Here is a 134,149-nt window from a genome sequence, read left to right as displayed (position 1 = left end):
CTGCTGTGTATTTCAATGACACAGATGCACGCACGGACCAGGAGATCCGTGCTACTTGCATCTGTGTCATTGACACAGAGCACTAACGGGTCCGTGAGACCCGTCTGTGCTGCTGTGGTAAATAAAAAAAAAAAAACCTGTGTAAAAAGAGAAAAAAATGGCGTCCTCCCCCCCAAAAAAAGAGCAACCAGCCCCGGGCATTAGTGACCCAGTGCTGGGTGTGCTTAAATACAGGGGACAAACGACATAGGGGTCCCCTGTACTTAAACACAACCAGCACCGGGCTAGTCAGAACCAGAGCTGGTTGCCAAAATACGGGGGACAAACGACGTAGGGGTCCCCCGTATTCTGCGCAACCAGCTCTGGGCTCTGATCCGGTCCTGGTTCTGGAAATACAGGGGAAAAAAATGAGTAGGGTTCCCCTGTATGTTCCAGAACCAGCACTGGACTTTTTCTAGCGGGGGGCTGATGCCACAGCCAGGGGAGCCCTTTCACCGGGCCCCCCAGCCGCAGCATCAGCCCTGACCGCTAGTCAGCCCAGGCCGGGGATCCCTGGAGAGCTGGGGACCCCCCCAATAAAGGGGTCACCCTCTCCAGGGCACCCCAGGCCCAGGCTGATAGCCCGGGGCTATCCCCGCCACCCCTGGTGGCGGTGGGTGGCGGGTTGATTGTGTGGTGTGGTGTAAATAAAGAATATCAAACATTGTCTTTACAAGTAGAACTGCAAGTCCCAGCAAGCCTGCCCCGCATGCTGGTACTTGGAGAACCACAAGTACCAGCATGCAGGGCATTAAGGGCCCACTAGTACCTGTAGTTCACCTGTAAAAAAATGTTTAAAAAAAACACAGGACACACACACCGTGACAGTATAAGTTTATTAAACATACATACACACACACACATGTACACATACTCACCTATGTAACCTGTAGCATCGGTCCACTTGTCCGGTAAAGTATCCCTAGGGGACCTGTGAAAAAAAACATACTCACCATCTCCTATGCGAGGTTCTGTCCTCTTCGTTCCAAAGTAGGCATCCCCGGACTTGGCAAAAAAAAAAAACGAAAACGCGATCCACGAACTTAGTACCGTTCTATAGAACGGTACTTCCCGAATGAGAGCTTAGCGGCGGGGTATCACCATGGAAACCCCGCTGCTAAGCGTTCATTGGCTGAGAGAGGCCATCTCCCGTCTCTCTCAGCCAATGAACGGCTCCCTCCATTGTAGTCAATGCTGGGAGCCGCAAGGTTATTAAAGTTTACCCTGCGGTTCCCACCATTGACTACAATGGAGGGAGCCGTTCATTGGCTGAGAGACGGGAGATGACCTCTCTCAGCCAATGAACGCTTAGCAGCGGGGTTTCCATGGTGATACCCCGCCGCTAAGCTCTCATTCGGGAAGTACCGTTCTATAGAACGGTACTAAGTTCGTGGATCGCGTTTTCGTTTTTTTTTTTTGCCAAGTCCGGGGATGCCTACTTTGGAACGAAGAGGACAGAACCTCGCATAGGAGATGGTGAGTATGTTTTTTTTCACAGGTCCCCTAGGGATACTTTACCGGACAAGTGGACCGATGCTACAGGTTACATAGGTGAGTATGTGTACATGTGTGTGTGTGTATGTATGTTTAATAAACTTATACTGTCACGGTGTGTGTGTCCTGTGTTTTTTTAAACATTTTTTTTACAGGTGAACTACAGGTACTAGTGGGCCCTTAATGCCCTGCATGCTGGTACTTGTGGTTCTCCAAGTACCAGCATGCGGGGCAGGCTAGCTGGGACTTGCAGTTCTACTTGTAAAGACAATGTTTGATATTCTTTATTTACACCACACCACACAATCAACCCGCCACCCACCGCCACCAGGGGTGGCGGGGATAGCCCCGGGCTATCAGCCTGGGCCTGGGGTGCCCTGGAGAGGGTGACCCCTTTATTGGGGGGGTCCCCAGCTCTCCAGGGATCCCCGGCCTGGGCTGACTAGCGGTCAGGGTTGATGCTGCGGCTGGGGGGCCCGGTGAAAGGGCTCCCCTGGCTGTGGCATCAGCCCCCCGCTAGAAAAAGTCCAGTGCTGGTTCTGGAACATACAGGGGAACCCTACTCATTTTTTGTCCCCTATATTTCCAGAACCAGGACCGGATCAGAGCCCAGAGCTGGTTGCGCAGAATACAGGGGACCCCTACGTCGTTTGTCCCCCGTATTTTGGCAACCAGCGCTGGTTCTGACTAGCCCGGTGCTGGTTGTGCTTAAGTACAGGGGACCCCTACGTCGTTTGTCCCCTGTATTTAAGCACACCCAGCACTGGGTTACTAATGCCCGGGGCTGGTTGCTCTTTTTTGGGGGGGTGCACGCCATTTTTTTCTTTTTTTACACAGGTTTTTTTTTTTTTTTTTTACCACAGCAGCACAGACGGGTCTCACGGACCTGTCATTGCTCTGTGCCAATCACACAGATGCATGTAGCACGGATCTCCCGGGTTCGTGCTACATGCAAATGGGCACCATAACGCTGATTGGCTTCCTGTCTGCCACTGCAGTGCCACTCCTAGATGGGCCACGTGTTTGTGCCGCCCCCTTGTGTCGCTTAGCATAGTCATCCAGCTTCCTCGGTACAACCTTTTGGCCTAAAAACAATATTGTGAGGTGTGAGGTGTTCAGAATAGAGTGGAAATGAGTGGAAATTAATGTTATTGGGGTTATTAATAGCGTAGGAACAAAAAAAGGCCCATTTATGTGATTTTAGCGGGTTTTTTTTATTTTTTAAGAAAAAATCCAGATCCAAAACACAAAACCCAGAACCCAAAACACGGAAGGGTGGTTTTGGCAAAACCAATCCAGATGCAAAACACGAAGAAAGATCCAGATCCAAAACCAAAACACAAAACACGAAAAGTGTCCGGTGCACACCCCTAGCTGGCACCGTATCACTTTTCACTCTGTCTCCTACCACTGCTTAGTAAATAGACCCCAGAATCGCTCTTCCCTTTTTGCTTATATCAGTAGTGTAATGCGTGAGTCTACAAAGAAGAACACTCCTTGTTAAAATGGCACATAGTGATGACATACTGTAAATCTGAAAATGTCTCTATTAAAGAGCACACGGGTCACTTAGTGATGTAATGAATGTGGGCCTGATTCAGAGCCGAACGCTATTTGCGGACGGACGTTCTGAAAAAGGGGCCGGATATTTAAATTAAGTGCTCGCTCTTTGCGGTCTGTTGACGCCTCTATGTCTGAGCGAGCGAACAAAACATGCGGTTGCTATTTTGAAAAAAACGCCCCCTGGCCGCTCGCATCATACGTCATCTCCGCTATTTATTAAATTAATTGAGTACATCGAAAGGCGTATGAACTGCTCGCTATTCTTGTGGCAGCATTTTCCTACCGCAATCATGCGAGCAGTTCAGGCTAAAAGACAACCAAGTGACGTGGTCGATGACGCTGCTTTGTTAATTATGCTCACCCTTAAAATGCCTGTTTTGACCGTTTGGCACGCCTGCGTTCGGATCTCCACTCCCCGTTTCAATCACCTTCCCCTGTTACCACCCACAAACGCCTCATCCTGTCACTCAAATTAGCAGCCATTCGCTATTTTGCGAGCACACGATTTCTGACCGCACTGACTGGTTCGCACATGCGTACTAAAACCCATACGCATGCGCAGATGTGCGAACATCGCTCCGAAGGAACGAGCGTCTGCTTACGAGCGGCTCTAAATCAGACCCTGTGACATCTTTCTCTATAAAAATACCTTATCCCATTAATAGATATACTGAGAACAGTTGTTAGATCTAGACACCATAGTGAGATCCAAAACAAAGTCACATAGGGTCTGATACCGCATGCAGTTGGCCAATGTTTTTAATTCTGTGCATGAGTCCCAGTCGCACAGTGCATGCGTTCCCATTGTTAGCGCTTAGAGATGCAGAACAGTATCGGATGCATCCATTGGTGCACAGATGGTCTAAAGACGCACAGAGATCGCACTGCAACGCCGCAAGACGCTGCAAGTGGGCGTCTCACTATTAATGAAATGGGTCGCAGCATTAGCATAAGGATGCTGCTGCGTCAAAAGACTCTAAAATACACAGATATATATCAAAACCAACATGATGCGCCCCAATGGTGTAGTATTTTCTGATTCCACCTCTGTGTGCTCAAACTTAATAATATGATGTACAATAAGGCGTCATACCAGAGATAAAATAAATGGGCTTAAGCCTTACATCATATTATTAATTTTGAGCACACAGGTGGAATCAGAAAATACTTGTTGTTTTTTTTAACACTCTGGACAAATAAAGCCTCAGTCCTGTGTGACGCTATCTTTGTATTTTGAGTTATTTATTTCACTGGCATTGTTATATTTAAGTGCCTGCGCCTTCGTTCTTTGAAGCTCATTCAGAACCGATCGATAAGCTGCGCTCGCTCGTTCTTGCCGATAATCGCACATCTGCGCATGCGTATGGTTTGCAATGCGCGTGTGCAAGCCAGTCTTAGCGATCGGGAAATGAGCGCTCATTCTACACAGCCTGGCCGCTACTTTGAGTGACAGATTGCGCCGTTTGTGGGTGGTAACAGGGGAAGGCGATTGTGAACGGGGGTGTGGATGTGCAAATGCAGGCGTGTCTGGGTGCCAAAACGGAGTTTAATGGGTGTGCATAATTAGCAAAGTAGCATCATTGTACACGTCACTTGGTTGTTTTTTATCCTGAATTGCTCGCAGTGCTTGCGGGAGGGTATGGTCTACCTCAAGCGCTGCGAGCAGCTCCGATGGCCCTCGATGTTCCCAATTAAACACACACTTCCTGGAGATGACATGTGCAGCGAGTGACAGGTGGGAGGTTTTATAGTCCTGCGTACGTTCACTGCCATCGCTCACTAAGATATAGAGGCATCCTTACACCGCAAAGAGCAATCACTTGATTTGCATACCAGGCCCCTTTTGCGAGCGTCCGCAGCTTAGCGATTGGGTCTGAATCAGGTCTTTTGTTTGATATATATATATATATATATATAAAACATTAAAATCTTGTCAGTGCCTGCATACCAGTGCAGTGATCATCGTTAGTAGCAGCCAGCAGATAACAACACTGTGGGCCTGTTCAATCAGCAGAAGCCAAGCAGCCAGCAAGGGAGTATCAGTCACCCAGCCGGGCCACCTTGACAGATCAGTGGCTGTGCTCACTGGTCGGGCACAGCTGCTTCAGAGAGTGGTGGTACCTATGTGACGTCACATACAGAGGCATATCAACAGTTAATGGCGCACAAGGCAAAGAAAAATTATGGTGCGCCTCCAATTAGGAACAATATTCTATTATCTTTAATATCTAAAATCAGTGAAATAAAATACATATTGGTGCACAAACAAAACGAGAATAAAAAATATTTTTACTTTCCTGCACTGTACATAATTGTGATGGAAAAGCTTGTGTGTTTGGGGTTACCTGTCTCAATGATTTCAATTGTTTTTTTATGGCATTGCAGGTTTTATTTCTCACAGCTCTCTTTGCAGGACATTTTACTGTATGGGGGAGTTTAAGGAGGGAGCTGTCAGCAGGGGTCATGCTTGTGTTGTGGCAACACTCACACACACATATACAGATGCCAGCATTACACCCACCTCTGGTTAGTGCCCGGCTGCAGTACTGATGGAGGGGTGAGTGGGTGGAACTTTAGAAGATCCGTGTGCTCAGTTTCAGTCATCCCAGAAATAGAGCTTTGGGGGCGGAGCCTAGCGCGAATTAGGGGCGGGGCTTAGCGCTAATCAGGGCTGTCTGAAGGCAGAGTCTTGGACAGTCTGGGGGAGGAGTTTTGAGCAGAGTTGACTCAGTAGGCGGGGCTTCGGGCGGCAGGAGACAGGGTATAATGAGCAATGATTCCGGTGGCCGTTAGGTTAGATAGGAAGGACAGGGCTTCGGAATGCTGGGGTGGTGACAGGAAATAGTTTTTTTTTCCTGTCACCACTACCTGCACTGCAGTTGGTCCTGTGGGCCTATTTTCATGGGGTGGCCTGGAGCTGTAGCTCCACCCACTCCATTGTTAATCCGGCCCTGCCTGCAGACATGTGCATGTGTAACACTCTGACGTATCTCTAGCATTCCAAATACGTTTAGGGACTTAAGGCACACATCCACTTAACGTCATGAAAACGACTGCATGATTACGACATTGTAATCGTGCAATCGTTTGTCAGTCTGTGATGTGCCTACACTAAATGAGCAGTCGTTCAGTGTAGGAACATCAATCATCTGCAAACATGCTGAACCTGACGTTATCGTCAGGTTGTACAACATATTTGGTCGATGATAGATGTCTAAACGACCACCTGGAGCGCGTATCGCTAGTCATTTTAGACATTTTTTTAAACTATGTGCAAACGATTTGCAAACGATTATTGAACTATAACAATATCATTATCATTCAATCGCTCAATTTAATCATCTAGTGGATGTGTGCCTTACTCTTGTAATGTAGAAGGATAGTGCAGTTTGTTGTGACCTCTTCCTCCGACGGAGTATCCTCGTACTTTCTGGCTGTAGGGCAGAGCTGCAAGGACCTTCTTAACCCACCTTCAATAACTCAAAATCTTTTATAGTTAAATGTTTTTTGTATCACAGGATACTTCCTGGAATAAATGAAAAGCGTCACACCTCTGTCACTAGAAGCAATTTAACATTGTTCACAAGTAATTTTTGTATGCTCAGACATTCCGCCCTAAATAACAGAACCTTATCAACAAGTCTTCTTTTTGCTAAATTAAATAAAGAACAATTCTACCTTCACTATATTTTTCTTGACCTATATGCTGTGGTAACATTTCATTTACAAGTCATATACTGTACATATATTTATACAACAATTTAACTTTGTGTTCACTAAAATGATATAGGGCCCATATATCGTGCAGAAGTTTCCCCAGTTAGTCTAATTGACAGGGGTTACACATGGAAGGCTTGTGTGTACGGATTGATCCATCTGTTGATGGACCACACTTTCCGTGAAATGGCCATTTCTGGGCCTTAACTGGGTCCCATCTTCTGGGAGTGTCATGGGCGTCTCTTGGGCGTATAATGCGGCTTTAGTACACAATCATAGCGTGCAAATGGAAATTGGACGCCTGTTACCGACAGATATACTGCATCCAGCATGGAGTGAGTGCAAGTCCAGATACTAATGATGCATATATAAAAACATTGGGGGGGATAGGCTTCCACATGCATCTAAGGCAAGTATCCTGGACTGCCTTGTTTCTCTGCAGTTGCTAAATGGAGTTACTGGGAGACAACTAGGTGGCAACTGGGCTTACACATGTAAGAGAACCATTCCATGGGCGTGTAGCCGCCATTCTGAGACATGTATACAAAGCGGACACCAGTCTCACATGGATCTCCTGCACCTAGCATGGGACAGGTGTAAGTGCCAATGATAGTGATGCCGGTTGCTCTCACAGATGGGAGAGTGGGGTGGGATCACATAGGTGCTTATGACTTTTTGTGTATGTTCGCGTTAGTAGTTCGTTCACTACAGGCATCCAGACTTGTGCTCACATTAGGTGGAACTCAGAATCTGGCCCCAAATGTTACAAATGTTTGAATGTTTACAGCTTCATGTTATACACTTTATGTTTTCTTTTATGTTTCAGAAAATACAAAACCAGCAGAATCAACGTAACATATTTGGAGGTAAAAACTACAGACTGAATAAATTATTGCTGTACGTGGACTTCTTATTACAATACAAATCAATAAAATGAATTACAACTGACATCAGACTATGGAGTTTTTTCTAAGCCTTTTTCTAAACAATGAAGTGAAATGACCCTGGCCGTGATTCCATATCTCCAATCCATATGTATTGCGGTAAACCTCAAAAAAGTGCAATTTTCTGAGGTTATACCACATTTTACAGTTTGATACATCTAAGTATCACTAAGGGGCCCATCTATCAATATAGCGCCCATGATCACATTGCAGGATGTGATTACACCGCCCACATGTAATAAATAGCGCACGCAAGGACAGGGGCTCAGAAAGGATCACGTCCCTGCGATGTGCTCAGAGTGAAGAGATTGCATCAGAGATCTATAAACTCCCCATCGCCTGATGAGTGTTCTCTCCTAACAGTGCAGGGTAAATCATCAACCATAGTCATAATGAAATAATGACACAGAGACTTATATAAGGGGAAAGGAAGGTCAGCTTTATTTAATTTCAAACTAATTAAACTATTTAATGTATAACTGAACTAACTAATAGAATAAGAAAGAAAGATGAAGTATGGTGGCGCAGAAAGAACGGCCCCACAATGCAAGATCACCAACTGCATACTCACATCGATCTTCTAAATGGGAGGCGAGCAGCCAGCCCATTACCACACCCGAGGTATCCACCTCCCACCCCAATGACACGACGTGAGGCCCACCTGGTTAGGTGGTTGCCGCTGACCCCAGTAGGATAAAATCAGCCTAAGCCATGTATTGGAAGGGAGAGCACCTCAAGCTCCAAAGATAGATGGCGACTGCTACCGTTCTTTCCCGCCACAAGAAAAGCCGACACCAAACAACTCAATGAATAAGGGAGGGAGGGCGGGAAACAGCCGACCAGAGAAATTTCTATAAAATGGCTGCCAAGCAGCATCTCTGAAATAGCACTGACACACCCTCTGCCAATCCTATAGGCTAACCAAACCTAACCCCACCCCACAACACTACCTCACTAAACAACTAGCTCCTTCTTGTCTAGAGGCCGACACCCACAGGCTCGGATGTTTACTTTAACTCCTTGCATATGAAATGCACTCCGTCCTAATTACTATTATTATTATCATTTATTATATGGCGCCACAAATGTTCTGCAGCGCCTTACAAAGTCTTTTCACTCCTTTGCTGGGACTCCTGCACATGTATGTTCTACTGACCACACATGTGCCAAGGCCATTGCCGGAGACACTTCCAGCAATGGCCTATCCTGGGAAATTTTAATAAGTGTAGCCCATAGAGTACAGCAGCACAATGCCATTTTCAATTGGTGTTTGCTGCAGGGGCCAAACTCTGGGATGTTTCCCATTGTGGAGCTTGGTAAATCTGACAGCATCACATCCCCATAGAAACCCATGGGGGACGCAGCTGCTGTCAGAAATGGAGGGACTGTGGCCCTGATTCAGAGCCGGACGCTCTGACAGAGTGCTTGCTCTGAATCAGGGCCGGCCTTCTGTTTTTTTAGAGCGGCTTCCTGGCCGCTCGGATAGCTGTGGGTGACCACCCACAGCTATAGCGAGCGGCCAGGAAGATGATCGCGATGGTCAAGACCATCGCGACCATCGGGCTTGCGACAAGACCCTTGTGGTAGGGTCTCATTGCCGCAAGCCCCAGAGAGATTTCGGCTCTAACAGAGCCAGAATCTCTCCACTGACATCACTCGTGATGTGAGTGGGGCCGCCCCCAAACGAAGGCGTTCACATGGGAACGACTCCGTTTGGGCAGCCACTCCCCCGGTCCGCCCACCAAAGGGGGCGTGCTGTCACTCAACATCGACAGCACGCCCCCTTTGGTAAGAGACCCGGAGTGACGGCTTGGCCGTCGCTATCCGGGTCTCGCGCATGCGCACGCGAGCGGGTCTGAATCAGGCCCAATAGCAGATATTGAAGATATGTGCTGCAGTTACTGCTTCATATATTGGGGTGATACTAAATATTTGTAGGTATCCATACGTAGGGGTCTATTTATCATTACATATTTAAACACCTTTTTCCGGAGAATATGGCGCAAATATTTAGTGATAAATGTTCCCCAAAGCATGGATCCAGCTTTTCTATATACAGTATTTAGTATAGATCTGGCTTTTCTATATACAGTATTTAGTATGGATCCAGCTTTTCTATATACAGTATTTAGTATAGCTCTGGCTATTCTATATACAGTATTTAGTATGGATCTGGCTTTTCTATATACAGTATTTAGTATGGAGCTGGCTTTTCTATATACAGTATTTAGTATGGATCTTGCTTTTTTATATACAGTATTTAGTATGGATCTAGCTTTTCTATATACACTATTTAGTATGGATCTGGCTTTTCTGTATACAGTATTTAGTATGGATCCAACTTTTCAATATACAGTATTTAGTATGGATCTGGCTTTTTTATATACAGTATTTAGTATGGATCTGGCTTTTCTATATACAGTACTTAGTATGGATCCGGCTTTTCTATATACAGTATTTAGTATAGATCCGGCTTTGCTATATACAGTATTTAGTATGGATCTGGCTTTTCTATATACAGTATTTAGTATGGATCTGGCTTTTCTATATACAGTATTTAGCATGGATCCGGCTTTTCTATATACAGTATTTAGTATAGATCCAGCTTTTCTATATACAGTATTTAGTATGGATCTGGCTTTTCTATATACAGTATTTAGTATAGATCCAGCTTTTCTATATACAGTATTTAGTATGGATCCGGCTTTTCTATATACAGTATTTAGTATGGATCTGGCTTTTCTATATACAGTATTTAGTATGGATCCGGCTTTTCTATATACAGTATTTAGTATAGATCCAGCTTTTCTATATACAGTATTTAGTATGGATCTGGCTTTTCTATATACAGTATTTAGTATGGATCTGGCTTTTCTATATACAGTATTTAGTATAGATCAAGCTTTTCTATATACAGTATTTAGTATAGATCCAGCTTTGCTATATACAGTATTTAGTATGGATCTAGCTTTTCTATATACAGTACTTAGTATGGAGCTGGCTTTTCTGTGTGTATGAATTTTGCGTGGATTCATTTTATTACAATATATTTAGCATAAATCAGGCTTTTCCAATATACATATTGTTCTGGCTTTTGCCCTCTTCTAAAGGGGTCCTTAGGGGCCACTGTACCATGCATGCTCAATCAAGGATATATACTAAAAATATTGCATGGTTTAGAGCAGCTTAAAATATATGAATGAAGGTTTCCTATACAGGTATGATATATGTTATGCTGCCTATTACACAGACTCTGGAGGGGGAGTCGCCCGTTTAGGAGAGGCAGCAGCAGCAACTCCCCCTCCCTGGGAGGAGACTGGCTGCATGGTGCACCCTCCGGATCTGGCTGGCGTTTTTCTATAGGAAAACGTGTGATCACCATACCTGCTCCTCCTGCCTGTCACCATGCCCTGGCTGCAACTCCATTACCTGTACCATAGCCTGCAGCTACCGGGCTCTGCCCAGCCATGGAAGCCAGAAACGGGCATTATCCTCATAATTATCCCTAGACTTAACTGCTCAGTGATAGTGATTTTTTTTTATTGAGGAGGGTTCCTGCTTCCCTTCAGCCACTGGCCAAACCACACTGACAGCTTGCAGATAATAATCAGCATGATTGGGTGGGGAATTATTACTCCCAGGGTTGTCTTAACAGCAATGTGGGCCCTGGGTAAAGCAATGAACTGGGGCCCCTACCCATCCATTCACGGGAAAAAAATTTAAATGGTCAATAAAATGAAACCCTCCTGCATGCCCATCAGACCTCCCACACATGCAGAGAGACTCTGTCTGACTGGTCTGAAGCCGGAGGATGAAGTGAAACTGGGACTGAGGTGAGTACTTGTCACCAGGGGGTGGGGGGTGGGGGAGGTTAGATCAGAATACAATGCACCGGCGGCGGCTTATAAAAATATCACAAATTTAGGTACTGGCTGTGGCTGCAGGGGGGCGGGTTGGCGTGCCCCTACAAGCTTCGGGCCCTTGGGCAACTGCCCAACAAGCCCAATGGAAGAGATGGCCCTGATTACTCCTGGGTCTGGATACAATCTGCAGCTGAATACATGTAACCACAAGCTTGTCCTAGCTGCTGAGTTTACACTGCCGCGGTGATGATCTTTGAACTGCCCTGTTGGAGGGTTAGTAACAACCCACCAACAGGGCAGTTTTAGTGAGGGCTTTGGGAAGTGTCCTTGAAGACTGCTTTATGGCGATCTAGAGTGTGATACCCCTGAGGAGTTTATTGTCCCACTTCTAAAATATGTTCACCGTTAATTCATGTATTTCCACGTATAGTGTTCTTGATAAAAGTCGTCCTGACTGAAATGTTGAACACCAACATATTGGAATTGTGAGTCTTTATTATCCAGTCCTGGGAGTGCTGCGTTTTTTTGCATACTATATATATATATATATATATATATATATATATATATATACAGTTCCAGTCAAAAGTTTGGACACACCTTCTCTTTCAATGGTTTTGTTTATTTAAATTATTTTCAACATAGTTGATTAATACTGATGACATCAAAACTATGAAAGAACACATATGGAATTATGTTGTAAACAAAAAAGTGTTAAACCAATCAAAATATGTTTTATATTTTAGATTCCTCAAAGTAGCCCCCTATTGCTTGGATCTAAATAAAAATAAACAAAAAACATTGAAGGTGTGTCCAAACTTTTGACTGGTACTGTATATATATATGTGTATATATATATATATATATATATACTGTAAATAGACAAGGCAGGGGGCGCCCAATAGTGCGTGAATTGTATTTGATAAATAGGTAAAAAACACACTCCAGGTATAAGCAAGTAATGCCTGTACCTATTAAAACATCTCTATGGACTGAGTACCACATGGTATATTTACTGTAATCCCCATGGCTAGCTCCGTCTGTCACCAGCTGTCTCCTCCGATCACGTCACCAAGTGTCCCCGGCGGCCGCCAGAGACCAGCGTGTCGGATACCGGACTTCCATGCCTGAGACACACGGGTAACCAGGGTACAGAAACAAGCGTCAGTGTAACCACGCCCTAACGCATTTCGTATAATACTTTGTCAGAGGGCTGGTCACACTGATGTTCTCATCAATATTTAACGAGACTGGAAGCCAATCCTGATGTGGCCCATCATCTCTCATTTACATAAGTAAACATACTATGAGAACGCTAGATGTATAAGGGGATTTAGTATTCAGTAGTGTCCGTAAGCAAAGCTTCCATCTCAATTATCATCTTCAAAATATCCCTTATATTCCAAGGCACGTTTCTCAGTTTCTTGTGGATATTATATATATATATATATATATATATATATAAGTTTTAACCCCCTCACACATATGAACATGGTGCAGCCTGCCTGCCTCTCTGGACTGTGAGGAATGAGGGGCACGTGGCAGGGATGTTTGTACTGCAGCTGCTGCATAGGGAAAAACTGTCCCCATTGAACAAGCCCAGTATGTTAGTGGGCTAAAGCGGTGCATGCGGTGAGCGGGAAGGAGCCCGCACGTGACCGCTAAGATAAGAGGAACTCCCGCAGGTGCTGCTGGGAGTGTTATTCCTGAGGCAGCTGAGTGGTAAGGGTCTCCCATGTAGGTGGTACTTACCTCAGAGACACAGCAGAGGCTGGGATGCAGCGGAGGCAGATTGGTGTAGACCGGAACCCAGAGGAACCTCGGGGAGGAGAGCAGATCCATCTCCTGTGGCTCAGCCGACCTTGGAGGCGGAATCTGGATGGCAGGCTGTGGGCGGTGAGATCCTGCAGCTGCTTCAGTAAAGAGAGGTGGAGACTGGGTGGTGAACTATCTGGAGAGGAGCTCCCATCTCCAGATCACAGGAGAGATCTGTAGAATGCAGAGCACAGCACTGCTCTTCGTTATGAGGGTCTAGCAGCTGAGGGAGCAGACAATATCACCTACTGTATACTGGTTAGTAAAAGGGATGCTACAGTGCATCTTCCTACACTTCAGTCTACATCGCACCCAGAGTAGCTGTACTCATAGAGAAAGCAAACCTCAATTATTACAGGAATATTTCCCCTAGGGACAAGGAAACAGCTACTATACCTGGCCTGCTAGGAACTCCCTGCACCAAACAGATATACCTGTCAGCTCCCTGCAGGATTGAACTACATATGAGACAGCAGGGATTGCTCTAATTACTGTTACAAAAAGCAATTGTGACAAAAAATTTCAAACTCAGTGGCGACAGGGAGTAAACAGTGCAGCATCAAGCAATGTATCCTTGACATGGGAGTATAGAGTACAGGAGTTACAACCGTGCACCACCTGTAAAGAATTTAGCTGGCCAGCAACTGTTATAACGGAATAACTTAAACAGTTAAAGTTAGCCATTTTAGGTATGCAGATTAGATATAGTGCAACATTGTAAAGTTTGTACAATATTCTGTTTTCTTGCCTTGTGTCTTAACCTCATTTAGTTTCGCAGACGTACAGACACGGCGACAAGAGAATTCCTGTTGAATAAAATTTATGGACCCCGGAGTAATTTTCTGTTTTAAATGTGCGTGTAATAAATTATATTTCTAATGGTTGAATTAAAGTACTGATACAGAAGTTGTTACTTTGCTGAACTGATATGGTTGAATAAATTCACCATTTGATTGCACATTATTGCCTGTATCTATACTTGGTAACATTCCGGAAGGACCCAAGGTGATTCAGAGTCAGTTCTACTTGGTAAAGAAACACCCCAACACACTTCTCTTAGAACAGTACACCCTTAGCAGGGTGTTACAAGAGTACCTCAATAGCAGGGCAGAGTAAAGGTGATCACTGCATTTATCTTCCACTAAATGTTGAGCACATACTGTGTTTATGAATAGCATTATCTATTAATGTAATCTAAGAATGACTAAAAGTATCACAAAGCAAAAATTGATTGTCTGGACTTCAGGCTGCAGAAAAAAAAATTGAAGCTTGGTGACCAAGTGATTATTTCAGACCCATCCAAGTTGGATCAGATCAGGCAGAGGTATGATTTGCTACATCAATTTCTCCTGAAACATAAGTAGCGTAAAACTGTTATTGCTGTTTTTGATTAAGAAGTGTGAAGACCTAAAATGGGTGGCTATTGAAAGCGATTTGATCGGAGACCAAAGGGTGGGTTTTCTCCCATGGCTCCCTCCACATCTGAGACCAGCTTCGGTGCATACGGTTCCATGTGTTAAGGCCACTTTGAGTATATGGGGAACTCAGCGCCTTTGTGCGCCTCTGTACTTACAACCCTGGTCGTAAAGGTACTATTTCCATTCTATATTCCCTATTAGCTGGGTCCCCCACTGAATTCAAGGAGCCATTTGAAATAGCATGGGAGACTGACCTGGGTAGGAATCAGGATGATGAGGAATGGTCAGATATTGATCAGTTGGTCTCTAAGACATCCATTAACACTAGGGGTGAGCGGGTTCGGATTTCTGAAATCCGAACCCCCCCGAGCCCCCCCGATCCGAGTCCGATCCGAATCAGGCTCGACTTTTCCCGCCTGACTCGGATCTGAAATCGAGGCAAAACGTCATCATCCCGCCTTCCGAGTCTCGCGGGTTTTGGATCCTATATAAGGTACCCACGTCGGCGCCATTTTCTCACTCGGCTGTGGACAGTGAAGAGGGAGGGTGGGAGTTAGGGCTGTGTAGTGTAGTGTAGTGTAGTGCTGCTGTTGTCCACTACTTCAAAGTCCATAGGGGCTGGCTGTGTTGTGCTGTGCTGCTGTTGTTAATAGGGGCTGTGTCCACTACTTCAAAGTCCATAGGGGCTGGCTGGACTGTGTTGTGCAGTCAGTTCTCCATAGGGGCTGTGTCCACTCCAAAGTCCTGTGCAGTGTCCCAGTCCTAAAGAGGTGCTGTAGTGTTGTCCAGGGGGTGCTCTGTCCATCAGGGGTGCTCCCCCCAAGTGCTAAAAAAATAATATATTTTCTGTGTTTGTGAATTGTGTGCGCAGTAGCCGCACGTGCATCAACAAAGTAGTGCCAAGCGTGCGCCTGTGTCATAAGTAAAGGGCCGGCTGGCTTGACCGTTAAGGGTGCTGTAACCCCCGAAAGTACACTCCAGTCCAAACCAAAAAAAAAATTATTTTCTGTGTTTGTGAATTGTGTGCGCAGTAGCCGCACGTGCATCAACAAAGTAGTGCCAAGCGTGCGCCTGTGTCATAAGTAAAGGGCCGGCTGGCTTGACCGTTAAGGGTGCTGTAACCCCCGAAAGTACACTCCAGTCCAAACCAAAAAAAAAATTATTTTCTGTGTTTGTGAATTGTGTGCGCAGTAGCCGCACGTGCATCAACAAAGTAGTGCCAAGCGTGCGCCTGTGTCATAAGTAAAGGGCCGGCTGGCTTGACCGTTAAGGGTGCTGTAACCCCCGAAAGTACACTCCAGTCCAAACCAAAAAAAAAATTATTTTCTGTGTTTGTGAATTGTGTGCGCAGTAGCCGCACGTGCATCAACAAAGTAGTGCCAAGCGTGCGCCTGTGTCATAAGTAAAGGGCCGGCTGGCTTGACCGTTAAGGGTGCTGTAACCCCCGAAAGTACACTCCAGTCCAAACCAAAAAAAAAATTATTTTCTGTGTTTGTGAATTGTGTGCGCAGTAGCCGCACGTGCATCAACAAAGTAGTGCCAAGCGTGCGCCTGTGTCATAAGTAAAGGGCCGGCTGGCTTGACCGTTAAGGGTGCTGTAACCCCCGAAAGTACACTCCAGTCCAAACCAAAAAAAAAATTATTTTCTGTGTTTGTGAATTGTGTGCACAGTAGCCGCACGTGCATCAACAAAGTAGTGCCAAGCGTGCGCCTGTGTCATAAGTAAAGGGCCGGCTGGCTTGACCGTTAAGGGTGCTGTAACCCCCGAAAGTACACTCCAGTCCAAACCAAAAAAAAAATTATTTTCTGTGTTTGTGAATTGTGTGCGCAGTAGCCGCACGTGCATCAACAAAGTAGTGCCAAGCGTGCGCCTGTGTCATAAGTAAAGGGCCGGCTGGCTTGACCGTTAAGGGTGCTGTAACCCCCGAAAGTACACTCCAGTCCAAACCAAAAAAAAAATTATTTTCTGTGTTTGTGAATTGTGTGCGCAGTAGCCGCACGTGCATCAACAAAGTAGTGCCAAGCGTGCGCCTGTGTCATAAGTAAAGGGCCGGCTGGCTTGACCGTTAAGGGTGCTGTAACCCCCGAAAGTACACTCCAGTCCAAACCAAAAAAAAAATTATTTTCTGTGTTTGTGAATTGTGTGCGCAGTAGCCGCACGTGCATCAACAAAGTAGTGCCAAGCGTGCGCCTGTGTCATAAGTAAAGGGCCGGCTGGCTTGACCGTTAAGGGTGCTGTAACCCCCGAAAGTACACTCCAGTCCAAACCAAAAAAAAAATTATTTTCTGTGTTTGTGAATTGTGTGCGCAGTAGCCGCACGTGCATCAACAAAGTAGTGCCAAGCGTGCGCCTGTGTCATAAGTAAAGGGCCGGCTGGCTTGACCGTTAAGGGTGCTGTAACCCCCGAAAGTACACTCCAGTCCAAACCAAAAAAAAAATTATTTTCTGTGTTTGTGAATTGTGTGCGCAGTAGCCGCACGTGCATCAACAAAGTAGTGCCAAGCGTGCGCCTGTGTCATAAGTAAAGGGCCGGCTGGCTTGACCGTTAAGGGTGCTGTAACCCCCGAAAGTACACTCCAGTCCAAACCAAAAAAAAAATTATTTTCTGTGTTTGTGAATTGTGTGCGCAGTAGCCGCACGTGCATCAACAAAGTAGTGCCAAGCGTGCGCCTGTGTCATAAGTAAAGGGCCGGCTGGCTTGACCGTTAAGGGTGCTGTAACCCCCGAAAGTACACTCCAGTCCAAACCAAAAAAAAAATTATTTTCTGTGTTTGTGAATTGTGTGCGCAGTAGCCGCACGTGCATCAACAAAGTAGTGCCAAGCGTGCGCCTGTGTCATAAGTAAAGGGCCGGCTGGCTTGACTGTTAAGGGTGCTGTAACCCCCGAAAGTACACTCCAGTCCAAACCAAAAAAAAAATTATTTTCTGTGTTTGTGAATTGTGTGCGCAGTAGCCGCACGTGCATCAACAAAGTAGTGCCAAGCGTGCGCCTGTGTCATAAGTAAAGGGCCGGCTGGCTTGACCGTTAAGGGTGCTGTAACCCCCGAAAGTACACTCCAGTCCAAACCAAAAAAAAAATTATTTTCTGTGTTTGTGAATTGTGTGCGCAGTAGCCGCACGTGCATCAACAAAGTAGTGCCAAGCGTGCGCCTGTGTCATAAGTAAAGGGCCGGCTGGCTTGACCGTTAAGGGTGCTGTAACCCCCGAAAGTACACTCCAGTCCAAACCAAAAAAAAAATTATTTTCTGTGTTTGTGAATTGTGTGCGCAGTAGCCGCACGTGCATCAACAAAGTAGTGCCAAGCGTGCGCCTGTGTCATAAGTAAAGGGCCGACTGGCTTGACCATTAAGGGTGCTGTAACCCCCGAAAGTACACTCCAGTCCAAACCAAAAAAAAAATTATTTTCTGTGTTTGTGAATTGTGTGCGCAGTAGCCGCACGTGCATCAACAAAGTAGTGCCAAGCGTGCGCCTGTGTCATAAGTAAAGGGCCGGCTGGCTTGACCGTTAAGGGTGCTGTAACCCCCGAAAGTACACTCCAGTCCAAACCAAAAAAAAAATTATTTTCTGTGTTTGTGAATTGTGTGCGCAGTAGCCGCACGTGCATCAACAAAGTAGTGCCAAGCGTGCGCCTGTGTCATAAGTAAAGGGCCGGCTGGCTTGACCGTTAAAGGGTGCTGTAACCCCCAAAGTACACTCCAGTCCAAACCAAAAAAAAAATTATTTTCTGTGTTTGTGAATTGTGTGCGCAGTAGCCGCATGTGCATCAACAAAGTAGTGCCAAGCGTGCGCCTGTGTCATAAGTAAAGGGCCAGCTGGCTTGACCGTTAAAGGGTGCTGTAACCCCCAAAGTACACTCCAGTCCAAACCAAAAAAAAATTTATTTTCTGTGTTTGTGAATTGTGTGCGCAATAGCCGCACGTGCATCAACAAAGTAGTGCCAAGCGTGCGCCTGTGTCATAAGTAAAGGGCCAGCTGGCTTGACCGTTAAAGGGTTCTGTAACCCCCAAAGTACACTCCAAACCAAAAAAATATATATTTTCTGTGTTTGTGACTTGTGTGCACTGTGGCTGCACGTGCATCAACAAAGGAGCAGCGCCAAGCGTGCGCCTGTGTCCCATAAGTAAAGAGCCGGCTGGCTCATTTCTTAAAGGGTGGTGTAACCCACAAAGTGCACTACTCTCCAGCAAAAATAAAAAAATATTTTCTGTGTTTGTGTGCGCTTTAGCCGCACGTATATATATCAATATAACATAAATGGAGGACCAAACTTTCTCTGATAAAAATAAAATAGGGAAAGATCAAGAACCACTTCCTACTAGTGCTGTTGCTGCTGCTGGGAGTTGTTCATCATCCCAGAGAGGAAGTAGGAACATCACTACTTTTACTAAACAATTGACCCTCCAACAGTCCCTAGCGATGAGGATGAAGTACGACAGCAGTCATCCTGAAGCAAAACGTATAACTGAGGCCTTGACTGCTATGTTGGTGTTAGACGTGCGTCCGGTATCCGACATTAGTGCAGTGGGATTTAGACAATTGATGGAGGTAGTGTGTCCTCGGTTCCAAATCCCGTCTAGATTCCACCTGCATCCTCAAAGCAGCAGCGACAAGCGTGCGTCTGTCTGTTAAAGGGTGGTGACAACCTCAAAGTGTGCTACACAAACAATTAAAATATTGTTCTTTTTTTTTCTGTCTTTGTGAAATGTGTGGGCTGTAGCCGCACCTGCATCCTTAAAGCAGCAGCGACAAGCGTGCGTCTGTCTGTTAAAGGGTGGTGACACCCTCAAAGTGTGCTACACAAACAATAAAAATATTCTTATTTTTTTTTCGGTCTTTGTGAAATGTGTGGGCTGTAGCCGCACCTGCATCCTTAAAGCAGCAGCGACAAGCGTGCGTCTGTCTGTTAAAGGGTGGTGTAACTCTCAAAGTGCTCCAAAAAATAAAAAACTATTTTTTTAATGTGTTTGTGACTTGTGTGCGATGTAGCCACACTTGCATCCTCAAAGCAGCAGCGACAAGCGTGCGTCTGTCTGTTAAAGGGTGGTGACACCCTCAAAGTGTGCTCCACAAACAATAAAAATATTCTTCTTCTTTTTTCTGTCTTTGTGAATTGTGTGGGCTGTAGCCGCACCTGCATCCTTAAAGCAGCAGCGACAAGCGTGCGTCTGTCTGTTAAAGGGTGGTGTAACTCACGAAGTGCTCTAAAAAATAAAAAACTATTTTTTTAATGTGTTTGTGACTTGTGTGCGATGTAGCCGCACTTGCATCCTCAAAGCAGCAGCGACAAGCGTGCGTCTGTCTGTTAAAGGGTGGTGACACCCTCAAAGTGTGCTACACAAACAATAAAAATATTCTTCTTTTTTCTGTCTTTGTGAATTGTGTGGGCTGTAGCCGCACCTGCATCCTTAAAGCAGCAGCGACAAGCGTGCGTCTGTCTGTTAAAGGGTGGTGACACCCTCAAAGTGTGCAACACAAACAATTAAAATATTGTTCTTTTTTTTTCGGTCTTTGTGAAATGTGTGGGCTGTAGCCGCACCTGCATCCTTAAAGCGGCAGCGACAAGCGTGCGTCTGTCTGTTAAAGGGTGGTGACACCCTCAAAGTGTGCTACACAAAGAATAAAAATATTCTTCTTCTTTTTTCTGTCTTTGTGAATTGTGTGGGCTGTAGCCGCACTTGCATCCTCAAAGCAGCAGCGACAAGCGTGCGTCTGTCTGTTAGAGGGTGGTGTAACCCTCAAAGTGTGCTCCACAAACAATAAAAATATTCTTTTTTTTTTTCTGTCTTTGTGAATTGTGTGGGCTGTAGCCGCACTTGAATCCTCAAAGCAGCAGCGACAAGCGTGCGTCTGTCTGTTAAAGGATTACATCGGTGACAGCATCCAAGTAGGCATGTCAGACAGTCCGTACCTGTACTGGCAGGAAAAAGAAGCAATTTGGAGGTCCCTGTACAAACTGGCTCTATTTTACCTGAGTTGCCCCCCCTCCAGTGTGTACTCCGAAAGAGTGTTTAGTGTAGCCGGGAACCTTGTTAGCGAAAGGCGTAGGAGGTTGCTTCCACAAAATGTGGAGAAGATGATGTTCATAAAATGAATGATCAACTCTTCCAGGGAGACCAGCCTCCAGAACGTACAGAGGGACCTGTGGTTCCAGCAGGGACGAATTAATACTCTGTGAGGATGAGGATGTACATAACACTGAAGAGGGTGAGGAATCTGTGGATGAGGAGGATGAGGACGACTTCTTGCCTCCGTAGAGCCAGTTTGTGCAGGGACAGATTAATTGCCAGCTTGTTTTGTAGGGGCCCAAACGAACCAATCATTTCAGCCACAGTTGTGTGGCAGACCCTGGCGCTGAAATGATTGGTTTGTTAAAGTGTGCATGTCCTGTTTATACAACATAAGGGTGGGTGGGAGGGCCCAAGGACAATTCCATCTTGCACCTCTTTTTTTTCTTTGCATTATGTACAGTTTGGGGCCTAGTTTTTCAATGCCATCCTGTCTGCCACTGCAGTTTCACGCCTAGATGGGTCACGTGTTTGTGCCGCCCACTCGTGTCGCTTAGCATAGTCATCCAGCTACCTCGGTGCAACCTTTTGGACATAAAAACACTATTGTGAGGTGTGAGGTATTCAGAATAGACTGGAAATGAGTGGAAATTAAGGTTATTGAGGTTAATTATAGCATAGGAGCAGAAAAACCTACAAATTCTGTGATTTTAGCTGTTTTTATGCTTTTTTTAAAAAAAATACAGATCCAAAACACAAAACCCAGAACCCAAAACACGGAAGGGTGGTTTTGGCAAAACCAATCCAGATCCAAAACACGAAGAAAGATCCAGATCCAAAACCAAAACACAAAACACGAAAAGTGGCCGGTGCACACCCCTAATTATAACCCATGCAGGTTTATAGTTACGTTGCCTGGCACCACAAACCTTATACATACCATCTTATACCTACATACACACCTCAGTGCTATATGAGAGAAACATATATTTTATTCTTTTTTATTTCAGCTCCTGTGTAAAAATCCTTCCAGGCGTTTGGGTGTCAACGGAAACATCCGCCAGCATCGTTTGTTCCAGCGTATTGATTGGGTCTCGCTGGAAGCCCTTAGCGTTCCACCACCACATGTCCCTGACCCAGTAAGTATAGGATAAAGCAGTTTTGCCCAATAAATGCATTAAAAGACAATAAGGGTCATTTACAAATATGGAAAGATAAAGGTCTCAAAAACAAACGTAATGTTGTGATGAGAGGACATGGCTTAGCCTATCCACATGGCGATCACTGTGGTATTACTTCCTTTATTTAGCTAGTGAAAGAACTGCACCACACATTGCATCCATATGTAATAATAGATTTCACGAATTTTGAGATGTTTAAATGTGCTTTATAGAAGGGAAATTGCACAACTAGGGGCACTGTTAGTGCGGCTGGTGGCCGCTATGTCCCCACATGTACTACAGTCAATAATTTAAATTTACACATCTCTAGAAGTGGTTGAAATCAGGTGTCACTTTTATTTTCAATGAGATACATTTGTCCCCAGCCAGGTGTACTTTATATGGAAAAGTGCCACCATAATAATACTGTATACATTATTGTCTGTACAATTTACAGGAGTACTTATTATACTTACACTTCTATAAAAGGATGCTCTAGGTGGCACTGATGCATAGATTCTGTCTGCAGAGTGCTATTCTAGGCACCCTGCTAACCAGATGAGGCTAGCAGAAAAAAGCTCAGAGGGCCAGACCAAATGATTCTGTGGTCCTTATACGGCCCCCGGGCCTGAGGTTCCCCATTCCTGGCCTAGAGGCTCAATTCTTGCTCAGACCAATCACCAGACTGGGAAGGAAATGTGATCAAAGTGACTTAGGCCGTGGATGATTTGAATATTTCAGAAACAAGTGATCTCCTGAGATTTTCACACACAACAGTTTCTATGGTTTATAGAGAATGGTGCACAAAACAAAAACATGCAGTCAGTGGCAGTTCTGTGGGTGAAAATGCCTTGTTAGTAAGAGAGAGGTCAGAGAAGAATGTCCAGACTGGTACAAGCTGACAGAGAGGCAACAGTAACTGCAATAATAAAACTGGTATGGAGAAGGCCATTGTTATTAGCACAGCACATTGAACCCTGAAGTGGATGGGCTACAGCCACGCTCAGACTGGGCTGCCGGGGATTTGGGTATTTCCCCGATGGGCCCCACTGATTTCAGGCCACACACCTTTTTTGGTGGGTGGGGCTTTGCGGTCTGCTATCGGGAGAGGGGAGGGGTTGCTGCCCAGCCTGTGTAAGTGCCCCTTGCCCTCCCATTCCCAGGACCATGCAGTGCACTGCCTTGCAATACCTGCACCTTGTCCTAGATCCCTGCCTAATGATGCTATGGAGTAGCTCAGCAACGAGTATAGAGCCTAATGCAGGGGGCGGGGCCTATCACCGGGAGCACTTCTGTGATGATCAGAGATCCCTGCTGCAGTAAGCCTAATTATGATGTTAAATTGCCCATTGATCCTCTCTCAGGGGCCCACCAAGCCAGGTTTGCCTTCCAGCTTCTGTCCTTTGTCCCTAGATTCCTACCACATGCTGCTCTGCTCTTTAAAGTTAGAGAGCTGAGCTCTATAGTTGATGGACGGTGTGGACAAACGTCGCTCGCCACAGGCTTATATTCCCCCTCTATGTTCACATTGATAGTAAGGAATGACATTGGACAGTAACTAATGATGACAGGGTACATCTACGGAAGGGGATCTATCAACTACCATGTCAGCAGCAGTGGGGAATTGTGCCCAAACCTCTGAAGGAGAGCCATGTCTATGGAGGGCACAGCTGACCAGGCACAATAATGGTAAGTAAAGATCTAAATTCACTATCACAATGGACGAGACTTCTGCTACCAGAGGTGAGTAGGGGTTGTGAGGAAACAACTTCTGGTGTAGACTCAGTGCATGCCAGGAGGAAGATATTTATATTGATATCTTAGGGGCCATTTAAAAGAAACCATATAAAATAGCGTCACATATGGCAGGAATATTACTTAAGATGAGACTAAGGGGCTGATTCTGAGTCGAATGCATCATCTTTTTCCAGTTGCACATCTGTGACTTTATGCTAATGTCGCTACAAGCCCTTCCCCTGATGTACACCTGTGTGCATGACTGTGCAAGGATGGGGTCCCCCATTTAGAACATCCCCAGACACTGCAATCATGCTTGGTGCATCTTGGTGCAAAGGAACTTGCATGAGCCCCATGCTAGGCGCAGAATCTCTGTCTAAGTAGGGGCTCCAATGTGACTGATTAAATGTCTGTGTACAGAACCATTTCAGCGACATGCCCGGGGCACACCCATAAGGCAGACCATCTTCATGTGTGTGACCAGTCACCTCCCTGTCACTGCCAAGGAATGCCCAATCCATTTTCAGTACACTTCTGCTTCCGTGCATCTCAAATCACTACTGCGACTCTGTATCGGAATGTGTACGTAGTAAAAATTAAAATTTCTTAACTGTGTCCAGCATGAACATAGTGTCCGACTCACATTCAGGCCCTAAAAGCTCTCCCACTAACAGAGCATGGGGAGTTATCCCTTGCAGGATTGTAGTATGTCAGCACAGGTATATTAGCGCATAGTCCTGACAACCATGTATCTAATTCATTTTTCTGGTTATGTCCCTTCACTTTGCACTGCTCCAAAATGCTTCCTCTGCACCTTCCCTCCTCCTCCACCTCCTCCTAACCAGCTCATCCTTCACCTCACCCACTTGCCTCCACCTTACTCCCCTCTGGCACAAATCTCTTATGACATATTTTGCTACCCGTAGTTACATACCCTCACCTACCTACTCTTTCCACAATACTCCCCTCACCTATAAATCTTCCTCCTACATTCTATTTCTATATCTGCTATTTATATTTAGTGATGGGGCAATAGTACATAATACTAGCAGGACAGGTGTCTGGTAACTTGGTGAATAGGCGTAAGTCTGCTTGTCAGTATTTTTAGCCTTGATTTACTTCAAATTATCTCATGGCTCATTACACTGCAACAGCTGGAAACATTAAAGTACAGCAGACGCACATGTTACACTAGTCTGTGGTATCAGAGGATCAGAGGATCCAGGGATATATGGATTTATTCAGGTTTAGTGACATGGATGATCATTTGTTTCTTGTTCCCTCTAGCCCACCATAGAACACAGCTCCCAAAGTTTTAACATCCAGAAGATGGAAGCAGCAGAGGCTCGGAGAAAACCACCAAGAGCATTGGACCAGGAGCTTTTCAGAGGGTTCTCCTATGTGGGCTCCAACTTGAGAACCTTTCCATGAACACCCATTTTCCAACAGCAAGGAGCAAGATGGCCACCCAAGAGTAACACCAGGACGATGGTTATAGAAAAAAGAGAGGGTTTTAGTTTTTGTATTTATATTTATCTTTTTTTGTATGTTTCTGTCTATAGCATATTTATAATTTAAGAGTATAATATATAACACATTTTATTTTCTTATCTTCTGAGGTACTCTGAGACTGTGCTCTACGGATGACGTCACCTCCCAGCAGAAACATAATGAGATTTCTCGCTGGATGAAGAAGGTAAATACTAAGATGGTGACCCATAAATCTAAGGGCTCATGTCTGTTGCTCAACAAATCAGTTGATTGATACCGATGATAAAATTAAACTATCTTTGAGTCTTTATTGTTAGCTGCTCTATGAACGTTTCCTAATTACTTGATTCATACACAGCCATTGTTGTTCATTAGATCTCTGTTGGCATTTTAAGACCACATATCCTTGATGGCATCATAATGTAGAGTACTCCCCTCCTTCCCAGTCTCTTGCTATCTGTCTATGCCCTGTACAGGCCAGGTGACAGCATCCTGCACTCTGTTTCATGGGTAGTTCCAGACATTCACTACTTAAAGTATGGAGACTGCCAACTATGCTTACCAGCACCATCCACCAATCAGTTTGCTACTGTGTAAAGCTGGGTGTACACTGGAGCAATGTTGGGCCAATTTGCCATTTCATAAACACAAATCATCTACCATCCCTCAATGTGTATGGGCAATTGCACGCTCCCGTGTTCGCTCGTGATGGTTGCTAGGTTTCATGTGCTGTACATCAAACCTAGCAATATCGCTAGCTACCTGCAGTAAGTTAATGAAGAAAGGAACAGTGATCGTTCCGTCGTTCATTAACTTATTCCAGTGTGTACGGGCAATCCCCATTCAAGGGCATTCGTTCCGATGTCGGAACGAATACCCGTCACTCAAGTGTGTACTCAGCTTAAGATGCTGTCACTCAATGCACTTAGTGAAAGGGATGGTGTTCCCAATTAAGATCCATGCCTGCTGACTATGTGATAAGAGGTAATGCAGGACATGGAAAATATTCTCTCACATATTGATTACATTAACAATAATATCTTGCACATCCCTGTTTATCATTTTTTTTCTTTTTCTCATTATACAGCACTTCAGAGCCATGAAGAAGACAAGAAGAAAATGTTGTTAATGTCTTTAGGATTTTAATATTTTCTACTTTTATTATTGCTATTATTTTTCTTATTATTATTGCTTTTATTCTTACTAAGTTCATTCTTGTTATTACTATTATCATTTATTATCAATAAAATTATTACTATTTTTATTGTTTTGGGGAGGGGCTAAGGGGAGATTGTATAGGGGAGAAATGAGTTAGGGGGACCAGGGAAGTAGAAAGATTTACTTTTAATTGAAACTAATAATAATAATTATAATAATAATAATAAAAACATCAAAGGAGTGTGACTGGCCGGCTATCTAGGGGAGGGTGGAGGCCGGATTTTAAATAAAACATAGTACTGTAAAACCAACAGTTTGTGTTTTATTTAAAGAAAAATGACAGTACATATGTGTTACTTTCTTTACTGTCATTATTATTATTTATAATATTATTATTAGTATTGCTATTACTTTTTTTTATTATTTTTATTATTATTATTACTGTTACCATTCATATTATGACTATTATTGTTCTTCTAAAAAGTTTTACTATTTTTATTGTTAAGTGGAGATTGAATAAGTGAGCAATGAGTCAGGAGGGACCAGGAGAGTAGATTGATTTACTTGTTGTTTAAACATAATAATAATAATAAAAACAATGAAGGAGTGTGACTGGCCAGCTATTTAGGGGTGGTGGAGGCCGGGTTTTAAATTAAACAGGGTACTGTAAAAATAACAGTTTGTGTTTCATTTAAAAAAAATACAGTACTTATGTGTTACATTCATTACTGTCATTTTTATTATTATTATTATTATTATTATTATTATTATTACTAATATCTTTATTATTATTTGTATGATTATTATTATTACTGTTATCATTCATATTATTACTATTATTGTTCTTAACATTTTTACAATTTTTATTGTTAAGGGGAGGGGTTAAGGGAAGATTGAATAGGTGAGAACTGAGTTAGGAGGGACCAGAGGAGCAGATTGATTTGGGCAGCAATGACAGTGTAATGGTTACATTACTGCCTCACAACAACTGAGATTATGGGTTTGATTCCCACCTTGGCCCTAACTGTGTGGAGTTTGTGTATTCTCCCTGTGCTTGCGTGGGTTTCCTCCAGGTACTCCAATTTCCTATTACACTCCAAAAATATACTGGTAGGCTAATTGGCTCCCAACAAAATTAACCCTAGTGTGTGAGCATGTGGTAGGGAATATAGATTGTAAGCTCCACTGGGGCAGGGACTGATGTGAATGGCCAAATATTCTCTGAAAAGCGCTGCAGAATATGTGTGTGCTATATAAATAACTAGTAATAAATAAATAATAATAATCATATAAAATAAAAACATAAAAGGAGTGTGAATGGCCGGCTATTTAGGGGTGGTGGAGGCCGGGTTTTAAATAAAACATGGTACTGTAAAACCAACAGTTGTGTTTTATTTAAAAAATATTGATAGTACATATCTGTGCTACTTTCATTACTGTCATTATTATTATTATTATTTGTACGTTTATTATTATTACTGTTATTATTCATATTATTATTATTATTACTGTTCTTCTTTAAATGATTGCTATTTTATTGTTAAGGAAAGGGGAGCAGTGAGATTTACTTGGTATTTAAACTAATAATAATAATTATAATAATAATAAAAACATCAAAAGGAGTGTGACTGGCTGGCTATTTAGGGGTTTATGTTTTTTTTAAAAAAATGACAGTCCATATTTGATACTGTCATTACTGTCATTATTATTATTATTGCTATTATTTTTATCATTATTGTTATTATTATTATTAGTACTGTTATCATTCATATTATTACAAAAATTGTTCTTAAAATTTTTATTTTTTTATTGTTAAGGGGTAGGGTTAAGGGAAGATTGAATAGGTGAGTTACAAGGGACCAGAGGAGCAGATTGATTTGGGCAGTACAGACAGTGTAATGGTTAACATTACTGCCTCACAACAACTGAGGTTATGGGTTTGACTCCCACCTCGGCCCTAACTGTGTGGAGTTTGTATATCCTCCCTGTGGTTGCATGGGTTTTCTCAGGGTACTCCAGTTTCCTCCCACACTCCAAAAATATACTGGTAGGCTAAGTGGCTCCCAACAAAATTAACCTTAGTGTGTGTAAGCATGTGGTAGAGAATATAGATTGTAAGCTCCACTGGGGCAGGGACTGATGTGAATGGCCAAATATTCTCTGTAAAGTGCTGCGGAATATGTATGCACTATATAAATAATAATATAAAATAAAAGGAGTGTGACTGGCTGGCTATTTAGGGGTGGTGGAGGCCGGGTTTTAAATAAAACATGGTATTGTAAAACTAACAGTTGTGTTTTATTTAAAAATCATGATAGTACATATCTGTGTTACTTTCATTACTGCCATCATTATTATTGTTATTATTATTAATATTTGTATGATTATTATTATTATTACTGTTATTATTCATATTATCATTGTTCTTCTTGAAATGATTGCTATTTTATTGTTAAGGAAAGAGGTTAAAGGGAGATTGAATAGGGGATAAATTACCAGGTTCCAGGGGAGTAGTGAGATTTACTTGGTATTTAAACTACTAATAATAATTATAATAATAATACAACCATCAAAGGAGTGTGACTGGCTGGCTATTTAGGGTTGGTGGAGGCCGGTTTTTAAATAAAACATGGTACTGTAAAACTGACAGTTTGTGTTTTTTTTTTTTTTTTAAATGACAGTACATATCTGTTACTTTTGTTACTGTCATTATTACTATTATCATTATTATTTGTATTATTATTATTACTGTTATTATTCATATTATTGCTATTGTTCTTCTTTAAATGATTGCTATTTTTATTGTTAAGGGGAGGGGTTAAGGGGAGATTGAATAGGGGAGAAATAAGTTAGGAGGGGCCAGGAGAGTAGGGAGATTAACTTGTCATTTAAACTTATAATGATTATAATAATAATAATAATAATAATAATAAAAAACATGAAACATCAAAGTGTGACTGGCCGGCTATTTAGGGGAGGTGGAGGCCGAGTTTTAAATAAAACATGGTACTGTAAAACTAATAGTTTGTGTTTTATTTAAAAAAAATGACAGTACATATTTCTTACTGTCATTACTGTCATTATTATTATTATTATTACTGTTATCATTCATATTATTACTTGTGTTGTTCTTAAAAAATGTTCTATTTTTATTATTAAGGGGAGGGGTTAAGGGGAGATTGAATAGGTGAGAAATGGGTTAAGAGGGACCAGGGGAGTAGATTGTTTTACTTGTTATTTAAACTAATAATAATAATAATAATAATAATAAAAACATCAAAGGAGTGTGACTGGCTGGCTATTTAGGGGTGGTGGAGGCCAGGTTTTAAATAAAACATGGTACTGTAAAACTATCAGTTTGTGTTTTCTTTTTTCAAAAAATGACAGTACTTATCTGTGCTACTTTTGTTACTGTCATTATTACTATTATTATTATTACTATTATTATCATTATTATTATTTGTTTGATTATTATTATTACTGTTATTCATATTATTAACATTGTTCTTCTTGAAATTATTACTATTTTTATTCTTAAGGGGAGAGGTTATGGGGAGACTTAATAGCAGATAACTTAGTTAGGAGGGGCCAGGGGAGTAGTGAGATTTACTTTTTATTTAAACTAATAATAATAATTATAATAATAATAAAAACATCAAAGGAGTGTGACTGGCCGGTTATTTAGGGGTGGTGGAGGCCTAGTTTTTAATAAAACATGGTACTGTAAAACTAACAATTTGTGTTCTCTTTTAAAAAAAATGACAGAACATACTGTATTTGTTAGTGTCGTTACTGTCATTATTATTATTATTATTATTGTTAATAATAATATTATTATTAGTATTGCTATTATTTTATCATCATTGTTATTATTATTACTGTTATTATTCATATTATTACTATTATTGTTTTTCTTAAATTATTACTATTGCATATGCCTAAGTGTGATCTTTGCTTGATAACCCTCTCCTGATGTCGGCATGGTCTGCATGGCACTCTGTCCGTAATAACTTTGCATTGAATAGAGCTTATTCTTTACATCTCCCTTTATTGGGGAATAATAACTTTCAAAATGGCATTGCTACACATCCATCAGAATGTGGCATTCACAGGGTATATGCACAGTTAGACATCTATCCAATAATTTGTTGAAATGTCCTCTTACTTTTGCACAATTTATGATTTAGCCTTCTTATAGTTAGAACACTTTGTCAGTGAAGTATTATCTTTTAAATCTCCCCTGGATTGGGACAACCAGTTGGATGGTGCTCTTCTGTCTGTAGGGTATTCGGGTAAAGCAATAGCAAATTTTTATCGTATATTAGAATTCCTTACTTCATGGAAACATTTACCACGGGAATTGTGAAGTGGCAAACACACTTTCCACATCTCACAAGCAGAGGATATTAGTGCAGAGAGAGTAGTGAAGAGTATGCATATTACTGCAACTACTTACAGAGAGATGTTTTACAGGTTATTTTATAGAGGCTATCTCTTCCCTAATTGATGCCTCTTGATCGGCATGACAAACTCGTCAGTATGCCCAAAGTGTAATCTCCCGGGAGCAACATGATATCATTGCTTATGGGACTGCAATGTTATACAAAAAATAGCAGTTAAAAAATTTGCATTGGCTGATTTAGTCAATTACCTCCCATTGATGCCAGATGGGCAGTGCTGGGACACCTCACGGTTAATTCTATGGTGTCTGTGGGTTGTAAAAAGTTGTTATTGATCCTTTCTGCCGTAGTTAGAAATGCATATTGCAACAGTGGATTCAGCCCACCCCACCCTCTCTTTCAATGCTTAAAGAGAAACTATTCTTTGTCTTCAGAATGGGTTGGGTTGAGTCATCCTTTCATAAGACAGATAGAACAATTATTTTCCAGTTGGGAAAGTTTTATTGAACTTTACATGATGACCTTAAAAAACAAATACTGTGTTGCTTTAAATCCACATTGTTGGTATGAGACCAGGATGTTGCTTCAAGACCCCCCAATTATTTTTACTTGAAGATTGGTAATGGAGTCTTGGACCAGGCGTAGGCGACTCACTCTTCATTCTTCATTCTTTTTCTTCTCCTCCCTCTTGTCTATTTCTATCTTTTATTTCTACTTCCTCACTAATTCCTTTCCTTTTCCTTCTCTTGTTATTTTCTTTTGTCCGTTCTTTCATGTTGTGATTTAAATCTAGGTCTGATACAGAGAAGATCTATATTGGACAATAGATTTATTATGTACAGATTGTTTTTTACTATTTTTGTATACTCATTTATTATTTCTGGCCCTGATTCAGAGCCGGACGCTCTGACAGAGCGCTCGCTCTGAATCAGGGCCGTCCCTTCTCCTTTTTGGAGCGGCCTCCTGGCCGCTCGCATAGCTGTGGGTGACCACCCACAGCTATAGCGAGCGGCCAAAATGATGGTTGCGATGGTCAAGACCATCGCGACCATCGGGCTTGCGACGAGACCCTGGGGTAGGGTCTCGCTGCCGCAAGCCCGATGGTCGCGATGGTCAAGACCATCGCGACCATCGGGCTTGCGACGAGACCCTGTGGTAGCGTCTCGCTGCCGCAAGCCCTGGAGTGCTTTTGGCTCTATCAGAGCCAAAAGCACTCCCACTGACATCACTAGTGATCCTTCCGCAGGTTCACCTACGTAAAGCTTGTTACGACTTTTACTTCCTCTATATAGTCAAGTTTGATCGTCTTCTTCTCTAGTGATGTCAGTGGGGCCGGCCCCAGACGGTAGGCGTTCCCATGGGAACGCATACGTCTAAGCAGCCACGCCCCGGCACGCCCACCAAAGGGGGCGTGCTGTCAATCACCATCGACAGCACGTCCCCTTTGGTGCGAGACCCATACGGCTTGGCTGTCGTTATTCGGGTCTCGTGCATGCGCCCGATGGAGCCGCCTCCGTCGTGCGCATGCGCACTTGGGCAACATCGACCCGCTTGCGAGCGCTCATGAGCGGGTCTGAATCAGGCCCTCTGTTCATATGCAATACCATAAATACAATACAGAAATTACTTTATATGCACTGGTTCACTAATATACAATATTGTTTCACGTATAATACATAATATGACATGCTGAATCTTCCTTTATGTGTATTGTGACAGTTTTATGCTGTGACCAATATATTTCAATGATACATGTAACCTTTGTTCTTTGTATAAGTACAATTCCGAGGTTATTTTACATGTACTGGTTCAATAATGTGAAATGCTATTTCATCCATATTGTACAATGTGACATGCTGAATTTCTCTTTATGTATAATGTGACCATTTTGTACTATGACTTAAATTTTTCAATGTTATGTGTACCTTTGTTCTTTGTATATTTTTCAATTGTATATATGAAAAATATGGAAAATATTTTGATAAATAATGTAATATGCTTATTGCAACTCCAATAAAAACATTAAAAAAAATTACTATTTTTATTGTTAAGGGGAGGAGTAAGGGGGAGATTAAATAGTGATAAATTAATTAGGAGGAACCAGGGGAGTACTGTAGATTGATTTACTTGTTATTTAAACTAATAATAATTATAATAATAATAAAAACAAGAAAGGAGTGTGACTGGCCAGCTATATAGATGAGGTGGAGGCCGGGTTTTAAATAAAACAAGGTACTGTAAAACTAACAGTTTGTGTTTTATTATAAAAAAAAATATATAGTACATGTCTGTGCTGTACTTTCTGCAGTGAAAGGCAAATAATTAATTAAATTGTCTTCAGCATATCGCTTGACCTGAAGCCACTACCTTCTGTAGGCAGAGCCAGAAACAATGAAACAGGTCTGCATTTTCCTCTCCACACCGATAACATGAGTGAGAGGAGGAATGTCCCATGAGGAAGCTCCTGTGTGGAGACAAATATGCTTGGTGAAAAATGTTTAGAAACATTTCGGTATACATAGCCGATGCTAATGTTTTACAGGAAACTGCAAGCGCAGCTATCAAATCATCCACTGAAAGTGAGGGGAATTGCGGCAACCACTGTGCCATCCCTGTGGTGGAAATGGAGTGATCCATGTCCTCACGAAAAAAAAATATAATAATGGGAGATAGCCTTCTTCAAAACAGTGGGGTGTGACGGCAGCAAATTTAGAGGATTGTTCCAATCCTTGACTGAAAAATGCCTAACCACTGTATGAATATAATGCTTAGCCTGAAGAAAAGCCAGGGGATGACCAGTTAAAGTAGCATAAAGTAGCATACTTCTCCACAGTATCTGCAAATGATAATATTTGCTTTGTATCCTTATTAATTAAACAGCCTATACTAACAATCCCCCCAACCTGCCATAAAGTAAATGGATACCCAACCAGACCTTCTTGGAAGTCGGGATTATCCAGGAATGGAAGAAAAAGAGATTTGTGAGAATTCAAACCAGCATGGTGCCAAATTACATGCCATAACCTCCTGGTATTCCACAATAAGGGGTTGTCTTTTAAATTTTGGGGCACCTCTTGGTCGTGGAGATGTAGGAAAGCTAGCAAACGCCCATCAGCCAATAAACCTCTTTCAGTGGCGGTATTGGCATAAATGTCACTGTCGTGATGTCACAACTGGCACAGGAACTACCTCTGATGAGGTTTAGAACCGGGGGGTTTTAGGATAGTTGTATGGATATGACGGGGGTGACAGACTAAGTCTTCCAATTGCAGTCAAACCCAGGTTTGGCAGGCCATAACCAGAGGCGCAGAGTCTAACCCACTTGGTGGTTTTCTCCAGTGATCCCTCCAATTGGGATATGGTTTTTGCCGCACCAAGTGAGCAGGTCGTGGCCCCCTGGACAGGTACCTGGGAGAGACAGAAGACTAGGAATAATATATTGAAGACAACTTACACAAGGAACACTAGGAGTAGCACCAGGGAATGGTCTGAATTGAGACACAGGGACTGAGTACACTGTGATGCTGGTTAGGACGTATGGGAGGTGTAGACGGGATTTGCACTGGAGCTCAGAAATAAGATATACAAAAAAGCCACTTGGGATGCACAGGGGGTGTAAATGGGTTTTTGCAGTGAACCACAGGGATCCAGTTCACAAGGAAGGGTATTTTGAACACAAAGGTGCAGTACCCTACACACTGGCAGATGACCTTGGGATGATTTTCACAGGAATGTGTATAAAGTGCACAAAGGTGTGGCTCCAGGCGCACTGGCAGGTGGCTTGGAAATTTGTACACAAGGATGTGTATTTAGTACACAAAGTTGCGGCTCCGGATGCACGGGCAGATGGCTATGGGAAGGTACACAGAGATACAACTGGTGACACAACAGTATGAACTTGGAGGTAGTACAGAACACAGGGGCTGAAGGCACAAAGGTGCAACTTGAGACACACAGGATGGATAGTACAGAACACGGGGACTGAATACACGAAGGTCACAGAAAGAACACAAGAAGCCAGAAACACAGAGTAAGTAATACGACCACTGGAACAAGATACGGTTGTTACAGGGAATGACTTCAGAACGTGCAGTCATACAGCGATGTTAAACATCAACTTCCTGTTGCAGGAGTCAGTCCTAAATACCCTCTGGCAGCTGGTCATTGGATCATGGGATCAGCTAGGAGACTGCTGGACTGCCATTGGAGGAGACTGATCAGGTGAGATGAACCAACATGGCTGTGCCCATACGATCTAACACCGGAGTCAGGACGCACACATGAAAGTCCTACCGGACCCCTGGGAGAATCCTCAGCCATAACCCACCACCGCCACTGATGTCTGAATGCCTTGGAGCCTAAAGACACCAGTCCAGCGGTGAGTAAAAGTCAATCTCAGGCCCGATCCTGACAGTACCACCCCTTTTCAGGATGGACTCCGAGCACCAAAACATGCACAAGAATTACTCCAGGAAAATTCCAGGAATATAAGAATCTTCACAAGGAGCAAACTTCATAAATTTTGAAAGATTTCTAATTGAAACATCCAAAAAATTTGACTCAGAAATTTTTTTATTGAAGACATAAGAAAAAATTAAATTCCCCAAAACTTGAAAAACAGCTTCCACACTCACTATGAGGACTTTGTAGTTTTACCAAGCTTGAGCTGATATTTAGTATGGAAAGATGTTTTCTTCCTCCGTACAGATGACTCCTGAACCGTGCCCACGTCTTGACAAGGGAGCAAGGTGGTACATCTGAGTTTGATATTTGAAAGTGGAGAAATCAAACTAAAACCTTTATCGGTAAAAGGAATTGAAGACGGATCCACAGGAGTAGATTCCTTAATCAGAACTGTACTGAAAGCCCCCACGTCTAGTAGAATTGGATCCTTGGACTCAATAAGCTGATTAGCCCACTCCAAAGCTCTCCCTCTAAAGTTCATAACGAGAAATTTAACAAGATTGGTGGGAGTGATGCCACAAGATGGATCAGTTCTTATCAGTGTGTCAAAGTGATTCAGCAACGCCGTATATTGGGGCACCTCTCCATCAAAGACTATGGGCATCAATGTATTAGATGATTCCTGAGTTGCAGAATTTCCCTTGGAGGCAACATCAGTTAGAGATTCTTCAGACTGAGGTTTGGGTGATACAACTGAACTTGATTGAAGCTCCCCATTCCAATCAACAGAAGAACTCTATTGAAATTCAGAAGAATACACGAAGGCTGTCTTCATCTATAATTTTAATCCCTAAGCCTTTTGCCATTTGGACTCTCCACCATCACGTACCATGATTAGGTAATTAATTTTATTACTAATATTTTCAAAGACCTTGCCTCCAAATCCTACTATTAATTCCTTTGCTTCATTTTTTGTTATAGACTCTAAAACTCCTGTGAATGCAAAAGTTTGACCTTCCAGGCATTTATTTGCATCTAGGGAAATCTGTTTGGCATTGGAAACTTTAGCTGTAGGACTAGTCTTGTTTTCAGAAGAAAGCATGATTGGGAAAGAAAAGTCACTTGGAACCTCTCTCTGGGGAGAGACATCTGAATACTCCTCCTGAGATGTGCAACTTGAATCGGAGACCCCTTCTTGGGGTGTGAAACTTGAGAGAATGGGGCATGCAACTTGTTACTTCCATATGGAGTGAGAAACTTGAGACCCTTTCATGGGGTAAAGAACTTGAAAACTCCTGCTGGGGTATGGGACAAAAAACTCCTTCCTGGGGAAGCTGACTTGACATTTCCTCCTGTGGTACGGAACATGAAATCCCCTCTTGGGATGCAAGATCAGAGACTCCCTCCCAGGATGAGAGACCCAAGACCCCCTCTTGGGGTAATAAACTTGAAATTCTCTCTTGGGATATGAGACTTGCTACCCCCTCCTGGGGTACAGCACTTGAAAACCCCCGCTGGGGTATGGGACTAAAAACCCCTTCCTGGGGAAGTTGACTTGACAGTTCCTCCTGTGGTATGGAATGTGAAACCCCCTCTTGGGATGCAAGATCAGAGACTCCCTCCTGGGGTGAGTGACCCAAAACCCCCTCTTGGGGTTCAAAACTCGAAAACCCCTCCTGGGGTATAATACTCAAAAACCCCTCCTGGGGTATAATACTCAAACACCCCTCCTGGGGAACAAAACTTGAAACCCTCTCTTGGGATGTAAAACTCAAAACAAAGGCCCCCTTCTGGGGCGTAAGACTCGAAATGAAGGCCCTCTCCTGGGGTGTGAAACTCAATATGAAGGCCCCCTCCTGAGGTGTAGGACTTGAAACCCCATGCTGAGGTATGGGACTTAAAACCCCTCCCTGGGAAAGTTGACTTGACATTTCCTCTTGGGGTATGGAACATGAAACCCTCCCTTGGGATGCAAGACCAGAGACTCCCTCCTGGGGTGAAAGACCCAACACGCCCTCTTGGGGTACAAAACTTGAAACCCTTACTTGAGGTAAGATACTTGAAAACCCCTCCTGAGGGAATGAAACTCAAGACAGAAACCCCTTCCTGGGGTGAAAAACTTGAAATATTAGTGGTAGGAAGCAATTGTTCCAAAGACCCCTCTCGAACTATACTGGATGCTAATGTTGGAGTATCACAAGTTCCCTTAGAAACTACAGTTCAGTGTACCCTTATAGGTACAGAAAATTCTGGTGAAGCACTGGTGCTTGATGAGGCAAACTGCTCCTCTGAAGGTGATAATACACTGACTTCTGGCGTGGTGACCACAGACTCTTCCCCTGTGGAGAGCAACCTAGTTGTCCCTCCAGAACCTATTAGATCACAAGAATTCTTAGCATAGGGTACAGAACAAATTTTGTCTGGTTGGACACCGGATCTACTAGAAACTTGTATCACTGGGATCTTCATAGCGAAAGCTATCTTCCTGAAATTTCCCTGATATGGATAACAATATCTTGTGGTTGGTCCGCAATGAAAAATTAGATTTTTCTGATTTGTGGTGGACCTCCCTCCCTCGTCAGGACTGAGGGATGCTGAAACCTCCGATGGTTGATGGTCAGAACCAACAGTGCAGGCATGGGTGTTCACACTTTTTCCACTATTTCTTAGTGGACGAAGTACACAATCTTTAATAAAGTGATCCTTATGTCCACAATATAGACAAAGGTGAAATTCTCTGCATCGCTGCTGTTCAAACTCAGTAGGTCGAGGACACAGGAAGCTTCGAAGCTTCAAAGGTTCAACATCAACAGCCACCCTTTTTGGATGCGAGTGCCATAACGAGTGATTTCTCACTCGCTCCAGGGCTCGCGCGTGCGCACTGCCTGGCCATCGACCTACTTGCAAGCGCTTGCGAGCGGGTCTGAATCAGGCCCTTAGATGAACTTTCTGCCATGGGTGTTGATGAGAGTTGAGACTCGAGAGGAACGGACACAGGAGACTTCACTGAAGGAAGTTGTAAATCAACTGGAGATAGAGAAGCTAGAATGGAAGAACATTTTTTTATTTAAACGGAAAGTTCCTTCAACTGTTGATTCATGAGTTGTAGAGTAGTCTCATGAGTTTCTTCTCGGGAAAGTAATTCATGGTCATCTAGAGAAATGGTTGAACTCTGAATGGCACAGTATGGAGGTCTGATTGTAGGCAAACAACTCTGGTGCACTGAGATCACCACAATAAGATTTGGGGATCACTCCAGTCTAATGTGGGAGCATGCTTGCATAGCCATGGAAGACCTAGGATGATTGGACTCTCGGTTGATGGGATATGTGGTAGGAATTTGACTCCCTATGGAGGACATCAACTTTCATGGTAACATCAGTAGTCCTGGAGCGGATGGTAGCCATAGGAAGTTTATTCTCATCCACAATGATGATGCAGAGTGCAGACTGTAGAGGCACACTAGGAATTCCTAACTCCTTAACTTTTGGATTATGTAATGCACCTGCTGTTTTCCAAAAGTTCATGAATTACATCTTCCGAGATCTCTTATACAATAACGTGGTAGTGTACTTGTATGATATCCTGATATTCTCCGAGGATGTGGCAAGTCATTGCTAACATGTATGTGAAGTGCTATTTCGACTATGAATTATCCATCTCTACTGCAAATTGTCTGTGATGAAGTTGCCATTGGCGCCAGAATCCAAAAAGTCCTTGAAAGCTGCCAAGGATTTCCCTAACAAATTCATGTTGATTGAGTACTGGTAAGACATGAGTTCTTTTTAGGGTGTGTTGAAATGCACCTTTTCAGGGGGTGTGCTGAAATGCACTTAACCTAACCTGACCAGTTAGACTCTTTCATTTTCCTGGTGCTTGGGACAAACAGTAAGACGGTGACCTGGTTCACCATAATACAAGCACAGTTTTGTCTTGAATCTCCTCTCTCTGTGGCAGGAAGACGCAAATTCCTGATCTCCATGGGTTCTTCAGGAGGATCAACGGGAGCTGTAATACTAGGAGCGAGTTTGAAGCTAAAGCATCATGATTGTTCCCACTTTCTTGTTCTTTCTTCAATGTTGAAGATCCATCTAGATACACTGGGATATTAAGTCATCCAAAGGGACGTTGGCAGCTCTCTGTACGCCCTTACATAAATGTGGCAACCAGGGCTTCGTTGTTCCACTTCAGCTCAGAGGCTAGTGTTCTAAAATGCACCGCATATTGTCCCGCGGACTGGTTACCTTGTCTTAGTTACAGGATACCTGATGCTGCGGAAGACAACAGTCCGGGTTCATTGAAGACCTTTCTATTGGCTTCCAGGAATTTAGTGCTGTTGTTGAAGAGCAGAGCATATCTCTTCCACAGCGGGGAAGCCCATGCTAAGGCCTGTTCAGACACTAGTAAGATGCTGAAAAGCAACCTTGGTTCCCTCTGAAAGGAAATTTGCAGCCTGGACCTCAAACTGGATTGAGCACTGATTAAAAAAACCCAGACAGCACTTGGGATCCCCATCAAACTTTGGGGGATTCAGAATCTGTAAGGGTGCAGCAACATCAGCAGCTCAAACGGGAACCATGGGAGGTAGTGTTGGCTGTACCACAGGCAATTGGCTAGTACCGACTTGCTGCATAAGTGTCTGAGGGGACTGCATGGTCTGGGCCTGATCATGTGCACCTGTACCGTGGGATTGGCAGAGACCCTGAACTGAGGCGCAAAGTCTAATGTGCAGCTGGTATTCAACAGGGACCCCAGCAAGGACGTTTGGACTTAGCTGCACCCAACTCGCAAGTCGGGCCCTCAGTCTGGGTTCCCACGTACAGGGCTAATATACACTCAAGCAGACACTGTAGTATGCTGAATGGTGTGCATACACTGGAGTGGCAAACTACGGAAAGCTGGTCAACAGGAACACGGATGGAACAGGCACTGTAATGGAGCACAGCAAACAGGAATCTGGAACAATATAGAGAATTGGGAATGTGCTGTACACGGAGAGTGTGTTAGCACAAGGAAGACACTGGAGTAAGGTTTGGGAGACTATACTCTGGCACAGGAGTGCTCACAGGTACTTCCTTTTATAGGTGGATTTCCACTTGGCCACCAATTAGATGTTTACCCTTTTGTCATACCTGGCCTTTTAAATCCTGCACAGAGCAGCTCGTACGTCTTTATGGGAGCCACCTGTGCAACTCAGAAGAGGAGACAGCAAGCTGCAGCCAGAGGAGGTGTGAAGACAACAGCGACCATGCAGCAGCTACTACCTGGCTGGAATCACTGCAGTGGGTGCCGGGGATCTCCCGTCCCTTGTCTAGCAGGACCCCAGGACACCAGCACTGCCGGACCCGTTAAATGAGCGCTGGGATCTGGCTTGCTATTATAGGATGAAGGTACTAGTATAAATCAGTGTTAGACTGGAGCATGTAGTGCCAACAGCAGGGTGCATTAGTAGGGGCCTATGAAGTAGTGTGGCCAATATGCTGCTGAAGAGGTGTGGCCAGCCACCAGAGTGGGTGTGACCAGCCAGTAGAGGGTCAGTCCATGGAGAACATGGCTAATGCAGTAATATATTATCTAGAGAAAAAGCATACCTTGCAACCATGGCTATGAAATGATATAATTAGAATTATTTGCCTGCATGCAAATATATGTCTGGCAATGTCTCAAAACCCCATTATCATGTGTAATTTATGTATAGGATCCATAAAGTGTCAAAATGCTATCCTCAGGCTCAGTTATGTGGCGTTGTGCCTCTGTCTGTCCACACTGCTTCACCATGGACTTCAGCAGATGAAAAGGAGAAATGTAAAGGTGCCTACACACTACAAAAGGGATAAGGAGGAGAGAAGTGGGAAGAGAGGCTAAGGAAGGCGGTGGGCATAAATAAAAGTGTGAGGGACAGAGAGGAAAGTGCATGTGTACGTGTGTGCTGGCGCTCAGCTTAGGAGCTTCATCTACACCACTGGAGCAATGCATAATATAACTAATTTATAGGGCACAGACATACAAAATGTAATTACCCTACTGCACAAACAATGTGCATTTCTCAAAGTAACTAAGAAAGGCACTGCCGAGTCTTCTTCAAAGTCATTTCAAAACAAAATTCAGAGATAAACTTGTTTCTTCCTCAAGCTGTCCAGGATGGCATTCAGGGATCTCTTAGTTAAACACACAAAAGAATTGTAAGAGTTTGTTTAATGTGATAAAATGATAAAAATGATGGCTCTTACCTTATCAGAGATGTGTAAACTATCCTGCTGGAACAAGTAAAAATATATGCTATTATTTCTGATATCTGAGCCTAAGGGTCTATTCATTATCACCTAATTTCTACAAAAGCATGTGAAGATGACTATTTCAAATTAAGTTTTGGGGTCATTGATCATAGAGGTGAACTATACTCTCCCGATGTGGCCCGCTGTCCCCATACACTAGTATGGGGACCTAAATTCATTAAGCTCTGAAAATACAATATTTTCGGAGCTTGACTGCAGGAGCATTCGCCATTTTCAGATGGCGCTTCCTCTCACTCACCCGTGCCTTTTCTATGGAAAGGAGAACCGGAACCCCTGTCCCGCCTCTTCCGCCGGATGCCAAGGCTTTGTGCACCTACGTGAACTCGAGTCACACTAGCACTCCTGAGTCAGACTCAGCAGTGCTAAGTTTCACTGCTCCTTCTGGAACATTCGGGGAGACAGCTGATTTTTGGATCAACTGTCTCCACGCCAGAGCAATGATGAATTGTTCTGGCACTCACTGCGAGTAGGTACGTTAATTATGGGGGTTCATCTGGATCCTGATAATTGACATAATGCATAGACCCCTAACTATTAATATAACTGTGATTTGATTAAATTGTATAGTATAGATATTTAACCTTGTTAAATAGCTGTCATCTGTTTCTCCAGATTTGGTCGCAAGCCTTGTCTATTAATTTCTCTCTCCATCACTGCTGTTTTTGGCGTCCTCGTGGCTTTTGCTCCTACATACCATGGCTTGTTACCTTCCGCTTCGTTCAGGGGTTAGTTAGCAAAGGCAGTCGGTTGTCGGGATATATTCTAGGTAAGTTCCAGTCATCTGAAAAAAATGTTAGTGCTAAGTATTCATTCTTTTCATTATTTGTGCAAAATTTTTATTATTTTATTTTTATGTTTATATACAGATGTATCCACATACATCTATCCTCCGTGCGCTACAAGTCACATTACACATAACGCATGAGCGCTGTGTGACTCGGTAGCCATGCAGTCTTATTCTCAAAGTGATGTGAATATGACACACAAGCTTATGGTGACTAAAATGATATGCGGCATGCTATATTCTGTGTGCAACTGTAGTTATATCTGCATGCGAGATGCTACATTACTGTGTCAGCGGCTGTGTCACTGTAACGTAGCATTTTGCATGCAGATACACCCGCAGTCACACACAGAACATAGGCATGCCACATATCATTTTAGTCACCATAAGCTACTTGTACGTTCTTTCATAAAGTTGCATGAAAAGATGGTTGGGGCTAACAAGTAGCGCTGCAGTATGGCAAAACTAGAAGGGCTGTTTAATGTGCAAGGAGGCTAGATGTACAGTATGTGGACACATCTGTATATTTAATATATTCTCTTAAAAAGGATGTAAGTACATAACAGCATCAATAAACAAATTGTTAACGGAAATTAAAAATCTAGAGGTGAAAAATTTCTGCTTGTTATCCTATTACACATTGATATTTATGCTTGTAACTTTATTGTGGCATGTACGATGATGTTTATTTTTTAAACAAGATATCTGCATGTAATTTATTTAGTCACAATGCTCAGTGATTTTTTTTTATATTGAAGTAATACTTTTAAATAAGAGTTGATTATAGTTATATACATTTGTTTTTGCATCCTGGAGACCCACCCATTTTCTATTTATCAAGATTTACCCCAGATGAAGTTGTGCTAAAGGACAAAACACGTTGGGTAGAGGTGCGCGTTTGTGTCCAGGTTAGTTGGTCCACTGTTGTGAGCTCATACCCTTCTGGGTGCGACAGTAGTTGGGTGTCATCTACCAGTTTGTGGCCACAATCCAGCATCTTGTTAAACAAACTGATATAAGCATATCTAATATGAATGGCTTGTTTTATGTCAAATAAACTATTTTGAATAGTTACTTTGGGTGTATTCTTTAGTGCGAGGGTTTATTTTCAGAAGCCCTAAAGTGTTCTACAATGAACCATCTCATGGACTAAATGATATCTGGTGAATACTCCAAGAGATCTTCTTAAGGACTTGTCTTCTTTTACACTTATCAAATGAATCAATGGTTGGTAGATGTGCAGTATATCAGAAGACAAGTGTAAACACATGTTGGTATTAATACCTACCATATGCAAAGTGCTATTTATAATTGGATTATTTTAGCACCCTCTCTTTCAGAGAGAGAGAGAGAGAGAGGGAGAGAGAGAGAGCAAGTATTGCACACTCGTTTTTCTAGTCAATATAGTGGGTGCGTGGTCATATATAATTCTTAACATCATCCACAAAGGGAAAAGACCAGCACACCAATGTAGATGCAAAAAAAATTCATATATTGTGCATGTTGGCAAAAAGGCATCATTCAAAGTACACCTTCAGTCACATATTTTAAAAATACTTAGCAGACTTCATGGGTATCAGTATGGAGCCAATTTCAACAGTAAACACCATTGTGCATTGACAGCCTGATGGGCATTTAGGTGCTCAACGGCACCATCACAACACAAAAGGCAAAAGCCCGCCCTCCGTGTGACACCAATCAAAAAACCTGAAAGCCATTACAATCGGCGCTGGTCAATACATCCGACACACGTGCTTGTCTGGCTCCCGGAAGCGCCGGATATGACCAGGGAGCACTCACCGGAAGTCAAGTGCCCGTCTCTACGGCAACTGGACAGGGTCGGATGTGACACATGCGGTTCACATAGCAACTAGTTATGCGGTGCACAGTTTAAATGGCATAAAAATATGGTACAAAAATGTATATCCTTTCGTGCACTGTCCTGCTGTTCCATCTCTGGCCCGAAGTGTCCCACAGGTGGTGGAGAGGTTGGGGACATGCATCGCTGCAATTCTGCTTTGCTAAGCAGAGAGCAGCGGTGCCAGTGTAACTGAACCATTCAGTGCAGGGAGACGGCTGGAAGCAGCGCAGCTGCTGATGGAGTGCTAGGATCGCCCCCAGCATGACCTAAAACGGGAGGTGTGCCATACAGGCATGCCCTCTAATTGGCGTCATTTTAGGGGAGTGGTCTATGGACATTAGGCCACGCTCCCTTTTCGGCAGCATACGGCTAAGCCACACGCTTGGAGGCAGGGGGCACCAAACAATATTCGAACAGGGCGCCATTCCACCTGGAACCGGCCTGCAAGCAGCCATGTATCTCTCGCTCTCTCTCTCTGTATATATATTATATATATATCCCCGTTTAGTGGTCTATCTGTTCGTTCGGGCTAATCTCTTGAATCAATATGACAGATTTTGATGGGGTTTTCACTGTTCTATACAGCATTGGTCAAGGAAGGTTTAGGTATATGGACCATTCATCTGTGACAAAAGGGAGCCAAGCAGGGATGATTTTACTAAAGCAAGTCACAGAAGAAACTGCTATGCTGTATGAGTGACCGGATGAGCTGATGCAGGGGTGAGGGCCATACTCTGATTGGATCTCTGAGACAGTGAGAGCCAATCAGAGCTAGCAATGTGCCCTGTTGCTTAGCAGCAGCATAGAAAAGGGAGGGAGTCAGAGACTGAGCAGGGTCACATCTGAGGCAGATAGAGAGTGAGACACAACCTCCAATGAACCCATGAAGATGCCCCGATGTTGACACAGTAGCCAGGAAGGAGCCAGGAGAGGCATAACTATCAGAAATATTAAAATATCAAACAACCTTCGGAACACCATTGAATGATTTCCATTTGATGGTGGCAAACATTGGACCACCACTACCAAATGGTAAAAAAACTACCATTGAAACAAAACCGTTAATGATTAATAACAATCTGATTTCAATGTCTATCCCTACACTGAACTTGCAGGCAGAATCTAGCCACCCCTCCTCCACTGTGAAGTGTTCCCTCTCCAGTGTGATGTTCCCACTCAGCCAGTGAACAGGAGGCACCTCCCATGGAAGTCAGCAATGTTCTAAGATAAGGAGCTCTATTTACTACAATCCGCATATTGAATACGGATTGTAGTGTGATATTACCGAGTGCATTCGCATTGCGAATTCAGGTAATATCACAGGGATTTACTATAAATCCCTTGCAGGGACAGAGCTTGCGATAAAGCTCTGTCCCTGCGGATCCCATCCGCACTCTAGTCGCGGTATTTTTGGAAAAAATACCGCGACTAAGAGCCCACGCATGCGCCGACCGACAACCGCTACAACCCCCCCACCAACGCTAAGCCCCGCCCCCCGGTGCTAAGCCCTGCCCCCCGCGATCGCGGACCCCCACGACCCCCCCTCCCTTCATTACACTTACCTGCATCCTCCTGGCCTCCGGTGGTCTTCTCCGGGCTTCCCGATCAGGTGATCTCCCATACTGCACTGGGGCCCGATCACCTGATGACCGGGCCCCAGTGCACTGTGGGAGACCAGCTGACCGGAGAGGAGCCATCACCGGAGGCCCGATCACCGGTCCCTGGATTCAGGTAAGTAAAAAAAAAAAATTTTTAATTTTTTTTTTCTTTTTTTTACAGCAATCAGCTTGCGGTCTATTTAGACCACACAGCTGATTACTGGTACCGCCTCCAGGTGGCGTTATTATCACAGGGCTTCCCCCGGTATTTTTTTACAATTTATTTTTTGTAACTTAGGTCGGATCACATTTCCCATTACAATTATGGGAAATGCGATCTGCTTTACTAAAAATAAGTGATACTGGGGGTTGGAGTAGAATTTTACTAATTCTACTCCAATTGCCCTGTAATAAATACAGGTGAAACTAAAATAATGTGAAAAGGGTGTGAAAACACCCTTTTTCACTTTATTTTAGTAAAAATAATGTTAATAAATAGAGGCAAAGCAGCTCAACAGGAAGCCCAGATAGTACAATGTACATTGTGCAAAGAGAACATTGCTCATCACCATGTTCGGCAGTTGGGGAGGGGTGCGCATGGAGGCCGCGGAAAAATGCACAGGTGCCCCATCCTCTAGGACATGCTGCTGGTAATGCTTACGATAGCTGCAATACAAATCTCTTGTCCATGATCCTCCTGCCCTTCCCAGAACATACCAGTGGCCGAGCCACAGTCAGCTGCAGGGGGTTTGTGGTGACACTGGTAAGATACAGGGGCAGGAGTGAAAAGCAGGGGGTTGTGGTGAGATGCAGGGGACTGTTGTGACATGGCATAGGTTGTTAAGAGATACAGGGGACTGTGATGAGATGAAAGTGCTCCCATGCAAAGCCTGGGTGGGTCGTTTGTATATCTGTTGTGGCAGAGACAGCATGCCTGAGGTGTCTGTGAGTGTGCAGGGTTGTAGCTGGAGAGAAACCAGGTCAGATGTTTCTTTTGGCCAGTGTTGAGAAGCAGCTGATTGCAGACACCTGTCAACTTGTTTTAAAACTGTGTCAGGTAGTGTGAACAGAACTCCTGATGGATAAGCTGCCCAGGTGATAGGCCAGGGGGTATCTTTTGCTAGGGGTCCTGGACCTTAGGGGCTACCAAAGAACTTGTATTTGCTGTATGTGAAGACTCTGAGCCTGATACACTACTGAAAGCAACTGCATATGCTATAGCGATTACACATGCAGTTCAACTGTGATAGTATGCTAATTCATTGTGATCGCAGTGCCGTCGCTGCACTACATAAGGACGCCCACTTTACCTTACACACATCCATAATGTTTAGCAAGACTGCAAAAATATCGGTACAATCGAGTACCATTGCAGCCTCACGTACACTTGCACATGCCTTGACCTTACTCAGAAATTACTAACTTCTATGCACGCTATCAGGCCTCTACCTGCATATGGCATCACAGTGGCTAATTTATGCACGCCCCTGCAACAGCGTTCAAACGCACTATTACGCCTGCGTTCGGCCAACCACCACCCTGTTACCAACCACAAATGGCACTTCCAGTCAATCACTCTGCGATGGGTCTGCGTAATCATTGCGATCGAAGTCCCGATCGCAATGGCTAGTTCGTGCAAGCTCTCTGCGATGCAGTACGCAACAATCGCCCAATTGCGTGCATATTAGCAACTGTGTTCCTTGCTGAATCAGGCCCTCTGTGAACACTGTATTGGCTGTGAGAACTGACCTGTCCTGTTAACCCTGCAATTGCCTGTGAAACTGCCTGTAGAAAAATAAACTATCTTGTATTTTACTCCGGTCTATGTGATTCCTGTCGCACTGTATAATTTATCTATACCTATCTATCTAAATAACATACACACACACCGATTAGCAATAACATTAAAACCACCTACCTAATAATGTGTAAGTGCCGCTCTTCTCGCCAAAATAGCTCTGACTCATCCAGGCATGGACTCCACAATACCCCACCAAGATGCAGGGCTGCTGACATCTCTGCTGGGCCCCGGTACTGGGAGGGGATGTGGCCAGCAATATGTTCACGTTGGCATGCACTGCACAGGGGGCATTGGGGTACGTTGGGTGGGGGTGCGACTGCTACTCCTCGCACATAATGCAGGGAGAGAGAGGACTGTGCTGCTGCATCAGTCTCTTTCCCTAGCCCAGCACACAGCAGCGTGCAGGGGTAGGGGCTGCAGGACCCAGTCCCCCACTGGGCCCCTCCAACATCCCATGTAAAGCGTTCCAAGGCAAGACATGGGGCTCCATGGCTCGAACTTGTTTTTCCAGCACATCCCACAGATGCTTGACCTTGATTTAGATCTAGGGAATTTGGAGGCCAATTCAACACCTTGAACTTTTTATCATGTTCCTCAAACCAGGGCCATAACTAGGGTGGTGCGACCTGTGCCATGGCACAGGGCACCGCAGGGCAGGGGGAGCTGTTTGGGGCTTTCAATTTTCCTGTTTATTATAATTCTCACTTGTAGCTTCCTCTTATTTTATCCCCAGCATCTCCTGGCCTCCCCTATCTCTTCCCTGGCCCTTCTGTCTGAGGCCGCAGCCCTTTTTCAGGTGCTCTATCTTATGTTCCTATTTAAAAAAATGGGGGGCACCAATGCTCTTTGTGGCACAGGGCACAATTTTTCCTGAAAGAAAACACTGCCAACAGGGAATAACATTATGGCAGTCGAAAGCTGAATAGGCTTGAGAATAGATAAAAATCCTGAGTTTTTTGCTGATTGGCTGGCTTGACAGCCTTGTGGCTAGGCAGATTAGTTTAGGTTTTTGTCAGCTGGTATGTCGTTTGACCAATGGGTTGTTTGGAGGTGTTTTTATAAGAAACTGTATATAAGTTGGGGTTTTTCCTGAACACAGCCTCTTTTTCATTCTGGAGGATTGGATCAGTATCCTGCTGTTGGCAGCTTAATTACTTTTCTTTCACTATCTCTCTCCTGCTTTTCCCTGTCATCCCTCCATCCTGTCCCTCTGACTCATTTCTTTCCCACTTTGTTTTACCTCCTCCTCCTTTAGCATACCCCATCCCCGCAGGTATCCCCCCCCTTCTCCCTGCAGGTTGGCTGACTTTGCCTGCCCGCTCAGAGCTGCAGCGGCATGTGAGCGTGGGCAGACGACCCCTCCTCCGCCTGCCGGCACCCCCAGTGGCACTGTCTCCTATGTAGGATTTGGATCTGACGCCAATCCCTGCTAGCCCATCTGTCTCCGCTGCACCAGCAGGAGCAGTCACGGCCGCAACTCCCACTGGACACTCTGCCGGTCACCTTCGCGTGTCCTCGGCAGGTGGCCTGGACCCTGGCGGTTAGTGTGGCTGCCGGGTCTCCCTGCTTGCAGGGAGCTTATAGTGCTCCCAGCCTGTCCGTGCGGCGGGTCCCGATGGCCATTTCCAGCATGGCGGCCATCTTGTTCGGTGGCCATCTTGGATTATGCTGCTATAGGGGGAACCAGTCATTTTAGGCTTTCATTATTGCCTCCCCTTATGCTGGTGCCAGTTCCTTGATTGTCATTCTTAATTTTCCCTGGCCTTTTTTTGTAGCTCGCCCAGGTTGCCTCTTTTACGTACCCTTCCTGGGGTCAAGCTTCCTGGAGCTCTGGTGTTGCCCCCCTGTCCTTCCCTCCGTCTTCCCTCTGCTTTTGCCTCTTCTCCCCATCTTCGCTGTCTTCTTATGGTTCTCCTCTTTTTTGCCTTTCCCCACTGTGCCAGCCTTGGCCCCTGGCAGGTCATGTACTCCTGTTTCTGTCTCGGCCATTCACCTTTCTCCTTTACTAACAGGTTTGCCGGACTCAGCTGTGGTTCCTCAAGGTGATGCAGTAGCTTATATGGCTGCTGTTCCCGTGCATGTCAAGATGGCCCTGGATAGCGATCCGCGTGAAGTCACAGACGACGTGGTTCCCGGGCTGTCTGGTGGTGGTGTGTATGGATTGCTTGATTTTTCTTTCCAGCTCTCACTCATCTAGTTCCCTCTAGCGCAAGCTTACTAGGATGATTGCACAAAGGTTATCCAATAGTCAGATGCTAAGGGTCGGGGGGCGACTGCTTTATGGCCTAAGGAGCCTGAGGTGGAGGGCTGACGTTGTACATTGTGCCAATACAGCGGTCCTTAAGGGTGTTGCATAAGAGCATGCATGAGAAGATTTGCAAAGGTAAATATGTGGATTTTTTCTCGCTTAACGATAAAATGCGAAAGGGTTTGGTGCAAGCTCGGTAAACCAGGTGGTGTAGGGGAGGAAGCATATTGCAGCTATAATTTAAGGTTTAAGGCATGCTTGTTTTTGCGGCTGGCTATCTTTAGACACATTCTAAGGAACATGTGAATGTGATTAAGTACATATATTTGGGTCATGATATGTTCACCCGGTCCAATGGGCTTGCATGGATGAAGTATGATTTGCAGTTTAGGCTCCGACAGGATGGCAAACTGATTATGCAGTGCATGATGTCAAAGTGTGGCTTGTGGTTTCACGTGGCTCTGGGTGTGGGGATAGTCACCTGGCGGAGACTGTGCCAATGGCGCTAGTTAGGCTAGGTCACCCATTTGTTTAAGCTGAGCTGTACAGGTGGTTGGACTGTTACCCTGAAAGTGTGGATGCTCTTTTTTCTTTCGTAAGGCTTTCTGGTTGGTTTTGGTTTACCTATTGCCGGGCCGCTTAATGTTAGGACGCCACGCAATTTACGTTCCTCCGGTGGGTTCCTGGGGGTGTTGCAGGCTGCTCTGAATGCTGAGATTGGATGGGTAGGTTGTAGGGCCCTTTCCCTTGCCCCCTCAGCAGGATCGGTGTATTTCTTCTTTGAAGGTGTTTCACTATGAAGGCCTGGGGAGGTATCGCCTTATTCAGTATTTATCTTAGCCCGACGGTAGTTCTGTTAATGACGCCATACCAGAGCCGGCCTGCAGGGTGGTTTATCATTCGTTTGTTTAGGCCTTGTGGCTGATTCGTAGTTTTGGTTCAGGCACTTTGTTGGCTTGACTGGATATTGTATCGGTATTCCGGTTGCTGCCTTTACATCCGGATGTCATACACTATATGGGTTCGTTTGGGACGTGGTTTCTTTGTTTCTTTGTTGATGGGCTGTGTGGTCTCCTGCACCTATTTTAAGAAATTCAGTTCCTTTTACACTTGTGCATTTTTGCTGGCACTTGCCATGCCCATGTTGCACATTATTTATACAACTTTCTCTTTATAGGGCCCGGGGGGAGCGATGTCTGTGCTGACCTCCTCTTTTTCGCCCAAGCTTTGTTTCAGATTTAGGGTGTTCTTGTAGCGCATAATAAGACAGAGAGTTTCTATTCATGCTTGTCTTAGCTGGGCATTAGATAGACGCGGTTGCTGGTTGCTGTCATTTGCCACAGGAAAGATGGTCAATTTGTTGGATCCATTTGCCGGTGGATTGTCGGCTTATAGGGTTAAGCTGTGCACTGTGCAGTCGTTATCTAGGTTGTCATTTTATCCTTCTGGGGCGGGTTGTTGGTATGCAGTTGGTTACAGCTACGTCCGGTGTGAGCAAGCCCCATCACCATGTGCGGTTGTCTTCTGAGATTAAGGGTGACCTCCGCATTTGGGAGCTCTTTCAGACCTGCTCGTTAGATGTGTTCGCTCGCTCCCAGCAAGGCAAGCGATCGCACGGCAAGGCATTAGCACACCCACTATGTCTTGCCGTGCGATCACTTTGTGTATGCAGACGCCCACCAGACATTCATAAGATGCCCAGTTACGCACGTCATCTCCTGGAAGTGCTTGAAACCATTGGTACATCGAGCACCATCGGATGCGACCGCAGCGCTTGAGGTTGACTCTGCCCTGCCGCAAGCACTTCGATCACTTCAGTGTGAAATACAACCAGATTACGTGTACTATGACGCTGCCTGTTAATTATGCATGCCTCTGAAACGGAGTTAATATGATCAGACACACCTGCGTTCGCACCTCCACTCCCCCGTTTCTAGTGGCCTGCCCCTGTTACCACCCATAAACGGCTTGAGCTGTCACTCATTCAGCTGGCCTGTCTATGCTGGGCGAGCGAACGCTTCCCGATCTTTCGCAGTTGTTTGCGCATGCGCATTGTGATGCATAAGCATGCGCACAATGTGAACAATCGCCAGCTACGTGCGAACACTTCTTAGGGTCCGGGTCTGAATCAGCTCCTTGGTTCAGGTTCCGTAATTCAATTTAATGGTGAGCGCATTCGTCCTTCAGCCCCAGCTACATTACAACTTTTACCAAGGCAGCTGGCCTGTTAGACTAGGGGACCTTTTTGATGGGGACTGATGTGCGGCATCCTGGCCGCTGAAATGACATGTGGAAGGATTTATTGGCACTTTGTTGTTGTTGGAATTGTTTCCGAATGTCATTGCGGTTGACCTATGGAGTGGTCGTTTAAGTAATCGACAGGTGGTTTTTCTAGTGCGACACTCTGGTCTCGCTTTTATTTTGCCAGTTTTCAGATGCTGGCTCCAGCGGCTTCTGCAGTGAGGTTACCTTGCCATTTGTTTGTATGGCAGTTTATCAGGCTGGCATGGAGGGCTTTTGCGCCAGCAACTCTGCAGACTTATTTAGTGGCCTGGCAGGACTGGTAGACCTTCTGTGCGCAGGGTTCTCAGGAGGTTAGGTCTTCAAGGGACATGCTTTTGTCATTTATAGGATATTACCAGCGTGGTCACTTTAAGGCTTCTGTGGTCGCAGCGCTGACGGGAATCTCTTTCTTTTGTAAGTTGAAGGATCTTTACGACCCTTCATAATCTTTCCTGCTATCTGAGGCCCTTAAGGGTTGTCGTAGGGTTTTCCTGTTGCTGCGGGACCCTTTGACTTTCAGCTTTCGTGGAGGTTGCCTGGGGTTATGACAAGGTGGCTTCTGTCGATTTAGGAGTTGCTCTTTACAGTTTGGCTTTTCAATTGTGATTTTGGTGGTTGTTCGGGTCAGTGCGATTGTTGTGTCCAGCAAGACTTTGCTTTCCTCGAGTTTATTGTTTAAATACACTGTATTCAGGGCTTCGGTCATTTATTTATTTATTTACTAACAGTTGTTTATATAGCACAGCATATTCCGTTGCGCTTTACAATTGGAAACATTTATAGAACAAAACAGGGTAATAACAGACAGACATTGAGGTAAGAGGCCCTGCTTGCAAGCTTACAATCTATAGGGAAATAGGCACTGATACACAAGGATAGGTGCTATAGCAATTTGGGTCCAGCCAGAATGCGGAGTTTCTTGGTGGGCTGCATGATCCAGTCAAACAGGAATATCGGCCAAATGTCAGAAGGATGAGAAAGAAAGACAATGTGTGAGGTTATGTGAGGACTGTGAAAGGGGATGTAATTAGACATGGAAGTTATGAAGGTTATGTGGGCGGTTCTGGAATCTGATAAGCTTGCCTGAAGAGGTGAGTTTTCAGGGAACGCTTGAAGGATTGGAGACTAGAGGAAAGTGTTATTGTGCGTAGTACGGCATTCCATAGAGTGGGTGCAGCCCGAAGAAAGTCATGCAACCATGAATGGGAGCAAATAATGCGTGGGGATGAGAGATGCAGATCTTGTGCTGAGCGCAGAGGTTGGGTTGGGAGATATTTTGATGGCCCCTTATGTGTAAGTAAAAGTATTTTGTATTGAATACGGTAGAAAATTGGCAACCAATGGAGGGACTGGCAGAGCGGGGCAGAAGACGATGAATGTTTGGCAAGGAAGATAAGCCTTGCAGCTGCATTCATAATGGATTGTAATGGCGATAGCCTGTTTTTGGGAAGACCAGTAAGGAGACTATTGCAATAGTCAATGCGGGAAATAATGAGTGCATGGATTTGAGTTTTTGCAGTGTCTTGTGTGAGATATAGCTGAATTTTGGATATGTTTTGCAGATGTATGTAGCATGATTTAGAGACACATTTAATGTGGGAAACAAAGGACAGTTCAGAGACAAGGATGACACCAAGGCAGCGAGCTTGTGGGGCAGGGTGGATTGTCGAGTTATCAACAGTGATTGAGAAATCAGGTTGGTAACTGTTATTGGCTGGTGAAAATATAATTAATTCTGTTTTAGAAATATTAAGTTTCAGGTGGTGAGACGACATCCAAGATGAAATGGCAGAAAGACATTCAGTGACACGGACCAAAGCAGATGGTGTATACACAAAGTGTTCGCACGCCAAGACATAGTGGGCGTGCTAATGCCTTGCCATACTATCGCCGGCCTTGCTGGGCGTGTGCTGGATTTGCATGTGCTGGGAGCGAGCGAATGCATCTAGCGAGCGGGTCTGAATGAGTTCCTTAGCTTATTAAGCTATTATTGCAATTTGGTCTGGCCAGAATGCAAAGTTTCTTGGTGGGCTGCATGATTCAGTCACACAGGAATGTCGGCCAAATGTCAGGAGTATGTGAAGAAAAAACAATATGTGAGGTTATGTGTGGACTGTGAGAGGGGATGTAATAAGACATGGAGGCTATGAAGGTTATGTGGTCAGTTCTGGAATCTGATAAACTTGTCTGAAGAGGTGAGTCATGTCGCGCAGGCTTAGGTTTTACAGGGCGGAACAATTAGTAAGGGGCAGATGGCTTACCTTACCGAGGCTATGGGATCCCTCTATTTGCCCTGTGCGACTTTTGCCTTGTACATGGGGTGTCGCCTTTCAGGCGGGGCCCAGTGGTTAGTACGTGCCATTTTAACTCCTCCCTAAATTTTCAGTGTACGGCTGTTCTTAGGTAAAGTTTAGCTGAGTTGGGTTTAGATGGTGCTTGTCATGTAACTTATTCTTTAGTATTGGGGCCGCATCTGGTGCAGCTTTTGCATGGGTGTCTGCTGCTTACATTCAAGGGATTGGCAGGTGCGAGTTTTAGTAGTGCTCCCTGCGCCAACCCGAAAACGTTGTTTACCCGCCAGTTTTTGAATAGCTAGCATTCAATAAATGGGGGTGTGAAAGGATTTTTTAATTTTTTCTCCGGGGAACCTTGATCTGGCCCACTTTATGTTCACGGGAGGTTTTTTAGTTTTTCTTTTTCACTTGGGTTACCTGTTTCCCCATTTTTGCATCCCTGCTAGTTAGTTAGTTGCTATGTTTTTTCAATTTTGTATGCTTATTGTGGCTTGGTTTTTGGTGCGGTGCCTCAAGAAAACACTGTGAGGGCACTGGCCCTCAATGTACATGGCGAGTTTGTCCTTCTCTGCGCGGGGGGACCCAGGCGTTTCTTATACGGAAGCATTTGGACTATGCCCAGGAAGGAGGCGAGTCCTTTGCAATGTTAGAGCGTCTACAGGGGGGACGTTTCAGTCGTCCCCTGAGTTGTTCGCATCTAGAGGGCTGGAACTGAGATTGCAGCGTCTCTTGGCCATCTCGGTTAGGTGATTTAATTTAATTGATAAATAAAAACTATGAATTTATAGCCAAGCTGTATTGTGTATTTATTAATTAGTTTAAGTCTAGTGTAAAGTTAAGTTGAGGTTGGTTTGGAAGGTAAATTAGCAATAAACCAATGGAGGTCTTAAGGGCTGTACTTGGTCTGCAACAATGTTTAGGTAGGTGGTTAGTGTGAAAGTAACATCCACATGAATGGCACATACTTGCCTACTTTTATTTTCTCCTCCCCGGTAGAAGCCTGGGGACGAGAAGCAGGTGGGTTTGCGACGGGGATGGGACCTGACGGGTTGCGTCATTAAGCCCCGCCCCTCCACAGGAAATTGCCGCAATTTGTGCAAATTTAAATAGGCGACGGGACTAAATGGCGCGATTCATGAAGAATCACGTTGTTAAGCCCAGCCCCTACATGTGGACCCGCGATTGCCGTGGAAATTCTCCCCTTTCTGCCCACTTCACTAGGAAGGAGAAGTGCCTACCTGTCTGGGGGTGCAGGGGGTTACCAAAAAAATCGTGAGCCTCCCGCAAATTCGGGGAGGGTAGGCATGTATGGAATGGCAGGACCTAAGGTTCCCCAGTAGAACATTGCCCAGAGCATCACACTGCGTCCGTTCGTGTTTTGGTTTTGGATCTGGATCTTTCTTCGTGTTTTGGATCTGGATTGGTTTTGCCAAAACCACCCTTCGGTGTTTTGGGTTCTGGGTTTTGTGTTTTGGATCTGTATTTTTTTTTAAAAAGCATAAAAACAGCTAAAATCACAGAATGTGTTGATTTTTCTGCTCCTATGCTATTATTAACCTCAAAAACCTTAATTTCTACTCATTTCCAGTCTATTCTGAACACCGCACACCTCACAATAGTGTTTTTATGTCCAAAAGGTAGCACCGAGGTAGATGGATGACTATGCTAAGCGACACGAGTGGGCGGCACAAACACGTGGCCCATCTAGGAGTGACACTGCAGTGGCAGACAGGATGGCAGTTTGAAAAACTAGGCCCCAAACAGTGCATAATGCAAAGAAAAAAAAGAGGTGCAAGATGGAATTGTCCTTGGGCCCTCCCACCGACCCTTATGTTGTATAAACAGGACATGCACACTTTAACAAACCAATCATATCAGCGCCAGGGTCTGCCACATGACTGTGGCTGAAATGATTGGTTCGTTTGGGCCCCCACAAAACAAGCTGGCAATTAATCTGGCCCTGCACAAACTGGCTCTACGGAGGCAAGATGTCGTCCTCATCCTCCTCATTCACCGATTCCTCACCCTCTTCAGTGTTGTGTACATCCTCATCCTCACAGAGTATTAATTCGTCCCCACTGGAATCCACCACCAGAGGTCCCTCTGTACGTTCTGGAGGCTGGTCTCCCTGGAAGAGTTGATAATTCATTTTTATGAACATCATCTTCTCCACATTTTGTGGAAGCAACCTCCTACGCCTTTTGCTGACAAGGTTCCCGGCTGCACTAAACACTCTTTCGGAGTGCACACTTGAGGGGGGGCGGGCAACTCAGGTAAAATAGAGCCAGTTTGTACAGGGGCCTCCAAATTGCCTCTTTTTCCTGCCAGTACATGTACGGACTGTCTGACATGCCTACTTGGATGCTGTCACCCATGTAATCCTTTAACAGATAGACGCACGCTTGTCGCTGCTGCTTTGAGGATGCAGGTGCGGCTACTGCGCATACATTTCACACACAAACACAGAAAAAAAGATTATTCTATTTTTTGTGGAGCGCACTTTGGGGGTTACTCCACCCTTTGCCAGACAGACGCACGCTTGTCGCTGCTGCTTTGAGAATGCAGGTGCGGCTACAGCCCACACAATTGACAAAGACAGAAAAAAAAGAATTTTTTTATTGTTTGTGGAGCGCACTTTGAGGGTTGGTTACACCACCCTTTAACAGACAGATGCACGCTTGTCGCTGCTGCTTTGAGGATGCAGGTGCGGCTACAGCCCACACAATTCACAAAGACAGAAAAAAAATAATTTTTTTATTGTTTGTGGAGCGCACTTTGAGGGTTACACCACCCTTTAACAGACAGACGCACGCTTGTCACTGCTGCTTTGAGGATGCAGGTGCGGCTACAGCCCACACATTTCACAAAGACAGAAAAAAAAAGAAGAATTTTTTTCTTGTTTGTGGAGCGCACTTTGAGGGTTACACCACCCTTTAACAGACAGACGCACGCTTGTCGCTGCTGCTTTGAGGATGCAGGTGGAATTTAGATGGGATTTGGAACCGGGGACACACTACCTCCATCAATTGTCTAAATCCCACTCACATGTCTAACACCAACATAGCAGTCAAGGCCTCAGTTATACGTTTTGCTTCAGGATGACTGCTGTCGTACTTCATCCTCATCGCTAGGGACTGTTGGAGGGTCAATTGTTTAGTAAAAGTAGTGGTGTTCCTACTTCCTCTCTGGGATGATGGACAACTCCCAGCAGCAGCAACAGCTCTAGGAGGAAGTGGTTCTTGATCTTTCCCTATTTTATTTTTATTGGAGAAAGTTTGGTCCTCCATTTATGTTATATTGATATATACGTGCGGCTAAGGCGCACACAAACACAGAAAATATTTTTTTATTTTTGCTGGAGAGCAGTGCACTTTGTGGGTTACACCACCCTTTAAGAAATGAGCCAGCCGGCTCTTTACTTATGGGACACAGACGCACGCTTGGCGCTGCTCCTTTGTTGATGCACAGTGCAGCCACAGTGCACACAATTCACAAACACAGAAAATATTTTTTTATTTTGTTTGGAGTGTACTTTGGGGGTTACAGCACCTTTTAACGGTCAAGCCAGCCGGCCCTTTACTTATGACACAGGCGCACGCTTGGCACTACTTTGTTGATGCACATGCGGCTACTGCGCACACAATTCACAAACACAGAAAATATTTTTTTATTTTGTTTGGAGTGTACTTTGGGGGTTACAGCACCCTTTAACGGACAAGACAGCCGGCCCTTTACTTATGGGACACAGGCCCACGCTTGGCGCTGCTCCTTTGTAGATGCACGTGCAGCCACAGTGCACACAATTCACAAACACAGAAAATATTTTTTTATTTTGTTTGGAGTGTACTTTGGGGGTTACAGCACCCTTTAACGGACAAGCCAGCCGGCCCTTTACTTATGGGACACAGGCGCACGCTTGGCGCTGCTCCTTTGTTGATGCACGTGCAGCCACAGTGCACACAATTCACAAACACAGAAAATATTTTTTTATTTTGTTTGGAGTGTACTTTGGGGGTTACAGCACCCTTTAACGGTCAAGCCAACCGGCCCTTTACTTATGACACAGGCGCACGCTTGGCACTACTTTGTTGATGCATGTGCGGCTACTGCGCACACAATAAAAATATTTATTTTTTTGCACTTGGGGGAAGCACCCTTGATGGACAGAGCACCCCCTGGACAACACTACAGCACCCCTTTAGGACTGGGACACTGCACAGGACTTTGGAGTGGACACAGCCCCTATGGACAACTGACTGCACAACACAGTCCAGCCAGCCCCTATGGACTTTGAAGGAGTGGACACAGCCCCTATGGACAACAGCAGCACAGCACAGCACAACACTACACTGCACTACACTACACAGCCCAGCCAGCCCTAACTCCCACCCTCCCTCTTCACTGTCCACAGCCGAGTGAGAAAATGGCGCCGACGCAGGTACCTTATATATGATCCAAAACCCGCGAGACCCGGAAGGCGGGATGATGACGTTTTGCCTCGATTTCAGATCCGAGTCAGGCGGGAAAAGTCGAGCCTAACTCGGATCGGCCTCAGATCGGGGGGGCTCGCGGGGGGTTCGGATTTCAGAAATCCGAACCCGCTCACTCCTAATAAATATATATATTTTTTTTTCTTCAAAAAATAATTTTAATCTGTTATTGCCACCCTGAGATAGCGCTAACAGAACAGGTAATGTGGCAGTTCAAGTAAAATTAGTCAAATAGGCTTTGGGAAGACTTCACCAGACAGTGGGCCTGATTCAGAGCCGGACGCTCTGACCAGAGCGCTCGCTCTGAATCAGAGCCCTCCTACATGAAAATGGAGCGGCCTTATATATTGTGACAAAAATAAAAGGCATGCTGTGGATGGGAGCTATGTATGTCCCAGGTTTCCTGCTTCTTTCTGGTGTTAATCAAGCTAGTGAGCAACCTTGATTTACAGACAACCTGTGAGAGGCTAATAATGGTGTGTCAGTTTTTCCAGTTAATCTCTCATTGCCGGGGGAATAAGCTGAGAGACATCATTACTACTGAAAGTGAGTGCCTGATAAACTGCTGTTTTATGAGTTGGACAGTAAGTCTTTCCACCTATAGGGTTGAAGCATTTTGTTTAGTTAATGCTGGACAGGATAGGATTTATGTTTAAGTTTTGTTTTTACTTTTGCTGCAAATAAAAATAGCTGCAGCTATTTGTACCAAGATTCATGATGGCGAATGCAAGTTTACATTGCAGCCATAAAAATAAATATGAAGGGACAGACACCCCATTTTTTTGCCCTTGCAAAGACTATTATATTTTGAAATCCTTCGTGGTGGCATTATTAGATGCTTCAGGAAGCCATATTCTGCTTCAACCCTACACCAAGAGCTAACATGAAAGCCATAGTTAAGGCTACAACTGTTCAATAGGGAAAAACTGTTGGTGTAACCTGTATACACTGGGATACTCTGTATTATGTTACTGCAGAAGTAAAATTGGAACACAGCGTGGTTCCTCTGTAGTTACTGTGGGTTTGATTGAAGATTTGATGTATGATGTGATATAGGGGCCTATTCATCAACACTAAAATAAAGTTTTTAAGGCCATTTTCCTTAATTAACGTTATTTTAGTATTCATGAAAAGACTTAACACCAGAGATATCACTGATATCTCTTGGTTAAGTCCCCCTGCGTTAATTTCCACACTCCCCATACATTAGTATGGGGATATGGAAATGATGGTATTCATCAAATTCCGAAAATTATGTATTTTCGGAATTTGATGGCGTTACTATCCGCCACTGTGAGGTGGCGTTTAGTAGGTAACACTTACCTGTGTCAGCGTGGACAGGTCCCACGTCGTCTTCCTCCAGCGCTCTGGTCCATCCTCTGGCTCCGGAGGCTGGTCTGACAAGTGTTATCCCAGCAGAACAAAATAGAGTTTAGAAAAGAAAAAAACTTTTTTTTTCTAAAACTACTGTGGTCAGCTGGGAGAACACGTGTCAGACCAGCCACCGGAGCCGGGGGCGCAGCAGCGGGTAGGTAAGTGCGGGGATGGGGGGAGGTAAGCGGAGGGGGGATTGGGGGGGAGACACAAAATAACTGCAGCTGTAGGTAGTGCTGCGCATGCGCTGGTTTTACGAATGTAACAGCGCGTGCCCAGCATGGATTCCAGCTGCAATAACTTAGTGTAGAGAGGGATAACTTTCTATTTCCTGAAAAGCTGTCGTCGCAAAAATGACAGCATTTCGGAATAGATAGTTATGGAGAGGAGGAATGATGAATTCCTCCGGTAATTAGGTAGAACTCCATGCAAGTTCTAAACCTAATTACCTCCAGAGAAAGTTTAGGTATGATGAATAGGCCCCATAGGGAGATACTTTTCCCACTGTGCTGTGGGAAAGGCTATTTGTTACAGAAGTAAATAGCCTAGACCCGTTTTATAATGTTACTGATACAGTGGCAGTGGGAGTGTTCCCTGAGTCTGAAGTCTTCCCTTTTTTTAAGCATGATTATGGAGTCAGAAAATGATGGGAACAGCAGTGGGGCGCAGAATAAGGTACCTCCTACTAGAGTAAAGAATGTTGTTGAACCAGTTGAGAGATCTTGAATTAAGAAAAGAGATCTTTGCTTCAGAACAGTAAAATACCCTACTCTTGTAAAGGTTAGAGAGAATGTAAAAGTTGTTGATGGAAACCTGGTAGAGCCTGATAGTAGGTTGACATACCGTCACATGGCAGTACGGCAAGATTTGTTGTACCAAGTGTCCAATAAAAGGGAAAATATTGTGGAACAATTAGTTGTTCCTAATGCATACAGAACAGTGTTGGACCTGGTCATGGTCCCATAACTGGACATCTAGCGGTAGAAAAAACTTTTTAAAGCGCTTTTTCTGGACATGGGCCCATAAAGATGTGTCTGACAACTATGCATCCTGCCCTGAGTATCAGGACCATGCTCTCAGCCCATCTTATAGAAGTCCGCGTGTCCCATTACATATGGATTTGGTTTGACCTTTTGAACTAGGGGTATGTCCAAACTCAAATCGAAATTGCAGTGTAAAAATAAAGCTGGCTACATGCAAAACCAGCCAATATTTACCCTGCATGCAAGATACTGTAAATAAATGTATTTGCAACCCTTGCATAGCAACGTGGTTTGTTCCAGATACAAAGTGAATTGATTTTTTGCTTTGCTCAACTCAGAGTGATCCTCAAATTGTATACGATAATAAACTTTAACACAAGTTGATGATATAATTGATTGTAGCATAATACAAAATAAATAAAATAAAGAATAGATAACTCAAGCACATATAGGAGAGGTAAAGAGATTGCCGCAGTAGTGAAGAAAACGTGCAAACCAAAATAAAGTTGTTAAAAAGAAAAATAATTAAAGAAAAGCACTGCAACAAAATAACGACGCAGAAGTGTGTATTAGAATATATAAGAAAATACCATAAATAAATATTTTAGTGAAGAACCGTGTGAATACTTTGGATATAAAACTGAATAATGTACACTAAATAGACAGTACATATAAATATATAAAGTAGGTCTTAGATGCATAAAAATGGTAAAGGGGTAGTCTACCACATATATGTGGAATAAATTAATCCACCAGAAAGTTGCTGTTAATATTGGGGGCTCAGTCACTGGTTAGAAATGTCACTAAACAGTTATAGATGATGCGATCATGCGCAGATATTATTACTGGTGTCAATAAGTCCATTGAAGGGATCTAGAGTTGCCAGAGCGGGGTATGGAATAACCTGCAGCCTGTGCAGTCCCTTGCTGTGCAAATATCCCTCGGCTTGTTGGAATCAACTGAAGTCGACTTGGAGTTCTCAGGTCTGCAAAGTAGTAGGATGCTTTTTCCAGTGATTGGAGTTGTAAGAATATGTCCAGTGGTATCAGTGCTGTTGTGTGTAGTGTAACGCGTTTCCCTGTCTCCAGACTGCTTCCTCGGTGGCTCATGTGCAGAATGGGTCTTGCACATGGGTAGTTGCCCCCGCCATTGGAGATGTATGCTAAGGTGCACACCATTGAGTTTGTGTACATCTTTGAAGCAGGCCCAGAGTTTCTTTAATTAAGATTATAGGAGAACAAATAATTGTAAGAACAGTTCTCCAGAACAATTGACTGTGTATATTTTCAAAATTTCAAAGGCCTTATTTTAAGATTCATTGAAATATATTACATATATTGAACTTTTTATGCATTGTAATCTGTTGAATGTGCTATAGTCCTTCTAAAAATATTTAATTTTCTAAATATTCTCTACTGCTCTACAAGTTCATTATACCCATTTTATACCAAAGTCTCGGGTCTGACCCGGGATTTGGAACAAGTTTCCAACCTGGATCAGACCTGGAACAGACCCCTTTTACACCACGGCACTGTTCACACCGCAGCCGGGTCTGCAGTGACCTGGCCCTTCTGGCGTTGCAGTGGATGCTTGGAGATGATGTCGGCCAATCGGGCAGCATGCGGTACGATTCGGGTCATCGTGACCCGGATCGCGACATTTACACTGCAGGGAGACATGGGAACGAGCCATGGCCAACCCTGCTAGCTCCCCTGAGTTCGATCCCCCGGGTCCCTGGTGGATCCGTTTACACTGAGAAAAATCCCGGGTTGAAGCACGTTAACGGTATTAGTAAGAAATAGAAATAACTCCATCAAATGATGTGATTAAAACTGTGATAAACCAATAGAATATATAATGCAAAAATGCAAGTATAACAAAGTATTTCATTTTCCTTTTATATTTATTTACTAATTTTATTAACGTTTAGTGCCATAACAAACCACTGATGATCCCAAGGAAGAGCCAAAGCTCTAGTTACATAGCTCCCATCAGTTCCTTTTGAGGACTCATACTTACATGTCCCTCACTCCTTCTACTGTACCTCTTTTTAGCCTAATGCACAGATCAGTATGTATGTGTTGACATAATCCTAATGCAGCACGTCAACACTGAGGGCCTGATTCAGCAAGGATCACAATTGCAAAGCTGCATGCAGGCAGCTTGCAATTCCGTCCTTGCTAATATGTAAATGCAGCAGGAGGTGTATGACACCTAATGCTGCATTTGCGATACCAGCACTGCGACCAAGGTCACAGGCTGGGATCACCATCGCGACCATCGGTGGCCAGCTAAGTAAGCCTCAGCTTACTCAGGCTGGCTGGCTTGCGAGGCCAGGACACTGCTTTGGTCGATGCAGTACCTGGCCTTGCCACTTGTTTGCAATGCTGAATCAGCACCTGAGTACGCTAACCTCTATCCATAAACTCTAACCCTCCCCCGCCTAAGCCTCTCTCTGCAGCCTAACTCTCCCCCGCCTAAGCATCCCCTGCAGACTAACCCTCTCCCACCTAACCCTCCACTCGCAGACTAACCCTAAAGCAGGTATTCTGCAGAATGTATGCATTTCACAAGTTGACATTGCGAACTTGTCAACATTCTACAGATGTCGGCATTTTCCATGTTGACATTTGAACAATGTAGACATCATAATTGTTGACATTATGGCTCTCAACATTTTGTAGTTCTACATGGTGACTGTATAGTACATGTACAATTAAACTGAAATGTTTACATTTGAAGCATGGGTAAGTATACTATTCCATTTACTGTGACTTGTGGTGGTTTTCACATCTCCATCAATAACATATTGGATATTTTATAGTGAGGTCTCTCCTTAACTGAAAGTCTAATATTAGGCTACTTGACAAATCCTGGACAATTTTATTCAAGAAGAAAGAAAGCATCCTATACAGTGCACTGAACCAACTAATTCTAAAACTTATACTTTTATTGGTATGTGGTACTACATACCAATAAAAGTATAAGTTTTAGAATTAGTTGGTTCAGAGTGCACCGTATAGGATGCTTTCTTTCTTCTTGAATAAAATTGTCCATGGTTTATAGCATCATGGTAGCACTATCATTAAAAAAAATTTTGGAAAAGAAATATATAGAAATTTAGAGTTGAGGTAATTGAATACCTATCTATAAAAAAGATTAATGGAATTTATGAGGTTTGAACCTAAGGTAATATAATATAGTACATACCTAGTCCTTTGGACACTGGTGCGGGATTTGTTCACAACAAGTTTCTACTTGACAAATCCTGTCTATGACATATTTGACCATAATTCCAAAAATATTAGAAACACAGTGAGAAGGTTGCACCCATCCACACACAAAAATATATATAAAAGTATATGTACGTAAATAGGGCCTGATTCAGCTTGGATCTCAGGTCTGCATTCACACGCAACCGGTCGATATTTGCGGTCTGTGCATGTGTATGCACCGCTGTGCACGAACCACCCGCTGCAAACGCAGTGACTACGCAGACCCATCGCCGAGAGATTGACATGAAGTGCCATTTGTCGGTTGTGATGGGGGATGGGGTGGTCGGGGAAACACAGCTGTGCCTGTGCGTTTGAACGCAGCTACAGGGGTATGCATAATTAAGCCCCAGCGACGGCATTTGTAGCCAGAGCTCTGCATGGCGACAGGAAGCTTCGCAGGTTGTGAGACATGCCAAGCTCAACCACAACTCTGTATATGGGTCCAATGTTTCTCGATGTTTTCGCTGACTAGCACATTAATGTAATGGGAAGTGGGCGACTTTATAAGCTGGTGGGTGTCTTGGCATAGTGCTGTGATTGCTGTGCGATCACATTCATTTGCATATGTTCGCAACGTGCAGGTGCATGCGAACGCAGTCCTGCGATCCAAGATGAATCAGGCCAATAGTCCACAAAATCTTAGATGAAAAATATGGTCCTTGTTTGTAGTCTGTTTAGAAGCGATAATCCCAGTAGATGTGGTTCTCTGTGTACATAAATGGGGAGAAGTAAAGGAAAACTAGTGTAGTACGTTCAAATCCGTATGGGAAACACGGTGGTATATGATGGATGTTCCAAATATTTGTTACAGGTAACTACTGTACGTTCCTCCACCTTTATGAGTATAAAAGATGGCGTACCGTACTCACACATCAGGTGTGCAGGATCCACCTATATACAGTCAGGTGCATAAATATTGGGACATTGGACTTCCGGTGGGCGGGGCACCTAGAGTGGCCGCATTTTACATGGGCTCCAGATCTGGACTATTAAACTAGTGCTGTATCAGGGTTTTTCCTTTAAAAAGTATCTGCTACTGCCAGTTAAAACAACTCTGAAACTTCAGCAGAGATTTTGTTCCTTTCTCAGGTCTGGAGACCCCCTTTCTGCACCGGAGTCAAGCCTGCATAGTCTCGGCGTTTATGACCGCCCGAGGCCATCTTTGGGCGCGAAAAACTTGGGAAGACGTAAGTTTACTTGAGTCTATTGCTCTGTATTTTGGAGGATCGCCGGCTGTGGGACCTACTTCCTCGGGTATGTGACTGAGCCTGAAATTGCAGCACATCACCCCAGTGGACACCCTGGTCGAGGCGGACCCCTGGCTTCCTGGTTATCTGACTTTTTTCCCCTTTGCCTGTCTGACCTGCTCCAGTGCAGAGAGGAATCTGCTAGTGCTGCACCGATCGGCTTACCTGCTGAAGTGGCTGGTGTACTCCTGCTATCATAGTGCCATGGAGGTGCTGAATTCGGCTGTCTGCTGAGCTGCCTTGCACTGGCTGCTCCCTGCTTCTGCCTAGCCGACTGACTGGGTGTCCTGGAGGCACTTTCTGTGTTCCATCTGCCGCTGCAGTGCCTGCCTTCACCTCCCTTGCTCTGGAGGGTTTGCACCTGTGATCAACGCTGGCTGCTGCTTCTCATCCAGCCTGGTGATCCCTGGAAAAATGCTGAATCTGCGCTGCAGTTGTTCTTGAGTGATATTTCTGCATTCTGTGTCTTGCTGGTTCTTCCTTCTGCCAGTCTCCTTTGCTCTGTTATTCTACGAACTTTGCACCGGGGGCTTGGGACTGTCTGTTGCTTGCTCCTGAGGGGGACTGGCTGAGGCTGCATCATATCATACAGTGAACTACGAGGCTGGTTCTACTGCTCCAGGACTTCAGTGCCGTTTATTTCACCTCCTTTAATCAGGTGTTTGTATCACATTTACAATATACTACACGTGTCTTGCTTTGTTTTTACAAGCTGCAGTATTTCTGGTGTTTTAACTCTGAATATACTAAGATATCTATATTTGTGATCTTACACTGCCACCTTGTGGTAAGATCTAAAATTGCAACTTCATTATTGTATTAACAATATTTATACCTCTGTAATAGTATATTATAACATATGCTTTAATTAACTAAGATATGAAAATGTTTCTTGTACACTCCTCTTTTGCTACTGAGCTGGCGGAAGCCATTGCTCTGATTCTTCTGCCCCAAATTGACAGATGGATAGAGAAGATCATACTGAAATTAGATGCCACTCTTCCTAAAGAAGGAGCACTGGCAAATTATGCAGTTACAGTTGCTGATGACCCACATGGGCTGGAAGACCAGGTCATTTTTACTCAGCAGACCAAGATCCTTTTTCCCACAACTGGTAAGGTTGATAATCTCCACTACCAACGAAACCAGAGCTCTTTTCACCCCATAGAGATCTTAGGTTCTCCTGTAGAGTCAATATTTCCTCAGATGTTGGGAGTCGATTTGGCTAGTGCCCTGGATGCAGTAATTGGTAGACAAGCTCCCCGATTTGAAAGCGTAACATGCATACGTTTTGATGGCTCGGGAACTGTTGATACTCCTGGGTTTAGGCCAAATCATTTTTGATCAATATTAGCTCATTGACACTGGCCTCTTATAAAATTTTTGCCTTTGAAGGTACCAGTATTTTGTATGCCCCATCTTCAGACCAGAGACCCGCAGATGCTGTCACGTGAATAAACCATTCTTTGGTTATACTTTATTGCCCGACTGGTATTAGATATATGCTCACTAATTTGACTACAGATACACCATTACTTAAATACTGAGTTATTTATTTGTTTATATGCCACATAGTTTACGAACCTTACTAAGTATACTTTAATTAATGTGTTATGTGCCTACACTTTATTGTATATTTTTCATCGAAAGTTCATTTATTTTTATTGGCTAGTATTACTGGGTGTATATCTCCTTTATTTTAAGATGTTTTTCGAGTTTTTTTAGATGAGGTAATCTTAATATGTACCTTCCCCCCCCCCCCCCCCATAATATTATTTATCACAGTACATTTTTGTTTATATGTATTCTCCGTTATTATTACACTATATTCTTTGTCCCTGGACATTCACCTAGTTAAGTTAACCAACCCCCCAATAGTCTCCCATTTATATCAGTTAGCCGATATTTTTATATCCTAATTTTTGTGCACTATAAGTGTTCTTCAAAATTATCCATAGGCTCCAATGTCATCTCTTATATTAGATTATTTAATTTTTTTCAATTATCAGCAAAACCATTTATCTGTTTATTTATTTACCCCCGTTCTTTGTATACTCTCACAATTTTTTGGTTTCAGTCTCTGCGATTCTTGTTTCTGGGTTATGATGACTTAATACTTTTTACTATGCAAGATCGTGAATTGTTTATATTTTCTTGGGAGGTGACTGCGGTGAAAACCGTGGCTTCCCCTTATTTTTCTTAGTAAGGAAAATTAGAAAATGTTAGTGGAGGAAGCTTTGCATCACATAACGCATTATATTGCATGCTTTACATATTACTACGATTTTATTGTGGATTTCCATTATATGTCATGTACAATGTCTCTTATTGCTTAATCGCAGCATCACATTACGCTTTATACTGTATGCTTTGTATGTTACAATTTTAAATCTATTACATCTCATGTGCAATGTATTTTATTGCTTCTTGATATTGTCTCTGATATCACTGTTTCATCTTGACTTCTGTACAGTACTCATCTCAACATGTTTTGTATGATGTCTTTTTTAATTGTGATGTTGGATTGTGATGCTTGTGCTTCAATAAAAATAAGTTTAAAAAAAAAAATATTGGGACATTGACAGAATTTTCATATTTTGTCCTCTATTCACCACCACAATGGCTTTGAAATTAAACAAACAAGATGTGCTTTAACTGCAGACTTTCAGATTTAATTTGAGGGTAATTACATCCAAATCAGGTGAACGGTGTAGGAATTACAACGGTTTCTATATGTGCCTCCCACATTTTAAGGGGCCAAAAGTAATGGGACTATCAACTCAAAAGCTATTTCATGGACAGGTGTGGGCTATTCCCTCGTTATTTCATTATCAATTAAGCAGGTAAAAGGTCTGGAGTTGACTCTAGGTGTGACATTTGCATTTGGAATCAGTTGCTGTTGACTCTCAATATGAGATCCAAAGAGCTTCACTATCAGTGAAGCAAGCCATCATTAGGCTGAAAATCAAAACAAACCAATTAGAGAGATAGCAAAAACATTAGGTGTGGCCAAATCAACTGTTTGGAACATTCTTAAAAAGAAAGAACGCACCGGAGAGCTCAGCAACACCAAAAGACTCGGAAGACCACGGAAAACAACTGTGGTGGATGACAGAAGAATTATTTCGCTGGTGAAGAAAAACCCCTTCACAACAGTTGGCCAAATCAAGAACACTCTCCAGGAGGTAGGTGTATATGTGTCAAAGTCAACAATCAAGAGAAGACTTCACAAGAGTGAATATAGAGGGTTCACCACAAGATGTAAACCATTGGTGAGCCTCAAAAACAGGAAGACCAGATTAGAGTTTGCCAAACAACATCTAAAAAAGCCATTACAGTTCTGGAACAACATCCTATGGACAGATGAGACAAAGATCAACTTTTACCAGAGTGATGGGAAGAGATGAGTATGGAGACATAAAGGAACTGCTCATGATCCAAAACATACCACCTCATCAGTGAAGCATGGTGGTGGTAGTGTCATGGTGTGGGCATGTATGGCTGCCAATGGAACTGGTTCCCTTGTATTTATTGATGATGTGACTGCTGACAAAAGAAGCAGAATGAATTCTGAAGTGTTTCGGGCAATATTATATGAACATTTTCAGTCAAATGCTTCAGAACTCATTGGACGGCGCTTCACAGTGCAGATGGACAATGACCCGAATCATACTGCAAAAGCAACCAAACAGTTTTTTAAGGCTAAAAAGTGGAATGTTATACAATGGCCAAGTCAATCCCCTGACCTGAATCTGATTGAGCATGCATTTCACTTGATGAAGAAAAAACTGAAGGGAAAATGCCCCAAGAACAAGCAGGAATTGAAGACATTTGCAGTAGAGGCCTGGCAGAGCATCACCAGGGATGAAACCCAGCATCTGGTGATGTCTATGCATTCCAGACTTCAGGCAGTAATTGCCTGCAAAGGATTTGCAACAAAGTATTAAAAAGTGAAAGTTAGATTTAGGATTGTTTCGTTTGTCCGATTACTTTTGGCCCCTTAAAAAGTGGGAGGCACATATAGAAACTGTTGTAATTCCTACACCGTTCACCTGATTTGGATGTATTCACCCTCAAATTAAATCTGACAGTCTGCAGTTAAAGCACATCTTGTTTGTTTCATTTCAAAGCCATTGTGGTGGTGAATAGAGGCCAAAATATGAAAATTCTGTCAATTCTGCCCTAATATTTATGCACCTGACTGTAGGTTTCTTTATGTCCGGTCTTGCTCATCTGGTGAAGGATAACGCCCACTGTGTATAGGAAACAAAATATTACCCTACTCACGGTATAAAGTGTTTAGATGTCCTTATAAATATTTATTTTTGGTTTCTTCCTTTTGACTTGACTCCTCATTTATAACCCAAAGGATCCCTTTTGCAATCCTAGCTTGACTGGTCCTCTTTTTGGTTTTGTTTCCCAATTCAGATCCTCAGGGTTCAGTGAAAAGTATGTATAAGTCCATAGAATAAAAAATGTGTAGAATCTTGATCTGGACCTCCACCTTTATCCATATAGATAGCGCTTTACCCTCTTTACATTAAACTCACAGCATGAGGCACTTGTAAAAGCATGTACAATAATCTCCAATGATAAGGGACTTCTTGGGGATCTGCGATTTCTTTCCACTATACCTCCAATGTCTGATTACCCAGAATAGAAAGGAGTGGTCATATAGTGTAAAATCATTTTTTTTTATAGCCACAAAAGTTATACACACACATAAAAAAAACAAGTTGGACTCCTACCAGATAAGATATTGATGTTGTGCCCGGGTTGTACTTTACTCCTGTGCATCCAGTCCTAACCATCAGGAGCCACCAATGCTGAAGACCTTCCCCACCGACACATTTCGTTTTACAGGAGATCTTTATATTTTATAATATAATGAATCTTTATACAGGTTGAGTCTCCTATATCCAAATATTCCGAAATACGGAATATTCCAAAATACTCACTTTTTTAGCATGACTGAGATGGTGAAACCTTTGCTTTCTGATGGTTCAATGTAAACAAACTTTGCTTAAGGCACAAAATTATTAAAAATATTGTATACAATTACCTGCAGACTGTGTGTATATGGTGTATATGAGACATAAATGCATTCTGTGTTTAGATTTAGGTCCAATTCCCAAGATCTCATGATGGTATGCAAATATTCCAAAATACGGAATATTCCGAGATCCAAAATACAGTTGGTCCCAAGCATTTTGGGTATGGGAGACTCAACCTGTATATGAGCCATTTGACCAGATCTATTAGCCATATATTTGTGTTTGGTGGCAAATGACCAAATTACAAAGTCACTTATTACTTATAGGCCTAACATTGCATAACTGCTAGATAATTTTCTGCTAAAGCCAATAGCATCTAATTGTAATAGTTTAATACAATGTTTTGGTGCTTTGAGATATATTTATACTTTTCTAACCTTTCTGACCATCTTCAGTTGCAGAGTTTGTTGGCTTGGAGCATAGAAAAACAATTGGAATTATCTATCAAGCTGCATTCACTGTTGGACTTGTGGTGCTTGCAGGAGTGTCTTACCTCATTACTAACTGGAGATGGCTGCAGCTGGCAGTCACATTGCCAAACTTTGCATTCTTAACATATTATTGGTAAATGTCCTTACCCTACCTAACACACATAACAAACCTGAATTTCATGAATCATATTATAATATAACATAAATCACACTCTAATTATAATACAGTAATAGACAATTAACACTCTAATTTAGCTGTAATGACATATTTTATAAGGTTGTATGCTTTATGATTTTATTTGCCCTATTAATTCCTACTTAACCTAAGGTCGCTGTTTAGCGTTGCGTACGCATATGAATTAATTGCTTTCCAGACTTTGAGTGTGGTTCCAAAGCACAAAAGTTATGATTCACATAAAAAGCATATAGTTACACGCCTTAATCTATAATACAAATAGCGCAAAGGTTATACAAAGTAGAAGGTACAGTCGATACATACGCATGCGCTCTGGATCCAGATTTCCCTGCATCAACTATGAAACCTCCGTCAACAGAAAAAAAGAAAGATGACTAACTACCAGATCTAGAGTGCTTGCATATAAACCCTTGCTGTTACGATACAGTTCATAGGTCAGTTCGTATTGTAATCGTTCAGCCCTCCAGCAGCTGTTTGTGTGCGTTTTCCCACCGAAGAACAAGTCTAAACTGGCTAATAAACATTACATTACAGAGTACATTTCAATGCCTATCTCTCTATGATCCATAATTTGCAGACACATGTTGCGATCTCCTTGCCAATGGAACCGGAGATCTGTAAATAAACAGTGGTTTAGAATGGCACCAAACATCATCTACTAAACCTTAGATACCAAATATATGTATTTCACAATAGACTTGATAAAGTATAAAACCTCTAATATTAACATTAATGCTAGGGAACCTTTCTGTGTAAGTATGCAATGTGTCGGTGTGGGGATATTAAGAAAAGACGCCAGTATGCATTGTGTGTCTACGTGTTTGCGGCGGGGTTGTTCATATTATATGGACTAATAAATGTACGTATTTGTATAATGAGGACTTTTAACCTGGGGCAGTGGCAGACGCACAACGCTAATAATCATAACAGCGCTGTACACGGGTATCGTACAGTCGCTACTATGCGTGGTGCGTTTTATGTGCAGAGTGCTTTAATAAACAGCGCAACTGTGCGCTGTGCATCTTGTATATTATATGTATGATTTACTGTGCGTATGGGGTATGGTAGGACTTTTAACAATATGCGGTAGCAATGTAATCGCACAATGCTAATAATAGCATATTAGTATCGCACACAATGGTTTCAGGCTGACGACGCAAGATGGCGTCATCAGGGGCAACATAAAATGGCGTCGTGCAGATTTTAATTTTACAATTTAGGTCTCAGCCAACCATCCGGCTTCGACAACACATCAACAACATTAAAGTCACTTGCATTGCATTAAATATAATACCATAGAATGAAATTACAAAACAGGAGTTTTTTCATGCCTGTACCCATAACCCATAGCGTTTAGAGAATATGGGCATTATTCAGTCATGCACGCAGTGTCGATAACATACGCAGTTGGCCGATGTTGCAAGTCTGCCCATGCGTCCCAATTGTTGCCGCTTAGATTAGCAGTAAAGAATCGGACGCAGGTTCTGTGATTTTTAGTGGGCGTATCTGGGAGGTAACGGGGAGAACTAAGCCAATCCGGGCGTGTTGCTAAAAGCGGGCAAACACGCATGGCCACTCACGTCAGGCCGTACTCAGATGGACACACTGCGCCTCTCTCACACTCTCTCAAACTAATGCTGTTTTCTAAAGGTAGAACACTTGCACGATGATGTGCAGGTGTAAAGTACACACTGACCTTCTGGATGCTGAACGTCTTGTCTTTTATTGTCAGTCTGTTACCGGCTATGAGCTGCTACAGTAAGTTATAACCATACAATGGGTCATAATACCAACCTGCCTTACACCAACCTGCAACTTATGGTGCACAATTTCTGTGTTGATTACAGTGAGAAATACCTCATTATTATCGTAATAACTAGGCTGAATTTATGCTTTTACTTCAATATTGGTTTGTGATGTGTATTTTACACTTGTTGATAGAAGTATGGAACAGGCTGTTCAGCAGGTGTGGTCCCCTGTTAGAGTGAGTGTGGTATAAGAGATAGATAGAAATTAGATAGACAATGTCTAGATCGATCCCAGATGTTAGACAGTTAATAGATCGACAGGTACAAAAGGTCGACAGGTACAAAAGGTTGACACACTAAAGGTCGACATGGAAGATGGTCAACAGGCACAAAAGGTCAACACGGTAAAGGTCGACATGGAAGAAGGTCGACAGGTACAAATGGTCTACATGGTCAAAAGGTCAACACGAAAATGGTCGACACCTTTTTTTTGTGGAAATACCATTCTGCCCTTTCCGGGCTCGCTCCGCTCGCCCCAGTTCAGGCACAGTGGCTCGCTTCGCTCGCCTCATGGATTTATTCCCCCTCCATGCCCACTTGGATGGTAGGGAATGACGTTGGTTAATTGGGAATGACGTTGCACACTGGCTCATCTTAAGTGCCTAACCCTAAACCTAACCCTTAAAAAAAAAAATAATAATAATGTGTCAATCATTTTTGTGTCGACCATTTTCTTGTCGACCATTTGTACCTGTCGACCTTTAGTGTGTCGACCTTTTGTACCTGTCGACCATTTGTACCTGTCGATGTATTTGACTGTCTAACATCTGGGTTCGATCTAGACATTGTCTAACTAATTACTGTCTACAGTCCAGTACCCTTTAGAGTTTGACAGGAACTGTCGCATTACCCTTATGATGTTATCAATAAGATATAGGATGAGTTACATTTTCACTTGTTACAGGTGTGTTCCAGAATCACCACGATGGCTTATATCCCAAAACCGGAGAACTGAAGCTAATGTAATTATACAGTATATAGCCAAGAAGAATAACAGAGCACTGCCAAATACACTACAGGTAAATAGTACACACTATGGCCCTCATTCAGAGCCACTCGCAAACAGTAGTACGCTCGTTGCGTTCCGATGTTGAATAACCACGCATGCGTCGGTGTAACACTGCGCATGTGCGTACGGCAGATTGCGAGTTTTTTTGGTCTCGTTCGTCAAATAGCGTACAGGAAGTGACATGTCAAATGTGATTGACAGAACAGGGCGTTTTTGGGTGTTGACGGGGGTGGAGATGGAAAAACGCAGGCGTGACGAGGCATTAGCAAATGCGAGCGTAAAATGTGTTCGGACCGACTCATACGTCACTGGATGATCCTCTTTCCCTTCAAAATGCTCGCACAGCTTAGGGTCTGGATTACTCGACCACATTGGCGATGGCCTTCTCCGTCCCGGGACTCCACGATGTTGTTGCGATTAATCGCGGGAGGGCTGAAAAGCAATTAGTGTTGGATTGAAAACCGGCTTGGTATGTGTTTTGAAATCAGTTTTTTGGGATAGCACAAAACCGTACGCAGGTGGAACTCAGAGCTGCTAATGTCAGGATGACACAATCAATTTCCGTACATTTGTGGGGGTTTATTTTGCCCTCAATTTGGTGGTTAGGGCCTATTGTAACAATGTCATCATGTTTTAATTTTCGTACCATTTTATTTTTGCCTCTTGAATTTGCCTCGTTATATGATTTTTTAAACGTTCCTTAAAGAGCCCATTTCTTTTTTTTAAATTTTTCTTGTTTTTTGCCAGTTTTTGCCTTTTGGTCCAGGATTAAATGTAACCCATTTGTACAATAATTTCACAATCCAATGTCAGATTTTTTGTTTCAATTTATTGCTCAAACAAAAAAATAAAAAATTAAAATATTGGGGACATCTTTTTTTGCCAAAGATATGTCCCAAAATCAAACAAATTGGCCCAACATAACTGTTGACATAAACATACATCCAAAATTTAAAAACATTTCACAAGAAAGGAGAGGGAAGTTTTGACCAGAAAGGAATATGAGCCAAGCACAGAAGGAGTGTGGGAAAAGTCACCATTGCTGTCACCGTTTTTTCACCCGTTTGGATGGGGGAGGGAGGGCGCCAGACCGGGTCCGGGATGTCATAGGGCTGGCCTGTCCAGAGGCAGATGTTGTGGCCTCTGGACTAGGCACAGGGCTAGGCACATTTGGAGGATTGGCTGATGTTGTGCCAGAGGTGGAGGATCCTGATGTTCCGGCAGGAAGGGAGGTCGGCTCCACCATGTGCTGGCGAACGAGCTGCTCCGGGGCATTGGCGATGCGGATGTTGGCCCTGGTATTTTCCACCAGGGCCTGACCCCAATGGTCACGTTGGCCGCAGCATTTTGCTCCAGGGCCTCAGCCACCTGTACCAGACTGGCGTCCATCCTCTGCAGAATCTCCGTATGGAAATCCGATTTGAAATTGAGTTCTGTGAGGAGGGACACTGCCTGCGAGGGGGATTGCCCTGGACTGGCTTCTGCAGGGTCCTCAGCCGGATGTACTGGTTCCTCCCCTGCCGAGCCAGCAGAAATTCGGCGGCCAAGGCTCCCCTCTGGAGCAGACTCATCCGCCTGTGTCTCTGTTAGGAAAAAAGAGAGAAGCCTCACATTAGAATCTACATATTGGCGCAATAACATTTCAGAGTTGATGACATCAAAAGATTTACCTGGGACAACATGAGGAGCCGCAAAGTCTGGCATGTCCGTATCCATGTTGGACACGCCAAACACCTCCACAGGCTGCACACACCCCTGTGCCAGCTCTTCTAAATCCGTCAACTCCAATGACACAGGGGTGGGACCCCCACCTGTCCCCCTTGCATGCCTAGCCCTGTCCGCGAGTTTTTGCTTTAGGCGATATTTTAAGTCGCCCTATCTGTGGGAAAAAATGGAAGCCATTATCCTTTTGTTTAAAATGGTGTTTGTTTTTAGGGGGGGCAAGTGTTTACTTACCGCCGTTTGACATCCCGGGCTAGACGGACATAATCACCCACCCTATTGACAGCAACGGCTACCTCTTCCCACATTCTCCCCTTCTGGCTTAGACTCATATTCCTGTCTGCCTGTGGCAGGATGTCCACACTTATGTGTATCAAAACCTCCATCTCCTTTCTTGTGAAATGTGGCTGCCTTTTTTTTTTGGCAGCTTTGGCCGGAATACTGGGCCCAGCAGCCTCTTCCATGTCATCCTCCTCACCTATTTGTGTAAATATTCAGATTTCACAAAATCACAACTTGCCCAATCTTATGTTTCAAATTAATCATTGATACAAAATGCATGAAAGACTTACCGCCTGACTCTTGGGCATTGTTTCCCTGGTCTGTCGCCATGTCTGAGGTCCAAACAAGAAATACACCAGAATTTTAATGTGTTTTCGTGACGTATTTATACATGCGTCCTTATTTTGCGGCCGCATCATTGATTGTGCGTTCCTATGATCCCTCCTTAATTTGTGCGGGAAACGAAACACTATTTATGGCTTGGTGTGTCTCGAGTCAAGGTGGCATTTTTGGATTGTTGGAGGTTACCTTGGCTGGAGTGTATTGTTTGCGTATAAAGGAGTTGGCGGTTGGAGATTATTTTGTTTGGTAGATTTGCGTTTTTATTTTCCGTTCTCTTTTTTGCTTTTTATTTTTTGGACCTCGTTTCTTGATTTGGTAAGTTTTGTGAAGTCTAACTTTTGATCAATTGTTGTTTCATTGTGTTTCTTCGTTTTTTTAAATTTTGGATCCCTAATTTCATCTATTTTAGCTTTTGATTAATTTCGGACCCAAAGACCTTTTGATTTGGACTCTTATATATTTGCTCTTGGTAAGTCCATTTTTTATCTTGTATTTGCGAACTAATTAGCGCATTTTTACTACTTACTATTGTGACTTGTATTTGCGAACTAATTAGCGCATTTTTACTACTTACTATTGTGACTTGTATTTGCGAACTAATTAGCGCATTTTTACTACTTACTATTGTGACTTGTATTTGCGAACTAATTAGCGCATTTTTACTACTTACTATTGTGACTTGTATTTGCGAACTAAACATGCACATGCAGATATGACTGCAATGACTCAATAGGACAGACATGAAAACATGCACACGCAGTTAGGGCCCACAAGATAAACTTGAAAACCACAGTCCAGAACACTTACTTTCCGCAATCTGCATGCGAAAGCATGCCAGCAAGCGGGGCGTCCGCCGGTGCAGGTCCGACCACCTGCGCTCCAGCTGGCCAATATGTCGGCGTGAGCCGAAGGAGCGCAGGCGTCGACGTACCTCCGCATATGCGGAACGCTTGCGCCTATTGGAGATGGGTGGAGGCTGACTGGTGATCCTCCTGTCCATCACCTCCGTCAGCACCAGCAGTTCGCGCCTGGTGAATGCGGCGGATCTCATGATGGCAATGGTGTTTTTTTGACAAAATATTTTTAATAAAGCACCCAAAAAAAATTTGATTGGCTAATGTATTTGGGAAATTAACAGGACCAATTCTATTAGTTAGTGTATGAGTCATGTGTTCGACAGGGCCAGAAATCTCTTGAGAGTTATGATAGGCTTGATGCAGTGACATGCGTAAGCTAATTTAAATAAAGAAATGAACCACAGAAAAATTGTGGGGAGACAAACAAATAGAACAATTGTTTAATTGGGGCTAACATGTCTTTGGAACAATAAAAGCGAAGGTTTCAGCCGTACGTATTCTGCGAGCAAATACAAACACGGACAAGATTAAAGTTTATTGCATTGTGTTGAAAAAAAAAAAGAAATTAAGCTAATTGATATATTGATTGGCATGATACGATTGAGGGAGGTAGGCCGAAAAAACGAGCAGGTAATCGGAATCTGACAGTCCCACTTCCGGTTTGTACTTGTGCGTGCGTTCCCTTCAAGCCATTTCGGGGATGTACGCTCGCTATTTGGCACGCTCGTTAGTCAGAGAAGGTGTCGCCTGAGTTTGGGGCGGATTTTTAGCTGCGTAGGAAAAAATGAGCGAGTGCTTGAATTTAAATATTTTTTTACGTACGGCGAACGTGCGTACGCCCACTTGCGAGTGGGTCTGAATCAGGGCCTATATTTTGATTGTGAAAAAAAGCACCTTCTATTGATACACACACACACAGATATATAACACAAAGTTATTATTCCTGAGTACCACTGCCTCTCCTTTATGTTATGCATACTTACCGACTTTACAAATCTCATCTCCGTGAGCAGCGAGAGATCTGCCTACTCTTCCAGGATGCAGGGGGGCTACCCGAAAAATCGTGAGCCACCTGCAAACTCGGAGGGAGTAGGCAAGTATACACATATTGTATACCAATATAATAATTCTGTAAGGTGTGTCCCATCTAAGGTCTCCCACTGCTAGGGAGCAGTGACATGCTGACGTAACTAGGGCAGGGCGAGTGGGGCACGTGCCCTGGGCGCCATGGGACCAGCAGCTTGGGGGGGTTGTCACGCCGCCGGCCACGGTACCAGCCCGTCCTAGTTAGACTGTGTAGTGCCGACCGCAGTGAGTGCGGTCAGCACTACACATTACACAGGACCGGCGCTAGGGCATCATACAAAGTGTATAGTGTGTCCTAATTCCAGCTTATACAGGATCAGCGATCACAGTAAGCCATTAAATGCGGCGGTAAGGCCATCCTGCCTAAGCTGAATGTTTTTATTTCAGATGTGGGCACCATTCCAGAGTATTGGAGCAAGTCTGGGAGTCTGGGAGAGCAGCAGAAGAACCTAGCACTGCCCTGGACATATATATTCATATTGGTCTCATATGCACTGGACAGTGTATTATTATGCAGTATTAATAATTAAGCCTATAGATGGTCTAGAGCAGTGCACCCCTAACAGTGCATGTTTCCAGATCTCCTAGTTGGTGCATAGGTGTATTTATTACTGGCTGTCAAATCCACAAGTGGTGCTAATTATTTAATTTGTGATACTGAGAAGCACTAGTAAATTGTATTATATTACTATTTCTATTGTGGTCATGGTGTGGGTTGGGGGAGAGGGTTCTCTAGGCAACCAGAAACCCCCCTGCGTTTGACTATGCCCCCCCTAACCAGTGATCGCACTGAGCGGAAAAAGATGCGGGTCCCAGGAACCCCTCACTTTGAAAAGGCGGTAGTTAGCAGTTGGGGAAGAGCTGTGGGTAAAGGCAGGGAGAAGTTGGAGTAGAGCTGGAGCTAGAGGGGAGTAGGGGCAGGCAGAGCTGGGGGTAGGGAGGGGTAAGTGCAGAAAGTAGTTGTGACAGGGCTGGGGGCAAGGAGCAGGCTAGGAGCAGGTAGTGCTGGTAGTAGGAAGGGGGCAATGGTAGATAGCACCTGGGGCAAGGAAGGGGTTAAGGGGAGGCAGTACTAAGGGTAGGGAGGGGGTAAGTGTAGATAGCAGCTGGATCAGTACTGGGGTCAAGGAGGAGGTTAGGGGCAGGCAGTGCAGGGGATAAGGTGGGGGGTGCATACAGTTAACAGTCAGGGTAAATGGGTGGCATCCCTTAAAAACTGTTCTTTATACTACTGGCTGAATTCTTCTATTGGTACTTAAATATACGCACGAGTTGCACTGTATTTACTGCCTCCATTAGGGGCAAAAGAAGGATATCTAGCAGGGTGTTGCTGTAATACCTGTTCTATCGGATATGGGGGGAGTCAATATTCATGGAGATTTATTGCAACGGGGGGGTGAGATTGCCACCAGTTAAGTGGTTAAAATAATGCTTTTAAAAAGAGAGAGAGAGAGAGAGAGAGAGAGAGAAGAAAGTTGGTGGGTGAGGTGGGATAGTGAAAAATGCATATGTACACTCACCTAAGTTATAGTGTGAGTGGGATCCGTGTAGAGATGAGCGGTTCGGATTCTGTGGAATCTGAACCGCTCTAAACATAGGGCATCCGAGTCCACCCGAACCCTGTTCAGGTGTTCCCCGCCTGACTCGGATCCCCGTTCAGGGCTGAACGGCGCCCTCTTGCTGTCAGATTCTCGCAAGAGAATCCGACAGCAGGGCTCCTCTAGTGTAGGGCAGACCGCTGTGACAGTGGTCTGCCCTACACAGACATAAACACACAGCCGCCAGCGGCAGCTGTTTGTTTGTAATAGCAGCCAAGGAGAGTCAGGCAGACTCTCATTGGCTGATGCACGGAGGGAGCCGGTTGGAGCTCACTCATGAGCTCCGTCTTCCTCCGCTGCGGGTGATGGGAGAGACGTCCCATAGTGCAGAGAGGAGCGGACGGCAACGGTCACAAGCAGGAGCGGGGATTCAGGTAAGTTGTTTTTTTTCTGTGTAAGGCGGCGCTACTGGGGGCATACTACAAGGGGCACACTACAAGGGGCATAACTACTGGGGGTACTTATTCTAATGGGGGCATACTACAAGGGGCACAACTACTGGGGGCACTTATTCAAATGGGAGTAAACTACAAGGGGCATAACTACTGGGGGCACTTATTCTAATGGGGTCACACTACAAGGGACATAACTACTGGGGGCACTTATTCTAATGGGGGCTAACTACAAGGGGCATAACTACTGGGGGCACTTATTCTAATGGGGGCACACTACAAGGGGCATAACTACTGGGGGCACTTATTCTAATGGGGGCACACTACAAGGGGCATAACTAGTGGGGGCACTTATTCTAATGGGGGTATACTACAAGGGGCATAACTACTGGGGGCACTTATTCTAATGGGGGCACACTACAAGGGGCATAACTACTGGGGGCATACTACAAGGGGCATAACTACTGGGGGCACTAATTCTAATGGGGCACACTACAAGGGGCATAACTACTGGGGGCACTTATTCTAATGGGGGCACACTACAAGGGGCATAACTACTGGGGCACTTATTCTAATGGGGGTATACTACAAGGGGCATAACTACTGGGGGCACTAATTCTAATGGGGCACACTACAAGGGGCATAACTACTGGGGGCACTTATTCTAATGGGGGCACACTACAAGGGGCATAACTACTGGGGCACTTATTCTAATGGGGGTATACTACAAGGGGCATAACTACTGGGGATACTTATTCTAATGGGGGCACACTACAAAGGGCATAACTACTGGGGGCACTTATTCTAATGGGGGCATACTACAAGGGGCATAACTACTGGGGGCACTTATTCTAGGGCACACTACAAGGGGCATAACTAGTGGGGGCACTTATTCTAATGGGGGCATACTACAAGGGGCACTTATTCTAATGGGGGCATACTACAAGAGGCATAACTACTGGGGGCACTTATTCTAATGGGGCATACTACAAGGGGCATAACTAATTGGGGCACAACTACTGGGGGCAGTTGTAATGTGGGAATACTACTAGGGGCACTTGTAATGGGGGCACTTGTAATGGGGGCACTACTAATGGGGGCATATAACTAGGGGCACTACTAATGGGGGGCACTGCATAGGGGGCACTACTACTGAGGGCATTGTGTAAGGGATACCACTGCTGGGGGCATTGTATAAGGGACACTATTGCTGTGGGCATTGTATAAGGGGCACTACTACTGTGGGCTTTGTGTATAAGGGTCACTAATGTGGACATTGTGTAAAAGGGGCACTACTGTGGGCATTGTGTAAAAGGGGCACTACTGTGTGTTGTAACATAAATAAAAGACACTACTTTATGGTGTATTGTGAATCACTATGTGCGGTGTAATGTGAATAAGATTGTGCACTGTGACTCCTCATTGGGCCGTAGCCACCTGTGTATACAAGTACTGTGACTCTGCTGGCCGTACCCCATTGGGTGGGTGGGTGAGCTCAAGGACCATTCCATCTTGCTCTGCCTTTCATTTCTGCCACTGCTGTGTGGCAATGTGTCATAGATGTGCTTTAAACTGTGATGTCTGTGCTACTGCTCTGTCGCTTAGTAACCAGTCAGCTCACTGCAACCTTTGGCCAATAATGGTGAAAACTATAATTTAAACTGTGAGGTGGTCTAAATTGACTTTAAATGACCGGAAATTAATGTTATTGAGGTTAATAATAAAGACAAAAAAGCCCAGTTTATGTGATTTTAGCTTTTTTTGTAAATTTTTGTAAAAATATCCAAATCCAAATCCAAAGCCAGTCACCGCAGTTTGGCAAATCCAAATCCAAAGCCGGACGACGAATTAGAACCAAATCCAAATCCGGCAAAAAAGGTCCGACGCACATCCTTAGATCCGCGCTGTGTGATCTTCAGGTGGGCATGAATCAGGGGTCCCTTTAAGAAGGCAAAGTCACCTCTGCAGATGTAAGGGATAGTGCGCAGCAGTGGTAGGCTGCTTCAGAGTTCTTTCTTCTGGCAGCCTCATTATGACATAATGGGGGCTGCTGCTGTACCAGGAAACCCTCGGAGAGGTCAGTTACTGGCCTCCAGTCTATACCGCATGAGCCAGATGTTCCCCACCAAACCCCATCAGAGGGCTCCGGAGCAGTGATGCTGGCCTGTCTGCAGCCATTCACTCCGGCATTCCCTGCCGGCACAGCTCTTGCTGATGGGCTTATGGTTGGTTACAGGGTTCCTGCTGCATGTTCAATGGTGCAGCTCCTCTTCATAGTATGATTATAACAAAAAGAAGAAAGAAGGCTCTCTTTTGGGGGCACTCTTTGTATATAATTATTGATGATAAGAATAAAATTTAGCATTTATTAGATCCATTAAAATAAAGGCTTCAAGGTATAAAAGGACAATACAAGACACTACAAAACAAAGATACATATATATATATATTAGAGATGAGCGGTTCGGATTCTGTGGAATCCGAACCGCTCCGAACATTGGGGATCCGAGTCCACCCGAACCCTGTTCGGGTGTTCACCGCCTGACTCGGATCCCCGTTCGGGGCCGAACGGCGGCCGCCTGATGTCGGATTCTCACTAGAGAATCCGACATCAGGTCTCCTCGCGTGTAGGGCAGAGCGCAGTGATAGCGCTCTGCCCTACACAGACACAGACACACAGCCGCCAGCGGCAGCTGTGTGTTTGTTACAGCAGCCAATGAGAGTCACACAGACTCTCATTGGCTGCTGCACGGAGGGAGCCGGCTGGAGCTCACACATGAGCTCCGTCTTCCGGCTCCCTCCTTAGCGTGTGACAGAGCGGACGGCGTGGGAGCGGGGATACAGGTAAGTTTTATTTTTTTTATTTTTTTACTTGTCAAAGGTCCGGGGGCGCTACTGGGGGGGGGGGTCTGCACTACTGGGGGGGTCTGCTACTGGGGGGGGCTATACTACTGGGGGGGCCATACTACAGAGGGGCCTGCTACTGGGGGGGCTATACTACTGGGGGGGGTCTGCACTACTGGGGGGGGGTCTGCTACTGGGGGAGGCAATACTACTGGGGGGGCCATACTACAGAGGGGCCTGCTACTGGGGGGGCTATACTACTGGGGGGGGGGTCTGCTACTGGGGGGGCCATACTACTGGGGGGGATCTGCACTATTGGGGGGCCATACTACAGAGGGGCCTGCTACTGGGGGGGGGCTATACTACTGGGGGGGTCTGCACTACTGGGGGGGGTCTGCTACTGGGCAGGGCTATACTACTGGGGGGGCCATACTACAGAGGGGCCTGCTACTGGGGGGGGGTCTGCTACTGGGGGGGCCTACTACAGGGGGGCCCATACTACAGGGGGGGCTACTACTGGAGCAGCCTACTACTGGGGGGGCCTGCTACTGGAGCAGCCTACTACTGGGGGAGCCATACTACTGGGGGGGCATACTACTGGGTGGCATGCTAATGGGGGGCATACTACTGGGGGGGCCTGCTAATACTGGGGGGGCCTGCTAATGGGGGGCATACTACTGGGGAGCATTCAACTGGGGGCACTGCATAGTGGACCGTACTACTAAGGGGACTGCATAGGGGGCACCACTGCTGGGGGACATTGTGTAAGGGACACCGCTACTGTGGGCATTGTGTAAAAGGGTCACTACTGTGGGCATTGTGTAAAAGGGGCACTACTGTGTGTCGTAACATAAATAAGAGACACTACTTTATGGTGTAATGTGAATCAGGCCCTATGTGCGGTGTAATGCCTATAAGATTGTGCACTGTGACTCCTAGGGCCGTAGCCCACTTTGTAAACAAGTACTGTGACTCTGCTGGCCGTACCCCACTGGGTGGGTGCACTACTTTTCATTTCTGCCACTGCTGTGTGGCAATGTGTCATAGATGTGCTTTATACTGTGGTGTCTGTGTCATTGTGCCGCTGCTTTGTCGCTTAGTAACCAGTCAGCTCACTGCAACCTTTGGCCAATAATGTTGAAAACAATATTATAAGCTGTGATATGGTCTAAATTGACTGGAAATTAATGTTATTGAGGTTAATAATACTCTAGGAAGAAAAAAAAGACCAATTTATGTGATTTTAGCTTTTTTTGTCAATTTTTGTAAAAAAATCCAAATCCAAATCCAAATCCAAAGCCAGTCACCGCAGTTTGGCAAATCCAAATCCAAAGCCGGACGACGAATTAGAACCAAATCCAAATCCGGCAAAAATGGTCCGGCGCACATCCCTAATATATATATATATGTTGCAATCTGTAAATATCGTGTCCTAAGATATAGGTGAATCCAAATTCTTTATTTGATAAATGAGGATATGGTATAAATTATGCAGTGGAAACACTGCATCCATACAAATTCCTTCTATTAATTTGATAGTTCACCATTAGGACATTTATGCAACATCAAGAAAAAATAGCGAGAAGCGAAAATATTAATTGATATCTTAAACCAATATGTTCAATATATCATGTCCTGAAGTATAGGTGAATCCAAATTCTTTTACTAATAAATGAGGATGTGGTGTTAATTATGTAGTGGGAACACTGCATCCATACAAATTCCTTCTATTGGTATAGTAATTCACCATTAGGACATATATGCAACATCAAGAAAACAATATATAGCGAAATCGAAAATATCAATTGATATCTTAAACCAATTTGGTCAATATGTTTGTAAACCTCCAATATTGTCTATGCAAGGGTTATGCAGAAATTCAGCAATGATATGTGCCATGAAGTAGTTGATGCAGAGTGATCAGTATTTCTGCACATAAGTATACATAAGGCTCTAACATCCAAAGTCTTGTTTATAATATAATCTGTAAAGATCCCAGACGGAGAAAATCATACCATGTGCTGAGTTGGAATAATTTGTTCATACAGGAACAGCTAAATAATATTTTTAAGTGTGCTTGCAAGCATATGAAATTAAATCAGTTCTTAATCTGTAGTTCCTTAAATATGTTGACCAATCATCTTGTCCACAACATGTGTGGAATCTGCAGTTTGTCCAAATACAACAGTAAATATACAGGCAGAGTTATGACATTCTGATGTGCAGACACAGCAGTCTGCGCAGTGATACAATTACCCTTGAGATGAGACAGAGTGGAGGGGAATGGTCGGCTAGTGCACTAGTCCGGCCAGATTCATTCTAGGTCACTGGACGCGCGTTTCGCCCGCTATAGGCTTGTTCACCATCGCATGCAGTGCAGGAGCTCTGCTCTTACCTTTTGTACACGTCTTCCTGTCAGTGTCCCGATCACGTGATCGCGGGACATCTATTTTCATTGGCTCTGTCTCCCATGTGATCACCTGTCTTGGTCACATGTGTCAACAGAGCCATCTGGTATCTATCATTCTATTAGAGACAGAGTATCCGTCTCCTGTTTGTATGAGGTTAACTCCTGCTGTGCCAGTCTGCACAGGGTTGCACTGACTGATAACCACAGTGCATAGCGCGGAATATGATATAATTGATAATGAAGTAAAGTTGCACTATTATCTTTTCTAGTAAGGATGAAGGTTAATTAAGTAAAAAGATACACAAAATATAGATTCATTGAGTGGATCAAATGTGTTATCTGATCAGTATTAGTTAAGATGTGACAATTATCCTTAAATAGGCCTGATTATTCAATGCTGGTAGTTTTGTAGCGCATATACCATCCTATTCAAAGGAGAGTATTGGGTAACATATCCATACTAATAATAATGAACTTGTTAAGTTAGTAAATAAATGATTGACTTCTAAATTGCTAAATAGCTGATAGTCACAATACATAAGTCATCCTAAGGAGGTATAGAATGGTTATGTTGTGCAAAAAGTCCACTGTTCTTGTCTATATAATAAAGATAAAGAGGATAAAAAGATTTTTTTAAATATACATGCACGACTTTTGATATTTTCTCTGGTCAGCATTGGTCATAGTATAAGAGTCCTAATGTAAAGGCACCTATTAAATGTCGGTCAGATATTTGCCGCGTAGTGTTAACCATCTATGGATAAGAAGAAGGACAGCAATATGTTCCATATATTGATTAGGTTCATATTTCATCCCCATGTGTTGTCTTGGTGGCATGTTGGGAGTGATGCGGGGAACATATATGTAAGGTCCTAAACCCAGAGGTAGGCAAAATAGATTGTGCCGTGAAAAAAGTGGCACCATATAGTTAACACAGGTGACAGCTACTGCATGCCATTATATCATGTATTGAATGGCACGTGAGCGTATCATCTGTGTAATAAGGTGTCTGAATGGGTACATTGGGTATCTGCTGTTACATTGTATCAGCCAGAGGAAAACCTGTTGATATCATTGCAGGACTCCTCCCTGAAAATCTATAATGAGAGTACCCATATGGAAGTAATAAAGTTGAGCATAGATCTTACTGCAGTGGCAATTGCCCAAGTTACTTTCCATCATATGTCCAGATAGACATTGGTGATTGGTGAACATTGGGGTCATACATGGAGTAAATTGAAGGAAGAGAGAACAATGTGACTTCCATTAGTACTGGTAGGGAGACGGCTCTGTTGCTAATAGCATTGCAGAGTCATAATTCCTGTTTTCCTATAGGTGTCACATATAGAGAGTAAGGTGTCTCTGAATCCAGAGAAATATTGGTGCTAGTAAGAAGTTCCTTGAATAAATGATTGACTTCTAAATTGCTAAATAGCTGATAGTCACAATACATAAGTCATCCTAAGGAGGTATAGAATGGTTATGTTGTGCAAAAAGTCCACTGTTCTTGTCTATATAATAAAGATAAAGAGGATAAAAAGATTTTTTTAAATATACATGCACGACTTTTGATATTTTCTCTGGTCAGCATTGGTCATAGTATAAGAGTCCTAATATAAAGACACTTATTAAATGTCGGTCAGATATTTGCCGCGTAGTGTTAACCATCTATGGATAAGAAGAAGGACAGCAATATGTTCCATATATTGATAGATAGATTAGGTTCATATTTCATCCCCATGTATTGTCTTGGTGGCATGTTGGGAGTGATGCGGGGAACATATATGTAAGGTCCTAAACCCAGAGGTAGGCAAAATAGATTGTGCCGTGAAAAAGGTGGCACCATAAGGTTAACACAGGTGACAGCTACTGCATGCCATTATATCATGTGTTGAATGGCACGTGAGCGTATCATCTGTGTAGTAAGGTGTCTGAATGAGTACATTGGGTATCTGCTGTTACATTGTATCAGCAAGAGGAAAACCTGTTGATATCATTGCAGGACTCCTCCCTGAAAATCTATAATGAGAGTACCCATATGGAAGTAATAAAGTTGAGAATAGATCTTACTGTAGTGGCAATTGCCCAAGTTACTTTCCATCATATGTCCAGATAGACATTGGTGATTGATGAATATTGGGGTCATACATGGAGTAAATTGAAGAAAGAGAGAACAATGTGACTTCCATTAGTACTGGTAGGGAGACGGCTCTGTTGCTAATAGCATTGCAGAGTCATAATTCCTGTTTTCCTATAGGTGTCACATATAGAGAGTGAGGTGTCTCTGAATCCAGAGAAAAATTGGTGCTAGTAAGAAATTCCTTGAATAATAAGGAATTAGACAGTGTGAGTGTGTGAATGTAGAACAGTGTATAAAAGTAGATATATTATTCGATATATCATTTATTCTGAGGAATTGCTAAAATGTGACCATATCGTGAATGTACCGTATATACTCGAGTATAAGCCGACCCGAATATAAGCCGAGGTACCTACTTTTACCCCAAAAAACTGGGAAAACTTATTGACTCGAGTATAAGCCTAGTGTGGGAAATGGCAGGAGCTGGTAGTGCCCCCAGTAGTAATTCCCCCTGGTTGTGCCCCCAGTAGTAATCCCTCCTGGTAGTGCCCCAGTGGCAATCCCCCCTTTCAGTGCCTCCAGTACTAATCCCCCCCTGGTAGTACCCCCAGTGGTAATCCCCCCTTTTAGTGCCCCCTGTAGTAATCCCCCACTGGTAGTGCCCCCTGTAGTAATCCCCCCTGGTAGTTCCCCCAGTGGTAATACCCCTTTTAGTGCCCCCTGCAGTAATCCCCCCTGTAGTAATTCCCCCCTGGTAGTGCCCCCTGTAGTAATCCCCCCGGTAGTTCCCCCAGTGGTAATACCCCTTTTAGTGCCCCCTGCAGTAATCCCCCCCTGTAGTAATTCCCCCCTGGTAGTGCCCCCTGTAGTAATCCCCCCTGGTAGTTCCCCCAGTGGTAATACCCCTTTTAGTGCCCCCTGCAGTAATCGCCCCCTGGTAGTGCCCCCTGTAGTCCCCACCATCCAGTAGAGAGAGGCGTGACAAGAATAATAAAAAAAAAAAATCACTTACCTGTAACTCCCTGGTCCCGCCGCTGTCTGCTCCTCCGGCCGCTTTGGCCGGAGGAGTGGGAGCAGCAGCAGCCGCTGAGAGTCTGACAGACTCTCAGCGGCTGCTGATTACACCAAACACGCAGCTGCCGGCTCCGACGGCTGTGTGTTTGGCGGTGTGTAGCGCTGACCGAACTCCGTACGGTCAGCGCTACACTTGACTCGAGTATAAGCCGAGGGGGTACTTTTTCAGCACATTTTTTGTGCTCAAAAACTCGGCTTATACTCGAGAATATACGGTAGTTACTGTGAAGATCTAACTTAAGATCTTGTTAGAAGTGTTAAAGTGAAAAATGTGGTCGGAGATTATGTGACCAGGTGATGTCAGTGAAAGAGGAAAATAATGATTGTTAGATTCCTAGATTAGGGTGATAACATAAGGTAGAATGAATAAAAAATGTTGTTGAACCAAGGAGATATAATAAATTAATCTCTATGCTAAAAAAGAATTATGATAAAAAATGTTGTTTATTTGTCCATGTAGAGATAAGTGGACAGATAACCCCATTAAAGAATTTGTTAAGAAGTTAATTAGATAAAGGCACTATAATTTATATACTCATTTAGACCATCAGGGTTTAATGCTCCCAATTTGAAAGTCCAGGCACTCTCTTTTTGAAGTAACTCCCGTGTCATGTCTCCTCCACATATACCAAGACTAATTTTCTCTAGGCCAAAGCATTTAAAATCCTGGTTGGATCCTTGATGGTATCTTAGGAAGTGTCGGGCTACCGAGGTTAGCTTTCTGTGTTTTTCCAAGTCCGAGGATGCATTTCTAATGGAACCAATATGTTCCAGGATTCTATGTTTAAATGCTCTAGATGTCATACCAACGTATTTTTTATTGCAGCTGCACACTATGCAGTAGATCACCCCTACTGCATTGCAGTTCATGAAGTTTTTTATATATAGTGTTTGGCCAAATTTGTCTTCCACTTTGTTAGTCTTTAATATGAATTGACATGCTTTGCAAGTGCCACATGGAAAGGTTTCTGTTAGTTTCGCTGGTCTTGGTGGGTTTTTGATGAAATGACTCCTTACCAGCCCATCACGTAGGTTTTTGGAACGTCTCCAGCTCATAGAGACCTTGTCATCAAGAATTTTTGATAGGTCTCTGTCAAGATCTAGGGTATGCCAGTGTTTTAGTATGATCTCCTGTATCTGTCTCCATTCCTGACAAAAGTCGCCGACAAAGCGGAGTTTATCTGGGGTCTTTTTAGCTTTATTATCTTTAGTTGGAAAGATTAAGGACTCCCTTGGTATGTCAGATGTGATTTTTTTAGCTCTTTTAATCGACCTTTTGCTGTAACCTCTTTCCAGAAGTCTCTCAGTAAGTTCTATACATTTTTCCTCAAAGATCTTTTTATCGGAGCAATTACGTCTTATTCTTAGAAATTCCCCTTTGGGTAGATTTTCTGTAGTAGGTGGAAAGTGAGAACTGGTTTGATGTAGAAGATTATTTGTTGCAGTTTCCTTTCGGAATAGTTCTGTTTGAATCATGCCGGTGGGATCTTTATATATTCTTAGATCTATGAAGGGAACTGATTGGTGACTGATGTAGTGCGTCAGTTTCAGATTTATGGAATTGATATTTAGACTTCCAATAAATGACATCAGAGAATTTTCATCACCTTCCCAGATCACGATGATGTCGTCTATGTATCTCCACCATGCAGTTACATGTTTCGTAAAGTTGTCATTTTTGTCACAGAATACAATTTCTTTCTCCCACCATCCTAGAAACAGGTTTGCGTAGGTCGGGGCACATGCTGCCCCCATAGCTGTTCCCCTAATTTGGAGATAGTGCTGATCACCAAATGTAAAGCTGTTTCTAGTTAGTACGAACTCCAATAGTTCCATCAGGAAGTGGTGGAAGTCATTAAACCCTTCCATCATTAGGAAGTATTTCACTGCATTCATACCTAGTGCATGTTCTATGCTGGTATATAGTGATTCTATATCCAGCGTTACTAGTAGGTGTTGTTCATCTAATCTTACATCATTTAATTTTCGCAGTACATCTGCTGTGTCCTGGACATAGGATGGTAGGCCCAGGACATGATGCCTCAGATGTAAATCAATGAATTTTCCAACTTTTTCTGATACTCCCCCTATCCCAGACACAATAGGTCTTCCTGGTGGTTCAGAGAGGTTTTTGTGTACTTTTGGGAGGAGGTAAAATGTTGGTGTTTTGGGGTATGGTATTTTGAGATATTCATATTCTTGTTTACGAATTGTCCCATCCGAAAGGGCTTTGTCCAATATCCTATTGAGGATTATGTTGGAATTGTCAGTAGGATTAAATATAATTCTTTTATAACACCTTGTGTCCTCCAATTGACGTAAAGCTTCCTTAATATATAGATCCTTAGGCCAAATCACGATGTTGCCCCCTTTATCCGAGGGCTTAATGACTACATCTTGCCATTTATTCATCTCTTTGAGTGTTTTTATTTCCTGGCTGGTCATGTTACCATATGTTCGTTTTTTCTACTTCCTACTTTGGTTGTGTAGGGTTTCCACTGCATAATTTACACCATATCCTCATTTATCAAATAAAGAATTTGGATTCACCTATATCTTAGGACACGATATTTACAGATTGCAACATATATATATATATATATATATATGTATCTTTGTTTTGTAGTGTCTTGTATTGTCCTTTTATACCTTAAAGCCTTTATTTTAATGGATCTAATAAATCCTAAATTTTATTCTTATCATCAATAATTATATACAAAGAGTGCCCCCAAAAGAGAGCCTTCTTTCTTCTTTTTGTTATAATCACGTTATATATCTGGGCTGTGGGGAGCACCACCAATAGTAGTTATTTTTGAGATCTAACTTGTGTTAGATATATATTGAACTTGATTTTGGTAACGACTATATTACATCACTAATAGATAGTTCTCAGTGCAGACATAACCCCCCTCCTCTTCATAGTATGCACATGCAGTTTGCAGAGCAGAGCTCAAGGAGGTGGAGCTGCGCAGCTCTGTGTCACTGTCTACTGTATCCGGCTGCCAGTAGCAACCGCAGAAATAGCCGCTGGCAGTATGATTTGCAAAATATAAAAAAATGCCCTAAAATTACAGGGGGGAGTGGCGTGCGGCGCCTTCTGACAATTTTGGTGCCTGGAGCATGTGCTCCACTGGCTGTGATGTAAATGGCTGGGGAGGCATTGGCTAGTATCAGAGCCAGATTTACAGATACATATATGAACCAGAGGGACCATGTGGGCATTATACAAAGGTGCAGCAGTATATAGTGCTGGAAATGTGGTGTATTTTGATCAGGGATGTGCGGAAAAGGTAGAAGGGGAGTCAGTGCCTCACCTGCCATACACTTTTTACTCCAGAGTTTTGACTATAAAAATGATTAGAATAATAAAAGAAGATATTTATAATATTTTCTTGACATTTTTCTTATAATTTTTATAATAAAAACTGTGGAGTATACCTAAGTATGAGAGGAAAGACTCTGCCTCACCTGACCGCACATCACTGCTAGGGAGATGGGACAGATCTTGCTAGGTGGAGGACCCAGCCGGGCCCCTCCAGCAAGCCCGGGTAATTGGTACCCGCTCCTCCTCCTCTCAGCGCCCCTGGGAACGTATGGGGGTGGGTGAGGGAAAGGGGACGGGGTAGGGAGCAGTATAGAGCAGCAGAGTGGAGGGCAGATTAGCGGATAGAAAGGGGGCAGGGATGAACAGAGCAGGGGTGGGGTGGACTAGGGTGACCCGACTTCGTACAATATGTGTCAATTGTTACTTATGTTACTCATTGCAATTTTAAGATGATTTGGACAGAATCATCTTTGTCTTCTGTTGGAGGGAAGTTCATACAGTATATGCATTGTAATTTTGTACATTGTGTAAAATGTGATGCACTGTACATGGGACAGATGCAGTTGATGCTGATTGTTGCATCGCTGTGATCTCCTTAGTCCCTAGTTTCATGACTGTGATTTTATTGGGTAACAGATCTCAATACATTATCCAATTTAGTAACTGCACAGAAAATCACAAAATGATTTGTGCTTTTTTAAACTTGAACCTTAAAATGGGTAGAGTACAGGATCCCGGCGGTCGGGATACCAGTAATCAGAATACTGACAGCAGCATCCTGATAGGATTAGGTAAGTATCCTAACCCTCCCTCTAACCCTAACCCACCTTTCCTGCAGCCTAACCCTCCTCCCCCGCAGCCTAACCCTCTCACTAGAGCTTAACCCTAACTCCTAACTATTGGCGTCACTATGGGGGTGCGGAACGTACTCAGTGACAGGAGCCGGGTGCTGCAGTGTGACATCAACAGCACTCAGTTTCTGTCAAAGAGCAGGAGCCGACAGTGCAGCACTAGCCTCCAGGGGCAGCCCAGCATCACCCTTTATGGTAGGCCACACCCCCTTTCGGGGGATACAGCGTGCGTACCGGGTGTCACCAGACCCGGTGATGCCTCTGCACCTAACCCTAATACTATTGGAATGTCAGCGGTCGGGATTCTGACCGCTGGCATCCTGACTGCCGGGATGCCGACTACATCTGCTTAAAACAACTTGACCTATATCCTTAAAGGCTTATATGCTAATTTTAAAAACTCTAAAAATAAGAAAGGTTAAGGAGTTACTCTTATTATATAGCAGTTTTATTGTATATTTGAACCCTTACTTATAAAATGAACAAAGCTAGGCAAAGGGGTCAATCTAATTAGGTGCGAATTGTGGGGTGCGAGATGCTATTTTCACTTTGAATTTGCATAGCGAATTCATTTTGCAATCCAATTACCAACTCGCACTGAACCATTCAGACCGAGGAGCTCATTCAGACCGGATTGCTAGGCAGCGGCTGCTCGCTCTTGCCGATAATGGCACATCTGCGCAAGCGTATGGCTTGCAATGCGCGTGCGCATGCCAGTCTTAGCGATCGGGAATCGAGCGCTCGTTGCACACAGACTGGACGCTACTTTGAGTGACAGATTGCGCCGTTTGAGGGTGGTAACAGGGGAAGGTGTCTTGGCATCACAACGGAGTTTAATGGGTGTGTATAATTAGCAAAGTAGCGTAACTGAACACGTCACTTGGTTGTTTTTTAGCCTGAACTGCTCGCAGTGCTTGCGGGAGGGTAGGGTCTATCATAAGCGCTGCGAGCAGCTCCGACGGCCCTCGATGTTCCCGATTAAATACACACTTGACAGGTGGGAGGTTTTATAGTCCTATGTACGTTCACTGCCATCGCTCTCTAGGACATAGAGGGCGTCCTTACACCGCAAATTTGCATACCCAGCCCCTTTTGCAAGCGAGCATCCACTGCTTAGCGACTGGGTCTGAATGAGCTTCTGAATTCGCAACTTTCCACTCGCACCTCCCTGAGGGTGAGAGAAGGAAAGGAAAATCTTTATTTTAACGTTAAAATGTTGGGACACTGGCCCTGATTCAGAGCCGGACGCTCTGAATCAGGGCCGTCCCTCTGAATTTAAGAGTGGCCTCCTGGCCACTTGCATAGCTGTGGGTGACTACATACAGCTATAGCGAGTGGCCAAAATGATGGTTGCGATGGTCAAGACCATCGTGACCATCGGGCTTGTGACGAGACCCTTGTGGTAGGGTCTTGTTGCCGCAAGCCCTGGAGTGATTTTGGCTCTATCCCATAGGAACGCCTCCATCTGGGCAGCCATGCCCCCGGCACGCCCACCAAAGGTCAGACTCTCAACGGCTGCTGCTGCTCCCACTGCGGGAGCCATCTTCCGGCTCCCGCAGTGGGTAATGGGACAGACGTCAAGAGTAATAACGTCTCTCAAATGCAAGGCGGCCGCAGGAGCTGTTAGCGGCGGGACCAGGAGCGGGAGTTTCAGGTAAGTGATTTTTTTTTTCTATTCTTTTTACGTCTCTCTTTACTGGGGGGGGGACTTCTGGGGGCACTACCAGGGGGCGATTACTGCAGGGGGCACTAAAAGGGGGCATTACCACTGTGGAAACTACCAGGGGGGGATTACTACAGGGGGCACTACCACGGGGGGATTACTACAGGGGGCACTAAAAGGGGGGATTACCACTGGGGGCACTACCAGGGGGGGATTACTACTGGAGGCTCTGAAAGGGGGGATTACCACTGGGAGCACTACCAGGAGGGATTACTACAGGGGGCACAACCAAGGGGAATTACTACTGGGGGCACTACCAGCTGCTGCCATTTCCCACCCTAGGCTTATACTCGAGTCAATAAGTTTTCCCAGTTTTTTGTGGTAAAAGTAGGTACCTCGGCTTATATTCAGATCGACTGGTGCAATTCTGAACCTTGGCAAAACCATGTTATTCTATGTTCAGATTTAGAGGTGGGATAGGAGGTGGGTCCTAGTTCAGCTTTAAACCCATTGTTAAAGTAAAACTACTCAGTATTTGTGCACTACAGGCAAAAGAAGCAGTCATTTACATTGTGACATGGTTTGTCCAGGTGCAAATTTGCACCTCGTAGCTAACTTTACTTCTGGTTCTAGATTAATTTACTATAGAATTTACTACAGTAAAAAAATCTTGCAATTGTTCCTTCATCCTTTATCTCTCTCTTGTCTGAAAATTAACAATTATCTCTGTAGTTGTACAATTTAAAAAATATTGAAACTTATAGAAAATACCAAATACCTATAGGCCCATATACCAGAAATTAGTTAGAGCAGTTCTGCGTTTTGCAGATGATTGTGTACAAAAGAATCTTCCATGTATGGGTTTCACCGATTGCCGATATCTATGACCAAAAAGTGTTTGGAATATGTGAATCTTGTCCACCAATATGTTGGATTTTGCTGACCAATCGGGGCTGTAGATGCCAATGTATGATAGTGATCAGCCATTTTGCAGACCGTTTCATCAATAGAACAATACATTAAAATTTTCATATGACTAGTAAAATGACGACCCTTTAATATGATGTTAGGGCACTTGGGAGGCCAATTCTGGGATCGGGATCCCGGGATTTTGGCCTAAAAATGGTCGGTATTGAATCCCGGGACTGGAAGCTTCCAATCCCAGAATTCGCAATTGACCTCCCTAGTGGTGACTTGGGAGGGAGCCGGGTGGCGGTGACTGGGGAGCGAGCTGGGCAGCAGTGACTCACTGCTGCCCGGCTCCCTCCCTAGTCACTGCCGCCTGGCTCCCTCCTTAGTCATTGCCGCCTGGCTCCCTCCCTAGTCACTGCCACCTGGCTCCCTCCCTAGTTACCGCAGCCTGGCTCTCTCCCTAGTCACCGCTGCCTGGCTCCCTCCCTAGTCACCGCTGCCTGGCTCCCTCCCTAGTCACCGCCGCCTGGCTCCGTCCCTAGTCACTGCCGCCTGGCTCCGTCCCTAGTCACTGCCGCCTGGCTCCCTCCCTAGTCACCGCAGCCTGGCTCCCTCCCTAGTCACCGCTGCCACCTGGCTCCCTCCCTAGTCACTGCAGCCTGGCTCCCTCCCTAGTCACCGCTGCCTGGCTCCCTCCCTAGTCACTGCCGCCTGGCTCCCTCCCTAGTCACCGCTGCCTGGCTCCCTCCCTAGTCACCACTGCCCGGTTCCCTCCCTAGTCACTGCCGCCTGGCTCACTCCCTAGTCACTGCGGCCTGGGTCTCTCCCTTGTCACCGCAGCCTGGCTCCCTCCCTAGTCACCGCTGCCTGGCTCCCTCTCTGGTCACCGCAGCCTGGCTCCCTCCCTAGTCACCGCTCCCTGGCTCCCTCCCTAGTCACCGCCGCCTGGCTCCCTCCCTAGTCACCGCTGCCTGGCTCCCTCCCTAGTCACCGCAGCCTGGCTCCCTCCCTAGTCACCGCTGCCTGGCTCCCTCCCTAGTCACCGCAGCCTGGCTCCCTCCCTAGTGAAGCGACTACTTAATTATATCGTATAAAATCCCTGCCTTTTTATTAGTCCCACCCCATTCCCCTTCCCCAAATGGTACCATGTCCAATCCTGAGTAAGTTGGGCTGTAACCTAATGTAGGAGTATTTGATGTAGCTACGCAATTCACATTTCCATCATTTCCTATATTTTCAGGTTTGCCTGTGCTGTTATTTACAAGGGACTGATTATGCACATGGGAGCTTCCAGCAGTGACATTTACTTAGACTTTTTTATCTCGGCTATGGTTGAATTCCCTGCTGCCTTTATAATAATAGTTACAGTGGATCGTATTGGCCGCCGGTATCCATGGGCTGTGGGATGTATAATAACAGGGATAGCATGCCTTGTTACTGCTTTCATTCCTGAAGGTAAGCAATATCTTTATAAAGGTTCCAGGCAGAATCCACACATTAAAGTAAAATACTTTTGCATTTTCATGAGTGAGCTCAACTGTACATGAAAGTTCCAGCGTAGACGACAACTGCAGTAAGTGCAGGAAATCAGGTCCTGTTATTTCACATTTATCAGACAGCTAATATATAATGTGTGGAATTAGTAGAGCCTTTAGGACAGTGGTTCCCAAACTGTGTGCCGTGGCACCCTGGGGTGCCTCAGGACACTCGCAGGGGAGCCTCAGGATGGTGGTCCAGCACCAAATCAAATTATTTATGGTCAATGTAATGTAAATATGTGGACAAATAGAAGCACAAACCTGTCCACCACCACATAACTGAACCTGATGATGACAGATAAGCACAATATACTTCACTTTACAATTTTTTTTCTGAATTTCTCAATAACAAACTTTTAGTTTAGGGGTGACGTGAGAACAATGCTGATACTCTAGGGTGCCGTGGTTCTAAAAAGTTTGGGAACCACTGCTTTAATATGTAACAAACAAATGAAAAGCAAATTAAAGATTACTATTATGTATAAAATAATAATTTTAGTGTTAGTGTAACATGCATATGATCATACATCCAAGTCATGCAAGTATCAGATTTCACTCATCACTTTTCAAAGCCATATGAATTACATACATTGTAGCCTATGAAAAATATAAATGTAATGACTAGAAATGTGCGCAACCCCTGTGTTTTGGTTTTGGATCTATGGGCCTAATTCAGACCCGGTCGCGAGCTCTGGATGCTTGCAAGCGGGTCGATGGTGCCCTAATGCGCATGCACATGACGGAGGGATCTCTGTCGTGCGCATGCGCGAGACCCGCATAGCGACAGCCAAGCTGTCGCTCGGGGTCTCGCACCAAAGGGGGCGTGCTGTCGATGGTGACTGACAGCACGCCCCCTTTGGTGGGCGTGCCGGGGGCGTGGCTGCCAGACGGAGGGGTTCCCATGGTAACGCCTACCGTCTGGAGCCGGCCCACTGACATCACTAGTGATGTCAGTGGGTGTGATTTTGGCTCTGATAGAGCCAAAATCACTCCAGGGCTTGCGGCAGCGAGACCCTACCGCAGGGTCTCGTCGCAAGCCCGATGGTCGCGATGGTCTTGACCATCGCGACCATCATCATGGACGCTCGCTATAGCTGTGGGTGGTAACCCACAGCTATGCGAGCGTCCAAGAGGCCACTCCGTTGAGGTAGGAGGGCACTGATTCAGAGCGAACGCTCTGGTCAGAGCGTCCGGCTCTGAATCAGGCCCTATATCTCCTTCATGGTTTGGATCTGGATTTGGTTTTGCAAACACCGACCTTGCGTGTTTTGGTTTTGGATCTGTATTTTGTTTCTAAAAAATCATAAAACAGTTGAAATTACATAATTTGGGCCTGTTTTTGTTCCTACAGTATTATTAACCTAAATAACATTAATTTCCAGTAATTTACAGTAAATTTGGACCACTTCACAGCTCACAATATTGAATTCATCCAGTTTAGGCCAAAAGGTTGCACCGAGCTAACTGGCTGACTAACCTAAGAGACAGCAGTGGACATCACAAACGTGGCAGTTGAGCTTCCAACATGGCACTGCAGTGGTAGACAGTAGAGATGAGCGGGTCCGGCTCTTAGGGAACCAGACCCGCCCGAACATCGTTATTCCGAGCCAGATCCGAGTCAGGCTTGGGTTTTCCCACCTGACTCGGATCCGATAACGAGGCAAAACATCATCGATCCAGCGTCGGATTCTCGTGGGTTTTGGATTGCATATAAGTTCCTACCCGCTGTGATCGGGACCATTTGCTTGCTGAGTCCATGCAGGGAGGGCTGTGCTGTCCAGGCTGTGTTTGCTGTGCTGTCCATCCATGGGTTTGCTGTGCTGTACATCCAGGGGTGTGCTGTCCATCTGTGGGTGTGCTGTCCATCCAGGGGCGTGCTGTCTATCTAGTGTGCTGTCCATCCAGGGCTGTGCTGTCCATCCAGGGCTGTGCTGTCCATCCAGGGGTGTTCTGTCCATTCAGGGGTGAGCTGTCCATCCAAGGGTATGCTGTGCTATTCATCCATTTTCATTTTCGTATACTGGGATACGGAAGCATACACTGGTGTACAGCCTTCACAGTGTTTATATGGATACACTGGGGGGGGTATGCCCTGCAATGTCACAGTAATTATATAGATGCACTGTGGTACAGCACAAAAAAAACTTCTTTTTAACTTTTTTTTTTTACTTGACTGACTTTTTTTACAGCCTCCGGATGGACAGCACAGCCCCTGGATTGCAGCCCCTGGATGGCAGCCCCTGGATGGACTCAACACATAGCCGCTGGACGGACAGCACAGCCCCACAGCCCCTAGATGGACAGCACACAGCCCCTGGATGAACAGACCAGACCCTGGATGGACAGCCCAGCACACCTTAGGATGGACAGCACAGCACAGCACACCCCTGGATGGACAGCACACCCGTGGATGGACAGCCCAGCACACCCCTGGATGGATAGCACAGCACACCCCTGGACGGACAGCACAGCACACCCCTGGATGGATGGCCCAGCACACCCCTGGATGGATAGCACAGCACACCCCTGGACGGACAGCACAGCCCTCCCTGGACAAACTCAGCAAGCAAATGGCGCTGATCACCGCGGGGAGGGACTAATATGCAATCCACAACCTGCAAGAATCTGTTGCAGAATTTATGACTTTTTGCCTCGTTTTCGGATCCAAGTCAGGTGGGAAAACCCGAGCCAGATCCTAGTCGGGATGTTCGGGTGGGTACCGCTCATCTCTAGTAGTGACACATACTGGTCAATGTGAAGGCGGACATATTTACTGAAAAGCTAGTTAGCTATACACAATCTGGAACATACAGTATATATACGTTTCTAAGAATTCAGTACATAAAAAAGATCATTCATTTTAATTATTATTGCCAATCTCAGGGTGGCGATAAGAGAACAGATATTGCAATATTTCTTAAATAGATTTACACATGTATTGATAATGTAATGATAATATTGCAGCCTATGGGGTTAACACCGGTTATAGCACTGTTATTATCATTAAAAGTAACCCTTTCAGGCGAGAGTAAGCCCTATATATTTATTAGTGTTTTTCACTCTTTAATAAAGCGTTCCCTTATTGTATGCAAAATATTCAATTAGCAATAACGGTCAGTGTCTTAAATCCTCATAGGTACATGCACTAATAGTGTTTTAAGCCTAATTTATTAGAAAATTATTAAAAATATAAAACTGTGCTTATCTACACTCCTCATGTTCAATTATGTGGCGTTCACCATGGTTGTGCCTCTGTTTGTCCACATCTCATCTTTTCGGAAGCCACCAACCGAAGAAGAGAAGAGAAAAGCATGAAGAGGGGACATGAGGAAAAAATGTGTGTGTGGTGGGGGGGGAGGGGGTGAGGGGGGGAAAGAGCGGGTGCAGGAGGAATGTGGGTGGTGGGGCAGATGAGGGAACAGAAGGGTTGGAGGACAGATAAATACAAACAAAGATAGAGAAACAAAGGGTCAGGCGTCCATAACATTGCTACAGACATAAACTACTGGGGGGTTTGGGTGAAGAGAAACACATGAGGTGAAAAAGAAAAATAGGGAGACATGGTGCACATACAAAATTAGAGAGAGAGATACACAGGGCCACATAGCCACATGGCCACAAAGGTAGAGAAACAAGAGAATAGAAACATACAATGAGATAAAGATGCCCAAATATATATCGTGGCCATGAAGTTAGATGGAGCAGAGCAGGCCCTAAACAATTTGATGACCTAGGGAAGATTTTTCCTGGTGCCCCCTAGCACCGCTGCTAGTTTCTCTTCTGACCCAGAACCCCTCTCCTAGCACAGCACCCATCACCCAGCAGCACATATCACAGTAGCAGCCAGCAAAATTCATCACCCCTCACCCATAGCAATCCTCATACACAGAGCTGTAACCAGGGCCAGCAACAGAAATCTCAGTCCCGGTACACTGATGTCTCTGGGGGCCCCACCTTCTCACCACCAGCTCCAACCCCACATCCACACATACCTCCCCTGCATGTGTGATATGTGAAGCATGATATATTAACTGTAGATATGCCAGCCTTTGAATAAAATAAAAATAAACTATTACTTACCACACTGTCACTGATGATGCAGGCTGTATTTCTTGTCTGCCGTCTCTTCCAAGGTCTTCTTGATGACAGTGCTGTGGATCCCTCAGGGGTAGGAACAATGGTGTCTGTAGCCAGCCACCCTCAGTCCTCAGCCCCTCATCACCTTCCTCAAATTAATTCTCTCATCACTATCTTCAGCCCAAAAGCCCCTCATCACCTTCCTCAGCCTATATATATATATAAATCACTGGATATACTGTAGTCCGGCACTCAAAGATATGCACAACTCAACTTGCCTGGGTGCACAGCCAAAGGAGTAATACGTGAGATGGAGAGTGAAACGTTGATCCATACACCGGCTCCGTCTGGCTTCATTACTCACTAGCTGTTTAGTCCTGCTGAGTGCCTGCCACTCTCCATCTCATATATATACTACATACGCTGTTTATACCTTGTCATCTGTACCAGGAGTGCCGATTGCCTGTGTATTCTACATGAGTTGTTCTAGTCGGGCACTCGGGCAAGTATTGTTTCAATTTGGGGAGTGCCAGACTCTTTGTGCTATTTTATATATATATATATATATCTATATCTATATATATATATATATATATATATAAACAGAATAGGGTTCCCCTTATTTAACAGTAACCAACACCAGGCTGAACCAGCCAGGGTAATAATGCCATAACAGGGGGTACACTCAGTGTGGGGTTCCCCTGCTATCACATTAACCACCCGCAAGCTAGTCAGCCTAGTGCTGGAATTCCTCAGAAAGTGGGGATCCCAAAAAGATTAAATTTGGGTTCCCACCTTCTGAGCAATATCCAGCAGTGCTATACCCCGCACCCCTGGCGGCGGTGGGTGGCGGGTTCATGGTATAATAATATTGTTTTATACAGGCGGCCTACAGGTCCCAGCAAGCCTGCCCCAGCATGCCGGCACTCTCCAAGTGCCTACATGCCTAGTCATTAAGGGCCCGCTGGCACCTGTAGTCCACCTGTAAAGAAAATATAAAAAAAAAAATGCAAGACTTGATTGCTTTATAAAAGTTTTTATACAGCGTATTCACCTAGGGGGAAGCAGCCTTTAAGCTCTTTTACATGGCCACCGCCTCCCCAGGGCTTCTGGCGTCTTCTATCTTCAGGAGCTCTTGCATGCTCCTTCCCCGCCGGCGGACTGCCAGCCACTGCCTTGCACTGGCTTCTATAAGCCAGCCCAGGGGGCCTGGGCGATGACGCGATGAGCCATAATTGGCTCGCGATGGCCATCTTGGATTTCAGAAATGTCTCTGCGGCGCCATTTTTGAAATGGGTAATGACTGACAGGCACTGGATCCTGCAGGATCCAGGTCTGCAGCCACAATCTAACCAAGTCCACTGCCAATAACGACTGCTGTGGCCACTGATGCCTGCTACCACCAATGCCCCATTACCTGCAATGCCAATGCCTGTACCGCCAATACCTGCAACGCCACCACCAATGCCCCGCTACTGCTGACTTTGCCCAATACCGCTGCTGCTGCCAGTGTTTCCGGGCAGCATCAGTATTGCCCGCCACTGCCACCTCGCCGCACCTATTCCCGCTACCATCATCACCGCCGCTAGTGCTGGATATGATGTTGCCCAGTGCATAATCACATCTGCTACAGTGACAGAGGCGTGCTTTGATGTGGGCTGAAAGCACTTCTCTGTCACTGAGGAATATCTATAGGTGCCGCATCTCCTATTTTTCAATGGGCTCTTACTCCCCTGACTGCACTTCCCTGAGCTAAGCAGATCTATGTAGTGGGTGTTTGGTGCTATATAGTGTGTGGTGGGGCTGGCAAACAAAAGGCTGTACCGCTGCATTGTGTAAATGGCTGCATTGGACAGGGGCCACTGTGATGTTGCAGGCAACATGCTCCTCAGCTAGCATGCAACAGAGAGTTTTGGACCAGCCTGGGAGGAGCATGTGACCCTGCCATCCAACCCAGTCTTCCCTTGCTGTGCATGCACTGTGTAAGTTAAATATTACTTACAATATTCCATTCAAAGCAGATGGAACAGGGAAGAGGCAGGGAAGATGTGCAGAGTAATGGCAGATATACACAGTAGACATGAGATTGTTATATGTACTTTGTTTGGGATATAAATAAAAATACAAGTTATTAGGTTGACTGTTTTTACCCAAGGAGTCAAATACATGAAATGGCCAGCAAAGAGTGCCTCTGACATAACTTAAACATGTTATACTGTACCGAGTGTGGTTTGGTAATCTGCCTGTTGTCTGTTATCCCCCATCCAGGATTCTGCTGTAGGTAATAAGAACAAGAGCTTAGATTGGGACAATGTGTCTTTAAGTACTCAGAATCAAATAATATATCCTATATCCTCAAATGTTGTATGTAATTGTCTTGAAAGAGATGTGAACTATGAACATGGTTAATTTTCAAACAGTGTAGTACATTCTGTCTAACATCAATCTTATGTTTATAATGTGCAGGACTACATTGGCTTAGAGTAACACTGGGCTGTGTGAGCAGAATGGGTATTACACTGTCCTATGAAATTGTTAGTTTGGTGAATACTGAGCTGTATCCAACTTTTATCAGGTACACAGTCAAGATAATATTATACCAATATAATTTTATAATAAATTATATAGACTATAAAACAAAATCGTAAGAAAAAAAGAATAATAAATGGAATATTATTTCTCTAATCTCTTCAGTTATTCTTAGGCAAATCCATAGCTAAAGGTAAGTGCGTTCACAATGAATGCGGCAGAATTCTGATACTCTTGGGTATCCCAATTTGCATACATCAAAGGCGGCAAAGCTTATATAGAAGTAGGTTTAGTTTCCTCTAAAGTGGGTGATCAGGACGGTGTTTGGGTGGATTGGGGGTGGGGCATATATATATATATTGGGAAGTATGATATATATGCACAGGCAAAACACAGGACACAGGTACTTGTACTACCGCAATACGTACCCTGTTGTCACCATATCAGGATGGCAGCATCAGATTAATCTAATTAAAATATATTTTTTAAATGAGTAAAATGTTTTAAATATTCATAATTTTTTTTTTTAAACAAATTCAATTTGAGATTGTGAATTTTTACATATCAGGATGGCATTATTGTAGCATTTGGAGGGGGTTCCAGATGGGCTGAGAGGAGGATAGAAGACCTACATCCACACAAAGGGGCAATAAGAAAGGAATAGAAATACATAAACAGAAGGGGTGGATTAGGATGGAAATGTAATCTGGAAAATTTCTTGAAGCAGCCCTATAGTTGGTGAGGGTGGTTATGTTAACGGGGTGGGGTCTGTGAAGGGGCGACCATCAGTTGTTCCATTGAAGCTTGCACCTTGCGCAGAGGCTCAGAACGGAACACTGCCTGATCTGAGCTCCGATTGTGGCAGCCGGCAGCCATTGTGAATCAGCCCAGCATGGGGGGTGAGAGAGGGGCTGTGGCAAGTCACTAAGGGGTGTAGGGCTGGCAACAGAAGTCAGGGGGCCAGATGCACTCATTTTTTGCCCCCCCCCATCCCTCCCCGCCAATTATAGGCCAGCTCGAGAGTCTTTCTTACCTATATGGTGGTTTCTCTGCAATGAGGAACCTCTGAAGAATTTGTTCCTCCCTGAGCAGATAGCGTCGGTATTCACTATTCATACAGGAGATCACATGGTCCAGAAGATGCCTTTTTCCATAAAAATGTAACAAATATCATCATCATAAAAACTGAGCTTCAACCAGATAATACATAAGGCCTGATCCACACTTGTATGCAAACCCAATTTGCGTACAAGTCAGATGTTTAATGATCGGCACGGAAGTCGCAGTCCGCCCGAGCCGCAGCATGGTTGACATGCTGCAACCGTTAGAGGGTGGGTAGGTGGTGGGACTGAGAGCATTCTTGAAAATGGGAATGTGTTGGGGGATATCCACAAATATTAAGTATACCCCGAATATACCTCCGATGTCTGCTGCAGTCCCTCCCCATTTCTGACAGCAGCAACGAGGGTCGACAACAGAAACTTGGAGTCTTAGCAGACTCATGTTTTTGCCCCCCCATCCCTCCCCGCTAGGTACAGCCCAATTGTCATTGACCCATCCCTCATCCCCCTGTGTCTTTCAGCCTCACCCCTCCCTGCATCTTTCAACCTTTTTCTAATTCTCACCTCCCCTGTGCCTCTCAGCCTCATCCTACCCGTCTCTCAGTCACTTCCTACACTTGTCTCTTAGCTTCACCCCTGTGTCTCTCAATCTTATCCCCTCTCTATGTCTTTCAGCATCCCCCCACATGTCTCTCAGCCCCATCAACCTGTGTTTCCAGCACATTCCCCTGTGTCTCTTTATCTTTGAGTCTTCAGCTCCATTCCCTCATGTCACTTTACCTTTATTCCCCCCTAACTCTTGCCGGGCCAGTGTCTCTCCATCTCAGCCCACACTTACCTTCTGCTGCCTGTTGAGGCTGCTACTCCCTTTCGAGGGTGGCTCGGCTCCTCTCCTATTCAGTGAAGTGACGTTATGATTTCATGAGCCCTTTGGTGGCACGAGAAAAAACTTTATTGCTCTAGGCGCCTTGCTCTCTCACTTTCTGCCTGTTCCATGTTAAATATTAGCAGCACATACAAGGGGGACACATGAACTGGTCGAAGCCCCTTGTGATCTCGGTGCCCATACAAGTGTATCCCTTGTGCCCCCCTTTTGCCGGGCCTGTTTCACTGCTCAATTTGCCAAGCTCCAGATGGCATTATCCTATAGTAGCCTCTCTGGTCAACAGTCGTAATGCACGCTCATCTCGACGGCACACATGCACATTGGCTGCTGAGGACTCGAACTAGGAAGCAGGGTGATAGCTTTACGCTGTCGCACTGTTTCCATCTCTTTGCCAAGACAGTCTCTTATCGACGCCCATCTCCTGGCAAGAGGATTTTAGTAAATTTGCTTGAAAATATTTATTTTTTTACATTACAAATTTGGGTTAAAAATATTTATCACATCCACCTTAAAAATGCGAATTGTAATAAATATACCCAATAGATAGATAATCCCACCTCTACTAACAGCAGGGAAGGAGGAGAATCAATGCTGTCGGTCTGCTCTCTCTCAGGGCTCTATTTATTAACATTATTTTTACTAAAATAAAGTGAAAAAAGGTGTTTTCACACTCTTTTCACATTATTTTAGTATCACCTAAAGTTACTACAGGGCAATTGGAGTAGAATTCGTAAAATTCGACTCCAAGCCCTAATTATCACTTATTTTTAGTAAGCAGATCGCATTTCCCATAATTGTAATGGAAAATGTGATCTGGCCAAAGTTACTAAAACTAAATTGTGAAAAAATCCTGGGGAAAGCCCTGGAGGTGGCATTATCCAGGGTCTCCCCCAGTTACTGGACTCCTGCTCTGCTCTAACGGGCAGAGCAGAGCCCGGAGCCGGCCCCTGTGATCAGCTGTGCGGTCTAAACAGACCACACACTGATCACTGATAAAAAAAAAAGTAAAAAAAAAATTGTAAAAAAATAAAAACTTACCTGAGTCCAGGGACCGGTGATCGGGGCTCCCGTGATGTCCTCCCTCCGGTCAGCTGGTCTCCCAGCCTGCACTGGTGCCCAGTCGTCACCTGACTGAGTCCCGCTGCAGTTTGGGATGTCAGCTGATCGGAACAATGGAAGACATCACCGGAGCACCGATGACTGCAGGTAAGTGTAATTAAGGGAGGGGGCGTCGCGGGGGGGGTCCGTGATCGTGGGGGGCAGGGCTTAGCACCAGGACAGGGCTTATAGACGGTCGGTCGCGCATGCGTCGGCACTTGTCATGGTATTTTTGTGAAAATACCGTGATAAGTGTGCGGAGTGGATTCGCAGGGACAGAGCTTTGTCCCTGCAAGGGATTTGTTGTAAATCCCTGTGATATTGCCTGAATTCGCAATGCAAATTCAGTCGGTAATATCACACTACAATCTGCATTACAAATGCGGATTATAGTAAATATGGTACGCAATCGGAAAGCCGGCGGACGTATGCAAAACAGTCGGCTTCCTGACTGCTTTATCCCGGCGAGGGTTAAATGACAGGCGTCTAATTCTACAATGACAGGCCTGTCATTTTACTGATGCCGGGAGACCGGAGCCCAGCATCCCGATCGAAGCGCTGCGGACTGCCGCGGGGTGGGGGTGGGTTAGGTTTAGGGCTCCCGGGGGGGGGACTTAGAGTTAGGCATCCCCCCGGGAGGTTAGGGTTAGGGTAGGGGGAGGGAGGGTTAAGCACTCCGGGTGGGACCTAGGGTTAGGCACCCCCCCTGGGGACTTAGGTTTAGGCGGCGGGGAAGGGGGGGTTAGGTTTAGGCACTTAGAGGGGGGATTAGGGTTAGACACTAGGGGGAAGGGTAGAGTTAGGCACCCCTAAGGAGGGTTAGGTTAGTTGACACTTACCTGGGGACAATCGGGATTTTCAGCCGTGTCGGCCTGCTGCTGTCGGGGTTCGAACCGCCGGACTTGTGTCCAGTGGTAATTCGTATGTATTCCGTAAATATAACCCTTATTCTGCTAATACCATCTCCCCACACCTCAATGGAAACACCTCATTGTTACATTGTAACAATCTATGTGCTTAAATCAGCAGCTGGTACTTATGGCCGGGTGCACACATGGAGATACTCTATATATCGCTCATTCTATAAACAAGCGATATATTGCAAGTGCATTGACTGGTGTGTACACCTAATATGTCTGTGTACGACGTCATTTACAGACATATCTGGTTGGCCCTGTAGCACACCGATGCCGATATATATCTGAAACATATATTGGTGCATCTGCAGGTGTGTAAAGGCGACCCGCCAACCTCCTGTACACTTGTTGCAGGGACCACTGACATGGACATCTCAAATGGGCGGGCCCAGCTGTGATGTCAGCCCAGACACAACAAGCAGCCGATTGTTAAGTGTGTACAGCTTACCAGCAGACCGATCAGTCATTCTAGTGTGTATAAAGCATAACACACAGCAGAGAGAACCAGGAAACAGTTTAAAACAGTGCAGATCATCCAGGTAGAGCTCAGAGGCTCGTTCCTCAGATGGAGTACCTGCATATTCTTTACTTCTATGGCTGGCGATATGGTGTGTGGGTAAGGGTGGGAGGTTGTACTCAGAAACCACCCTTAAGTGTGCCACTAATCTAAAATAGAATGCATGGAAGTTCTTATTTAGATGCTCAAAAAATCTTTCCTTAAGTCTGCTTTATGATTCAGTACTTTGTGATTTTTTAAATGACATTTTAATTACTTTTGTATATTATAGTTTTTGCAAATTAATAATTAGAAGTTAGGGATATGTTGAATATGAGAACATAGTTGTGTAAGTAGAGGATTATGTTTTGTGTCCTGACACATGGCTTCTGCTTTGATATTCAAGGTAATTAATGATTTGAGATCTCTCCCCCTTCATGGCCAATTCAATTAAAGTTTTAGCTTTGGGACATACGTACTCTCCTGGAATCTCAAGGAGACCTCTGAATTTCAGGTGACTCTCCCGACTTTGAGTAGAGTATATCAGTCCCCCACATGTCACTAACTACCCCTTGAAGCTGGCGGTCCAGGCAGGTTAATGTTGCAATTTACTTTGAATCATGTAATTGTGGCCCTGCCACCAGCTTTATAATACAAGGAATGTTTCTATCAAATCTGTTATTATGTCTCTATGGGCTCTATTTACTACAATCCGCATATTGAATGCGGATTGTAGTGTGATATTACCGAGTGAATTCGCATTGCGAATTCAGGCAATATCACAGGGATTTACTATAAATCCCTTGCAGGGACAGAGCTTGCGATAAAGCTCTGTCCCTGCGGATCCCATCCGCACTCTAGTCGCGGTATTTTCGGAAAAAATACCGTGACTAAGAGCCCGCGCATGCGCCGACCGACAACCGCTACTACCACCCCACCAACACTAAGCCCCGCCCCCCGCGATCGCGGACCCCCCCTCCCCCCCCACGACCCCCCCCTCCCCCCCCACGACCCCCCCTCCCTTCATTACACTTACCTGCATCCCCCTGGCCTCCGGTGATCTTCTCCGGGCTTCCCGATCAGGTGATCTCCCATACTGCACTGGGGCCCGATCACCTGATGACCGGGCAGCAGGGCACTATGGGAGACCAGCTGACCGGAGAGGAGCCATCACCGGAGGCCCGATCACCGGTCCCTGGATTCAGGTAAGTGAAAAAAAAAAATGTTTCATTTTTTTTTTCTTTTTTTTACAGTAATCAGCTTGCGGTCTGCTTAGACCACATAGCTGATTACTGGTACCGGCTCCCGCCTCTGCTCTCCCCGTTAGAGCAGAGTGGGAGCCCGGTAACCGGGGGAGACCCTGTATAACGCCACCTCCAGGTGGCGTTATTATCACAGGGCTTCCCCCGGTATTTTTTTACAATTTATTTTTAGTAACTTAGGTCGGATCACATTTCCCATTACAATTATGGAAAATGCGATCTGCTTTACTAAGAATAAGTGATACTGGGGGTTGGAGTAGAATTTTACTAATTCTACTCCAATTGCCCTATAGTAACTACAGGTGAAACAAAAATAATGTGAAAAGGGTGTGAAAACACCCTTTTTCACTTTATTTTAGTAAAAATAATGTTAATAAATAGAGCCCTATGTCTTATATATTTATGTATGGTATGCCTTTTTCAGAAACCTTGGCATAATGGTCTGCTCATCAATGTGTGATATTGATGGAACTATAACGCCCTTTATTGTTTACCGATTGGCAAATGTCTGGAAGGAGCTACCACTTATAGTATTTGGTAAGACAGCCATAAGAGTGACATAATAGATATTTGCAAATTAACATATTTACTATAGTCCATAAACAACTTACATATAAAAAGAACACAAAATAGACATATATTAAATTAGTTTGTTAATACATATTTTATTGTGAGGATTAGTTACGGAATAAGGGGGGTATCCAATTAGATGCGATAATCCATTTTCTCCCATAAACCCGCGGTCATGTGGTACAATTTTTGTGAGATAACTTTCCTCCCAATTCTATTTGCCTTTTTTTTCACAAAAAATAGGTCATTTTACTCGAGAGAACTTTTCTCCAATTTTAATTTTCTTGAGAAACCACTTCTCCATAGTAAAACACTGCCTTTTCGCAGTTTGTGGGGCATAATGTATAAGGGGCACTACTACTGCGTGGCAAAACCTGAATGGGCTCTGTGTAGCATAAATTTAATGAGGTCTATGTGGCATCACATGGATGGGCTCTGTGTGGGGGCAAATGGATGTGGTTTTTTTAACACTGGGGGGGCCTTATAAAAGATCTTGCTATGTGGCCCACAAAGTTCTAATTACGCCCTTGCATGCAAACACAGAGGCTCTGGATTTAATATGAACTTGCAGACTGAGGTTAAAAGGATACTTTTGTAGCTTTCTCACAGGTTTTTATCAGACTGACAGTTTCCACTGGAATCAGCCCCAGAACCAGTGTAATTTAAGAGTGTCCCCATTTTTTAGGTATTGTGTGATAGTGTGTGTCCAATGTTACTCGATGTTACCGATTGTTTCTCTATGTTGGCCAAGTCTATGGATGTCTGTAAGGGGAAGTGGGCTGAGTACGCAATATGAATGCACACATTGAATTAGCACCGCAGATATTAGCAATGCAGTTGTGTGCGTAAGCGATCCATGCTGAATCAGGCCCAATGTCTGATTACATTAATATAGGTGACAGGTACAGTAATTATTTGCTCTATCAATAACCCATGTATATTTTTTTCTAATGTTGTCAGGACTATTCCAGTTATAGGACCTTGGAAAGGACTGGGCATATTACAAATTGTTTATTGCACTCTAAGGGCTCAATCCAATTGAATAGCGCTGGGAAGGAGCTCCCGGAGCCATTCAATTCAGCGTGCTGTTATTTCGGAGAATGTCCGTTCTCCCGCCAAAACATGGTGTTTAGTCGCGAGAACCGGCATTCTCCGACTTAAGTGCCCGGTGCGATGCTGTTTCCACCATGCTAAGGGCAGAAACTGGCATCACGCCAGCAGTTTTGTCAGATTTCCGTTCGCGCCCCAGGATGGGTGTGAGAAGAAATCCTTCATTCGGGATTAATAGATCCAGGAGCTCCTTCCCAGCGCTATTCAATTTGCGTTGAATTGAATTGAGCCCTATATGTGGCATAAGTGAAGCCAGTTTGCATCTTGCTCTGGATCAGAATCTCAAAATGAACATTGGTACATTGGTGTATGCAGGTTTAGTAAGGTGGTTCATGAGCCGATGACACACCGTGAGGAGTAATCAGATTAGACCATCACCCAGGATAAAATAAACTTTTACTGCATCTTGTGTCTCTTCTGCACAGTTCTTAGCTACAGCACAGACCGTATGAAAGCTATGGCTCACAGAGGTGATCTCAAGAGCTGATATTGTCTTTACTTTACGACTGATGGTGGGATGTATTAACGGGGAGAATATGGTAAAACCCCCGAAAATGCAGTTTTCGGGGGTTTACTGCATTCCCCATATGTACAAAGCACCGGAATGCATAGTCCCGGTGGGTATTGCCACTTTCTCATCACCCCCGTGGCCCACGGCCTTCTACGCATGTGCAGAAGGATGCCAGAGGGACTTCTGAGTGTTAAACCAGGAAGCCCCTCTGTCCGGAGCCATCGCAAAGGACGGCTCCTATCGGGAGAGCTGTCCTTTGTGATATTCTAGCTACATTCCTTGGTAATGAACCGCGCTATGTACCCGAAGACAGGCGGGATGTGTCGCATTGCGGATCCGATGCTTAGTAAATCCCACCCTGAGTTTGCCTCTTGGTTTCTCACCTGTACACAGCATGCCTCTAGTCATTCACCTTGCTCTCACTTAGGACCATATTCATCATCACTTTATTTCCTTTCCTTCCCAATGTGGCCCGGCATTCCCATACACTAGTATGGGGACCTAAATTCATCAAGCTTGGCTTCAGGAACATTCACCATCTTCAGTTGCCATTTCTTCCTGCACTGTCATTGCTTCCCTATGGGAAGGAGTCCTGGGTTGCGAAGAGGGATACTTTCGGATCCCTCTGTCCCTTCTGCCGGGGCTTTGTGCGCCGGTGTGATCCCTAGTTCATGCACTAGTGGCAATGATCATTTTCACTGCTATGAATGCGGGGAGATAGCTGATTTTTTACTGAAACTGATAAATTGCTCCGATGCTCCTGGCGAAATAGAATGTTAACTATCAGGTGCCGTCTGACCCCCCAATAATTAACATAATGAATATGGCCCTGTACATCAGACCACACTTCTAACTTCACTGACAGGTCAGGCGTGACCTCTCCTATGCATTTGGCAAATCTCAGTTACTGGGCTCTGGGGTCTTTCAAGACACATACTCTTTTTACAATCAACTGTCCGCTCACTTTACCTTTCCTACAGTCAGAGTCTGAGCACAACAACAATACCTGTGATCATTTGCAGCCAGGGCTAACTTTATGGGGCATGAAATTGTCTCAACAGTGCACGGCTGTACCCAGCACTCCCATCTGCCCCCAAACAGCTAGGTTTGTTCTCCCATCCAAGATCCCAGTGATAGGGCCAGGTCCCATTTTATGCTCTGTAATCCCAGCATACAGCATGTCCCACCCCAGGATTGGTACCTATTTACCCCTGATACATCAATCAAACATATTCATTAACGGATCATTGCATATAAACAGGCTGGTAATGACAAATTTAATTTATTTATACAAACGGTTCATAATTCTATCACAACTAAATATTTGTTCTAACTAACGGACTCATTTATTATAAGGGGCCTGATATGGCCGTCCAATATTCACCAAGCCCCGAACACTGAAAATTATCGAAGTTAGCTTGCGAGAATCCACGCCATCTTCAGGTGGTGCTGATTCCCAGCTTCCCGCTCATTCCTATGGGAAGGAGGTTCAGGATTGAAAGAGGGATCTGAGTGGATCCCTCCACCACCTTCACAGCGAGTGACCTGCAGACATGTGCATGTGTAACACTCTGACGTATCTCTAGCATTCCAAACACGTTTAGGGACTTAAGGCACACATCCACTTAATGTCATGAAAACGACTGCATGATTACGACATTGTAATCGTGCAATCGTTTGTCAGTCTGTGATGTGCCTACACTAAATGAGCAGCCGTTCAGTGTAGGAACATCAATCATCTCCAAACATGCTGAACCTGACGTTATCGTCAGGTTGTACAACATATTTGGTCGATGATAGATGTCTAAACGACCACCTGGAGCGCGTATCGCTGGTCGTTTTAGACATTTTTTTAAACGATGTGCAAACGATTATTGAACTATAACAATATCATTATCATTCAATCGCTCAATTTAATCATCTAGTGGATGTGTGCCTTACTCTTGTAATGTAGAAGGATAGTGCAGTTTGTTGTGACCTCTTCCTCCGACGGAGTATCCTCGTACTTTCTGGCTGTAGGGCAGAGCTGCAAGGACCTTCTTAACCCACCTTCAATAACTCTAAATCTTTTATAGTTAAATGTTTTTTGTATCACAGGATACTTCCTGGAACAAATGAAAAGCGTCACACCTCTGTCACTAGAAGCAATTTAACATTGTTCACAAGTAATTTTTGTATGCTCAGACATTCCGCCCTAAATAACAGAACCTTACCAACAAGTTTTCTTTTTGCTAAATTAAATAAAGAACAATTCTACCTTCACTATATTTTTCTTGACCTATATGCTGTGGTAACATTTCATTTACAAGTCATATACTGGTAACATTTGATTTACAAGTCATATACTGTACATATATTTATACAACAATTTAACTTTGTGTTCACTAAAATGATATAGGACCCATATATCGTGCAGAAGTTTCCCCAGTTAGTCTAATTGACAGGAGTTACACATGGAAGGCTTGTGTGTACGGATTGATCCATCTGTTGATGGACCACACTTTCCGTGAAATGGCCATTTCTGGTCCTCCATCTTCTGGGATTGTCATGGGCGTCTCTTGGGCGTATAATGCGGCTTTAGTACACAATCATAGCGTGCAAATGGAAATTGGACGCCTGTTACAGACAGATATATTGCATCCAGCATGGGGTGAGTGCAAGTCCAGATACTAATGATGCATATATAAAAACATTGGGCGGGATAGGCTTCCACATGCATCTAAGGCAAGTATCCTGGACTGCCTTGTTTCTCTGCAGTTGCTAAATGGAGTTACTGGGAGACAACTAGGTGGCAACTGGGCTTACACATGTAAGAGAACCATTCCATGGGCGTGTAGCCACCATTCTGAGACATGTATACAAAGCGGACACCAGTCTCACATGGATCTCCTGCACCTAGCATGGGACAGGTGTAAGTGCCAATGATAGTGATGCCGGTTGCTCTCACAGATGGGGGAGTGGGGTGGGATCACATAGGTGCTTATGACTTTTTGTGTATGTTCGCGTTAGTAGTTCGTTCACTACAGGCATCCAGACTTGTGCTCACATTAGGTGGAACTCAGAATCTGGCCCCAAATGTTACAAATGTTTGAATGTTTACAGCTTCATGTTATACACTTTATGTTTTCTTTTATGTTTCAGAAAATACAAAACCAGCAGAATCAACGTAACATATTTGGAGGTAAAAACTACAGACTGAATAAATTATTGCTGTACGTGGATTTCTTATTACAATACAAATCAATAAAATGAATTACACACTGACATCAAACTATGGAGTTTTTTCTAAGCCTTTTTCTAAACAATGAAGTGAAATGACCTGGCCGTGATTCCATATCTCCAATCCATATGTATTGCGGTAAATCTCAAAAAAGTGCAATTTTCTGAGGTTATACCACATTTTACAGTTTGATACATCTAAGTATCACTAAGGGGCCCATCTATCAATATAGCGCCCATGATCACATTGCAGGATGTGATTACACCGCCCACATGTAATAAATAGCGCACGCAGGGACAGGGGATCAGAAAGGATCACGTCCCTGCGATGTGCTCAGAGTGAAGAGATTGCATCAGAGGTCTATAAACTCCCCATCGCCTGATGAGTGTTCTCTCCTAACAGTGCAGGGTAAATCATCAACCATAGTCATAATGAAATAATGACACAGAGACTTATATAAGGGGAAAGGAAGGTCAGCTTTATTTAATTTCAAACTAATTAAACTATTTAATGTATAACTGAACTAACTAATAGAATAAGAAAGAAAGACAGACAAAGTATGGTGGCGCAGAAAGAACGGCCCCACAATGCAAGATCACCAACTGCATACTCACATCGATCTTCTAAATGGGAGGCGAGCAGCCAGCCCATTACCACGCCCAAGGTATCCACGACGTGAGGCCCACCTGGTTAGGTGGTTGCCGCTGACCCCAGTAGGATAAAATCAGCCTAAGCCATGTATTGGAAGGGAGAGCACCTCAAGCTCCAAAGACAGATTATTATTATTATTATCCTTTATTTATATGGCGCCACAAAGGTTCCGCAGCGCCTTACACAGTACATAAATGAGCACACAAGAAAAACAGTTAATAGTAATACAAAACAATGCAGGACAAGGACAAGGTTATAAACTCAGCTGCAAAACACAAGCAGCAGGACATGAGCAACCAGGTGTTAGGTGCCATTGTGGGGAGTTAGGAGTAAATTATACTATAAGTAGGGGGAGGAGAAGCACGTGAGGATGAGGGCCCTGCTCGTGAGAGCTTACATTCTAAAGGGGAAGGGCAGACAGACAGGGGCGACACAGAGGGCTAGATAGTGAAGAAGGAGCATGGAGCAGTGGGTTAGGATATGTGCTGCGGAATGTGTGTGTATAAGACGACCTGATGTTATGTAAAAATTAAGTCCTTCATACATCTATCTCTATGATAGAAAATAGATTGTTTGTGTTATTTACATGAGAGATGTACAAAGTAAAGTAGAAGCACTTTAATTTGTGTGTTACATTTTAGCATCTATATACAGCCTGACAAGAAATGCAGCTATTATGGCACTGTTCCGCCATCCTAATACAGTAGTGACTACTTTAGTTCCAGCTGCTGGGTGCTATGCCATGCTCCTGTGAGTGGGTGCATCTCACATGCTAGACCCACTCACAGATGGCGACTGCTACCGTTCTTTCCCGCCACAAGAAAAGCCGACACCAAACAACTCAATGAATAAGGGAGGGAGGGCGGGAAACAGCCGACCAGAGAAATTTCTATAAAATGGCTGCCAAGTAGCATCTCTGAAATAGCACTGACACACCCTCTGCCAATCCTATAGGCTAACCAAACCTAACCCCACCCCACAACACTACCTCACTAAACAACTAGCCCCTTCTTGTCTAGAGGCCGACACCCACAGGCTCGGATGTTAACTTTAACTCCTTGCATATGAAATGCACTCCGTCCTAATTACTATTATTATTATCATTTATGTATATGGCGCCACAAATGTTCTGCAGCGCCTTACAAAGTCTTTTCACTCCTTTGCTGGGACTCCTGCACATGTATGTTCTACTGACCACACATGTGCCGAGGCCATTGCCGGAGACACTTCCACAAATGGCCTATCCTGGGAAATTTTAATAAGTGTAGACCATAGGCTGCAGCAGCACAATGCCATCTTCAATTGGTGTTTGCTGCAGGGGCCAAACTCTGGGATGTTTCCCATTGTGGAGCTTGGTAAATCCAACAGCATCACATCCCCAGAGAAACCCATGGGGGACGCAGCTGCTGTCAGAAATGGAGGGACTGTGGCCCTGAATCAGGGCCGGCCTTCTGTTTTTTTAGAGCGGCTTCCTGGCCACTCGCATAGCTGTGGGTGACCACCCACAACTATAGCGAGTGGCCAGGAAGATGATCGCGATGGTCAACACCATCATGACCATCGGGCTTGCGACAAGACCCTTGTGGTAGGGTCTCGTTGCCGCAAGCCCCAGAGAGATTTCGGCTCTAACAGAGCCGGAATCTCTCCACTGACATCACTCGTGATGTCAGTGGGGCCGCCCCCAAACGAAGGCGTTCACAAGGGAACGCCTCCGTTTGGGCAGTAACTCCCCCGGTCCGCCCAGCAAAGGGGGCGTGCTGTCACTCAACATGAACAGCGTGCCCAGTTTGGTAAGAGACCCGGAACAACGGCTTGGCCGTCGCTATCCGGGTCTCGCGCATGCTCACGACAGAGCCGTCTCTGTAGTGCGCAAGCGCACTGGGCCACCATCGACCTGCTTGCGAGCGCATAGCGCTCGCGAGCGGGTCTGAATCAGGCCCAATAGCAGATATTGAAGATATGTGCTGCAGTTACTGCTTCATATATTGGGGTGATACTAAATATTTGTAGGTATCCATACGTAGGGGTCTATTTATCATTACATATTTAAACACCTTTTTCCGGAGAATATGGCGCAAATATTTAATGATAAATATTCCCCAAAGCATGGATCCAGCTTTTCTATATACAGTATTTAGTACTATGGATCCAGCTTTTCTATATACAGTATTTAGTATGGATCTGGATTTTCTATATACAGTATTTAGTATGGATCCAGCTTTTCTATATACAGTATTTAGTATAGATCTGGCTTTTCTATATACAGTATTTAGTATGGATCCAGCTTTTCTATATACTGTATTTAGTATGGATCCAGCTCTTCTATATACAGTATTTAGTATGGATCTGGCGTTTCTATATACAGTATTTAGTATGGATCTGGCTTTTCTATTTACCGTATTTAGCATGGATCCGGCTTTTCTATATACAGTATTTAGTATAGATCCAGCTTTTCTATATACAGTATTTAGTATGGATCTGGCTTTTCTATATACAGTTATTTAGTATGGATCCAGCTTTTCTATATACAGTATTTAGCATGGATCCGGCTTTTCTATATACAGTATTTAGTATAGATCCAGCTTTTCTATATACAGTATTTAGTATGGATCCGGCTTTTCTATATACAGTTATTTAGTATGGTTCCAGCTTTTCTATATACAGTATTTAGTATAGATCCAGCTTTTCTATATACTGTATTTAGTATAGATCTGGCTTTTCTATATACAGTATTTAGTATGGATCCAGCTTTTCTATATACTGTATTTAGTATGGATCCAGCTCTTCTATATACAGTATTTAGTATGGATCTGGCGTTTCTATATACAGTATTTAGTATGGATCTGGCTTTTCTATTTACCGTATTTAGCATGGATCCGGCTTTTCTATATACAGTATTTAGTATAGATCCAGCTTTTCTATATACAGTATTTAGTATGGATCTGGCTTTTCTATATACAGTTATTTAGTATGGATCCAGCTTTTCTATATACAGTATTTAGTATAGATCCAGCTTTTCTATATACATTATTTAGTATGGATCTGGCTTTTCTATATACAGTATTTAGTATGGATCTGGCTTTTCTATATACACTACTTAGTATGGATCCGGCTTTTCTACATACAGTATTTAGTATGGATCTGGCTTTTCTATATACAGTATTTAGTATAGTTCCAGCTTTTCTATGTACAGTATTTAGTATGGATCTGGCTTTTCTATATACAGTATTTAGTATAGTTCCAGCTTTTCTATATACAGTATTTAGTATGGATCCAACTTTTCTATATACAGTATTTAGTATGGATCTAGCTTTTCTATATACAGTATTTAGTATGGATCTGGCTTTTCTATATACAGTATTTAGTATGGATCTGGCTTTTCTATATACAGTATTTAGTATAGATCAAGCTTTTCTATATACAGTATTTAGTATGGATCCGGCTTTTCTACATACAGTACTTAGTATGGATCCGGCTTTTCTACATACAGTATTTAGTATGGATCCAGCTTTTCTACATACAGTATTTAGTATAGATCCAGCTTTTCTATATACAGTATTTAGTATGGATCCGGCTTTTCTATATACAGTATTTAGTATGGATCCAGCTTTTCTATATACAGTATTTAGTATGGATCCGGCTTTTCTATATACAGTATTTAGTATAGATCTGGCTATTCTATATACAGTATTTAGTATGGATCTGGCTTTTCTATATACAGTATTTAGTATGGAGCTGGCTTTTCTGTATACAGTATTTAGTATGGATCTGGCTTTTTTATATACAGTATTTAGTATGGATCTGGCTTTTCTATGTATAGTACTTAGTATGGATCCGGCTTTTCTATATACAGTATTTAGTATAGATCCAGCTTTGCTATATACAGTATTTAGTATGGATCTGGCTTTTCTGTATACAGTATTTAGTATAGATCCAGCTTTGCTATATACAGTATTTAGTATGGATCTGTCTTTTCTATATACAGTATTTAGTATGGATCTGGCGTTTCTATATACAGTATTTAGTATGGATCTGGCTTTTCTATTTACCGTATTTAGCATGGATCCGGCTTTTCTATATACAGTATTTAGTATAGATCCAGCTTTTCTATATACAGTATTTAGTATGGATCTGGCTTTTCTATATACAGTTATTTAGTATGGATCCAGCTTTTCTATATACAGTATTTAGCATGGATCCGGCTTTTCTATATACAGTATTTAGTATAGATCCAGCTTTTCTATATACAGTATTTAGTATGGATCCGGCTTTTCTATATACAGTTATTTAGTATGGATCCAGCTTTTCTATATACAGTATTTAGTATAGATCCAGCTTTTCTATATACTGTATTTAGTATAGATCTGGCTTTTCTATATACAGTATTTAGTATGGATCCAGCTTTTCTATATACTGTATTTAGTATGGATCCAGCTCTTCTATATACAGTATTTAGTATGGATCTGGCGTTTCTATATACAGTATTTAGTATGGATCTGGCTTTTCTATTTACCGTATTTAGCATGGATCCGGCTTTTCTATATACAGTATTTAGTATAGATCCAGCTTTTCTATATACAGTATTTAGTATGGATCTGGCTTTTCTATATACAGTTATTTAGTATGGATCCAGCTTTTCTATATACAGTATTTAGTATAGATCCAGCTTTTCTATATACATTATTTAGTATGGATCTGGCTTTTCTATATACAGTATTTAGTATGGATCTAGCTTTTCTATATACACTACTTAGTATGGATCCGGCTTTTCTACATACAGTATTTAGTATGGATCTGGCTTTTCTATATACAGTATTTAGTATAGTTCCAGCTTTTCTATGTACAGTATTTAGTATGGATCTGGCTTTTCTATATACAGTATTTAGTATAGTTCCAGCTTTTCTATATACAGTATTTAGTATGGATCCAACTTTTCTATATACAGTATTTAGTATGGATCTAGCTTTTCTATATACAGTATTTAGTATGGATCTGGCTTTTCTATATACAGTATTTAGTATGGATCTGGCTTTTCTATATACAGTATTTAGTATAGATCAAGCTTTTCTATATACAGTATTTAGTATGGATCCGGCTTTTCTACATACAGTACTTAGTATGGATCCGGCTTTTCTACATACAGTATTTAGTATGGATCCAGCTTTTCTACATACAGTATTTAGTATAGATCCAGCTTTTCTATATACAGTATTTAGTATGGATCCGGCTTTTCTATATACAGTATTTAGTATGGATCCAGCTTTTCTATATACAGTATTTAGTATAGATCCGGCTTTTCTATATACAGTATTTAGTATAGATCTGGCTATTCTATATACAGTATTTAGTATGGATCTGGCTTTTCTATATACAGTATTTAGTATGGAGCTGGCTTTTCTGTATACAGTATTTAGTATGGATCTGGCTTTTTTATATACAGTATTTAGTATGGGTCTGGCTTTTCTATGTATAGTACTTAGTATGGATCCGGCTTTTCTATATACAGTATTTAGTATAGATCCAGCTTTGCTATATACAGTATTTAGTATGGATCTGGCTTTTCTGTATACAGTATTTAGTATAGATCCAGCTTTGCTATATACAGTATTTAGTATGGATCTGGCTTTTCTATATACAGTATTTAGTATGGATCCGGCATTTCTATATACAGTATTTAGTATAGATCCAGCTTTTCTATATACAGTATTTAGTATGGATCTGGCTTTTCTATATACAGTATTTAGTATGGATCTGGCTTTTCTATATACAGTATTTAGTATAGATCAAGCTTTTCTATATACAGTATTTAGTATGGAGCTGGCTTTTCTGTGTGCATGAATTTTGTGTGGATTCATTTTCTTTCTATATATTTAGCATAAATCAGGCTTTTTCAATATACATATTGTTCTGGCTTTTGCCCTCTTCTAAAGGGGTCCTTAGGGGCCACTGTACCATGCATGCTCAATCAAGGATATATACTAAAAATATTGCATGGTTTAGAGCAGCTTAAAATATATGAATGAAGGTTTCCTATACAGGTATGATATATGTTATGCTGCCTATTACACAGACTCTGGAGGGGGAGTCGCCTGTTTAGGAGAGGCAGCAGCAGCAACTCCCCCTCCCTGGGAGGAGACTGGCGGCACGGTGCACCCTCCGGATCTGGCTGGCGTTTTTCTATAGGAAAACGTGTGATCACCATACCTGCTCCTCCTGCCTGTCACCATGCCTGGCTGCAACTCCATTACCTGTACCATAGCCTGCAGCTACCGGGCTCTGTCCGGCCATGGAAGCCAGAAACGGGCATTATCCTTATAATTATCCCTAGACTTAACTGCTCAGTGATAGTGATTTTTTTTATTGAGGAGGGTTCCTGCTTCCCTTCAGCCACTGGCCAAACCACACTGACAGCTTGCAGATAATAATCAGCATGATTGGGTGGGGAATTATTACTCCTGGGTCTGGATACAATCTGCAGCTGAATACATGTAACCACAAGCTTGTCCTAGCTGCTGAGTTTACACTGCCGCGGTGGTGCTCTTTGAACTGCCCTGTTGGTGGGTTAGTAACAACCCACCAACAGGGCAGTTTTAGTGAGCGCTTTGGGAAGTGTCCTTGAAGACTGCTTTTTGTCGTTCTAGAGTGTGATACCCCTGAGGAGTTTATTGTCCCACTTCTAAAATATGTTCACCGTTAATTCATGTATTTCCACGTATAGTGTTCTTGATAAAAGTCGTCCTGACTGAAACGTTGAACACCAACATATTGGAATTGTGAGTCTTTATTATCCAGTCCTGGGAGTGCTACATTTTTTTGCATACTATATTATATATATATATATATATATATATATATATATATATACAGTTCCAGTCAAAAGTTTGGACACACCTTCTCTTTCATTGGTTTTGTTTATTTAAATTATTTTCAACATTGTAGATTAATACTGATGACATCAAAACTATGAAAGAACACATATGGAATTATGTTGTAAACAAAAAACTGTTAAACAAATCAAAATATGTTTTATATTTTAGATTCCTCAAAGTAGCCCCCTATTGCTTGGATTTAAATAAAAATAAACAAAAAACAATGAATGAGTAGGTGTGTCCAAACTTTTGACTGGTACGGTAGATATATATATATATATATATATATATATATATATATATATGTGTATGTATATATATATATACTGTAAATAGACAATGCAGGGGGCGCCCAATAGTGCGTGAATTGTATTTGATAAATAGGTAAAAAACACACTCCAGGTATAAGCAAGCAATGCCTGTACCTATTAAAACATCTCTATGGACTGAATACCACATGGTATATTTACTGTAATCCCCATGGCTAGCTCCGTCTGTCACCAGCTGTCTCCTCCGATCACGTCACCAAGTGTCCCCGGCGGCCGCCAGAGACCAGCGTGTCGTATACCGGGTTTCCATGCCTGAGCCACACGGGTAACCAGGGTACAGAAACAAGCGTCAGTGTAACCACGCCCTAATGCATTTCGTATAATACTTTGTCAGAGGGCTGGTCACACTGATGTTCTCATCGATATTTAACGGGACTGGAAGCCAATCCTGATGCGGCGCATCATCTCTCATTTACATAAGTAAACATACTATGTGAACGCTAGATGTATAAGGGGATTTAGTATTCAGTAGTGTCCGTAAGCAAAGCTTCCATCTCAATGATCTTCTTCAAAATAACCCTTATATTCCAAGGCACATTTCTCAGTTTCTTGTGGATATTATATATATATATAAGTTTTAACCCCCTCACACATATGAACATGGTGCAGCCTGCCTCTCTGGACTGTGAGGAATGAGGGGCACGTGGCAGGGATGTTTGTACTGCAGCTGCTGGATAGGGAAAAACTGTCCCCATTGAACAAGCCCAGTATGTTAGTGGGCTAAAGCGGTGCATGCGGTGAGCGGGAAGGAGCCCGCACGTGACCGCTAAGATAAGAGGAACTCCCGCAGGTGCTGCTGGGAATGTTGTTCCTGAGGCAGCTGAGTGGTAAGGGTCTCCCGTGTAGGTGGTACTTACCTCAGAGACGCAGCAGAGGCTGGGATGCAACGGAGGCAGATTGGCGGAGACCGGAACCCAGAGGAACCTCAGGGAGGAGAGCAGATCCATCTCCTGTGGCTCAGCCGACCTAGGAGGCGGAATCTGGATGGACCAGAGAAGACCTGAGCCAGCCCTTCATGGTGTTCAGTGTCAGTCAGTGGCAAACGGAGGCGGGACTTTCCCTTCTTGAGAGGCAGGCAGTGGGCGGTGAGATCCTGCAGCTGCTTCAGTAAAGAGAGGTGGAGACTGGGTGGTGAACTATCTGGAGAGAAGCTCCCATCTCCAGATCACAGGAGAGATCTGTAGAATGCAGTGCACAGCACTGTTCTTCGTTATGAGGGTCTAGCAGCTGAGCTAGCAGACAATATCACCTACTGTATACTGCTTAGTAAAAGGGATGCTACAGTGCATCTTCCTACACTTCAGTCTACATCGCACCCAGAGTAGCTGTACTCACAGAGAAAGCAAACCACAATTATTACAGGAATATTTCCCCTAGGGACAGGGAAACAGCTATAAACAGCTACTATACCTGGCCTGCAAGGAACTCCCTGCACCAAACTGATATACCTGTCAGCTCCCTGCAGGATTGAACTACATATGAGACAGCAGGGATTGCTCTAATTACTGTTACAAAGTACTCACTAACTCATACTGGAAAAGTAGACTGTAATTTCTAGGATATTGGGATCACAATAGCATTTAACCTTCACCATCTGCACATAGTAATACAGGCGATTGAGGCAGCCAGTGAAAGCCTAATTTACTCACTATATATTGCTTTAGTGACCTGGATCAGTTAGAAGCAGCTAGGAACTACAATATTCATATTGCTGCACAAATTAATCGACGTGGTCATTTCTGGAATAAACTCATGCTAAATGAAGCAATTGTGACAAAATATTTCAAACTCAGTGGCGACAGGGAGTAAACAGTTCAGCATCAAGCAATGTATCCTTGACATGGGAGTATAGAGTACAGGAGTTACAACCATGCACCACCTGTAAAGAATTTAGCTGGCCAGCAACTGTTATAACGGAATAATTTAAACAGTTAAAGTTAGCCATTTTAGGTATGCAGATTAGATATAGTGCAACATTGTAAAGTTTGTACAATATTCTGTTTTCTTGCCGTGTGTCTTAACCTCATTTAGTTTCGCAGACGTACAGACACGGCGACAAGAGAATTCCTGTTGAATAAAATTTATGGACACTGGAGTAATAAATTATATTTCTAATGGTTGAATTATAGTACTGATACAGAAGTTGTTACTTTGCTGAACTGATACGGTTGAATAAATTCACCATCTGATTGCACATTATTGCCTGTATCTATACTTGGTAACATTCCGGAAGGACCCAAGGTGATTCAGAGTCAGTGTTACTTGGTAAGGAAACACCCCAACACACTACTCTTAGAACAGTACACCCTTAGCGGGGTGTTACAAGAGTACTTCAATAGCAGGGCAGAGTAAAGGTGATCACTGCATTTATCTTCCACTAAATGTTGAGCACATACTGTGTTTATGAATAGCATTATCTATTAATGTAATCTAAGAATGACTAAAAGTATCACAAAGCAAAAATTGCGTGTCTGGACTTCAGCCTGCAGAAAACAAAATTGAAGCTTGGTGACCAAGTGATTATTTCAGACCCATCCAAGTTGGATCAGATCAGAGGTATGATTTGCTACATCAATTTCTCCTGAAACATAAGTAGCGTAAAACTGTTATTGCTGTTTTTGATTAAGAAGTGTGAAGACCTAAAATGGGTGGCTATTGAAAGCGATTTGATCGGAGACCAAAGGGTGGGTTTTCTCCCATGGCTCCCTCCACATCTGAGACCAGCCTCGGTGCATACGGTTCCATGTGTTAAGGCCACTTTGAGTATATGGGACAGGGTGAATAAACGGTTGAACTTAGCCTCATACCCATCCCCACTGACACCACTTCGGAGACATCCTTGGTTCCCTTTGGGGTGTGTGGGCCCTTACTCGCGCACCTGGTTAGCTGTGTGTTTCACTAGAGTCTTACATGTTGTTGGGATTTTGTCCCTCGAACTTTTGAGGAACTGTGCGAAAAATCTGGCCTACAACCGACATACCATTTTGCATATTTACAGATCACTAGTTTTATCAACTCCCTCAGTAAATCACGTTCCCTCAGGGAACTCAGCGCCTTTGAGCGCCTCTGTACTTACAACCCTGGTCGTAAAGGTACTATTTCCATTCTATATTCCCTATTAGCTGGGTCCCCCACTGAATTCAAGGAGCCATTTGAAATAGTATGGGAGACTGACCTGGGTAGGAATCTGGATGATGAGGAATGGTCAGATATTGATCAGTTGGTCTCTAAGACATCCATTAACACCAATCGTAAAGAAACTGCTTACAAACTTTATACCAGATGGTACATGGTCCCTGAAAAACTTAATTCCATCTACCCATTGATCAGACCTTTGTTGGCATCAGTGTGGACATAAAGGCTCCTATTTCCACATTTGGTGGGACTGTCCGCTGATTTCAACGTACTGGGATGAGGTCATGTCGTTGTTAAGTAATATCTTTAACTCTGCACCTATTAAGGATCCATTACATGTTTTACTATGTACACCATTTCCTGACACTTCTAAACCCTATAACAGACTATGTGGTCATGTATTTAACGCTGACCCTCATTTTGTACTTTTGAATCTGCTCTAGTTATTTAGATTTTATTGTTATTTTATTAACTTTGGTGCTTGGTGTCCCCCCCCCCCTTCTTTTCTTTCCCTCTCATTTATTTTCTTTTCTTTTATATTTAATATTGTATTTATTAGGTATTATTGGTTTTTATACCAAATTTTCTAAGACCAAATTTAAGAAAACAAGGTAGTTTGATGTTTTTCAATGTTTTTCTTTTCTATGGCTGTATTTTATTATTATCTGTTTTTATTTGTTTGTTATCTACCTTTTGAAACATAAAGAGATTAAAAAAAAGAAGTGTGAAGACCTGCTAAAAGCTTCTACTTGTTTAATTAGGTCTTTCAGAAAGAGACCACTCTATTATTTACTAGCATTTACTTGCAAGATTAGGTGAAAGTCAGACCGGACCAGATTCTGGCACGCCGGACCAGACCAGCTCCCTACAGTAACCTCTCCCGTTGAGGAGCTGTCAGCTCTGTAATGCACGTCCCCGACTCCCCATCCGGGGGGTGTGTCAGGCTGTCACCGGGGAGTGAGCAATCACAATGGCTCCCTGCCGGACCAGATGCCAGAACGCAGGGAGAGTGACATGCTGTTACTGGGGAGTGAGGGAGGGAGAGATTACAGCCAGCTCCCCACCCCCTGCTGCTGCTGCTGATCCCGGACTGTCAGCCCTGCACAGTAGCGTGTTCTGTGCGCTGCTGTCACCCGGGGACACTGTGCAGGGAGACATTACATACAGCCTCCTCCTACCTACCCCTGGATAGAGGCTACTGCTACCCCCGGACAGAGGGGAGGGAAGGAGGGGGGAGGGCCAGATGTTTGTAATTCTAACTCTATTAGATATAATAGATGTTAATGGTAGGAGGTTAAAGGAGTGAGTGATTAGCAATGCCAATACCATCTAAATGTTTAAAAAAAACAAAATAAAACACTAACATTTATTTTGCAAAATGTTCCACAATTGAACTTTTGACTATTTTAATCATCAATTCTAGTAGATGGAATGAGGCACAGATCACCTTATACCGCCATTCCAGATTCCGACACAGGATGCATACCACCTTATCCAGCCATTTTGGGTGCCGGAAGGGGGCATAGAACAACTTAGTTGTTCTGAGTCTGCGGAATGGGGCACAGGTCACCATAGATAGCCATTCAAGGTGCCGGAACAGGGTGCAAACCACCTTAGATAGCTGTTCCAGGTGCCAGAATGGGGAACAGACAGCCTTAGATAGCCGTTGAGGGTGCAGGAGCAGGGCGCAGGCCATTCTAGATAGCCAGAAAACATTATCCAGCCGTTCAGGGTTCCGGAACATGGCGCTGACCACTTTAGCCAGCGGTGTAGTGTGCCGGAACAGAGCACAGACTACCATAGCCAGCCTTTTAGGGTGCCAGGACACAGGCCAGGGTGCTCTTCTGCCACGCAAAGCTGCTTATGCAATTGTAGTGGCTAATTTATGCACACCCATGTAACGGCTTTCAAACGGCCAGGCACACCTGTGTTTCACTAACCACCCCGTCTCCACCCTCAAATGGTCACTTCCTGTCAATCAATCTGCAATGGGCCTCCGTGGTCTGCGTGAATGCACAGCGAATGCACTGCTGCCTTCGTGCACGTGCACTACGATGCATACGCATGCGCAATGGAAAATAATCACTCAATCTGCGTGCAAATTGCAGTTGCGTTTAGCACTGAATCAGGCCCATAGTGCCACTGATTCATATTACACTACATAGTGGTGTGGTGTCCCTTATTCATGTTATGACACACAGCAGGGCCCCTTTTACACAATGCCCACAGTAGTGCCCCTTATGCAATGCCCCCATTAGTAGTGCCCCAGGTAGTCATGCCCCCAGTAGTAATGCCCCCTGTAGTAGTGCCCCAGGTAGTGTCTCCAATAGTAATGCCCCCAGCAGTAATGCCCCAATAGTAATGCCCCCTGTAGTAGTGCCTCCAGAAGTAGTGCCCTCTGTAGCAGTGCCCCCAATAGTAATGCCCGAGCAGTAATGCCCCTTGAAGTAGTGCCCCAAGTAGTAGTGTCCCCAATAGTAATGCCCCAGCAGTGCCACCAGATGTAGTGCACCCAGTAGTAGTGCCACCAGTAGTAGTACCCCCAGTAGCAATACCCTCTGTAGCAGTGCCCCTAGATGTAGTGCCCCCAGTAGTAGTGCCGCCAGTAGCAATGCCCCTAGTAGTAGTGTCCCCAGATGTAGTGCCCCCAGTACCAGTGCCCACTGTAGCGAAGCCGATTATAAGAAAAAAAAAAATTACCTTAAGCCTCGCTACCGCATCCTCGTCGGTCTGGCTGGCCTCTCCTCGGAACTATGGGAGAGACATCATGATGTCTCTCCCATAGTTCCCAGCAGGAGTCGGAAGCCGGAGTTTCGGTGTGAGCTCAAGCCTCCGGCTGGTGCCTCCGTGGGCCTAGAAATGCACGCGATTTGGAAATCTGCAGCGCGTATGCGCAAACATTTAATAGAAGGAACTGTTGATGTTATGATATTGTATACTTTCATACCATCGCTGGTTTCTCCCAAGTAATCCATAGATGGCAACCATTGATGAAAGACATACTGATGGCCATCCCTACTGATGTGTGCTGTGATGCTGTGTGCTGGAACGGCCTGCATGTTCATGTGACCAGAGCCGTAACTAGACTTTTTGGTGCGATGTGCCAGAGAGAGCATTGACGCCCCCCTATCACTACTGCACACAGGGGGGGGGGGGGGTTCTGAGTACCCAGAAACCCCCCTGCCCAAACAAATTTTATTTTTTACAGATGGAGTCAGACCCGGCAGCTGCTGCAATGTTTATTTGCCGGGCGCCCGCTGTGATGTATATCAGCGGCGCACCCGGCTTAGTCCTGACTGGTGTGAAGGTTGTTTATAGATCCCCTTTCCGTAGGTACATCTACGGAAGGGGATCTATCCACAACCCTTCTGTGAACGCCGCCTCCCCCGGCTCCCGCTTGAGCACTGGCTTTAATGGTGGGTACACACTGGGCGATATTACTGAGCGACTGCACGATTATGACATCGTAATCATGCAATCGCTCAGTAATCGTGCACAAATCGTGCACTTTTATGTCGGAAACGACCAGCGATGCGCATTCCCGCTGGTCGTTTCCGACATTGTCCATCGCCTGAACATGCAGCACAATCTGACAACCTCGTCAGGTTGCTGCATGTTGGGGAATGGGGGAGAGCCCAGTGCTGAACGATATCGTTAATGATATCGTTCAGCGGCTGTGCTCAATGTCATGAACGACATTGAGCACAGCCTGCCGGGGACACACTACACGATATCGCTCAGGGAGCATATCGTGTAGTGTGTACGCACCTTAAGTCTCTCCAGTGACTTAACTCCTCTCCCACAGTGCTGATGAGGGATGGAGGAGCAGTTGGGCGCAGCGTGGGAAGGCGGCACGGCACTGAGTGGCTCAAATGCTGAAGAGTCAGGTCAGGTCACTCTTGTTAGTGTTGGCCAGGATAGGTGGTATGCGTGTTGTATGTGTTTGTGTGTGTGATGTATGTATGTATGTGTGACATTGTAGCCCCGGGGAGGAAGGAGGGGAGGGTGTTTGGGATGTATGTGTGTGAGACATAGGAGTCTCAGGGAAAGGGGAGGATCATCTCGGCCACCCAAGCAGCAGCAGCCCGGCAACTAGGGTGTGTGTAAGTATGCTATGTGTAAGTATGCTATGTGTATGTATATTGTGTGTGTGTGTGTGTGCATGTCGTGTGTGTGTATGTTGTGTGTGTGTGTATATGTTGTGTGTGTGTATGTTTTGGGTGTATGTTGTGTGTGCTGCATGTCACACTATATATATATATATTTATATTAGGGGTGTGCACCGGCCACTTTTCGTGTTTTGTGTTTTGGTTTTGGATCTGGATCTTTCTTCGTGTTTTGGATCTGGATTGGTTTTGCCAAAACCACCCTTCCGTGTTTTGGGTTCTGGGTTTTGTGTTTTGGATCTGTATTTTTTTTTAAAAAAGCATAAAAACAGCTAAAATCACAGAATTTGTTGGTTTCTCTGCTCCTATGCTATTATTAACCTCAATAACCTTAATTTCCACTCATTTCCAGTCTATTCTGAACACCTCACACCTCACAATAGTGTTTTCATGTCCAAAAGGTTGCACCGAGGTAGCTGGATGACTATGCTAAGCGACACGAGTGGGCGGCACAAACACGTGACCCATCTAGGAGTGACACTGCAGTGGCAGACAGGATGTCAGTTAGAAAAACTAGGCCCCAAACTGTACATAATGCAAAGAAAAAAAAGAAGTGCAAGATGGAATTGTCCTTGGGCCCTCCCACCCACCCTTATGTTGTATAAACAGGACATGCACACTTTAACAAATCAATCATTTCAGCGCCAGGGTCTGCCACACAACTGTGGCTGAAATGATTGGTTCGTTTGGGCCCCCACAAAACAAGCTGGCAATTAATGTGTCCCTGCACAAACTGGCTCTACGGAGGCAAGATGTCATCCTCATCCTCCTCATCCACCGATTCCTCACCCTCTTCAGTGTGTACATCCTCATCCTCACAGAGTATTAATTCGTCCCTGCTGGAACCACAGGTCCCTCTGTACGTTCTGGAGGCTGGTCTCCCTGGAAGAGTTGATAATTCATTTTATGAACATCATCTTCTCCACATTTTGTGGAAGCAACCTCCTACGCCTTTCGCTGACAAGGTTCCCAGCTGCACTAAACACTCTTTCGGAGTACACACTGGAGGGGGGGCAACTCAGGTAAAATAGAGCCAGTTTGTACAGGGACCTCCAAATTGCTTCTTTTTCCTGCCAGTACAGGTACGGACTGTCTGACATGCCTACTTGGATGCTGTCACCGATGTAATCCTTTAACAGACAGACGCACGCTTGTCGCTGCTGCTTTGAGGATTCAAGTGCGGCTACAGCCCACACAATTCACAAAGACAGAAAAAAAAAAGAATATTTTTATTGTTTGTGGAGCACACTTTGAGGGTTACACCACCCTTTAACAGACAGACGCACGCTTGTCGCTGCTGCTTTGAGGATGCAAGTGCGGCTACAGCCCACACAATTCACAAAGACAGAAAAAAGAAGAAGAATATTTTAATTGTTTGTGTAGAACACTTTGAGGTGTCACCACCCTTTAACAGACAGACGCACGCTTGTCGCTGCTGCTTTAAGGATGCAGGTGCGGCTACAGCCCACACATTTCACAAAGACCGAAAAAAAAAGAACAATATTTTAATTGTTTGTGTAGAACACTTTGAGGTGTCATCACCCTTTAACAGACAGACGCACGCTTGTCGCTGCTGCTTTAAGGATGCAGGTGCGGCTACAGCCCACACAATTCACATAGACAGAAAAAAAAAGAACAATATTTTAATTGTTTCTGTAGCACACTTTGAGGGTGTCACCACCCTTTAACAGACAGACGCACGCTTGTCGCTGCTGCTTTGAGGATGCAAGTGTGGCTACATCGCACACAAGTCACAAACACATTAAAAAAATAGTTTTTTATTTTTTGGAACACTTTGAGAGTTACACCACCCTTTAACAGACAGACGCACGCTTGTCGCTGCTGCTTTAAGGATGCAGGTGAGGCTACAGCCCACACATTTCACAAAGACCGAAAAAAAAAGAACAATATTTTAATTGTTTGTGTAGAACACTTTGAGGGTGTCACCACCCTTTAACAGACAGACGCACGCTTGTCGCTGCTGCTTTGAGGATGCAGGTGGAATCTAGACGGGATTTGGAACCGAGGACACACTACCTCCATCAATTGTCTAAATCCCACTGCACTAATGTCGGATACCGGACGCACGTCTAACACCAACATAGCAGTCAAGGCCTCAGTTATACGTTTTGCTTCAGGATGACTGCTGTCGTACTTCATCCTCATCGCTAGGGACTGTTGGAGGGTCAATTGTTTAGTAAAAGTAGTGATGTTCCTACTTCCTCTCTGGGATGATGAACAACTCCCAGCAGCAGCAACAGCACTAGGAGGAAGAGGTTCTTGATCTTTCCCTATTTTATTTTTATCGGAGAAAGTTTGGTCCTCCATTTATGTTATATTGATATATATACGTGCGGCTAAAGCGCACACAAACACAGAAAATATTATTTTATTTTTGCTGGAGAGTAGTGCACTTTGTGGGTTACACCACCCTTTAAGAAATGAGCCAGCCGGCTCTTTACTTATGGGACACAGGCGCACGCTTGGCGCTGCTCCTTTGTTGATGCACGTGCAGCCACAGTGCACACAATTCACAAACACAGAAAATAATTTTTTTTTTGGTTTGGACTGGAGTGTACTTTCGGGGGTTACAGCACCCTTAACGGTCAAGCCAGCCGGCCCTTTACTTATGACACAGGCGCACGCTTGGCACTACTTTGTTGATGCACGTGTGGCTACTGCGCACACAATTCACAAACACAGAAAATAATTTTTTTTTTGGTTTGGACTGGAGTGTACTTTCGGGGGTTACAGCACCCTTAACGGTCAAGCCAGCCGGCCCTTTACTTATGACAGGCGCACGCTTGGCACTACTTTGTTGATGCACGTGCGGCTACTGCGCACACAATTCACAAACACAGAAAATATATTATTTTTTTAGCACTTGGGGGGAGCACCCCTGATGGACAGAGCACCCCCTGGACAACACTACAGCACTCCTTTAGGACTGGGACACTGCACAGGACTTTGGAGTGGACACAGCCCCTATGGAGAACTGACTGCACAACACAGTCCAGCCAGCCCCTATGGACTTTGAAGTAGTGGACACAGCCCCTATTAACAACAGCAGCACAGCACAACACAGCCAGCCCCTATGGACTTTGAAGTAGTGGACAACAGCAGCACTACACTACACTACACAGCCCTAACTCCCACCCTCCCTCTTCACTGTCCACAGCCGAGTGAGAAAATGGCGCCGACGTGGGTACCTTATATAGGATCCAAAACCCGCGAGACTCGGAAGGCGGGAAGATGACGTTTTGCCTCGATTTCAGATCCGAGTCAGTGGGTGAAATAAGTGGGTGTGGTGAAAATATTTAAGGGTGTTCTAAATAGTCAAACTCCTACAATACAGTAAAGGAATTCAAAGTAATGTTTTCATGAAGTACAATGAATTCTGTAGGGTAGTGACATCCATAATAACCCTGTGATTATTAGACTTTGAGACATTATCTTATGAACACTATGCTGTGTTAACCATTTCCTTCCAGTTTATCTGGAATTACCTACACTACCTGGTATTCCCAGGTGGTCACCCATCCAAGTACTAACCAGGCCCAATACTGTATAGCTTCCAAGATCAGATGAGACTGGGCATATCCAGTATGGTGTGGCTGTAGGTTTGATATTTATTAGGAGAGTTTGGATACCCTGGTGGGACTTGTAGGACTATCTCACATGAGGAGTCCACTTTGTTAAAAATAATACACAATCAAAAAAAGTATTGCACAAGCGTACTTTATTTGTATCACAAATAAATCTCAATGCTTATGCATAGTCCAAGTATCACATATGTAAAACCTGATATTTGTATAGTCTGAGGTTACATTTCATTTTTTGTGTTTCCATATAGTGCAGCATGTATATAATTGATGAGTCAACATTGCTTATATTCTTCCATCTCCAAACAAACTGAATCAGAAATATTTTCCTTAAAACAGCTGTTGTATCGTGTGGGTATCAGGAATAAAGGTAAGGTGTCATCACCCACTTGATGCCGTCCGTATCTGTGATGTGTGTCTCCTCTCTTAGGATTAGACTTGA

The 134,149-nt window shown here is 44.0% G+C and overlaps 2 pseudogenes; one reads left to right on the top strand and one right to left on the bottom strand.

Annotated features, from left to right (window-relative positions):
- The first annotated feature begins 41,351 nt into the window (after positions 1 to 41,351).
- LOC148521893 (solute carrier family 22 member 2-like) lies at positions 41,352 to 123,808 on the top strand (annotated as a pseudogene).
- A 9,800-nt stretch (positions 123,809 to 133,608) lies between these two features.
- LOC148521892 (5S ribosomal RNA) lies at positions 133,609 to 133,727 on the bottom strand (annotated as a pseudogene).
- Positions 133,728 to 134,149: the final 422 nt, after the last annotated feature.

This window comes from Taudactylus pleione, unplaced genomic scaffold, assembly GCF_031769625.1.
Source record: "Taudactylus pleione unplaced genomic scaffold, aTauple2 ptg000154l, whole genome shotgun sequence".
Classification (NCBI taxonomy): domain Eukaryota; kingdom Metazoa; phylum Chordata; class Amphibia; order Anura; family Myobatrachidae; genus Taudactylus; species Taudactylus pleione.
Note: the sequence above shows the minus strand (reverse complement) of the source record. Positions and strands in the feature narration are given on the sequence as shown.